This window comes from Dama dama, chromosome 30 (assembly GCF_033118175.1).
Source record: "Dama dama isolate Ldn47 chromosome 30, ASM3311817v1, whole genome shotgun sequence".
Lineage (NCBI taxonomy): Eukaryota > Metazoa > Chordata > Mammalia > Artiodactyla > Cervidae > Dama > Dama dama.
Window position 1 is genome coordinate 33,361,179 of NC_083710.1, and position 144,179 is coordinate 33,505,357.

The 144,179-nt window shown below is 45.1% G+C and overlaps 2 protein-coding genes across 2 annotated transcripts; both read right to left on the bottom strand.

The window, feature by feature from the left end:
- Window positions 1-46,060: 46,060 nt before the first annotated feature.
- Window positions 46,061-70,852, bottom strand: TEX26 (testis expressed 26). Its single transcript, XM_061133422.1, has 7 exons — window positions 70,477-70,852; window positions 68,477-68,702; window positions 58,862-59,027; window positions 56,224-56,374; window positions 48,536-48,712; window positions 48,205-48,366; window positions 46,061-46,449 (listed from the first exon to the last, which is right to left on the bottom strand). Exons 4-7 carry the CDS (start codon window positions 56,297-56,299, stop codon window positions 46,376-46,378), a joined length of 489 nt encoding a protein of 162 aa, XP_060989405.1. The 5' UTR covers window positions 56,300-56,374; window positions 58,862-59,027; window positions 68,477-68,702; window positions 70,477-70,852; the 3' UTR covers window positions 46,061-46,375.
- Window positions 70,853-75,053: 4,201 nt separating this feature from the next.
- On the bottom strand, window positions 75,054-91,876 carry MEDAG (mesenteric estrogen dependent adipogenesis). Its single transcript, XM_061133092.1, has 5 exons — window positions 91,506-91,876; window positions 81,188-81,297; window positions 79,449-79,561; window positions 78,710-78,995; window positions 75,054-76,261 (listed from the first exon to the last, which is right to left on the bottom strand). Exons 1-5 carry the CDS (start codon window positions 91,781-91,783, stop codon window positions 76,137-76,139), a joined length of 912 nt encoding a protein of 303 aa, XP_060989075.1. The 5' UTR covers window positions 91,784-91,876; the 3' UTR covers window positions 75,054-76,136.
- Window positions 91,877-144,179: the final 52,303 nt, after the last annotated feature.

Here is a 144,179-nt window from a genome sequence, read left to right on the forward strand (position 1 = left end):
CATTCTTCTCAAGCACACGTGGATCTTTCTCTGGGATAGATCATTTAGGTCACAAAACAAGTCTTAACAAATTTAAGAAGACTGAAATTACATTAAGCATCTTTTGGATAACAATGAAATGAAGCTACAAATCAAAGCAGAAAGCAAATTGGGCAATTCATGAATACGTGGGAGGAAAAAAAAACACATTTTGGAACAACCATTGGGTCAACAAGAAATAAAGAAGGAAATTAGAAAATACCTCATGACAAATGAAAATGAAAATACAACATATCAAAACTTATGAGATTCAGTTAAAGCAGTACTAAGAGGGATGTTCATGCCTACCTTAAAAAGAAGAAAGATCTCAAATCAACAACTCAGCTTTAAACCTCAAGGAACTAAAAAAAGAAGAAGAACAGGACTTCCCTGGTGACTCAATGGTAAAAAGTCCACCTGGCAATGTAGGAGACACAGGTTCAGTCCCCGGTCCAGGAAGATCCCACATGTCACAGAGTAACTAATCCTGTAAAGTCACAACTACTGAGCCCGTGCTCTAGAGCCACAACAAGAGAAGCCACTGAACATCACAAGGAGAGAGGAGCCCCAGCTCCCCGCAACCACAGAAAAGCCCACGCGGCAATGAAGACCCAGCACAGCCAAAAAGAAATAACTAAATAAATAACATAGTTTTTAAATTTTATATAAAAAAAGAACAAACTAAGCCAAAGTTTGCAGAAGGAAATAACAAAGATTAGAAAAGGAATAAACAAAACCAAAAAACAACAAAACAAAGAATTGGTTTTTTGAAAAGATTAAAATATTTATAAAACTTTAGCTAGATTAACTAAGAAAAAAGAGAAGACTCAAATAAATCACATTAGAAATGAAAGAAGAGACATCACAAATGATACAACAGAAATATAACTGTGAACAGTTATATGTCAACACACTGGGTAACCTAAAAGAATGGACAAATTCCTAGAAACATAAAATTTCACCAATACCAAATCATGAAGAAATAGAACGTCTGATGAGACATATAGCTAGTACAGAAATTTATTTGAAGGCCCAGGACCAGATGACTTTACTGGTGAATTCTATTGAACACGTTAAAAAATAATTAAAACCACTCTTTCTCAAAAACTTCCAAAAAACTGAAGAGGAAAGAACACTTTGAAACTCATTTTATAAGGCCAGGATTACCCTGATATCAGAGCCAGACAGACACACCACAGGAAAAGAAAACAACATGTCAATATCCCTGATGAATGTAGACGCAAAAATCCTCAACAAAACACTAGCAAAACAATCAACAGTGCACTGAAAGGAATGATGGCTCAAGACACAGAAATCAATTAATGTGATACATCACATTAACAAAACGAAGGATAAAAATCACTTGATTGTCTCAATAGGTGCAGAAGAAGTGTTTGACAAAATTCAACATTGTTTCATGATAAAAACTCTCAACACACTAGGAAGAGAAGGAAAGTACCTCAGTGTAATAAAGTTTTCTTCTGTGAAATCCTCTGGAGATAGTAATGTCTTATCTCTTAGCTAACTGGTTTTTTTTTCTTCCCTTCTTCTATTGTTAGTTTATTTTATATTTGAAGAGGACAATATCTTGCCCTAAGTTAGGAGATGAATTAGCAGTAGATCAAGCTGAGACTAAAAAAATACTTACTTTTATGTATTCATCTATTTAGTCAAAAACAGCTATTAAATGTCTTCTATGATCTAAGGGCTCTGTTAGGCAGATACATTTATCACTCATCAGAAATATTTCTCTTATTTTCCTATTTTGCTTTTATAGCTAAAATTTTTAAAGCTGAGACATACTTCTGAGTGTGTCTACAGTGGTGTGAAAGCAACAAAAAAGAAGTTGTATGTGAAATTGTATATTAAAGGTAATAACAGAGGGAGCTCCGCACATGGCAATTAGTTTACAATGTGCTCCCACAAATGCACTCAGACACCATGATTAATGCTCCCTGGAGCCTTCAGTCTCTATAACTAGCTATCATTGTACTTACCAGAACCCTACTTGCCCAGGAAATTATGATAAATACTGTGCTGGTTCTAATATCGCTCTAAGTGATCAGGTCTGCGTGTGAGAGGCAGTGGTGAGATGAAATGGAGATAAAATGCAAAGTTTATGTTCTGGCTGCTTAGCAAGAATTCAGTAAGGAACCAAGCCAACAATCCTTAAGGGAGGTTTTAGGGCAACACAGAGACACCCCACCCCACAACACACACCCAGGTCCAGTATATGCCAGTTACAAGTGCTGTTTCCAATTGGTTTTCCTTTGGGAGTGTCTAGAAGCTAAATGGGCTTCCCCAGTGGCTCAGTGATAAAGAATCTGCCTGTCCATGTAGGGGATGCAGGAGATGCATGTTCAATCCCCTGGTTGGGAAGATCCCCTGGAGAAGGAAATGGCAACCTGCTCCAGTATTCTTGCCCAGGAAATCCCATGGACAGAAGAGCCTGGAAGGTTGCTGTCCATGGGGTCACAAAGAGTCAGATATGACTGAATGACTGAGTACCCACACACAGAAGCTAAATCTTGGTGAAAGAAAAAAAAAAAAAGAAAACTAGTCTCCACGTCACAGGAGTGGGGCAACCTAAACCTCATTCCTAGTCCAACAAAGAAGCTCTCAGAGAATGACATCATCAACAAACAGTTCCATTGGTTGATTACATGCCAATGCCATTGCTCCATCCCATCCTCATTAAGGGAGAGGTGACTGAGCAGAATGTACAACCCAAGTCAATAAACATTCACTGTTGTGGATAAAATGTTTGTGTGTCCCCCCCAAATTCATATGTTAAAACTCTAACCACCAATGTGATAGTGTTTGGAGATGGGCCTTTGGGATATAATTAGGGTTAGATGAGTTTATGAGGGTGGGACTCTCATGATAGGGTTAAGAGACCCCATAGAGCAACATTCCCCCCGCTCCCATACAACACACCAAGGAAAGGCCACAAGTGAGGACACAGTGAGAAACTGACTATGTGGCTGTCTGCAAGCCAGGAAGAGAGCCCTGGCCAGAAACAGAAGGGATTATCACCTTGATCTTGGACTTGCCAGCCCCCAGACCTGTGAGAAAATTATTTTCTGTTGTTTAAAGCACCCAGTCTGTGACATTTTGTTATGGAAGTCCCAGCAGATTTACACATTCACATTCATCAGACTGTGCTCCCTTGAGGCTGGGTGCCCTGTGAGTTCAATTTCTGAATCCCTAGCCCATAGCAAAAGACTCATCCCCACCCTCAGCTCCAAGCCCCAAGAGAGGTGGGGCAGAACAAAGTCTTCACGATGTCCTGGGACCACAGTGTCCCCAGAGATGAGTGAAGTTGCTGAGATCTGAATCCACGACAAAGTCCTGCCTTCCCCAGAGTCTCTGACCTACCCAGGAGGAGCCCAGCACCCTCTGATATGGGGAGCTGGGGTCTGGCCCAAGAGCCGGGAGGCAAGAGGCATGCACAGCCAGGCTGAGCTATACTTGCTTCGCTGGGCCTGCACACGTTCTCTCAAGGGTGTTCTTTTTCTTCTCTCATCAAAGTGGCCTTTCTTGAAAGCAGTGCTAACGCAATCAATCATTTTCAGGCAACTCTCAGAGATGTCTTAAGTAAAAGCCAACTCAATATGGCGATGCCCTCACTGTAGGCTGGGCACCTGGATTCCCCGGCGCTCCAGTGCCTCCTACCCTACCCTAACCTCCGGGGGTGGGGTGGGGTGTACGCACTCCTCCCTCTGGAGAGGAAGGAGGCCTCAGGAGGGGCCACACCTGTGCAGGAGAGGCGATGGCGAAGGGGTCTGTCTTTGTTCTACAGGAACACAGTCTGCTGCAAGCTTGCTTTTCAGTTACTTGCTTCTAAATCCATCAACTTTTCTCTGTATTTCTCAATATACAAAATGATAGATGGAAGAAAATGGAATGAAAGATATATTTTACTGAAATCATCAAGCAGCAAGAAAAACAAAGGCGGGGACAGAAAAGGCAAAATAAAACTGGATCCTCCTTTTGAAATCAGTAAGAGATTTCTGACGTGATTATTCAACAAGTGCTTCATTGAGAGCCTATGATGGACCAGTCTGTGTGTAGGTGCCAGAGAGCACAGGGCAAAGACTGAAGTGTGGGCGCCACCCATGGGTTACTCAGGACTCTGTACCAGTGACATCTGTAAGGGCCCCCACAGCCACAGACCGGGGATGCGTCCAGGGGGACACTTGGTTTCTGGGTGAGAAGCAGATTCAGGGGACTTCCTGAAGATAACATTTGGGCTGTAAAGAATGGTAGGATTTCTGCAGAACCCACCGTCTCTGTGAGACAGTGAGAGCTTTCGGGAATCATGTCTCATTGATGTGTGTCCCCATATCCAGCAAGGCCAGGCGCATATTAGAAACATGATGGGAAGGATGGCTGGGGAGTGGAACAGCATCCAGAGCATCCAGACCTGCCTGGTTCGAGTTGAGGGGTCTGTGTTTAGGTTGGCCCTGAAGGCCCAGTGCAGAGGGAGGGTAGAATGGCAGTGGGGAGGGGAGGCTTGGGTGCCACTGAAAGGTGTGAATATTATTGGAGAAGGACTTGGCAACCACTCAAAAGCAGAATAACAAGGTCAGAGTTGGGTTTCAGGAAAATTAACACATCCACATTTAAAACATAGATTAATTCATAATCTCATCAACAGAAACCATTTCGCCTCTCTGGGCATTCCCTTCCTCCACAGACACAGGAAGGCCGCTCCTTTCTGGGCACCACTGTGACAAGTGGCACAGTCATGACGGGCTCCATGGGAGCCAGGACACCTACTGATAGGACACGAGTGTACACAACCGTCCACAGAGAGAGAAGGGAGGATCTGGTGCTCAGGGGAGAGGCACTCTGCCTGGCCCCGGAGACGCCTCTTTCTTACCAGTAGTTCAGTTTCAGCGGGAGAGTTTCCAGGCCACCAATCTGACAGTACGGCTCCAAGTTAGAGAGTTCATACAGCTGGATTTCACAGTTTCTGTTCAGAGATCAAGCATACTTGGAGCAAACTTAAATTTCCTACTTGATTTTTATATAGAGCATTGTTTATAATGCACGGATTCCACGAAACAGAAACAGCGGACCAGTGAAACACCTGCCTTCCTGAGCATGGCCCCTGGAGCTGGAGAGGAAGCCTCCAGCTCCACCCTTTGGGGACATCATTTCCATCTGGTTCTGAACTGGTCCTGGCACCCGTATTCCCCATCAGGAGGCTGGCACAGTTTCCAACAACATGGGCTCTGGATGCCAATAGTTCGGACCTCAGATCCCAGCTCATCACATAGTTCCCTAGTCTGTAAAATGGGGCTCATACCTGTCTTACAGGAGAGGTACTGGGAATAAATGAGAGGATATGTGAGAAAGTAGTTAGCTTGGTACCTGGGACTTCTTAAGTGCTCAAAAACGTGAACTCATTTTTGCTGCTAATAATAAAGATGATTAGAGTCACACAATGGAGGGTCAAGGACTCATTTCCCTCCTCAGTCCTCCTTAACTTGTGTCCTTGACCCCTTCCTCCTATGTTAGCTTGTCCACCCAGGAGCTGACTAAAAGAACAAGTTTGTGGGTATAAGAAAAACAGCCTGCTGCTTTAGCCTGTTCACATGGAACACATGTGCATGTGTGTGTGGGTGTGTGTGTGTGTGGGGGGTCACTCCCTAAATTCCAAAGCCTTGCCGTCAGTGATTAATGTAGTTCTCCACTTCCTTTCCACCTGCCATGCAGCTCAAGAGTGGTTCGCTGCCTCCAGAGTCATCTGTCTTGCCTTATTTTCCCATTTGCCAGCTCAGAGAGTCTCTAGGAAGTTACTGCTTTAATCTCTGAATTTCTATGTGCGTAAAAGACATGGTAATTAAAGCTATTGAGCACGCTTTTTAAAATCAAACAGGGCTGAATTTAGAAATCCAAATTTGTTGTTTTTTAATGGTTGATATTAATTATATGAGTAATATTAATATGCTAATGTTTTAATAATTAAACTTATTATTAAATTTAATTGTATTTGAGAGCCTGGATGATGTGGGTTTATATTAACGGTTAGCTAACGACACTGAAGCCTAGGGAACCAGGGGCTGCTGCTAAAGGAGGCAAGTTTGGGTTTGGGAGGAGTCGGAGGTGGAGGGAGGAGTATGAAGAGGGTCAGGCATGGAGGTGGGAACCACATTCAACAGCCTTCCCTTCATCTAGCCACGCCCCCGGCCCCATGCTAAACAGCCTAATTCCTCAGCCTGGACACACCCACCACTCCCATCACAGTTCACCCTCCCCCGGTTGCTTTTGCTTTAATCTGGAGTTTTCCAAAATTCCTTCCCACCAAGCTGCACACGCCCTTGCCTTGGCGCATTACTGAGGTTGCTCAAGTGGTGCCCAGGATGCTGCACATTCATTTTCATTATTTTGAAAGTGTTAGCCGCTTAGCCGTATCCGACTCTTTGCCACCCCATGGACTCCAACCCTCCAGGCTCCTCTGTCCATAGAATTCTCCAGGCAAGAATACTGGAATGGGTAGCAATTCCCTTCTCCAGGGGACCTTCTTGACCCAGGGATGGAACCGAGGTCACCTGCATTGCAGGTGGACTCTTCACTGGCTGAGCCACCAGGGAACCCTACTTTCATTATGTTCAGTTCAGTTTAGTTGCTCAGTCTTTTCCGACTCTTTGCAGCCCCATAGACTGACCGCAGCTTCCCTTCAGGCTTTCCTTCCCTGCCAGGTTCGCTGCAGCTTCCCTTCCCTGCCTGGCTTCCTGTCCATCACCAACTCCTGGAGCTTGCTCAAACTCATATCCATCAAGTTGGTGATGCCATCCAACCATCTCATCCTCTGTCGTCCCCTTCCCCTCCTGCCTTCAATCTTTATGTTGCCCTTGATCAAAATCTTCAGTATCTTCCTTCACAGCTTGAGGCCATTCTTCCAAGGCCCATTCTTTGGAGGCTCTCCACCAGTGAGTATAGTTTGTTTTCACTGTGGATTTTATTTTTTGAAACAGTCCAAAGTCTTTTGGACTGAATTTTGGTGGCTAATAAAATAGCAGTATTATTTTGAATCTAAAATAAAGGGTGCTAAAATGTAATGACTTTTTTTTCTCACTCTGGAAGTATTCCAAAAGAGGACTATCAATTTGAGACAATGACAATATCTCTGCTATTGGCCAGACAAACTGATAGCTTTCTTTGCATAGCAGCTTTGATGATGTATGAGTTCTAGTATATTTTTTAAAGGGCTTCATTCTTTATCCTATTATCATAAATGTGAATATGTCTGTGTAAAGCAACACATGGAAATGAATTCCACAGACCAGTGATGATTCTTGTTCCAGTTGAACAGCTGAAGACACTCATCCACTTGCTAGGATCAGTTTGTTGTACTGGGGCATGATGGTAACATCCGTCACCCACCTGGGCTTCCGAATAATGGGCTTGTCCTAAAGGGTAGAAGGATGGAAATGTAAAAAAATACACCTTTTTAATGATAAGACAGTTTCAGTTGTCTCAAGCCACTCTGGTCCATAATACACATACTTAACATTATAGAGTTTTCTTCAGTTTACTTTCACCCTCAAGTATAGGTGTGTCTTGGAGATATTGTGGACCACTGTGATGAAGTGAGTCATGTGAATTTTCTGGTTTCCCAGTGCATACAAAGTTATGTTCACATTATGCTAATAGTCTATTAAGTGTGCAATGCTTTTTTAAAAAAAATCAATGTACATATCTTCATTAAAAAATACTTTCTTGGGAGGGGACATGGGTAAATTTATGGCTGATTCATTTTGATGTTTGGCAGAAACCAATGCAGTACTGTAAAGTAATTATACTTCAATTACAAATAAATAAATAAATACTTTTTTGGTAAAAATGCTATCCACCATCTGAGCCTTCAGTGAGTAGTAATCTTTTTGCAATAGTCACATCAAAGATCCCTGATCATTGATCACCACAACAGATATAATAATAATGAAAAAATTTGAAATATTGCAGGAATTACCAAAATGTGGCACAGAGACACAAAGTGAGCAGATACTGCTGGGGAAATGGCCCTGATAGCCTTGCTCAATACAGGGTTGCCACAAACCTTCAATTTATAAAAAATACAGTATCTGTGGAATGTAGTAAAACAAGGTTTGCCTGTATAGAGAACTTGCTACACAGACTTGAGGGATTGACTTTATTCTCTCCTTCCCTTGTGGCTCAGACAGTAAAGTGTCTGCCTAGAATGTGGGAGACCCAGGTTCGATCCCTGGGTCGGGAAGATCCTCTGGAGAAGGAAATGGCAACCCACTCCAGTACTCTTGCCTGGAAAATCCCATGGACAGAGGAGCCTGGCAGGCTACACCCATGGGGTGGCAAAAAGTCAGACATGACTGAGCGACTTCACTTCTAGGGAGGGCTTATTTGGCAGCCTGAGGGGTATAGTTTAGCTGCGTAACTACTAGGGTGAATGATAAGTTTCCTGACGACAGAAATGGGCATCTATCCCTAGCACCCAGCATAGAACCTGAGAAGTGACAAGGGCTCAACTATTTGCTGAAAGATGTAATTAAAGAAAGACTTCAAAGTTAGACTCTATTCTGTAATGGGTCAGGTACTGTTATTCCTAAGTGTACTTCCCAAATGCTTCTTGCCTTCTGAATTTCTGATTCTTTGATTCAGTAAGTTCTCTCAGAACTACCTAAACTGAAAGAACCATTAACAGGGAGAAAAACGGAAAATTCTTTTCCATTTGTCATTCATTAAGACATGACAAATTACATGATGGAATCATGTGTAATTCATCACTCCATCTGATTTTAGCAGCGGAATGAAGAATTATCTTGTCCTACATATAGAGATCATATTTGCATCCCATAGACTGGCAAAATCCAACATGAATATATTATATTCAAGGACACAATTTCTGTAATCATGCCACTCAAGGAGCAGTTTAAAATAGCAAATAAAATCAAACTGGAGCACTCAGCATCCTTATCAAATGAGAATCACATACAAAAACCCGCTTTCTTCTTTTCAACTTCAGCTGCAGGGACCAGAAATAAATGGCTCCATCTTCTCTGATCATGATTAAGGTGTCATCATGCGCAGCAAGAATGCGCAGCACGGGACCCCTGTACGGCAGCCCCTGTAGCAGAGCAGGCAGCTGGAAGGAAGCCTCTTGCTGTCGAGCCCAAGCACCAGCCTGCTCCGAATATACTAGCTGCAAATACATGCAGAAGCCATCCTGGGGAAGAAGGGAAGGTTCATTAAATGTCTGCTGCCTTTTTGGCTTTCAAAAATTCTCCTTATCATCAGGGCATGGACATGAGGTAAATATTAGTATGAATTAGGTCATTGGTATGAACTTGGCTGCCAAAAACTTGGGGCTAATAGCTGGGGTGCACTAGCTGGGCTGGGGCTGGAAGTGTGCTACCGAGTGTCTGGGCTCACTTCCCTGCCCAGTCTCTCTAAAGATGATAATGATGGTGGTGGTGATTGAGAACATACCCCGTTTCACTCAATGTGGCCCTTCACCTCCATTCTTACCATAACCAGATAAGATAAGTACTATCACTCTCCTTATTTTACAAAATGGGAAACTCAAACCTAGAAAGACTAAATTATCTGCCTAAGATCAAACAGGGTCTTCCCTGGTGGCTCAGATGGTAAAAATTCTGCCTGGATGCAGGCAGGCCTGGATTCGATCCCCGGGTCAGGAAGATCCCCTGGAGAAGGAAATGGCAACCCACTCCAGTATTCTTGCCTGGAGAATTCCATGGACAGAGGAGCCTGGTGGACCACAGTCCATGGGGGTCTCAAAGAGTTGGACACAACTAAGTGACTAACACTCCAGGATTCTTGGGCTTCTCTGGTGGCTCAGCTGGTAAAGAGTCGGCCTGCAATGTGGGAGACCTGGGTTCAATCCCTGGCTTGGGAAGATCCCCAGGAGAAGGGAAAGGCTACTGGCTCCAGTATTCTGGCCAGGAGAATTCCATGGACTGTATAGTCCATGGGGTTGCAAAGGGTTGGACACCACTGACACCACTGACTTTCACTTTCTTAAGTGACTAACACACACATACAGATCAAGCAACTAGTAAGTGTCTTGCCTGAGACTTGAGCCCATGTTGGTCTGACTGCATAGTTCTGACCCACCAGGACATAGGCTTCATTTCAAATCTCAGCAGTGCATGTAGGGAAGAGCAGACCGGTGGTCACAGGGAAGGAGTGGGAGTGCCCAAAAAGCCTGGGAACATCTCCATTTTCTCTCCACTTCCCCCAAAGCCCTAATTCACTACTTTCCTTCTCTTCTCTGGAATCCTAACTATTCCCTTTCAAATCAGGCTACAGTGAAAACACTTGTATTTGCTTTAATTAGGGGATTGGTCCAAGGTCTGAATAGAGGTGAACGTGACTCAACTTGTCACTTTAGAACTTAATTCATCCTAGAGCAATAGGAGGCTACTGATGCACAATGGCAGAGAATGTCATTGGCAGATGTCTCAGCTCCTCATTATTATACAATCCAAATTGGGAAACATTAAGAATGATGATGATGATAGTATTTGTTGAAAAATTACTCTGTGGCTATCCTTGTTCTAAATACTTTCCGTGTGTGTCCGGGATCTGATTATCATTAGGTGTTGCTTGTTCATAGGATCTCTTGCTCCCTGGTGTTTCACTTTTGCTTTTGGGTAAGGTAGCAAATCCCCATGGACTGAGGAGCCAGGCAGGCTACAGTCTATAGGGTCACAAAGCATCAAACAGGACCAAAGTGACTTAGCATGCATGAAAGGTAGCAAATACCCAGGTGGCACTAGTGGTAAAGAACCTGCAGGAGACATATGCAGGAGACATAAGAGACACAGGTTTGATCCCTAGGTTGGGAACATATCCTAGAGGAAGACATGGCAACCCATTCCGGTTTTTTTTTGCCTAGAGAATGGCAGACTACAGTCCATGGGGTTGCAAAGAGTCAGACACTACTGAAGCGACTTAGCATGCATGCACGCAATGTAGCAACTATGCCCTTCATTCCCTGGTTTTAGGAAAGCTTTCTCAGGACTTGCCTGAGCTACTGAAATTCCTAGTTAACCTGATACACAAGAGCTTGAAAATTGTGAATGTGCATGTCCCCTTGGTTCACCTTCAAGTTGGCAAATGTACTAAGAGGCATAGTGTACTCCAGAAAGGCTCAGAAACAAACATTTTGTACACTTTCCTCAGTAACTTCAAGTCTGATTCACAAAACACAACCCAACTTACCCACTGAATTCTGCCCACGGCTTCATAGTCTATTTTCATGAAAAGTTATTCTATTTGTTTAATACTCTAGAGAGAGAAAAAAAATGTTTTTAAACTATTCACTAGATTGGTGAGTGGGGGGATACAGAAGAAAGAGAAAATCTTCACTTTTCCAATTTATGAAATTTCATGTTCAAAAATACCTAATACTCAAAGATCTCTGGAATGTTTGCTCTGAAACATTAATAGGACTCTTAATCTGAATTCAGTGTACTGACACCAAAACTCTTCTGCAGTGAAAGACTGGGCTTCTAGAACTTCTATCTTTGAAATCAAGCCTTAATTAGCAGGAGGAGCTGCGGGTCTCCCAGTGCTCACGCTCCCAGGAGGCCCCACTCCACCCTGGTCACGTCCAGCCAGAGAACTGAACTCTGTTTAGGGGCTCCACTTTGACATAAGCAGCAAAGCAAGTTCTGAGGACAATGGCTGGGATAATAAGGATACTCACTTGACTATAGCCAAGATGAAAAGATATGAAAATTACTTTCAACTATTAGAAGGATGATTCTGTGGGAGACAGAATAAATTTCTTCTGTGTGGCAGTCCAGGCAGATGGACCCCATGATCCCTGCCTTTTGGTATTCATGGCCGATAAATACCAACCTCCACTCTTTGAGTAACTGCTGGTAGCTAGTTGAATACGTCAACCCCAAGGGGATGTCACCTCTATGATTTCATGAGATCATAACTTCTGTCTTACTGGTAGGCTCTCTCTCCTTTGCTGGCTTTGAGGAAGCCAGTGGCCATGCTGTGAGCTGCCCTGTAGAGATTCCTACATGGAAATGGACAAACAGCCAGCAAGGAACTGAGGCCTTAGTCCAACAACCTTCAGGAAACTGAATCCTGGCAACACTCATGTGTCCTTGGAAGTGCACTCTTCCCTAGTCAAGCTTTCAGATGAGACCCTAGCATAACTACTACCTTGATGCAGCCCCATGAGACACCTTCAAACAGAGTCCAGCTAAGCCACAACTGGATGCCTAACTTACAAAAACTGTGAGATAATATGTAGCTTTAAGCTACTGAGTAGCTAGGAATGGATAACTCATAGAGCAGTTCAAAAGATTAGAAACTGGGCTAATGGGTAGAAAGTAAAGACAGACCAATTGCAGTTCATAAACGGAAAAAAATTAAGGTCAGAGCTCTCCAACCTTGAAATGGGAAATGGGCTACCTTTAGCTGAAGTTGCCTTTAACTTAAGGTATTCAAGCAGATGCTGGCTCCTGGCTCACAGAAAAGAGAATTTGTGCCACTGAAGAGGTTATATATAAGTGACCTTTCAAGTCCTCTCAAAACCCAGGATTCCATAATTGCAGCTTCACTAGAGATGGTCAGGTTTTATGTCTATTTTGGGGAGTGAGATGTTGGCTTTTCTCTTAGCAGTCTCAGGGGTGTTTGCCTTTGCACAGTTATGACACCAAAATGGAGAAAAAGAGATGATGCCTGATCTCCAAGACTCCAGGGCATCACCCGATGGTGACTCGATACCCAGTGCCAATGTAGGGGTCTGAGGAGAGACCCTGGCTGTGGACTAAGGTCAGCCCAGTTCCCTCTAAGTCATGCTCCCAAGGAGACATGCTATACACTCCTGGGTGTGGCTCCCAGTGCAGACATTACCATGGCAACAAGACAATACTGTGCACATCAGTTCAGTTCAGTCCAGTCACTCAGTCGTGTCCGACTTTCTCAGACCCCATGAATCACAGCACGCCAGGCCTCCCTGTCCATCACCAACTCCCAGAGTTTACTCAAACCCATGTCCATTGAGTCGGTGATGCCATCCAACCACCTCATCCTCTGTCGTCCCCTTCTCCTCCTGCCCCCAATCCCTCCTAGCATCAGGGTCTTTTCCAATGAGTCAACTCTTCCCATGAGGTGGCCAAAGTACTGGACTTTCAGCTTCAGCATCAGTCCTTCCAATGAACACCCAGGACTGATCGCCTTTAGGATGAACTGGTTGGATCTCCTTGCAGTCCAAGGGACTCTCAAGAGTCTTCTCCAACACCATAGTTCAAAAGCATCAATTTTTCAGCACTCAGCTTTCCTCACAGTCCAACTCTCACATCCATACATGACCACTGGAAAAACCATAGTCTTGACTAGATGGACCTTTGTTGGCAAAGTAATGTCTCTGCTTTTTATTTTATTTTATTTTTTTTAATTTTTTTTGTCTCTGCTTTTTAATATGCTATCTAGGTTGGTCATCATTTTCCTTCAAAGAAATAAGCGTCTTTTAATTTTATGGCTGCAGTCACTATCTGCAGTGATTTTGGAGCCCCCCAAAATAAAGTCTGACACTGTTTCCACTGTCTCCCCATCTATTTCCCATGAGGTGATGGGACCAGATGCCATGATCTTAGTTTTCTGAATGTTGAACTTTAAGCCAACTTTTTCACTCTCCTCTTTCATCAAGAGGCTTTTTAGGTCCTCTTCACTTTCTGCCATAAGGGTGGTGTCATCTGCATATCTGAGGTTATTGATATTTCTCCCGGCAATCTTGATTCCAGCTTGTGCTTCTTCCAGCTCAGCATTTCTCATGATGTACTCTGCATATAAGTTAAATAAGCAGGGTGACAATATGCAGCCTTGATGTACTCCTTTTCCTATTTGGAACCAGTCTGTTGTTCCATGTCCAGTTCTAACTGTTGCTTCCTGACCTGCATACAGGTTTCTCAAGAGGCAGGTCAGGTGGTCTGGTATTCCCATCTCTTTCAGAATTTTCCACAGTTTATTGTGATCCACACAGTCAAAGGGTTTGGCGTAGTCAATGAAGCAGAAATAGATGTTTTTCTGGAACTCTCTTGCTTTTTCGATGATCCAGTGGATGTTGGCAATTTGATCTCTGGTTCCTCTGCCTTTTCTAAAACCAGCTTGAACATCTGGAAGTTCACAGTTCACATCTTGCTGAAGCCTGGCTTGGAGAATTTTGAGCATTACTTCATTACCGTGTGAGATGAGTGCAATTGTGTGGTAGTTTGAACATTCTTTGGGATTGCCTGTCTTAGGGATTGGAGTGAAAACTGACCTTTTCCAGTCCTGTGGCCACTGCTGAGTTTTCCAAATTTGCTGGCATATTGAGTGCAGCACTTTCACAGCATCATCTTTCAGGATTTGAAATAGCTCAACTGGAATTCCGTCACCTCCACTAGCTTTGTTCGTAGTGATGCTTTCCAAGGCTCACTTGACTTCACATTCCAGGATATCTGGCTCTAGGTGAGTGATCACACCATCGTGGTTATCTGGGTCGTGAAGATCTTTTTTGTACAGTTCTTCTGTGTATTCTTGCCACCTCTTCTTAATATCTTCTGCTTCTGTTAGGTCCATACCATTTTGGTCCTTTATCGAACCCATCTTTGCCCGAAATGTTCCCTTGATATCTCCAATTTTCTTGAAGAGATCTCTAGTCTTTCCCATTCTGTTGTTTTCCTCTATTTCTTTGCATTGATCCCTGAGGAAGGCTTTCTTATCTCTCCTGGCTATTCTTTGGAACTCTGCATTCAAATGGGACTATCTTTCCTTTTCTTCTTTGCTTTTGGCTTCTCTTCTTTGTGTCACAGCTATTTGTAAGGCCTCCTCAAACAACCATTTTGCCTTTTTGCATTTCTTTTCCATGGGGATGGTCTTGATCCCTGTCTACTGTACAACGTCACAAACCTCCATCCATAGTTCATCAGGCACTCTATCAGATCTAGTCCCTTAAATCTATTTCTCACTTCCACTGTATAGTCATAAGGGATTTGATTTAGGTCATACCTGAATGGTCTAGTGGTTTTCCCTACTTTCTTCAGTTTAAATCTGAATTTGGCAATAAGGAGTTCATGATCTGAGCCACAGTCAGCTCCCGGTCTTGTTTTTGCTGACTGTATAGAGCGTCTCCATCTTTGGCTGCAAAGAATATAATCAGTTTGATTTCAGTGTTGACCATCTGGTGATGTCCATGTGTAGAGTCTTCTCTTGTGTTGTTGGAAGAGGGTGTTTGCTATGACCAGTGCTTTCTCTTGGCAAAACTCTATGAGCCTTTGCCCTGCTTCATTCCGTACTCCAAGGCCAAATGTGCCTGTTGCTCCAGGTGTTTCTTGACTTCCTACTTTGCACATAGTTTGTAACAAATACTTTTAGAATGAAAACAAACCAAAGAACCCAGAGGGGTGGCTTCCTGAGACTAGGACCAGAGAGGGAAGTGAAAACAAAAAAGCTCAGGAGGAGGGCAGTCACTGCCTGGGCTCAGGCTCCCCACCCGGGCCTCCCCTCTCGCTGCAAAACAGAGCCTGGGAGAGGCATGGGTTTGCCTGGCCACCACCGTCAGGCAAGGGCCACGGCAGGAGTGGGCCCTCAGGCAGTGCACCGGCAGTCACATGACCACCCTTTGGCCTTGCAGCACTGTGACTCTGCCCAGAGACCCCCAGCTTCTTCCATCAGCCAGAGCTGACTTGGGGAGCCTGTGTTTACATGAACAGCCCCTGCCTCTGCCCAGGGAACTGCCTTCTCAGCACAACTGTGTGAGGGACACTGGACCACTGCTGCCTCACATTGCTCACGTGTTGAGCACCAGTGGTGTGCCAAGCTTTGTGCTGGATGTTATGGCTTCAGAGCTGAAAGTTACCTTACTTGCCCTCATGGCATTTGCTGTCTATTGGGGTTATGGTGAGTCAGCAATGTACTGCAGAAGATAACTTCTGTGTTACAGGAAACTGCAGACCACTATCAGCTTAAAAGCAGCAGCAGCTACTTCTAGGAAAATTGCTGTTGTTCAGGCGCTCAGTTGGGTCCAACTCTTTGTGACCCCATGAGCTGCAGCACTCTAGGCTTCCTTGTCCTTCACTATCTCTCAGAGTTTGCTCAAAGTCATGTCCATTGAGTCAGTGATGCCATCCAACCATCTCATCCTCTGTTATCCCCTTCTCCTTCTGCTAGGACAGACTCAATTGAGTCCACGATGACTACATTGCCTTAAAGTCATTCACTCATTCAGCAGCATTTATTTGGGCACCTGTACATGCCAGGCATGGTCCTGAATTCTGGGAATATAAAGAAAAATCAGAAAACAGAGAGGATTATTACTCTGGCAAAAAATGGGAGGGAAGCATTCTAGATAAGGAAACAGCACATGGGAAGATATGGAAAATAGAGCACCACCTTCTCTGCTCCCCAAGGCAGCCACAGGGCTTGATGTGAGACCACCATTCCTCGATGCCACCTGTATCAGAAATACTCACCCTTCACATTGGGCCCCTGAAAACCCAGCCCAGGGTTCATCTCCTCCAGGATAACTTCCTGGCTTCCTGCTCTGCTTTAGATGTTCCCATAGCACCCAGATTGAATTCTAGGCCAGCTCTGACCTGCCTGAGGGCAGAGACCATGTCTTGGCTGACTCTGTGTGCCACAGGTAAATATTTATTGAAAGAATGAGTAACTGGGTGAGTGAATGAATCAGAGGAGAAGAGAATGAGATGACTGACTCAGCCAGGAGGCATGCTAAAAATGTAGGTAATCAGACTGCTTTGATTAAAAAGATCTGGGATATTGTTAAAACACCTGATAATTTATATATTTATTTTCAAATTTATATTATTGAAGTATAGTTCATTTACAGTGTGTTAGTATCTAAAACACCTGATAAAAATCTATTGAAAACACTCATCTCTCTGAAGTTTTTTGTTTAACATTATCCATATGGAGTAGATATTTTTTAAAAGGTAGGTGCTATTTAATGATCACTTCACAGAGGTTGAAACTCTAAGCACACTTAAGCTTCTACTATAGCCATCAAAACTGGACAGTTTGTAACTTAGAAGGGTTGTTGGGGACCTCATCCGCGTACAGTTTGACAATGGTAGGGTTTTGTTCAAACTCCAGGGACAAGACTGTAGAACTTTACCTTGAATTTTTTTTCTTTCTTTTTTTTTTTTTTTTTACAGTTTAAGATGCAATGAAACCTTAGAAAGTAGAGTGTAAGCAGCCTCTCTTGATAAAGCCTGTATTTTATCTTATGAATATAGCCTATTCATTGCTATGGCTTGAATGTTTGTGTCCCACTCCAGTTCATATGTTGAAACCCTAATGCCCAGTGAGATGGTATTAGGAGATGGGACCTTTGGGAGGTTAATGCTTGGGGCATGAACATGGAGCCCTCAAGAATAGGATTTGCGATCTTATGCAAGAGACCCGAGAGGGCTCCCTCCCCCTTGTTCCCTGGGAGGATCCAATAAGAAGTCTGCAACCTGAAAGAGGACCCTCACCAGAGACTTTGGGCACCTTGACCTTGTTCCAGCCTCCAGAACTGTGAGAAATAAAGGTTTGTCATTTATAAGCCACTTTTTAAATGGCATTTTTATAGCCTGAACAGACTAAAATATTCAATAAGATTTCACACTCTGGGCCAAAAACCAGGCAACTAAGATGGCAGAGAGAATATTTAAAATCCTAATTCCAGCAGTTTGGGGGTGGGAAAAATGCCCAAACTCTTTGGGAACAACCCATATCCCTGATGGCTCATTGGTAAAGAATCCGCCTACCAATGCAGGAGATGCAGGAGACTCAAGTTTGATCCCTGGGTTGGGAAGATCTCCTGGAGGAGGAAATAGCAACCCACTCCAGTATTCTTGCCTAGAAAATCCCATTGACAGAGCAGCGTGGCAGGCTACACTCCATAGGGTCGCAAGGAGTCAAACAACTGAAGCAACTGAGTACACATATACAAAGAACCAGTGATCTAATAAGAGCCTTTTTCTCCTTTTCCAGAAAAGTCTCGAAGTGTCTTGTTGGCCTAGTGTACTAAGTAAAGGGAAGCCCACTAAGTAATTTAGAAATATTTTCCCATATAAACTGTTCAGTAAGTCAGCTGGATCTTAGCAGAAATCACAGTTCAGAGCTGACAGCGATTGTGCAGATAGATCATCAAGCCTAATTGGTTCCTACAGTTGAAGTTTTAACTGTGGTTTCAATGATCCAACATTTATAAAACCCATTTACTTTCTTCCGTGACCTCATGCTCTGCTTCATTATGCATTTGAAAGTTTCCATATCCAGCAGCTGTCTTCCTCTCTTCTCATACTCCTAGGAGGGAAAAAGAATAATTAGCTAGGAACAAGTTGCATTTTGTTTAGTCTGGGAGCAAGAGTCCAAAGAATGGAATGTCTAATTGGACCTACCTTGAACTCTGTCAATTTCTAACACACTATCCTTTTTGTTCACTTCTCTGATGCATTCACAATTTGTTTCTATTTCCATTAAGAAGTGACAATTACAGAGAATTTATTCTTTGATGCTATTTTATAGGAATTAAAAGGATTGTAGTTTTCACTGACAAATCAACCATCAGAAAAAGAATCAGAAAGCTCACCTGCTCAGTTCCTACCTGAAAGAGTGCATTTAAGTGCTGTAGCTCTTCAAGAGTCACTTGATGTTCGATCTCATCAAAACAAAAAGAAAATAAATTAAAAACATATAATGCTAATAGGAAGCCCCATAAAATGCAATTTCTGGAAACCCGTGATTCCTCTCTCTATGGGAGGCCAATAACTGAGCCTGTGAGTAACACTTAGGCTATTCCAACCTTCATTGTTTCAGTCTCTACTCCCATTCAGCTGACTCCTCAGCCCCTAGCTCTGGGGCAGGCTTGGCTCAACTGGGCCGGAAGGAAGTGGTGGCAAGGTGGTGGAAGGAAAGAAGAGGACAGGCATTGACTTGGGAGAGAAAAGATCAGGAACTGGACTGATAGCAGAAAAGAAAGACTGAAAATATTTTGCCAGGTCACATTCCAAAGATGCTCTTTTCCCTCTCGGGAGTCCAACGCATTAGAACTGCTTTGTGTCACATCCTCTGCTCCCCAGTCCATCTCATCTAGGCTGAACCAGGAGGAGACCCTGGGGGAACTGGTCTCTGGCCCCTTTTTCTGGGGTAAATTCTCTGAAGCTATTGCCAGAGACTCTTGGTACTCCTGGTGTTAGGAAACTTCATTAACCTTCCTTAGACTATCCTTAGGTCAATAAACAGACTCCCAGAGAATGCCTCTACCTCACCCTCCAGTCTTATGACTATTATCTCAACAGTTTGGCTGGGGCTTTCCTGGTGGCTAAGACAGAAAAGAACCTGCCTGCAATGCAGGAGACCTGGGTTTGATCTCTGGGTTGGGAAGATCCCCTGGAGAAGGGAATGGAAACCCACTCCAATATTTTGCCTGGAGAATTGCATGGAGAGAGGAGCCTAGTGGGCTACAGTCCATAGGTTCACAAAGAGTTTGGCCTTTATAAATAAAAATCCTTAAACTTTTGGCTTATAAAGAATGAATAAATTGTCATAGTGGGTAGAGCCAAACTAAGCTCTGATGTTCTTGTACTGTCTCACGAGGCCAGAGGAAGATAGCAAAGCAGAAAATCAGCATTTCCTTGATAGGATCATCTTCTGAAATCTCTATGATCACCTCAAGCTTCCAGAGTGGTGGCCTTTACCATAAAACTCAGGCTGACACCAAAGCTACAGGAGATCCACCATCTTGTAAAATTGAGGCACCTGCCAAATTCTGTCTTAAATGACTCAATAATTACTCTTTAACTTGGTTTCACTGAGGAACAAAATTGGAAACCCAGCTCTAGAATGGGACTCCAGCTGTAGTTTCCACTTAAAATTTCCCTGTAAGGCTCTTCGGGAAAGACCGGAACCTGGGAGGTAATGTTTAAAAAAAATGACCAAGAGAAAGACCCTAACAGTATTCAAATACATGTAAAGGATGATTCCATCAAACTGAGGGGCTCTTTCTCCTCCCAAATAAAAGATATTACCCTGAATTAATTCATCACTTGCTTAGACTAAGCCTTCTCCAGCATCCACAAAAGCAGTGAGAGGGTACCAGGCTCACACACAAGGCCAAACAAGAAGATAGTGCCCTCGAAGAGCATGTGACTTCTAATCCTCCACCCCAGATGGGACTTCCAGGGGGTGAAACAATTTTTTAAAATGTGTTTTCCTTTAATTGGAGGATAATTGCTTTACAATATTGTGGTGGTTTCAGCCATATATCTACTTGAACCAGCCATAGGTATATATATATATCCCCTCTCTCTTGAACTTCCCTCCCACCTCCCACCCCATCTCACCTATCTAGGTTGTTACAGAGCACTAGATATGAGCTTCCTGCATCATACAGCAATTCCCACTGGCTGTGTAATTTTACATATGATAATGTATATGTTTCAGTGCTACTCTTTCAATTCATCCCACCCTCTCCTTTCCTGCCTGTGCCCACAAGTTTGTTTTCTATGTCTGCATCACCATTGCTGCCCAGCAGATAAGATTCATCAGTACCATCTTCCCAGATTCCATATATATGAATTAATATACAATATTAGTCTTTCTCTTTCTGACTTCCTTCACTCTGCATCATAGGCTCTAGGTTCATCTACCTCACTAGCACTAACTCAAATATGTTCCTTTTTATGGCTGAGTAATATTCTATTGTATATATATATACCACAGCTTATTTATACATTCATCTGTTGACAGACATCTAGGTTGCTTCTATGTCCTAGCTATTGAAAATAGTGCTGTGATGAACATTGGGGTACATGTGCCTTTTGTGTGAAACAATTTTTAAAGATTTGAAAATTATTCCCCATAAGGTGGGAATATTATGGGAAAAATATGAGATTATTTAAAATTTTCATATTGAATTCTCTAAGCCATTACAATTGTATTTAAGATACAATATACTTTATGAGTCTATATGTTACATAAGACATTTATTCTCAAATTTATAATCCTAAAAACATATTCCTAGAAAGTGGTAGTTCTAGATTTGTACACAGCAATCAAAACATATTGCAGATATGTTATCCTTACTGCATAACTTCTAGTGCTCCTGAATATTTTTCTCCTGAGCTTCAAAATTTCCTGAAATCTATACCATAATCATGATCTGTCCACTAACCACTTTATTATGTGAAATTGGCCTTTCATCTTTTTCTGCCTCCATTACTGAAAAAGAACAAATAACAAAAAATTGCCTCCTTCCCAGGAGGGGGCTCCCCAATCCAGAGAAAGACTAATTCATCTTCTCATCTTAAATTTACTAGAAATGCTTCTGAGAAAATAAAGTGAATGCCATCATTAGTAATAGTAATGAAGGGTATGAAATCAAAGCTGGTGATTATATAATTTATAAAAGGTTTTATAGTAATTTTCAATTAAGTATAAAATGTGACTGAAAAGCCTTGCTTTCCCCCTTCATAACTTCTCCCCAAAGCCATCCCTCCATCTCCCCAAAATGTCCTACTCACCCTGCCTCCTACTTACTCTCCTGACACACCTACAGCCTCTGGTACCTTCCAAAGTTTGCTCTTTGCTATCCTGGTCATTCCATTCCATCTTTGCTTCCTGGTCACAAATACACCTGCTTCCTGCCTCCCTTCTCCCACTCTCCACAAAAATAAGGAAGTGAATGAACACTCTAACCACAGAAGATTTTTCAGGGTGGCAGTACCAAAGGATGTTCACTGAATTTCCATTGCATTTAAGAAGTCAGTTCTTAAATCTCACAGACCTCATCAAATTTTCATACGTCGTGACCGAGAGCAAAGACCCAGTGATCATTAGCCAACTTCTTTTGAAAAGGCAGCAATAGAAATACAGCTACAAAACAGAGCCATTATTGTGTTTTTCCTTGAAAATATAAATCAGGCCTTCACTTAATTGCATGTTTTTAAGGCAGATTTGGAACACAAAGCAGAGAAAACATATGTCCCTTCTGGGTACTCCTGTGCTTGGCAGGGCTTGAAAATTTGTAACTGCCATTGACAGCCAGTCGCATTGTATCACTAAAAAGCTTGAATGACTTGTTTTCCTACAAATAAAAACAGAGAAAAGCCGGACTATTTTATTTCCAAACTATCATAGCTATAGTGACAACCATAAATAACTCAGTCCATAATTGTGTAGTCTAGTTTTAAACATATTATCTATTGCCCAGCAATGCATTTTGGTGTATACATATGCAATTTCGGAGAGAGCTACCTGGATAATTCTCTAAGATCCTGTATTGGGGAGGATTCATGGAGCTCTGATTCTGTTTGTCCTTACAATGCAGTCTCCCCAAAGCAAGCAGTTTTTATGATAAGAGTGGCTTTCCCATAAGGATTCATTTGCCTGCTGGTTGCTCATTTGCAATGCAAATCAGCACTCCTATTGTTCCACCCCAGCAGCTCTTTGCTTCTCACTGTAGAGTCTCCTCAGTCTGGATGGTTTAGGGGTAATTTCACTTCTATGACAAGGGAATTGACTAATTAATCGAATAAAGTATCCTTTCGAAAATCTGTTCCTTGAGTTGCTGTCTCTATAGCTTCAGAAAACAGACAGTTACAATCCTGTAGTCTTAAGATTCTAAAGGAGATGGTAATTGCAGAAGATTTGAGGAGTTTTCCAGGTTGAAATTTAGGGGCTCCCATGGTAGAAGGTCCTAAGGAAGAGGAAACAGCGGGGCTATAGGGCATTCTCCAGGGAGCCTACTTTGTGAACGCAGTCTTTTTCTTGTGTGACACAAGATCATAACCATGGGAAGAAGAGTTAAAAAAAAAAAAAGGCCTGTGTGATTCTTCCAGAAACTTTAAAATCCACAATAAACTGAGGCTTAAAAAAAAACCAAAACTGTCTTTTTAGCTATTTCAGGAGCAGGAATTCAACCCTGAACATTCATTGGAAGGACTGATGAAGCTGGAGCTCCAATATTTTGGCCACCTGATGTGATGAGCCAACTCACTGCAACAGACCCTGATGCTGGGAAAGATTGAGGGCAGGAGGAGAAGGAGGTGACAGAGGATGAGCTGGTTGGACAGCATCACTCCACTCAGTGGACAAGAGTTGGAGCAAACTCCAGGAGAGAGTAGGGGACAGGGAAGCCTGGCTTGCTGCAGTCCATGGGGTCTCAGAGTCGAACATGGCTGAACAACTGAACAACTACAAAAAGGAGCAGGAAGATTAGAAAGTGGCGTCCACTTTAATTAATGTAGCCTTAGGCAGCACTGCCACTAACATCTAACCTTCACTGAGCTTATTATGTGCCAGTTGCTGGGTACTTTACATGCATGTTTTGCATTCATCTTCGTAACAACTCTGTGAGGGAGATACTAGTATGGTCCCCACTTTATAGATCAGGAAACTAAGGCACAGGGAGGTCAATTAACTTTCCTGGCTCCCTACAACGAGCAAATGCTGGCACCAGGACTTGGTACCAGCTTTCTTTTCTGTTACCCCACCTCTGCCCATGGTCCCTGGCCAGCTCCCAAGAGAACACAGGCAGATGGGTAGGCGAGAGGGGCATGGACTTCCAGACCTCTAATGGCCACCATCACTCATGTCTCTTCTCCACAGAGTCTAAAAATCAGAGTGAATTGTTTCAACCCAAGTGACTGGTCCCGTAAAAGTGAACTTCAAATTCCTCTTTACTTGGAGTTACTTTTACTTTACTTGGAGGTATTATATGTTATAAGGCTAAAAGTATGGTGACATTTGAAGAGTCAAACCTCCTCCTTCCTTCAGTATTAAAGACTTCCTACCACAGGGATATTCTACAGCTTATACAAGCTTTTAAGAGATCCAAATTTGTTGCAAGGAGCAGCCCAAGCATTTCCCAGTTTGCTTCTGTAAATTAATCTAAAATGAATACTTTGCTGCTTTTCCAGCTGCTTGAGTAGATTCTATGGCCTCTTAGCGGTTAAAAAATAGAGAAGAGAAATGCTTCTGCCAGCAAATCAGAATGGCAAAGCTGACCTTGCACGTGCATCCAGAGCAGATCAGCTGCAGCAGTCGAGTACTCTGTTGAGAAGGATTCTGAGGCTCTCAGCAGGGAAAAGCCAGGATGGATTTGCTCTGTTTGCCACAAGCATTGGAGGGAGGAGTGAGAAAGTGAGAACACAAACAACAAGCAACAAAGCTGTACTAAGAACAAGGCGATGAAGAAAGAGACAGAGAATGACTGAGCCGGAAAGGGTCTTAGAACCCCAACAGTCACCCATCTTCCTTACAGTGGGGAAGCTGAGGATGGGAAAAGACAGTTCACCAAGGAAGTCCATGGTAGAGCTGAAAAACTCTTCATCTCCTGTATCCAAGGCCAGTACTCTATAAGCAACTCTGGTTCTTCTAGTTTTAACACAAATTAAAAATAGCTGCTGGGTGCCTGTTTTCCCACAACTCATTTAAATATGTGTCATTGAAGCCAGGCCTCTTACTTTGAAGTGGCAGTATCCAACACGCTCCTACACAGCCTGGACTCTGCACCAGCCCACACAGACTTTGCACCAGGAGCTCCAGAGCCTGTCACTATTCCCAGACAGCGACAGGGAGTCTCAGGCCTCAGAGGCAGCTGCCTGGCAACAAGTAGTATGGCCTGGGTCACTGCAGGCTCCAAGCTGGCTATTCCAGTCAGCAAAGGAGCATCACCCGGCTGGCTGCAGTCAGTGAAAAACTCACCCTTAACCAGGAAATGTCCCACAACCTCTGAAAACACCTGAGACTTCCTCACAGAAGCCTGGATGACTGGAAAAGGGTTTGATGGGCAAAATGAAGGTGCAAGTAGAACCTGCATGGATGAACAGACTTGAGAGGTGACCAGAAATAGACTGTTGGTGAAGGTCCTCACCAGCTGAAAGTCTTATCATGCGTGCATGCTTAGTCACTCAGTCATGACCGACTCTTTGTAATCCTTGGGACTATAACCCATCAGGCTCCTCTGTCCATGGGGTTTTTCAGGCAAGAATACTGGAGTGGTTGCCACTTCCTCCTCTGGGAGATCTTCCTGACCCAGGGATCGAACCCAAGTCTCCTGTGTCTCCTGCACTGCAGGTGACATCACATGGGGAAGTCTAATCACAGAGAGTCAACTCGTTTCAGACTTTTCTGATCCATTTGACATCATGACTCAGTACACACTTAGGTAACAAAAGTTTCACAATGCACGACTTGTGCTTATTCAGAAGATGCACTCTGATATTATTATCTGTCATTATTTTAGATGCCAGCCATATTCCAGCAAATCAGTCTCCTAACCCATCAACTACTCTTGCCCTCACTATGACAATCCACACTCTGAGGAAAGCTTCTTTTGATATATTATCTGCATAGGTCACAACATCAAAAAGAACGAAACTGAATTTTTCCCCCCACCACGCAGCTTAGGGGATCTTAGTTCCCCAATCAGGGATTGAACTCAGGTCCTTGGCAGTGAGAGTTCAAAGTCTTGACAACTGGATTGCCAGGGAAGTCCCTAATTTTTGACTCCTCCTCATCCATTTCCAACCTCACTGTCCAGCATTCATCTCATTCCTGCTCCTCAGACCCTGTTTACTTTAATCACTTGTGTGGCTTAGTGCGCAGTTTCCTCTATATGGGGTGGCCTCCACTTCATATAAGCTTAGAAAAACTCTGAGAGATCCTTGACGGCCCATCTCATATGACACTTCCTCCCGGAAGCCTTCCTTATCCCCAAAGCCAGAAGTAATTTCCCCCTCCCTTTGGATGGGGTACATGCCTTTGGATACACATCTTTCTCTATTATTGAGCTTCTGTTTCCTAACAATTAGTCATGAGTCTATCACCTGCACAGATTCTTGTCATTTCTTTTAATATTTTTCTTTAAATAGACTTATACATACTACCTTCTTTAGCCTCATCCTAAACAACAGTAATCATGAAATCATCGATTTGCTGTGCTTGTTAGATTTCCAGAGAACATTAACATAAATATCTATTATTAAAATTTTAAAAATCTCATTTTTCCTTTGAGAAAAAACCGTGCTGGTTGTGTAAAGTCTTGAGGGGCTGTATTTTGTTTAAATTGGAGTTTTTCTCTAGGGCTGGGTATGTGCTATTGCTCCATAAATATTTGCCGAATTAAACTCAAATGAAATGGATTAAATGGAATTTATTCATACTCTTAGCATATTAGCATGAATCTGGAGAGGCAATTGTGACCGTGGAAAGCAAAGAATGAGGCTGGAAAGGAATTGGACCTAAGAAGGAAAACACTGACAGACACTGAGAGGGCAGGGAAACAGACATGGAGAGGCTGACCCCAACCGGTTATAGTGATGCTCCCCGAGGTGTGTGCCTGCCCTGAGGGCCAGCTAAAGCCCAGTGAACAGGGGGCAGGTCCAGACGGGTCTTCCGTGGGAGGAAGCCACAGCATCCCCCATATGGACCCCAACTTTAAACAGTGTCACTGGCCGCGGGCACTAGGGGATTCCAGCCCTGTCCCCAGCTTTGCCCCAGAGCCCGCCTGGCCTACCAAGGCCATCCGCTCACTGCCCCCTCACCTTTTCCACCCGCAGGCTCCCCTCCAGATCCGCGTGGGGAGGCGGCATCCTCCGCTGGGCTGGGTCCTCCGTTCCCACCAAGTAACTGCGCGTCCTCTGCCCCGTGAGGCAGGCCCGTAGCAATCAGGATGGGGCATCTGCATTCTGCCGGCCCTGTTCCCCTGAAGGCCAAGGTCCCGCGGGGAAGGTCTGAGCCCGAAGCATGACTGGCTCCCCCAGGATGCGGCTTCAGTCAGGATACTGGCCCGATCCCATCCCCAGACACAGGCCTGTCAGTCCAAGTCTGGTCAGGAGACTGGGTCCCACTCCACCCGTGCTGCCCCGTCACTCTGGGTCTCCTTCTCTTTTGAGAAGCCACATTCTTAAAGGAGGACCCAGAGCAGGGAAAAGACTTTAGGGGATGGAGGTAGGGTCTCTGCCTTCATGTGTTACTGCAACACAAGTCTCTGTGCTCCGCGGCCCAGTGGGGCCAAAAGATACCGAAATGTCTGCTTTTGGCGCAGAGTAAGATTTAGTGTAGGGCCCCGGAAGAGACAGGTGGCTCAGCTCCCAAACCCCAGACTCCCCAAAAGCTCTCAGCAGAGCCCTTTTCTAGGAAAGAGGAGGAAGGGGCGTGATGAGGTGTCTAAACTCCTTGGTGTAGTGGAGCCTTTCCCAAGGTCATGTCCTGGTCAGGTAGTGATGTTCCTGTAAATCGGTACTAAACAAGTGTTATTCCTGGTTCTGAGGAGAAACGACCAGGCCCTCAGGCACGACAGGCATGACTTTCATCCTCTGAGGTCTCGTCCTGGCTTGGAGAGGAGGCAGAGCTCAGCTGGTGGCTCCCTCAGGGCCAGATCCCGAGACCCTGACCAAACGGCATCCATGAAGGAGTGAGATGCCCGGGACACAGCCCTCTCGCAGGCTCCTAAGGCTGCCCAGAGGCAGGGGCCAATCCCACAGACCACGTTCTATTCAGACGGTGGTTTCCATGAGGTGGCAGAGGCGGGGATGGGGGATGCCACCTCAGGGCCTGGGCCTGGCCAGTGGGCGGGCTTGGTGAGGGTTCTGGAGCCCTGCAGAACACCGCCTTTAGCCTGTTTCCTGGGCCACCCTGTTCACCCACCGGCCCTAGGCAGGGTGAGCCCTGGGAGAAGCCAAGATCCGTCTCTAACCTCACTCTTAGCCTGAGGACCACCACTTTGCCTACAGTTGACTGAACAGGCCACCAACAGTTGCTCACTGGCTGTTGCTTGTGGGAGGGGCCCACTGTGCTACTGACCAATGACTGAGCAGGACCACTAACGTTTGCTCACTGACAATTGGTCGCTTGTGGGAGGGGCCACTGTGGCACCAACCAATGGTTGAGCAGGGCCACTAAGGGTACCGGGCTGGAGGGTAATAGCCAACAGCAATGGCTGCATGCTAAGGGCTACATTCCACAGGACTCTGTTACAAATTGACCAAGACAGAAGGCAGCAAGCCTTTACCACACTACTTTAAGAGAGAGAGGGAGGGAGAGAGAGAACCCAGTAAGCCCTAGAACTACTAGTTTCTTAAATGTTTTCAGTTCTGAACAGGCAATATATATAACAAGTAAACAGTAAACTAAGACACAAACATGGACGTTAACGATTGTAATTAAACAAAGCTTACAACAAAATGAATCTGTCGTGATAATTTTTATTGTAGTGCATGGTAATTAGATATAAATGACAAGTTGTTTAAGCAATGATTCTAATTGCTATTAATTTGACAACACTGTTTTGGGGGCTGCTCAGGAAAGCCCCAAAGGTGCCTGGGATGACTGCTTTTTCCATGTTTCCATCTTAGGGAAATAAAAGCAATAACAGTTTTGAGATTAAAAAAAAAAAAAAAAACCTACTTTGCCCTTCTGTATTTGTACTCAGAGTAGCACTTTCTAGACTCTTGCTTAAATTTCCTTGATTTAAAGATCTTGCTTATTGGATTTTTTTTTTTTTTTAATATAGAGGTTAGGGAGAAACTCATCACTTTGGTTGCCAAATAAGGCAAAAGGAGTTTATAATCTCAAGCTAGAGTCAAGATTGCTGGGAGAAATATCAATAACCTCAGATATGCAGATGACACCACTCTTATGGTAGAAAGCAAAGAAGAGCTAAAGAGCCTCTTGATGAAAGTGAAAGAGGAGAGTGAAAGAGTTGGCTTAAAACTCAACTTTCAGAAAACTAAAATCATGGCATCCGGTCCAAACATTTCATGGCAAATAGATGGGGAAACAGTGGAAACAGTACAGACTTTATTTTGGGGGGCTCCAAAATCACTGCGGATGGTGACTGCAGCCATGAAATAAAAAGACGCTTGCTCCTTGGAAGAAAAGTTATGATCAACCTAGACAGCTTTTTTAAAAGCAGAGATATTACTTTGCCAACAAGTCCATCTTGTCAAAGCTATGGTTTTTCCAGTAGTCATTTATGGATGTGAGAGTTGGACTATAAAGAAAGCTGAGTGCTGAAGAATTGATGCTTTTGAAATATGGGGTTGGAGAAGACTCTTGAGAGTCTCTTAGACTGCAAGGAGATCCAACCAGTCCATCCTAAAGGAAATCAGTCCTGAATATTCATTGGAAGGACTGATGTTGAAGCTGAAACTCCAATACTTTGGCCACCTGATGCAAAGAACTGACTCATTTGAAAAGACCCTGATGCTGGGCAAGATTGAAGGTGGGAGGAGAAGGGGACAAGAGAGGATGAGATGGTTGGATGGCATCACCGACTCATTGGACATGAGTTTGAGTAAACTCTGGGGGTTGGTGATGGACAGGGAGGCCTGGCATTCTGCAGTCCATGGGGTCGCAAAGAGTTGGACACAACTGAGTGACTGAAGTGAACTGAACTGAGCTTCAATTCATTGGGCCTGTATTTGGGCTCTGGGAAAAGGAACAAAAACGTAGACTGGTTATCCCGTCAGAGGCCCAGCTGTAGGCTCTGGGGCAGATCATGGGTCCTCATTAGGGTTTAGGATTATTGGATGATTAAGAGGGCCCCCTTTTGGCAACCTGGAAGCTGCATGTAGGAATTGAGTCTTCAGAGACTGTGAAACTCTTTGAAGAATCGCTCACTCTTGGTGCCTTGAAATTTTATTTTATTGTAACCAGAAGAACATAAAATCTATTCTGGAGGAAAGACCCCTCTAATAATGGCAAGCCTTATCCAACAATGAGACTTTCTGGGGTCAGGTGAAGAGAAGGGCAGGGAGCTGGGGTTGAAGTGAGTGGGGCAGGATTTGGGTGAGTAGGAGAGGGGAGAAAGAGTAGGGATGGTTTTGTTTGGACCATGGAACATTTAAACAAAGTTATCTTTGGATAACTAAAATAAGAGCATGAATCTCTGCAGGGTGAGGGGCTGAAGAGGATAGAAGAGGTTAGGATATGGAAGCATTGCAGACACACAACCTTTCTCTGGGGTGGTAAAAGTATAGAGAAACAGCTCCACGGCTTATAATATTTAATTTCCCCAACTGAAAAAGTTGTGATTATAGTGCCCACCTCAAAGAGTAAAAAGTAAAGTAAATGTTATAATGTATGTCAAGTATTTAGAGCTGTGTAAGGCACACAGCAGGTGCTCCAGACAGGTTAGCTATTGTTATTGTTATTAAGGCTGATCCTGCCTCATTCTATCCTACAAAATACTGATCAAATACTCTTGACACTCTTGCACACAGCTGATTAGATGAAGAGTAAAAGATGTCCATCAACCTGAGGACTGTTGAAAAGATGGGCTGGGTCAGTGTGAGTCTCTCTCTCTCAGTGTTTAACTAGGACTTTTGAAAAGCGTTCAGGAAATGGTGGGGAAAATGTTCAGAAAATAGAGGCAGGACAGACAAAAGCACAGACAAGTGGAGTGAGCTGAGGTATGTGAGCAGGGAGGCTCCAGAATAGAGCTTTTGAGCTATTGCGCCTTGGCTCCCAAATACCCTCTGAATCCAAGCCACTCCAGACTCTGTCCCATGAAGGCCCAGTTTAGAGCTAGCTTCCCCTTCTAAGATTTCCATGAGATTCCCTGTCATTTCATGTGTGTCCCCACCACAAAGCCCCTTGGCTTGACTCACCTTGAGGGGATTTCTGTTTCTTCCAAAAAGTCAAATTGAAAGAACAAGTTGTCTTTGAATTGCAAAGAGTTGGACACAGCTTAATGACTGAACAACTGGACAACAAATGGTGGCATAGTGGTATGAAGCACTGCTTCATTTCTTCATCCATTCTCTCACTTTGATCTACTTTTGTTAAGTGCATGACCCGTACCAGACATTGAGCTAGATGTTGGAACCATTAACACAAAACAGAGGGCTGACGGGGAGCCAGTAATTTTAATACTCTGATAAGTGTCAAGTTTGTTGGAGCCCTGGCATTAAACAGAGAGGAAGCACTTAACAGCAGCTAGTCAGGGTAGGGAGGTGCTTCTCAAAGGAGAAGTCACCAAAGAGATAAGTATTACTTTTCCTGGCAGACTAGAGGGACAGTGCCTTCCAGGAAAAGATAGAGCAGATAAAACAACGGGTGTCAGCTCCTGACCCCCGTGTATGTAGTGTATGTCATGTTTAGGAGGCTGGAATTCGTCTTCAAGGAAATGAAAAGCCATCTCAACAAGCCTTTGAAGAAGAACCATTCTCTCTGCAGCATGAAGGAGAGAGATTGGGAGGGATGGGGACGGTTTGCAGGAATCTTGAAGAGAACTGCTGAGGCCTGAACCAAGACAGCAGTGGGAATGGAGATGTGGAGTGGGGGTTGGTAACAGACTTCCATGACTCTGGAGGCTGGGGAGAGATGGCACCAGGATTCTGGATGACAAGAATGGGAAGAGGCTATCAGGAAAACAGAAAGGAAAAATGACCCACGATTTGAGATAAATCATTCCACTGGGGGCATATTGAATTGAAGCTCTTGTTGAAATATCCAGGGAGAGAGGTCCAACCAGCAATTAGAAATGGAGGTCAGGGAGACAGAAGAGGTCTGGACATATCACCACAGGGGCCACTGTCAAATGAGGTCACCACAGGGGTCACTGTAGGGTGAGGGGCCCAGGGAAGACCTGGGTGGAGGACGCCTTGTTCTCATGCAGAAATGTGAGTGTCACTGAAGCCCACGTGCCCAGGGAGTGATATCAGTTCAAGGTTAGAAATGCAGAGGAGATTACGCACACAGCTTAACAAGGGCTCAGAGCTTGGGGCTGATAATAGGAAAATTAAGGCCAGAGGATTTAAGAATGAGGGAGATAAAAGCAAGGGGCAAACTCTGGAGCCAGACCTCCATGCTCACCTAGTGAGGTTTGGGAGGCAGAGGTGAGAGTCTCTCTGTTTCTAAAGACCCAGGGCAGCCCTCACTGGCTGCAGAATCTCTCCTCCTGTCTCCTGGTTCCAGCCTGCCGTACACGGCTCCTGCTTGGTTTCCTCGGAATGACCCCAACTTTGAACCAGCCTCAGAGCCCAAGTCCTTTATGATTCTTTCTACTCCACTTTCCTGGAAACAAGCACTGTTTGACGAACCGTTCAAACTCAGAAGCTGAGTCACTATTTTCCTCTTTCTCCCTCCCCATCCCCAGTCACCAAGTCAATCTGTGCTCCTGTTACTCTCTGTCATCATGACCCCAACCCGGCTGATGCCTGGGTCTCCCTGGCTTTCCCTGCTCTCATCCCGGACCCTTCTGGATTCCAGATCCGCTTTCCTGCAGCCTTCTGTTCTCACCGCGTCCCTTTGCTTGAAGCCCAGTGGCTCCCCACTGCCCCACACCTGCCACTCTCTGGTTTTCTGACCTTGGACAAATCATTTAACTTCTGTGACTTTAATTTTTGTGTTGGTAAAGTGAGGCAGTCGGTCTTTTTGTGATTTCTCTGCTGCGCTTTGAAGACTCTCCTCATCTCACATCTGTTAGGATTATCAAAAAGACAAGAGATAACAAGTGCTGGCAAGTATGTGGAGAAAAGGGAACCCTTGTGTTCTCTTCGTGGGAGTGTAAACTGCTGTAGCCACTATGGAAAAATAGTATAGTGGTTCCTCAAAAAATGAAAAATAGAGTGAACCAGCAATTCCACTTCTGGTCTATATATACCCAAAGGAAATAAATCATTGTCTCAAAGAGATCCTAGTTGGCAGCAGCACTGGTCACCATAGCTGAGATATGGAAACAACCTAAGTGTTGATGGATGAACAGATAGAGAAAACATTATATATATTACACATATACATGTATATATAATATATATTTATGTACATACATAGATATTATATCTTTTTAATAGAATATTATTTAGCCTTAAAAAAGAATGAAATCTTGTCATTTGCAACTACATGAATAATGAAACCGGAGGGCATCATGCTAAGTGAAATAAGCCTTACTGAGAACGATAAATACTGCATGGTGTCAATTCCATGTAGAATCTAAAAACAAAAGTCAAACTCATGAAAATGGAGAGCAGAGTGGTGGTGGTGACCAGGGGCTGGGGGTGAGGAAATAGGCAGAGGTTGGTCAAACGGTGTGAACTTTCCATTGTAAGGTGAATAAGATCTGAGGATCTAATGGAAAACCTGGTGACTGCAGTTGTTGACACTGTATTGTAATTAACATAACTGAAATTTGCTCAGAGAGAATAACTTAAATGCTCTCACCAAAAAAGGATAAGAAAAAGGTCTCTGCTAGTGGGTTCCCACCCCAACTCACACAAGCCCCGAGGCTTCCAGGTCTCTGCACAGTCCAGGAACACCTGGTGCTAGTCTCATCTAAGACCTTCAGCTCACACCGTTCCTAACTGAGGCACTTCCCCACAGTGGCAGAAGTGTAAACTGAGGTCTCTTCACAGTGTGAGGAGACGAGAAGTCAGCTGTCCATGAACCAGGAAGACAACCCTCAGCCAAGACCTACCATGCCTGAGCATCCAGTCTCCACAACTGTGAAAAATGAATGTTTGTTGTTGAAGTCGTCCAGTTGATGGTATTTTGCTATGGCAGCCCAGGCTGACTAAGGCTGCTTTGACAATGAATTTAGGTTTTATGTTGCCATATTTGGGCTTCCCTGGTGGCTCAGATGGTAAAGAATCCACCTGCAATGCAGAAGATCTGGGTTCAACCCCTGGGTTGGGAAGATCCCCTGGAGAAGGGAACAGCTACCCACTCCAGTATTCTGACCTGGAGAATCCCATGGACTGTATGTATAGTCCATGGGGTTGCAAAGAGTCGGACATGACTGAGTGACTCTCACTTTCTATTGCCATATTTAAATAAAATCATCATGGGTCCTTCCCGTGTGCCTGCCTCTCCCCCTAGCCCTTTTAACGGGACCTACCCACCCATCACCCCACTCCCAGTGCTTATATTTGCCCAAGCCACCTTCTCTTTCCTCTTCATGCCTTCCTGTTTCTTGCTTTTATTTTTCCAACCAACATACATCAACAACTGGTCAGGCTCTCTTTTGGGGAAGACTAACCCACCGGGTCCACTTTCCAGTTGACCAACCAGCTTGCTCCCAGACTCTGACCTGTGCACCCCCTTTGCTGTCAGTAGATACGGGTGGAGTTTCTTGTTCCTCTAGTTCTGTCATACTCTCCCTGCTCCATCCTCCAGCCTGCTTGAACACAGACAAAGAAGGATACTGAAGAGGTCCTGTGTAAATAGGAGTTTTTAAAAACTGCACAGTTCAGACGAGAATGAATCCAAACTGTCACAGGAGTGCATTTGTGGGGCGGCCAGATCAGAGCCAACACTAACATCCTCTGCTCCCCTGGAGTCTGTCTGCAGAATGTGCTTCCCGGGCTGGGAGACATGGGCCTGTTTCAGATCACGAGCTGGCATGCCCCAGTTGCCCATGGCAACCCAGCTGCACTGGCGCGTTCGCATTTATAAATGCGTGTGGGCTTAAAATTATATTATTGATTCTGTCTGGAAGACAGTCGTCTGATTTGTATATAGCTCTGAATAAATTACTCATTATCCTTTACAGCCATCAGAGTATGAGTCTCTTTCTCCCTCCCCCCGCCTTTTTTTAATTTTAGAGAGACAGCAAATTGTGTCAGCAGATGTGAAATGAAATGCTTCTCATAACAACCATCCTATGAAATCAACATCCAGGGCACCGTCCTGGGAAGTAGTCTGGCTGTTACTGAAGAGATTAAAAAATGGAATGGATTTGGAAGGGATGGAGCTAATAGTGGGTAGTCCCTTTCAGACGGGCCATAAGGTATAGTTTGAAGTACACTGAAAAGCAGGCAGGAGCAGGGGGAGATGCAACCCCACTCTGGACTTGATCAATTCACACTGAACCCAAGCTTTCTCTTCTGTTTTCTTTGAAGTGTATATACTCAGGCAGATTAAAGTATTGTTCCAATTCGCCTCTCCTCCCAGTATCCACGCTTTTTGCCCTGTAGCTCTGTAGATCATCCCACAAAAAGCATTGTGTGCTGCCCTTGACTCGGGGCTTGATCTTACAGCTTGTGTTGACTAATTAGTAAAGTGGCAGTGTGCCAGATCTGAACTTTTGCTTTAAGAAGCTTCAAGAGTTTTCACTTACCCTCCTGTGTTTTTTGTCATCAGTGTGAGGAGAATTCCCCTTAGGTAGCTGCTGCCCCTTCAGCTGGGACCCAGAAAGAATACATGTGGAACAGTCACCTCTCCACCATCAAACCCAGCCAGACTGATGACCTGAAGCCCTACCCCAGTCATACCCAGCCCAGAGGAGCCACTTCAGCCAAGCTGCAAATGTCTGGGGAATAAATCCTCACTTCGCCACCAAGATTTTATAAGTGCTGGTTACACAGCAGTAGCTGACTCTTACAATCTTCCATCCTTTCAACATCAGGGCCATCAGTGTCACTAATGTTGGAAAAGAAAAGAACATTCCTCACTCTCTGTTTCAGCAGTCACTGATCACAAGCCTTTAGGGAGAAAATGCACATCATGCATCACAGTTTTAATTCACTTTGGTATCTCATTGTGCACTATGCCATCAACAATGGCATTGTTATCAGGAGTCATGAGACCAGTGCACCGGGGAGAAGCTCCAAGTAAATTAGAAGGTTTCATCTCTACTCCTTTAGTGCGATGGAAGTCCTGCCAAAAGATTAGTGGGCTTATGTCTGAATTAGAGAGGAAGAGTGTCGTGATAAGTCTCAGAAAGCACTGTCAATGTTCCTTTCAATCTGTCCCTCAATGAACACTTTTATCTTTGATCTTACAGCTTGGGTTGTTATTACCCTCAAGCTCTTTATAAACCTCTATATTTCCACTCTTCAGTCTAAGGATGTACACACAGGCACACTCAATCATTTTCACGAAACATTTATGGAGCACCTACTGTGGGCTGGACACCTACTGTGGGCTGGACACCTACTGCAGTAGTGAAGTGCTAGATGCCCTGTTGAATGAAAGAAGCATGGTTGTGACAGGCAGTTAGGGAGGGTAAGAGTCAAGCCTCCCTCCTAGACATCCGTTCTGAGACACAGGGCAGGTAGAAGTGCTGTTTACTAAGATGGAACAACCTGCGGAAGGACTGGTTTGAGAGAAAATGAAAAGTTCATTTTTATACTCAAATGTTTGAGATGTTTCTGAGACATGTAGAGTCATCAGGTGGGCAGTTAGATGTCCAACATGGAGCTCAGAGGAGAGATGTCTGGGCAGAGGATATCCATTGGAAGGGTTGCCAGCATGTAGACTGGGGTTTCCCTGGTGGCTCAAGTGCTAAAGAATCAGCCTGCAATTCAGAAGATCTGGGTTCAATCCCTGAGTCACAAAGATCCCCTGGAGAAGGGTATGGCAACCCACTCCAGTGTTCTTTTTTTTAAAAAATTTATTTATTTATTTTAATTGGAGACTAATTACTTTACAATATTGTAGTGGTTTTTGCCATACATTGACATGAATCAGCCATGGTTGTACATGTGTTCCCCATCCTGAACCCCCTTCCCACCTCCCTCCCCACCCCATCCCTCAGGGTCACCCCAGTGCACCAGCCCTGAGCACCCCATCTCATGCATCGAACCTGGACTGGCGATCTATTTGACATATGATAATATACATGTTTCAGTGCTATTCTCTCAAATCATCCCACCCTCGCCTTCTCAAACAGAGTCCAGGGCCAAAGAACTAAACAGACATTTCTCCAAAGAAGACATACATATGGCTAACAAATACATGAAAAGATGCTAACATCACTCATTATCAGAGAAATGCAAATCAAAACCACAATGAGGTTCCATCTCACGCCGGTCAGAATGGCTGCTATCCAAAAGTCTACAAACAATAAATGCTAGACAGGGTGTGGAGAAAAGGGAACCTTCTTACACTGTTGGTGAGAATGCAAACTAGTACAGCCACTATGGAGAACAGTGTGGAGATTCCTTAAAAAACTGGAAATAGAACTGCCATACAACCCAGCAATCCCACTACTGGGCATACACACCAAGGAAACCAGAATTGAAAGAGACATATGTACCCCAATGTTCATCGCAGCACTGTTTACAATAACCAGAACATGGAAGCAACCTAGATGTCCATCCACAGATGAATGGAAAAGAAAGCTGTGGTACATATACACAATGGAATATTATTCAGCTATTAAAAAGAATGCATTTGAATCAGTTCTAATGAGGTGGATGGAACTGGAGCCTATTATACAGAGTGAAGTAAGTCAGAAAGAAAAACACCAATACAGTATATTAACTCATATATATGGAATTTAGAAAGATGGTAATGATGACCCTATATGCGAGACAGCAAAAGAAACACAGATATAAAAAGCCCACTCCAGTATTCTTGCCTGGAGAATTCCACGGACAGAGGAGTGTGGTGGGCTACAGTCCATGGAGTAGCAAAGAGTCAGACACAGCTGAGCAGCTAACACTTTCACTTTCTTTTTTCAGCATGTAGATGGCATTTAATACAAGACTGAGCAGAAAGCAAACATAGGGAAGAGAAGAGGGTCCAGTTGAGTGATGAGGATCCCAGTATTTCAAGGGCAGACAGAGAGAAGAGGAGTAAGGATGAGGACTGTAATGGTGCAGCTAGGGAGGTAGGAAGAAAACCAGAGATGAGGGTGGAAAATGTCGGTGTCTGCTTGTTATTCCCTCCAAGCAACCATCTCCCCCACCCCTCCGCTGCTGCTGAAACTCTGCTTTGTTTGGGTCTTCGGGGTCATGACCTTCATGAGAGGCAGGTCTTCTCCCCAGTCTTGTGGGGGATGGGGAGGGGGGGACGTGTAAATCGTGAGGTCTAAGGCATCCATGGTAATCACTCTCCTTGCTGGTTTGGGTTTAGTCATGAGCATGTGATACAACTTTGGCCAATCAGGTGTGAGTGAAAGTCCACTGGGTGGCTTTGGGTAAAGTTCCCATGCTTTTGAAAAGTGAAGGAAAGGAGAAAACTTGAGTTCCTCTCCTGCCTCAGATGTGGCCTCTGGATGGAGACTCTGCAGCCATCTTGCAACCAGGACAAATGTGAGTCCCAAAGCCCAAACAATAAAGATGCAAAGAATATTTGTGTTAAATGACATCTTTGAATTGTTGGATTGACCAAATTTGGAGTTCTCCTTAGCAAGATTTATTTTGCGAGATAATCATTTTTCTAAAGGTTTAGGCATTGTGTGTCTTCCATGACCTGTATGTAGCTCTAAGCATCCTAGATAGTACTCATGGTATCACACGACAGAGCAAGGTGGCTCGTGGCCTCTAGTAGTATGATTATGCCAAGGGCTTGAGGGTGATATTTAGCTCAGAACTTAATGGTTTCTTCTACCTTATTTGGGGAGAATGGCAATTTCCCAATCTTTTATGTGTATTCTTTGTCACTCAATGCTAATTTGATATTATGCTTACAGTTTCTTTCAACAGTCAAAAACCAAATTCTTCTGCCAAGCTAAAAGCATATTTTATCTCAGTCATCTCAGAAGAAATGGATCACTTTTAATTATGACATGTTATCCACACTTGGTCAGTAGGAAGGATGCTGAGAATAACTGAGCCGGAAACAGTCTAGAGTTTATTTTCCAGCTAACTTGGAAAAGATTCAGAATAGGGCAACACAGGAAGGAAGAAATAGATACCAAAGGGTCAGGACAACAAGAAATGAGATAGAGATTAAAATACAAATAAAGTGCCTGAAGTCAAAATGTTTGATGATACTTAGTACCTTAATTAACCAGATTTTAAGATAATGACTGTATATCTTCAAATGGTTTGGGCTGTCCTTTAAGCTCTTTGAATAGTGTTCTTTTTATTCAATTAAAAGCTTCTGAAAGAGTTTTAATTTTACATTAATCAAAAGCCCTCATGATATTCTCAGGATTTACTCAAATTCAAGGGTTTTTTTTTTTTTTTTTTAAGTGCAATTAAGTTATCAAGGCGGAGCCTCTGATTGCAGGGACAAAATTCCATAGCAACAGTCAGTTGAGTACAGTAACCTGGGGCACTGCTGCCTCCCATGTTTGTGCCAGGCCGCGGGGGGGCATGTGGTCAGACTCCACAAAGAACGGGACTCACTTCCCTTTACCTTCCTCCTTGAGGAGCAAAACCTGCTTCCTTGACAATGTAAATAGTTACCTTATAATACCCATTTTTACCGCAAACAGCTCTCTGCCTGTACCCCCAAGCAGAATTCTAGAAAATTCTACAAGATTTTAAAAAAGAGAAAAGCAAAGAATGAAGAGAATGTTTTCTTACCTGTCAGCATGAGATGTTTCTAACCTTCCCAAAGCAGTACCTGCTCTTTGTCTTCTCCAGCTCATGGTATCAGGTGGCCAAACCTGCCAGGGACTCCTGTACTGATTAGAATGATGTCTGCTTGGCCCCCAAGGGCAATTACTGATGATCAGAGGGATGCCAGGTGAAGAAAATCTTGCTACTTTCTTGCTGGGAGCAGCCAGTGCCGATGAGCGGTACCTGTGGTGCTGGCTTGCGCCTCACTGTGCCTGGATTTGTAACTGGAGTACCTGGGTATGTTCCTCCTCTCTCCCCTCCTCCCCAGGTGTGTTAATCCCATCACATGAGAAGGTAATTGATGCTAACATGAAGCTGGGAGGTGGGGTGGGGAGACAATACCAGAGAGTGAACAAAGAGGAAAATAACTCCAGTATTAAAAACGTTGTCTTATCATCTTGCATGCTAAGTCACTTCAGTGGTGTCTGACTCTTTAAGTCCCCATGGATTGTAGCCTGCCAGGCTCCTCTGTCCATGGGATTCTCTGGGCAAGGATACTGGAGTGGGTTCCCATGCCATCCTCCAGGGGATCTTCCCCACCCAGGGATCGAACCCACATCTTTTATATCTCCTGTATTGCAGGTGGATTTACCACCACTGAGCCACCTGGGAAGCCCCTTATCGTCTTGCCATTGATTACCCAGTCTCACACCTCCTCCAACTGTCCTATCTCAGATAACAGCTTCATATTTTCCAGTTGTTTAAGGGAAAAACCCTTGGAGTCATCTCCTCCCCTACCCCTCCCAAACTCACGTCCAGTCCACCAACAAATCCTGCTGATTCTACGTTTGAAGTGTCTCCAGATTCCAGCCACTCCTCACTTCCTCCACCAACACCTCCAAGTTCAAACCACCATGTTTCTCACCTGGACCTTGGCTATACATCCTGATTGGTCTCCCTGTTTTCATTTCTGTCCTGTTGCTCAGTCGCTAAGTTGTGTCTGACTCTGCAAACCCATGGACTGCAGCACACCAGGCTTCCCTGTCTTCACTATCTCCTGGAGTTAGCTCAAATGCATGTCCATTGAGTTTGTGATGCCACCCAATCATCTTATCCTCTGTCGTCCCCTTCTCCTCCTGCCGTCAGTCCTCCCCAGCATCAGAGTCTTTACCGATGAGTCAGCTCTTTGCATCAGGTGGCCATAATATTGGAGCTTCAGCTTCAACATCAGTCCTTCCAATGAATATTCAGGATTGATTTCCTTCAGGATTGACTAGTTTGATCTCTTTGCAGTCCAAGGGACTCCCAAGAGTCTTCTCCAGCATCAGAGTTCAAAAGCATCAATTCTTCATCACTCAGCCTACCCAGTACAAAATATTCTATGTAGAGAGTGATCTTTTAAAAACAGAAATTGGACAATGTTAACCCTCGGCTCAAATACCTGTCATGCTTTTCATATCATCCAAAGTAAAATTCATAACCTCAGGCTTCCCTGACCTGCCCTTCTACCTGTCTGACCTCATCTCCTACTGCTCTCCCGTCGCTTCCCCAGGGCCACCTTGACCTTCTCTTAGAACACGAAGGGGTTCTGCCCTTGTTCCCTCTAACTGGAAGTCCTTCCTCCATACAGCCACATGCTTCTCCCCTGCTCCCTCACTTCTGTCACGAGTGGGGTCGGTGCAGTGTTGAGAGGCCTTTCCAACCATCCTCATTAAAATAGCAACTCTCATGCCTCTCTATCCCTAGCCTGCTGTATTTTTCTTCATACTTCTGAATTCAACATCATATTATATATTTACATGGTGTATTGTATGTATGGGAGACCGGGGTGGCTCAGACAGTAAAGAATTTGTCTGCAATGCGGGAGACCCAGCTTTGATCCCTGGTCAGGAAGCTCCTGCAACCCACTCCAGTACTCTTGTCTGGAGAATCCCATGAACAGAGGAGCCTGGAGGGCTGCCGTCCATGTGGCCACAAAAAATCAGACATGACTGAGTGACTTTCACTTTTCATTATACATATATGAAACCCACTTTATTATTTTTAAAACATTTATTTATTTGGCTATGCCAGGTCTAGTTCCTGGACCAAGGATCAAACCCCTGTCCCCTGTACTGGGAACACAGAGTCTTAACCATTGGACAGCCAGGGAAGTCATGTCTTCAGTTTAAAGTAGTATTATTTTTCTACTCTTCTATTTGTGAAAGCATTTTTTAATGAAACAGAACAAGTTTAAACTTATTTATAGAGCAGCTTTTTCAAGAGGTTAAAAACAAAGAATGGATGTTTTGGGAAAGCACGGAAATCTGCTATATATACTTTTTTGGATTGGATGTGTATGTGTGTAGCTGGGGGCGGGTAGTGAGGTTTGCAGGAGGTTAGAAAGAGAATCAAAAGAGCCATCAGGGGATACCACAAGAGAAAAGATTCCAGAATCATTTTCTGTGTTGAAATACTGCTCTCTTTGAAATACAATAGTGAAGGTAATGGTGCTACATAATTAACTCACATCATGTACATTGACTGATCTGTCTTGACAATCTGCTCTGAAAAAAGGAACCATACTAAAGCACTCTTTCACATCCTTTGGCATATTAGAATAAGCAGTGGCTGCTGGCCGCATGAGAACTTTTGTAGTGTTCAAGGTTTAAAATGCCTTCACAGATTTTAAAATATGAGAGGACCACAACCATACTCTCCTGTCTTAAAAAAAAAAAAAAAAAAAAACGATCTCTATTTAAGCACATGTGTCAGTGGTGATCAGATTTAATATTTTGAAGAGGGAAAATGGATTCTACCAAGCTTTTCATTTTGAGGGTTTCAGAGAAGCCTCATCTGAATAAATACCATGCCCCATCAGTTACCTCTGTGTGTGTGCTCAAAGTCATGTCTGACTCTTCATGACCCCAAGAACTATAGCCTGACAGTCTCCTCTGTTCATGGAATTTTCCAGGCAAGAATACTGGAGTGGGTTGCCTTTTCCTTCTCCAGGGGATCTTCCCAACCCAGGGATGGAACTTGAGTCTCTCGCATCTCCTGCATCGGCAGGCAGAATCTTTACCACTAGCACCACCATTAGCCATTGCAATGCTAATCTCAATGGCATGCAACAGAAAGCATTTCTCTCTCACTCTGTGGGTCACAAAGGTAGATCAGCTAGGGTAGCTATATTAGTCCATTTGGGCTGCTATGACAAAACACCATAAACTGGGTAGTTCTTAAGCAATAAACATTTGTTTCTCATAGTTCTGGAGGCTGGAAGTGCCAAGATCACAGCATGAACAGGTCTAGTGTTTGGTGACGACTTTCTGGTTCAGATAGACATCTTTTCTCTGTGTGTCTTGTGTGGCAGAAGGGAGCTCTCTGGGGTCTCTTTTATAAGGGCACTTATCCCAATCATCAGGGCTCTGCCTTAAGATCTAGTCACCTTCAAAGGTCCCACTTCCTAATACCATCACTTTGGGGATTAGGATTCCAATAGAAGAATCTTTGTTGTTGTCATTTGGTTGCTCAATAATGTCTGACTCTGCGACCCCATGGACTGCAGCATGCCAGGCTTCCCTGTCCATCACCAACTCCCGGAGCTTGCTCAAACTTATGTCCATTGAGTCAGTTATGCCATCCAACCGTCTCATCCTCTGTCATCCCCTTCTCCTCCTGCCTTCACTCTTTCCCAGCATCAGGGTCTTTTCTAATGAGTCGGCTCTTAGCATCAGGTGGCCAAAGTATTAGAGTTTCAGCTTCAACATCAGTCCTTCTAATGAATCTTCAGGATTGATTCCCTTTAGGATTGACTGGTTTGCTCTCCTTGCAGTCCAAGGGACTCTCAAGAGTCTTGTCCAACACCACAGTTCAGAAGCATCAATTCTTTAGCACTCAGCCTTCTTTATGGTCCAGCTCTCACATCCATACATGACTACTGGAAAAACTAAAGCTTTGACTAGATGGACCTTTGTTGGCAAAGTAACATCTCTGCTTTTTAATATGCTGTCTAGGTTTGTCATAGCTCTTCTTCCAAGGAGCAAGTGTCTTAATTTTGTGGCTGCAATTGTTTTCAGAAGAATCTTGGGAAGATGCAAACAGACCATATCAGCAGCTCTCCTCCCCACACCTCTCATCCTCCTCCTGCGACCAGTGAGCAGCCAGAACTTAGGTCTGCCAACATCTCATTGGTTAAAGCGAGTCACATGGTTAAGTTCATAGTCAAAGTCTGGGGAAACACCTCCCATCTTTAGTAGGAGGGGTTGCAAAGTTACATAGCCAAGAGTGAGGAGACAGGGAGACATCAAGAAATGGGGGGTGATACTTCAGTTTACCACGGTGCCCAAAGAAAAAGTCTATCAAATAGTGCATCCCAATACTGTGCTTTTAAGTAGCATTTGTGGTTCTAGAGTGGCAGTCACTTACCTGTTCTGCAGTTCTGCAGGTAGGATGATTTCCTGTCTCCAGCCACATGGATGGCAACCCATCTGGTTGTCTGCCAGCAGGTTATCTGCTGGTGGCAATCGATGTGATATAGGCTTTTCTCGCCTGTGCTGCCCTTAGACTACCAAAACTATCTCCCAGTAAGTAAAGGGAGATTTGGAAGAAGGGTCAATTAGGTGCAGATAGGGGATATTCTAGGGTGGAGAAACTATTCTGTATGATACCGTAATAAGCACACGATACTATGCTTTTGTAAAAGCCCATATAACGTCACAGCACAATGAGTCAACTTTAATATCTATAAATTAAAAAAAAATTCATTTAAGAAGTCAAGGATCAGGAATTCACTAGCGCTCCAATGGTTAGGACTCTGTGCTTTCACTGCTGAGGGCCCAGGTTCAATCCCTGGTTGGGAAACTAAGATTCCATAAGCCAGGCAACTTGGCCAAAAAAATGTAAAAAAGAGGTCAGTGATCCCATCTGGGACTCCCAGGGGCTGGAACCCTCTTCAATATTGCCCAGCGTCAGGGTCTTTTCTAATGAGTCGGCTCTTAGCATCAGGTGGCCATAGTATTGGAGTTTCAGCTTCAGCATCAGTCCTTCTAATGAATCTTCAGGATTGATTCCCTTTAGGATTGACTGGTTTGATCTCCTTGCAGAACAAGGGACTCTCAAGAGTCTTGTCCAACACCACAGTTCAGAAGCATCAGTTCTTTGGCACTCAGTCTTCTTCTTCTTTTTTTAAATCCAACTCTCACATCCATACATGACTACTGGAAAAACTAAAGCTTTGACTAGATGGACCTTTGTGGAAAGGAGGTCAGTGGAAAGCTGAAGATCCAGCTATAACGTCTCTGAAGAGATGAAACCTTCAGCCTCAGGCGAAGCTTTGTTAGCACAGTCTGAGGAAGTGGGTTAACATAAAACCAAACCGTGTTCACAGGGATACACAGCTTGTACTAGCATAAGTTTATTGACTATTCTGGGACACAGAAGCTAGAACAAGAGGGCCCATGCTGTCAAGAGCCAACGACACTCTCTCCATCCATGATCTGACTCCCGCCTCCTTGACCTCTTTCGTCTGACGACCCTCTGCATGGTCCCCAGCTGACTATGCTTCAGCCACTCTGCTTTCTGACTCTTTCCAGAACACTTCAAGAAACACTTCAAGATATTTCCTACTTGGATGGCTTGCTGTTCCCCAAGCCTGGAGAGCTCTTGCTCATCTTTTGGCATGGCTGGCCCTTCCTCTTCTTAATGGGTCAGCTTAAACCAGGCCTCCTTATAGGAGCCTTGGACTATCACAACACTGCTTACACTGTGTGTGTGTGCGTGCATGCTTAGTCGCCCAGTCATGTGTGACTTTTCTGTGACCCCATGGACTGTAGCCTGCCAGGCTCCTCTGTCCATGGAATTCTCCAGGCAAGATTACTGGAGCAGGTTGCCATTTCCTTCCCCAGGGGATCTTCCTGACCCAGGACTCAAACCCAGGTCTCCTGCCTTGCTGACAGATTCTTTACCATCTGAGCGACCAGGGAAGCCCGATGCTGTGTGTAGCACTTACACTTCGTAATTCTCCTGTTCATTTTCACTTGTTTATGATCTGTCCCTCTCTCCGCGAGGCAAGCTCCATGTATGTCTTTTCACTACTAGTGTATCCCCAAGATCTACATCACTGCCTGGCACATAAGAGGTGTTCAATAAATATTCATTGAAAAAAGGGCTCTTCAATGTTTAATATTTGGTTTAAGATCCTGATGGAATATGGGACATGCTCTGGAGAGTGCTGGGAGGACAGGAAGTCCCACTGCACACACTAAACTGAGAGAGAATCCATATGAAATTACTCATGGGCCACAGCTACAGTCCCCGGTGCTCCAAGAAAGACATAAACAGCAAAAAAAAAAAAAAAAGAGAGAGAGAGAGAGAGAGAGAGAAATTTGGAATTAAGTAAATGCACAGAAAAAAAAACAAACCCAGCATGAATGGCAATATGAATATAAATTAAAACATAATTCAAGGTCAAAACCATTAACATGGTCAAAGAAGAATAACATGTAATAGGAAAATGAAGAAGCTCTGTGTAAGTCATAAGCACTAATAAAAAACATAGGAGCCAAAAATATGTAGCAAAAATCCCAGAAATACTAGGAGACATTGATGAAAACACTTCCATTGTGGAATGTTTTTAATATTTTTGCCTCAGAATATGACAGTTAAAATGTGCAATTAAGACAAAGAAGTGGCTTAAAAATATAATTAACTATACATTTTTTCTTCTGCTATTCATGTAATACACAAATCATTCTTATACTTGGCATAAAAAATGTTGGCTAATTTTCCCAAAGCAGAGATTTGTTTTTAACTTTCAAATTCAAAATCAACAATAAAGAATTTTTTAATCCCCTAGTTATTGAAAAATTAAGAAACCTCTTCCACATAATTCCTGGTTCAAAGAGGAAACCAGAATTGAAGACACAAAGTAAGTGTCCAAAAGAGAATGGTGAGAAAACATTATATCAAAACTCACTGGATACAGTTAAAATCGAGTGGGAATAGGTTGGGAGGCAAGTGATGATTTTCAGCCTTAAATGATTTTATTGTTTAAAAATAAAACAAAATTACACAAAGTCATGATGAAATTATAATTCAGAACAATTTGAATCTTATTTTTTCTTGATTATTGAGAAAAGAACTCAGTTACTTTCAGATGTTCTTCATTTGAACTATTTTTCTTTTTTATCCATTCTTTGGCCCATATCACAGTAAGAGCGAAAAAAGCGATCAAGAATCTGCCTTTCTGAAAATTATGAAGAAAAACAGGATGAAATTTTCCACTTAACTATTTCAGGGCTAAATAGAGAAATTTCTAAGTAGACAAATACCCGACAGTAGTACTCTAAATATGAATTCAATGAGATCAAAAGAATCACGATAGTCAAAGCTATTATGTCTAATAGCTAAAAAGACTCTTCAATATTCAACATCTCTTGAATGTAATTATTGACTAAAAAGAGCAAACAATATTCAAGGGATCAGCAAGACTTCCTGGAAAGAGCGTGGATTATGGAATGAAATAGACTTAGGCTTTTGTTCTGTGCAGCCACTCTAGTATTCTTGCCTGGAAAATTCCCTGGACAGAGGAGTCTGGCAGGTTACAGTCCTTGGGGTTGCAAAGAATCAAACACGACGGAGCACACATGGCATACGGCTGTCATCTCTATTTACTCGTTGCCTCATCTCTGAATCAAGGTACTGATACTTACCTAGCACAGTTGTTGGAATGGATGAAGAGTGCTATATGTGAAGCACCTAGACCATGCTTGTTCTGGGTGATGTGATGATAAACAAAACAATAGAGACTATTGTTCCAAAAGTTTCATGAAAGCCAGGGTTGCTTTTCTGCCCACCAGTATTGGTAGGCTTTGCAGTCTTTGAGTGATAACTGACCATGGGAGGCCCCTCTTTCCCCAGCCTCCATTTCCTCATCTGGAAATTGAAGGAGTCTTGTCTGGTTATGAACATCTATGGTCCCCTAATTCTAATTACGTATTTTTAAATTGTACATGGTAGAGCTGTAAAGCTTTGTCACTCCTAGAAATTACCATCTGTGCAGCCAGAACTAAGAGAAAGGAAGAATGTAAGTGATGTTACCTGTCCTTGTGTTGAGTGTGACAAATGCCACCCGAGGGCTAGAGATCAGGGTGTGTGTGTGTGTGTGTGTGTGTGTGTGTGTGTGCGCGCGCACCTGAGTTACTCTCCACCTAAGCTGGCATTTGTTTTTGTGATCTCACGTTTAACTTTGAATGTTTTATAATGTACATAACATGTTAGTTTGGTGATATAGGAATATGTGTCCTAGAAAGTGACCCAACCAGTCTTGAATGACATTTATCTCTTTGAGGATGAGATACATGAAGATTTGCATGTACCCTAAGAAGACTGTCACACACACACACACACACACAGAAAAACACCGAAGAGGAAATAAAGATTACACAAACTAAAGCAAAGCTATGAGAGAGTACAGACTTCCACTGGAGAAATCAATTAACCGTAAGAAAAAGAGAAGTCGCCCTGGAGCAGTTCAACCACAGCAAAGTGAGATCAGAAGTAAGTGAAAAGCTAGATGTTTTCTTTTTAATAAGTGGGGATATATTCACTGGGGCCTCTTGGAAGAAAAATTTATTTTCAGTAGGTTGAGGTTTACATAAAACTATATGTTGCATGCATGCTCAGTCATGTCTGGCACTTTGTGACCCCATTGACTGTAGCTCTCCAGGCTCCTCTGCCCATGGGATTCTCCAGACAAGAATACTGGAGTGGTTGCCAAGCCCTCCTCCAGGGGATCTTTCTGACCAAGGGATGGAATCTGCATCTCTTGCACCTCCTGCAATGGCAGGTGGATTCTTTACCACTGTGCCACCTTTTTGTATTCACATACATATATATTGAACACCAGGGGCTAGAAGTTGGGAAAATTTCTATTTGGTGGAAAGCCACATATTATTATGATCTGTAATTTATCGAATAGTAACTTGAGACCTCATCTTACCTTTGTAGGAAACACCCTGAAGGTACTCTGTGACTTGAGACGGGCTGAATGAGTTCAGAATCGTCAAGAAATCTAGGTAGGCTTTCCCGTAATCACTTTGGTAAATGGACTGCTTCTTCGTACGCTCTTGGCTCCTCATGTGGCTATACAGCACAGAAGGGACTAGAGAGACACATGGGAAGGGAAGACAAGGAGCTGTCACTGAGCAGAGAATCCCAGCCTTTATTTGTGGGACTCGCCAGGTCCCACAGATGTGTTGTGGAAAGTATTGAGGAGTCTCGGAATAAGAACAGTCTACAAAATTGTTTTAAAAAGCTACAGATGTACTCACCTAGACCTTGAGAAGCAATGGGTAGGCTTGAGTAGCATCCATATTTGAAACTAAAATCCTGTAACTCAGGAATTTTAGCTGGAATTTGGTAATTCCTTCGAAATTCTGTGTCTGCTGGTCGGGGAACTAACTTTTTCCATTCCATAAACATCTGAGAACGCTGTTTATCCTTTGGATCTGGGGAGGAGGTACAAATGGAAGGCAATAATTACTCCTCATAAAGTATTTCTAAATAGCATCATATTTTCATTCCATTTTGCTTCTGGCAGTAGCTTCCAATTTATCACACTCAGAACCCTCTCTTCTTGCATTTAGAGGTATGGTCAATGTACTTTTATGGACGTTTCAACCAAGAAATAATTTTCTGCTTTATCAGGCACAGGAAGCATAGGCTAAAATGATCAGAAGTAGTTTCTAATGAATATACTGTTCATCAGTTAGGAGTGTTCTTTTGTTTCTGCTTCATGGACTCAGAAAGCAAGCCTCACTCCAGCAGTCCTGCCCATGCCCTGGGGCAGGGGTTAGGAAGCAGAGTGAGATATTTTAGATAGGGCTATGGTTGCCATATAAAATATAGGAGTTCAGTTAAATTTGTTGTAGTTGCTGTTTTGTTGCTACACAAGGCCCTTGCAATGGAAATGTGGAGTTAAATTTGAATTTCAGATAATGAATAATTTTTTGTGTCTGTATACGTACTCATTTTTTTACCTGTTATTAGGACTTCCCTGGTAGCTCAGATGGTAAAGAATCTGCCTGCAAATGCAGTATTCTTGCCTGGGAAATCCTGTAGACAGAAGGGCCTGGCAGGCTTCAATCCATTGGATTGCAAAGAGTCAGACACAACTGAGCTGCTAATGCAATATCATTATTCAGTTTTAATTGAGCATCTTGTATTTTTATTTGCTCAATCCAGCAAACTTAGACAGGCAGTACACATCATCCCCATTACCTGGAAAAGAACCACTTGAAAAAGGGCCTTACTAATGGATGGTTAGGCCAGATCATTGCTATTAGTGGGTCATAGTAGTATTATTTTTGGAAATAACTCTGCTAAGAAATATTCACTAATATGATCATTAAAACCTCTGACGTACTAGCTAAAGCCAGGTTCCACAAGCATTACCAGATTAACAAAGGAGAGAATCATGTCATCTCACTTAGAATGAGCTCACCCCTAATTCTTGCCACAAAATGTTGGTTCAGAGGCACATCACACAACATCAGCTTTAATCAGAACAAAAATATTAAAAACAGGAATATCATGAGCAATGTCACAACAGTGCTAATTACTACTGACTCTAACCTTGATTCTTCTTCCAAAATAGTTTTTCAATAGGTCTTCTCAAAATAGACTCCAATGTACATTGTATATCAAGCAATATGTGATGTCATCTACTGGCACCCAAGAGAAGTTTAATATTGATTTTTTAAAAGAATGATCTCCGTCCAGAACAGCACAGAAGGAAAGGGTTTCACTATATGGTATCTCTTAATTTAGATGTCACAGGGAGAGAGGACATGGGTGCTCAATGGCCCTCATAATGACCTCATAAACCACCCGAGAAGACAAGGTTATAGAGAGGAGAAAACTCTAGGGCTGCAAAATCAGGACACTCCTTAAGATATTTTGGACAACTGTCTGGTATTGTTGCTAGTAAGCACCATCTATATAACTTGGTTTTTGTGAATTACTAATAGCTTTATTAATAAACAAATTCCCATTCCCTTTTCCTTAGCTACCACTCAAAAGCAAATGCTTTCAGTTCCTACATGTGTTCTGTGCCAAAGTTAAAGATAATGAAGTCATTTTTCTACCTTACTGCGACTGCTAAGTCACTTCAGTCGTGTCCGACTCTGTGCGACCCCATCCCTGGGATTCTCCAGGCAAGAACACTGGAGTGGGTTGCCATTTCCTTCTCCAATGCATAAAAGTAAAAAGTGAAAGTGAAATCGCTCAGACATGTCTGACTCTTCGCGACCCCATGGACTGCAGCCTAGCAGGCTCCTCCGTCCATGGGGTGTTCTACCTTAAGACAACCTCAAATGAGTGTGATGAGAAAGAGATATACAGGAGACACAGATACAGAATGTAATATCTTGCAACTGTAACAAATGGAGATAATACATCAGAATTACATAGGAAGGTTATGCCAAAATATACCTGCTGAACCTCATCCCAGACATTGAGAGTTCCTAGATGTGAGAGGGACCCAGGCACTTATACTGTGAACAAGCTTCCCATATGCTTAAGAATCACTGACTCCAAGCTTTGGATAAGGTTCTACAGAAGCCCAGAGGGAGGGACTTCTCTGGTGGCCCAGTGGTTAAGACATCACCTTCCAATGCAGGGAGTGCAGGTTCGATCCCTAGTCAGGAAACTAAGAGCCCACATTTCTCATGGCCAAAAAAACCCCAAAACATAAAAAACAGAAGCAATATTGTAACAAATTCAATAAAGACTTTAAAAACAGTCTGCATGAAAAATCTTTAAAAAAAAGAAAAGAAACCCAGAGGTGGAAGGAAGACAGGCAGATACAGTGGGAGGAAACATGGGTAAACCTATGGCTGATTCATGTTGATGTTTGGTAGAAACCAACACAATACTGTAAAGCAATTATCCTTCAATTAAAAATAAAAAAAAGAAAGGCAGACACAGCAAAAGGTGTGTTTTGACGAATGTTCAGCACTGAAGCTAAAATGCACGGTGCAATCATCTAAGGCAGTCTAGTTGGTGTAAAGGTGAAGAATGCAGGGCAGGGAGGAGCAGTAGCTGAGGGTGAAGCAGGAGGGGAAGGTTAGGATCCACACTGTGAAGGGTCTTGAGAGACTTGTCCACAAGTAGGGCAACTGGAGATGAAGACCCAGAAATGACAAAAATCAGGCTCTGGATTTACTCTGAGTTCCTTTGAAGAGAAAGGAACTTCTCTTCATTGACCTTAGTACATATCACCATAATAGACCTCATTAAATATTTACTAAATTGAGTGAACAAAAGAGAAAAAAGAAACGTAATAGCTATGTATTAGTAATTAATCTGAACCACACTCTAGTGACTGCCTACATGATATATGCTTACAGTAACTCTTAGTTCTTAACCCTTAACTAATGGTTTTATAGTCTTTATAAAATTTCCTATAAATGAGTTCCTTCGGCACTATTGGGAGAAATTCCGGATACAGAAGGATCTGAGGAACACCATATGAGTGCTGAAGTGCAGCCGTGATGTTGTTGAAGTCCCAACAGAGAAGATAACCTGACGCAATGCTAACCCCTCCCCGAGGGACTATCCCTGCGTCTCAGGAGACCAATTCCCACTGGTTTTCTTTTCCAGTTGGTAAAGGTGATAGGGCTTCCCTGGTGGCTCCGTTGATAAAGAATGCATGTGCAATGCAGGAGACCCAGCTTCGATCCATGGGTGAGGAAGTTCCTCTGGAGAAGGAAATGACTACCCACTTCAGTATCCTTGCCTGGAGAATTCTATGGACAGAGGAGTCTGGTGGGCTACAGTCCATGGGGTCACAAAGAGTCAGACACGACTGAGCAACTAACACTTTCACACTTTCACAAAGGTGATACCAGAGTAGTTATAGCCCAAAGGGAGAAACTGCCCCTTTGAGATAGTCCATGGAATTGCAAAGAGTCAGACATGACTGAGCAACTAAACGCAGCACATGACGTTCGATCCCTAGGTGGGGAAGATCCTCTGGAGAAGGAAATAACTACCCACTTGAGTATTCTTGTCTGGTGAATTCTATGGGCAGAGGAGTCTGGCAGGTTACAGTCCATGCAGTCGCACAGAGTTGGACACGGCTGAAGCAACTTAGCACACATAGCACACGATGGCTGCAGAAAGGCCCCTGCCAATCTACAGCAAGGACTGTTCAAAACTACTAAGACCATGGGCACTTACTCTATAGCCAGGTGAAAGCTAGTTCTGCTGTTCTAATTCATCAAAGCCAAGTTCTCAAGCCTGAATGTGTAAACACGCCCCTTTTACTGCTTCTCACTCATTGGCCTTAATTCAATAATGAGGATTCAAAGATAAGACACAGTCTCTGTGTTTCAGAAGCTTAAAGTATTAGAGAAACAGATACATAAAAGGGAATCACGATATTTTTTGATAAATGCTGTGGAAGAGGGAAGACAGGAGCTACAAAAACATGGGAGGGGCACCAATCCAAATCTGGGGGATCAGAGAAGACTTCTGGGAGAGAAATGAAGTTTACATTTAGACTTCAATTATGGACACAGATAGGGCTTCCCAGGTGACTCAGTAGTAAAGAAACTGTCTGCCAATGCAAGAGCTGCAGGAGACATGACTTCGATCCCTGGGTCAGGAAGATCCCCTAGAGGAGGAAACGGCAACCCACTCCAGTATTCTTCCTGCCTGAGAAATCCCATGGACAGAGGGGAATGGAGGGCTACAGTCCACAGGGTTGCAAAGAGTCAGACACGAATGAGCAACTGAGCACACATGGACAGAGATAGGCTAAAAATAAAAGGAGGGAGAGGTCTTCACACAGAAGAGCAGAGGGCAAAGGGCACAAGGTTATAGGAGGCATTGTAAAACTGGAGGGTAGGGGGCAGTCGTGGAGGCTGGAGGACGCTGGCGGGGGGTGGGGGTGGGCAAGGACCAGATTATACAGCACTCACCTTAAGGCACTTAGCTTTTATCCTGGGAATAAAGGGGAGGCAGATATCACTGACGGGTTTTAAGCTGGAAAGTGATGTCAATTGGCACATCTGGAAACTTACTATGACCCTAGTATGGACATGGACTTGAGGAGACAGAGTTGGAGAGGGGAGTGGATTAGAGGTCATCCAAGAGATAGATGATGATAGCCTGGATTAAGGCAGTGGCCGTGGGGAGGGAAAGAAGCAGATGGAGGTGAGAGATTTAGGAGGGAGTCTTGACAGGTCTGGGGTATTTATCCACACATGGGGAAATGGTAATTTGTGCTTTCAGAAAGCACAACTCTAATTGGAAACTCAAAGACATCTTTTAAGAATGCTGACATTTCAGATGTTTTTCCATTACCCTTTATCTGGAAGTATGGAGGTCTTTTGATTCTGTTCCCATCCAGCTTCAGAAAGTATACTTCCCAAACATTCTCTCCATCACTCAAGAAATATTTACAGGGAATGAGGCTACATACTGTACTAGGCTCTGAGTGAATAAGAGCTTTGGGGGGCATATTGAGTAGTGGAGGAAAAAGTAAATCACCTACAACAGGAAACAAGAATCAGTCAACAAATGACTGCAGAATGCAAAGGCGACAGACAAGCAAGATGACAGCATGCCTCTTCAGATAAATTTAGGAAAGGTTCACAGGCAAGGTGACATTTAAGCTGGAGTCAAGAGAGTGACAAAATGAAACTGCGCCTTTCAGGCAGAGGGGACAGGCTGAGTGCTGACCGATGGTGGGAAAGAGGTTGCGATCTTAACAGAACTGAAAAAAGTCTCATGTAGCTGGAGGCTAGTGAATGAGAGGGATGAAGTGAAGAGGAAAGCAAGGGCCAGGCCAGGCTTGCAGGGCCTTGTGAACCAAGAGAAGGAAGTGGAACATGGATTTTATTCAAAGAGCAAAGGAAGACAGTGAAAAGAAGAGTAGAAGTATTCGATCCAGTTTAGACTGTGAAAGAGCCTCTGGCTGCCATGTGGCGATGGAATTGCAGGGGTCTGTAGATGATACAGCAAGTTCAGTGCTAGGGGAAGAAGAAGGTGATGACTTGGAACCCTAATGAGGCCTCTACTTGATCCCCCAATACACAAAATCAGGGGCCCAAGGAAGGACTTGAGGAAGAGATACAAATGCAGAAATCCTCAGGATGATGGAGAGTTGCTTTTATAAAGGAACCAGGAACTCTAAGGAACTCTGTTAGAGGTCAAGTAGAAAAAATGACCGAAAAAAGAAGGAGACAAAGAAGTAGGGGAAACCAGGAGAGTGTGCTGTCACAGAAGTTCAAAGGAAGAGAGTTTCAAGAAGGAGCAAGTGGCCACCAACATATCATGCTGCCAGGTTATTCGGCACGTTGACAAGAGTAGCTTCAGTTATCAGATGGGGGCAGAGACCAGATTGGAAGGGTTTGGAAGTAAAAGAATTAGCAGTGCTTCCTATGAAACCCAGTGGATGGTATCCATGCAAATGACTCCTCCCTCCCTGCACTTGACCAGACTGAGAGGAGATTGGAGAGGTTAACACATTTTTAGAAGATGGAAACCAAATAGAGATGCAGCAATTGAGTTAGCAAAGTAGAGAAAGCTGAAATGAAGGGACTGCAGAAGGGGTTAACAAAAATTGAGCTAATCCACACAGCAAACCTCCAGCAGGCTCAAAGTCAGAGGGAATTGATTCAGTGGAAGGCTGGCATGGGGATTCAGGGCGGAAAACAGGTGATCTTGGTCAAAACTAGGATACAGAGTGGTTAGAATTCCCTGGATCACCTTCTTAACCTCATGGTAGTCACATGATTACCCTTCTTAGCCAGGTTCTTGGGGCAAAACTGAACAAAAGCAGCTCTGGACCCAAGGACCCCAGGCATAGCAGAAGGTGATGCACCGAGATGTTGGACCAGGTAAAAACGGATTCAGTGAGTGTGACAGGCACATAGGAAACTAAGCATCTGAAAAGAGATAGTTATTAACTATGGTAAAAAAGAGCAAAAGAGAACTAAAAGGAAACATATCCATAAAATATCATTTGGCTCAGCAGTGTTTGTTGTTGCTGCTATTTAGTCTCTAAGTCATGTCCAACTCTTTGTGACCCCATGGACTATAGTCTGCCAGGCTCCTCTGTCCACAGGATTTCCAGGCAAGGGTACTAGAGTGGGCTGCCATTTCCCTCTCGAGGGGATCTTCCTGACCCAGGGATCAAACTCGTGCCTCCTGCTTTGGCAGATGGATTCTTTACCACTGAGCCACCAGGGAAACCCAGGCAGTGTTAACATAATTATAATATATCATATGGTCATAATTATAATATAAACAACTAGCAATTGCATTAACTCCAAATTTGTAATATAATTATATTGAAAGGATGGATGGAGCGGACATGAGAAAGAATTGTAGGAGGACCACATCCTCAGTTACTATAACTGAAGTCAATCATAATGCCTAGGACTGATGAATCAGAAATAGTAGTGTGAGGATATGATTTTAAAATATGGAGGATCCCATAAGAATAAATAGTTGAAAGGATGGAAATTGATAGTCAGTGGGAGTAGGACCGAGAGTGGATGAGGGAGGGGTCAGGGAATTGCTGTTTCACTGTGAACCTTTAGGTAACTATTAGATTTCAATCTATGCACATATCAGTTTAATAAAAGGAATTTTAACATAAGTGTTTTTAAAATGGTAACCCAGCAGTAAATAATTGAAGACAGCAGGCTTAACTCGACCCCATCATCTTCTCCTGGCTCATCTTTGTCCTTTGGACCCAAGAAGCCTTTCCTGACCTCTTCCTCCAGTGTCGGGCTGAATGTCCTACTGTGCACCCGCAGCACCCTGCATTTCCCACAACGTGCACCTTTTTATAGGTGCTCACTAGGTCAACTTTTGTTTGCAAAATTGCCTTTCTCCACGTCTATACCGTGAGTATCTTGACGGAAGAGACCACATCTGTGTTGCTCACCATGGAGACTCTGGTGCCCAACATTTCACCAGGGAAAGGAGAAAAATGAATGTTTACCCTTCGATCGGTCCACAAAGTCTCTCTTTGTGATGGAAATAAACTGATTTCCTATTGCCTTCCGAACCTCTTCCATGGATGCAGCAATTTTCCAAGGAAAGTAGCTTTTTACTGAGGTTGTTGATTGAGGTAGTGTCCAGAGAAAGAAGTCCTATGGATACAAACACAATTTTCAGGAAAATCCACAGGGTTTCACCTCATGGAATGAAGAACACATGTGTTTTTGTATGTATGTGCTTAGTCGATTCAGTCGTGTCCAGCTCTTGTGATCCCATGGACTGTAGCCCGCCAGGCTCTTCCGTCCATAGGATCTCCAGGCAAGAATACTGGAGTGGGTTGCCATTTCCTCTTCCAGGGGATCTTCCCGACCCAGGGATCGAACCCAGGTCTCTTACATCTCCTACATTGGCAGGTGGGTTCTTTACCACTAGTGCCACCTGGGAAGTGTTTTTGTATATACATTCTTTTGAGTTCCTTGCACCCAGCTATCACATTGAAGTTGCAGTGTCTTGCAGAGCTATCATCTGACTCAGTTATAACATGGAGCTTTGTCATTTCTTTGACTTTTCGTGTGGAGGGCAAGAAAATATGACTGGGAGACGTGATCATATTTAAATATATTTTATAGGTAAATAAGGTTTCCCGATGCATAGAATGTGGGATGTGAAGCAAAACGATGGGCCAAAAACGGCAGAGAGGCCTCAGAAGAGTAAATAATGCGATAGACCCTCAACTTAGGTGACGGGAGAGTCTACAGGCTGGCAGAGGAACACTCATTGGCTTAGACAGCACAGGGCCCGCCCACTCTGGCTCTCATTGGTTGAGACAGCGCAGGCCACCCTGCCACCCCGGCTGTCATTTGTTGAGAGCCTTCAATAACACTTACAGGGAAAATCAATGCTGTCCAGTATGTATGTGTATGTCATGTGTATACATATACAGTGTAATATTGTAACTATTTTGCATTAATTATAAATCTTAAGGAAAATACTCAAGAGGTAAATAGATTATACATGGGTGCCATGAGGAACCAAATTAAATGGAGCATGTGTATGTGTTCTAATGACTCCAAAGTCTACATCTAAAGCTCACCTTTTCCATTCGAGTCACAGATTTGTGCATTCAACTGCCATTGGACATATTCTCACCCAACATGTCTTCAACTGAGCTCACATTTCCCCTAAATCCTTCCCCACCAAACCTGGTCCTCCTGAAAGTTCGAGTTCAGTAAAAAGCATCAGCACAGACCCAGCCATCCAAGTGAAAAACAGGAACAGCACCCTTCATTCACGGCCACCTTGTTTTACTTCGTTGCAGTCATCAAATCCTGACCTTAAATTCTACTGACCTGACCATCAAATTCTACTACCTTATTACCCACTGAACATGTCCAGGTGGTTCCATCCCAGGCGGCACCATGCCATGTGGCAACCTGATAAATGAAATCTTTTACTACAATTGAGCTTTGCCTTTTATGATGGGAGAAGAGTACATAGTACCTAGAATACAGAGAGAAGGTCAGCCACTTTCATTTAGTGGAGAAGGGAATTCTAGCTGGCTCTTTTTATAACTAAGCCTATGAGTTACCTTGGTGGATAAGAGAAGAGCATTCTGGATAAACAAAATAGTACAAGTTCTGATGGTTTGAGAATGCAGATACCAAATACAAATACTTGTATGTGCCTGTTCATAGCAACTTTGTTCATAATAGCCAAAAGGTCAAAGTCACTCAGTTGTGTCCAACCCTTTGTGACCCCATGGACTATGTAGTCCATGGAATTCTCCAGGCCAGAATACTGGAGTGGGTAGCCGTTCCCTTCTCCAGGGGATATTCCCAACCCAGTGATTGAACCCAGGTCTCCCACATTGCAGGCGGATTCTTTAGCAGCTGAGCCATCAGGGAAGCCCAAGAATACTGGAGTGGGTAGCCTATCCCTTCTTCAGCATATCTTCCTGACCCAGGAATCGAACAGAGGTCTCCTGCATTGCAGGCAGAGTCTGCAGCCAAAAGGTGGCAACAACCCAAATGTCCATCAATAGATAAATGGATAAACAAATTGTGGTATATAAATACAATAGGATATTATTCAACCATAAAAAGGAATAAAGTGCTGATAGATGCTACAATATGAGTGAGCTTTGAAAATGATGCTTTTAAACAATGCTAAGTGTGAAGCTAGACACAAAGGTCACATATGGTATGATTCCACATATAAAATATCTAGAATATCATCCACTGAGACAGAAAGCAGATTGATAGTTGCCAGACACTAGGGGAGTGAGAAACAGGAAGTAATTTCTTAATGGGTACAGGGTTTCCTCTTGGGATTATGAAAATATTTTGAAATGAGATAGAGATGGTGGTTGTAGAGCATTATGAACACTAATTACCAGTGATTTGTTTACATGAAAATGGTTAATTTCATGCTACATGAATTTCACTTTAATTAAAAAATATTTCTTATTTAGGGGGATAAGGGAGAAGTAGTTAGAAATAATTGTGAGAAAGTGAGCAAAAAATAGTCTAAGAAGGACCATAGCTGTAGATGATGAAGGATCTTTGGGATATATCCAAACTCTCATTCTTATGGATTATGGATACAAATTAAAGTCAAAAGATATGTAGATAATATCTTACCTGACTAGGGTAAAATCTGTGGTTCTTGATTCCTCTTGAAGTCCCAACATTGATTGAATCCTCTTTAGAATATGATTTCCAGACATACTCATCATTGTACTGTGTTTGATTAGGAATAGGATCACTAAGTGAATATGTATATCCTAGCCTTCTGGTACTTTTCTGACTATAACAAAAGAGTGGAAACCAAACTAAGATTACATACCAAATTTCACAACAGTACACATGTCAAATAATTTTTCAAAGATTGGCTGGCTTAAGACTTGATGCCATAAATATTTCAATATTTAGGTTTCCCTGAAACAAAACAATTCTGTATCTTAGGATAGCCCTTAACAAAAGTACGGGAGTCCTAATGTGAAATTTAAAAGAAAAATCTCAAATTAATTAATTTTCTAAATTAATTTTTAAAAAATAACTGAGTACTCGTCTGTATAAACAAGTAGTTCAGTGTAACCAGATACTTGGTAAAGAAAAGTTTCTATGAAAAGTATTCCAGTTAATAAAAGGAAGAAATATAAGAATTAGGATACCAATGGTTTTCAAGTCTCTACTGAAATAATGGAATGATCAGCAGTTGCCACTGTGAATATACACACAAAAAACCACCTATTAAATATTTTTGTCAAAATACCCAACCTGAATCAGATGAAGTCTTTGGAATATCAGATTACAGGAAATACATGAAAAGGAGGATGTTTTTAAATAACATGATGAGGGTGGAGTCAGAAAAATCCAGAAGAATAACTTGTTTCTTTGACAAAGAAATTCTCAAAAAAAAAAACAAGAAAGAAAGAAAAGTGGAGGAACCTATAGATTAAGTGAATAAAGATAATACAAGTGTAGACCTTGTTTGGATTAAATTTCTAGCCAAATTCTTTTTTTAAATTATGAGACAATTGGGGAAAATTTGATTGCTGATTGGCTATTTGATATTAAGGAATTGCTTTTTTAGGTGATATAATGGTATTGTTACATATTTTAAAAGTCTTTATCTTTCAAAGATACATAAAAACAAATTAGAATTGTGTGTGTGTTGGGTTACTCAGTTGTGTCCAACTCTCTGCAACCCAATGGACTGTAGCTCACCAGGCTCCTCTGTCTATGGGATTCTCTAGACAAGAATACTGGAGTGTGTTCCCATTCCCTTGTCCAGGGGATCTTCCTGATCCGGGGATCAAACCTGGGTCTCCTGTGTTGTAGGTAGACTCTTTACCATCTGAGCTACCAGGGAAGCCCAAATATTTTGGATTAACATGATATAATGCCTGGATTTTGCTTCAGTATTATCAAGTGGTAAGGCTAAGTGGAGGACATACATTAAAAATGTCCATGTGTTGTTGATTATTATAGCTGGATGATAATTGGAAATTTATTGTATATTCCTTTTTCTATGTCTAAAAGATTTCATGTTGACTTAAAAAAAAAAAAGAGGGATGGGTTAGATTCAGGTTATGTTTGTAAGAAACCAAACATCTGAAAAGTGGGATCCATCTGGATGCTGGACTGTTTCACTTGTCATTTAGATGAGCAGATGTAAGCATGACTGTGGTCCTAAATCAAACCAAAGTCATCAAAGGTGCATGAAGATTTTTGCAAAGGGAACACAGCACAGATTACTTTAAAGGAATCAATTTGCACATCTGCATTTCTCAGTATACTCTTTCCTAACGTGTCTTCCCAAGTACAAATCTGCATATCTATGTGGGTCTTTCTTTCCCACATCTCCCATCTCTTGCTCTCTGCATTCTTCTTCATCATTATACTTTGGGGTATAAGCTGCCAACCATGAGAAGGGTGCCTGGCAAAGGGAAACTTCATTACAGTGATTTCAGGGAACCCTCTTGTAACCCAAATTCCATACACTTACCCAGGACTTGCTGTTCTAGGTCAAAAGTGAAGGGTGGGACTGTAACCAGAGTATTCTGGCCTGTGTGGGGATGTCCTGAATGTAGGTATGCTGTAGATGGTGTGGCTGAGAGTAACAGCTAGTTTTTCCTTTCCTAACAACTATCAAATGTTCATCCCTCTCTAAGGAGAGCTTCTAAGAGAGCAGAGAATATAGATTGCTGAAAATGGCTCTTTCACTCACATCTTTAAATGTAAGCATTTTTCCAGCTTTTAAAAAAGTCCCTAGGATATGTCGATAGCAGGAAAGAAGAGCATCTCTATGAAGATGAAACAGTACAGGATGGCAATGCTGATTCTTTTCAGTGTAACTGGAATCTTTCTGAGACTATCACATTTTTAAAGATTTACTGTATAAAACTGGTGCATGAAAATCTTGTGATCTTTTTTCAGATTTTTAAAATTCATCATTCAATAAGATACTTAAATCTACTTTTTTAACCCATATATATTATGAAACATTTACTTCAATATAGCCAATCCTCATTTTATTTTATTATGTAAAATATTTAATACATGAAAATATATGCTAGCTTGTCATACTATTAATTTTACATGTATAACTATATGCTAACCTATTTAACTTTTTCTTTCATTAAATGCATAGTAAATATTTGTTTGGTATCTAAAGAAATCAATTCAGTTGTTTCTGATTTTTATGCATGGTATTATTTAATTATTTCCCAAAGTCAAGCACCAGAGTTCTGAACACATGAGAACATATTTAACTAAGAAACCTCATTTTTTTAAATCATACTCCTCACTTAACAGATAGCTTACATATTTAGCTACACATTTCACTGTATTATTTTTATTACTTGGATATAATTAATCATATTAGACTTAAATCACTTTACACTTCCCCTGTCTACTTTTAATAATCTTCACTAAAATATGCATTCCATAATTTATCAGTAGTTTTCATAATATTTCTCAAAACATATTTTAACATTTACTTGACCTAGAAGTGTAGCCAGATTTTATTTTGACAGGAAGTAAACCTAACTTCACTTGCTGGTTGGACAACGACTGATTTTACCAGCTAAGTAAGCCTGGTATAAATCGCATGAGTTAAATCTTCAGCTCAAAGATTTGGATAAAAATAGATTTAAAGTATGTAATGATAAAAAAAATATTATATTGGAAAACATTTACTGAAATTAATGTTCCTATTTTCCAAGTACTTTTTGAGTATATAATATGAAATAAGTTTCTTCCAAGTGAAGGAGTAACAGATGTAATTTAATAATCATTTGTTAAGACGTGCCTTTTCAGTACATGTCTCAGAAAATGAGATAGGGAATAACTCAATAACTGGATGACAAATCATCTAATTATTTTCTTTCAATAAAAGTGAAGGAGTACCCAACCAAGCTGTCAGCCAATCAATCATTAAAAATCACCTGTGATTTTGCCATAAAACCATGAAGAGTTCAGAGTATTGAATGGCAATGCTTCACTAAAACTCCTTTCATTCACATCTACTTAATTATGAGAACAAGTCTTCTCAATCTAAGCATTTATATAAAAAAAAAAAAGTAGGGAAAATTGATGCTGAGTGTGGTCTTATTCCAAAAATAATAACACTCAAATATGGAGACATCAAGTAATTGAAAACAAAACATCCCCATTTATCTCATTAAGATGCAATTCCAAAAAATTTACTTTTTGTGTTTAGTAATTATCAACAATTTGTAATGTGTTTATTGCTTTGAGCAATTCTGTACTAAAAATAATTGTGATAACTCAATACTCAGAGTCATATAACATGTTTAAAAATTAATTTCAATTAATAGACTGAAACAGTTGCAAAGAGGTATAATGGAGTGATCAATAAATTGCTTTCAAACACAAAATATATTAGAGCAGGGTAAAATTCTATGGAGGAAGTGGACTGGGAGTAAGAGTTCAAGAAGGAAAGAGAATGAAATAAATAATCTATTAAAGAAGAGCTTGTTTGTATATATTTTTAAAAGGGTCAGAGAGTATCAATTTGCTAAGGTGGTTAGATTACTCACTGGTTATGTGTAAAGAAACAATTTAATGGTCTTGTCTTAAAATGTCAATGTTTAGGATGGGTTGGAAGTTTTATGTTTTACAGCTATTTTAATTTATGATGAGAACTTTCCTGTGAACTTTAAAAAGATGTGAATTTGAAGACCACTGACCTAGACTCCATAAGTACCCATTTGGTTTTGGCTTTCATCCCAAATGTGTCCTCCTCAGACAACCGTTACTGTCAGATGGTAAATCTCCCCGTAGGGGACATAATGTGGCTCAGTGGGATAGCAAGTAACTCGGAAATAAAGAGTCTTGCAGCCCTGTGCCTTTTGGAAATCTGTCATAAATATTATGTTGAGGGAAAATGAACGGAAATATGGGGGGGGGGTGACTTCTTCATGTTAGCCAGGAGACTAATATGTTCAACTTGTCCTCAGAACAAACACGTTAGTTATGAGGCATCATTCCCACTTTGCCAACCTTAAAACCTTTAGCCGAAGTAAAACTGGGCTTGTTACTTGTCTAAGGTAGCAGAGAAAATAAGGGTTAATTAGAATAGGGAACTGAGGTTCAACTCAGAACCCATTTCTGCCTGACTGCACTGCCACAGTCTGGCCAATACTCCACTGGACTTCTCAACAACGTGCGCTTCTAAGGTGAAAAGATCCTCTCCATTGGAAGCAATCTACAGAGTAAATACGGGCAAGGGAGGGTCCTCCCTGCTGATTTCCCATCAACCACTGATGCAATGAAAGATGGTAGCCCTACCCTTGCTCACCCACCAACAAGCTTAGAGGGGCAGCTGATGGAGAGAAATTCCCACTACCCTTGGTTCAGGCGGAGCTGGGGAGAAGCTGAAAGGCGATATTGCTTTAGGAACCAATAGTTGGAGGGGTGAAGGTAAAGGTAAGCGGACCTTGACCTTGTTCGACCTTTTAAGACTACAGTTGCGTGAAAGTGCTAACAATTCCTCACTTGTCCATTCATTCAGTTGTTATTGCCTACCTCCTATAAACCAGGTAATGGACTCAATTCATGCTCCATGTTTAGGTAGCACAATTATATTAACTATATACTGACTCTGTTGTAAAGCAAGACACACAGTGGCTTTATGAAGGATCTATGTATTAAATTTCTAAATCTCCCTGTAGGGGCTTCGGATACTGTTTTAAGGTGAAAACCCTCTCTGATGCTTGGAGGAGACCTGTGTGTGCATTGGGTCTTATCTGAATGCATTTTCTATAAGCCTTCTCTGATTACTCTCTATCAGTTTTGGACTCTGAATAATAAAAGATAGGTGAACAAGGTCAAGTGTGTATATCAATCTGGCACGAATAGGGATGTACCGAAACAAAGCAGGTGCTGTTCCTGTCTTAGGTGTGAATGCAGTCCTCATCGTGGTGGCATAAGAATCCCAACTGGTATCACCTGCTAAGAGCACAACAAACTGGTTTTAAATGTGGCCAACAGCATATCTTGATCAAATGTTATTTCAATACTTAGAGCAATTTTGCAAGAGACAAACATTCTGAGTGGTAATATAGAGTCTAAAGGAATGAAGGCCAACTTGTGAGCTCCACCAGGGAAGAAGGGAAGCTCAATTTAATCATCTGAGTTTCCCCTCTAAATAAAAATGTGTTCAGCTGTGGCTGATCCTTTGAGACCCCATGGACTATAGCCTGCCAGACTTCTCTGTCCATAGGATTTCCTAGGCAAGAATACTGGAGTAGTTTGCCATTTCCTTCTCCAGGGGATCTTCCCGACCCAGGGATCCAACCCATGTCTCCCACGTTGGCAGGCAGATACTTTACCACTGAGCCACCTGGGAATCCCTTCTTTAAGTTACTCGAATAGGTCTACTGTTTTCCTTGAGAATTCACATAGGCTGTTTTCAAGAATTTGAGCAATACATAAAACTATAAAGGGAGTTCATTTGAAATTCTATCATCTTAATACACTCACTATCACTGTTTTAATGCCCGACTTTTCATGCATATTAGATACATCTGTAAATCCATGAACTGATTTTACACAAAAGGGGCCATAGTTTGCATGTCAGGTATTCTCCTGGACCCCTTCTCCTTACTCCTTCTTGCTCATGCTGTCCTCACCCTCCACCCATCCCTCCCCCCTTGTTAACAATTGTGCCTGTTTCTTTCCAGACTTTCAGACCAGCAGATAAAATCATACACAGATTGATATCTATGTATGTCAAACTGGTTTGTAAAATATTTTATTTTTTAAATTTCCCCTATTCTTTATTTATTTTTAATTTTTTAGCTGTATGACATGGCATGTGGGGTCTAGTTCCCTGGCCAGGAATCAAACCCATGCCTCCTGACTTGGAAGTGTGGAGTCTTAACCACTGGACTGCAAGGGAAATCCCAATGTATTGGGTTTTAGTCCTATTTTGTTTTACAAAAAGAGGCTTATCCTACACAAAGTAACCTTTGTGTATCTCTTCTATCTGTCACTTAATAGCATGATATGAAAATCCGTTCAATTCGTCTGGTGCAGCTCCAATTCATTCTTTGTAATAACTGCGCAAGATTGTATGGTATGGTGAAGTCACTCAGTTGTGTCCAACTCTTTGCAACCCCATGGACTATAGCCTATAGCCCACCAGGCTCCTCCATCCATGGGATTTTCCAGGCAAGAATACTGGAGTGGGTTACCACTTCCTTCTCCAGGGGATCTTCCTGACCCAGGGATCGAGCTAGGGTTTTCCACATTGCAGGCAGACTCTTTACCAGCTGAGCCACCAGGGAATCCCATTGTATGGTATAGATGTTCTTTAAAGCCGTGAGAGTGGGTGAGCTCAGCAAGGGACGGAGTGTCATTAGAAGAGCTGATGTCTGAAGGCTGAAGCCCAGGGCTGCCCAATGTCAAGAGGTTTGGGAGATGAGGAGCAGCTGGAGAAGGAGGCTGAGAAGAGTGTGAGATGAGCAGAGAACCAGGAGGCTGTGGATAGTAGAAGGAAAAAGGAAGTTCCAGGAGGAGGGAGGGACCACCTACAAGACAAATGCTGCTGGCAGACCCGGGAGAGTGTGAACAGAGGATTCACTGCTGTGCTTAGCCACTCAGTCGTATCTGCTTCTTTTCGACCCTATGTACTATAGCCTGCCAGGCTCCTCTGTCCATGGGATTCTCCAGGCAAGAATACTGGATTGGGCTGCCATGCCCTCCTCCAGCAGATCTTCCCAACCCAGATATCAAACTCAGGTCTCCCGCCTTGGCAGACCCTAGAACTGATCTGCCCAACCTCTCATTGTCAACGAAGTACCACCAAATTACTTGGGAATATAGTTATAAATTTCAATTCAGTGGTCATTCACTCCTTCATAGCTTGGCAGTTACCTGTGGCTTTTTACATTTCACCAGCACCTGGGTGAAATGATCCCTTCACATTTGGTGAGTTTCACCTCCACCTGAGGCTCCCCTAGTCTAATGAAGGCTTAGCCCTTACCTGTCATGCTCTGTCCCTCTGCTTGCAGACTCCTGTCTACTCTCTGATCCCGTCATACTAGAAATGACATTATCTTTTAGTGGGAATCACTTTACACTTTAAAGCATTTTATTCCAATTGCAGAATTAATGCTCTTTGTTGAGAGAATTTCAAGCATGGACAAGTAAGTGGGGAGAAACTGTGAGGTGGTGTTGCTCTCTAAAGAACCATCCCTGAGCCTGATTTGAAGCTCTGAGTTTAACTATTAGAGAAATCAGGAAGTTTTTCCTAAGCAAGCAACACCAACCTAGGCCCCATTACTCTTGGCAGATGCAAGTAAGGATGTGAGGCGAGGAACATCCTGGATTATCTGTTGGACCCTAAATGCAATTTCAACATCCTCATAAGAGAGAGGCAGAGGGGTTGAGGAGGCCATTGTGAGCATGCAGGCCAAGACTGGAGTGATGCGGCCACAGGTCAAGAGTGCCGACAGCCACCAGAAGCTGGAAGACACAAGGCAGGATTCTCCCCAGAAGCCACCAGAGGGGGTGCAGCCAAGTCAATAGCTTGATTTCAGGCTTCTGGTCTCCAAAATATAAGAAAACAAATTTTGGTTGTTTTCAGCCACCCGTCCATGTTAATTTATGATAGCCCTTGGAACAAATACAGCACTTAAGAGCCCAGTCAATAGTAATAGTTTGATAGCAATCAGCCCACGGTGGTCATTATCAACCTAATCCTATTTTGAGATCAGACCCACCTTTTGGAGGGTGATCCTTCCAGCAATGGAAGATGGAGCAGCACGGAGTGACTGTTAGAGATTTGAGACTGGGCGTGAAGGGTCAAACTCCCCCAGGGGGAAGAGGCACTTTGGAGGCAGAATCAATGAGACCTGGTGATGACCTTGAGGTGTCGGTGCCCTCCCCTCTACTTTGAGCATCTGGGACCCTCCTCGCTGCACTTCTGGGTCTAGGAGGACAAGGAGTGTAATTTTGTACATGTGTCTGAGGCCCTCCTGTGACATCCAAGGCATGTGGTAGACAGATGGATATTTTGGTCTGAGACTGGGGAGGAGTTTATGAGCTAAAGATTAGAGAGCCACAAATTGGCAGCTCTGTGTAGACTTGAAGCCCTGTGGCAGGATGTGGCCACTCAGATAGAGTATGTAAACCAAGAGGGATACACCTTGGAGGATCGCAACATTCCCAGGCAAGAGAGGGGAGAGCAGACAGTGAAAGAAACCAAGGCAGGGTGGCTAGATAGGGAGACGAGATTCAAGGGGAATGCAAAGCGGGAGATCCTGGGGAGGAGCACCCCTCCCCACCCCCCCACCATCCTCTGCCTCTCCTGTTTGCCTGGACACCACAGAGAAACTCGGCGTTGTAAATATTTTTGTATTAATTTTTTTTTCATCTGCTATTTGTAATTTACAAAGGGATGAATGGGATGAAAGTATGCATTTCATTCATTCCCCCGGGGACTGCAATCCTAGGGAATTTACAGTTGAACAATCCCCACTGCTCTGGAGCCACCAGAGAACCACAATTACCCAGCCAGAGGGCTGCAGTGGGTTATTATTGCCACGAGAAAGGCCGGGATGGAGCTGACTACACAGTAATCATGCCACTAGCATCTCAGCTAGAGTGGCTCTCCCTCCACCGACACAAAAAGCTGTTAGTAAACCCGCGGCATTTGCATGCAGAATTAGTATTAAAAGCACTGCCGCTGTTAGATACAAAATCCCCTTGAAAGAAAGGGAAGCGAAGATTAGAAGCGAGCACCAAGGGCCCTAGTTCCCAGCCTCTGCCGCCTCTGCGCCTGGGGGTCGCGTCTCTGCATTCTTCAGCCCTGCCCCCCTTTCTGGGCTGTTTCTCAGATCCTGCCTGGGATCAGGGCTCCCCCTGGGTCTGCTCTTTTCAGAGCGCCCCACCACCGTTCCGTCTTTGTCTTTAGCCTTGGTCTCCCAAAGGCGTCAGTCCTCCCTTTCCCTTGTACCCTCCTGGGCATTTCACCGGGCGTTTAAACAACTGAGCCCTTTAGGGAGGGGTTTGGCAGGAGTTAGGGCGAAGGTCTGGGGAGAGGCAAGGTCAGGAACGCCCTTTCATTCTCCCCGAATTCCCAGCCTCCATTTAAATTGAGTTCCATCCATAAAAGCGCGGCATCTTGAAGACCTAGGCAGCCGTCGCCCTAGGTACCCCAGCTCCAGGAGGGACCCCGCCCCCGAACCTCGCCTGGCCAGCTGGCAGGGTCCGCAGGCTTACTTGGCCGTCTCTTGTTGCCATATTGAGAAGGACACGCATCTTCCGGCCCAGGCTCTGCCATTCTTGCTCCAAGAGGCCGTCGTCGCGGGGCGCTTTCCACCAGCTCAACTGGGTGCTGCGGTGGAGGCTGTTTTGTGACGCGTCGCCATGGAGACGCAGGAGGCTCCTGACAGCTCATCCCCGGTGCACCGAGGTGCTCAGCACTTCCCCAGGCCGGCTGATGACCCTGTGCGATGATAAAAAGATGTGTTTCTGGTGCCATGGATACCTTACTTCTGTGTATTTGTGTAATTCATGCAATGAGCTTACCTGAGCACCGTCATACATTTGGGGAGAGAAGCAAAAGGGGATTAGACTGAAAAGAAAGTAACATTGTCCAACTTTAACTGCAGATGTTCATCTTTGCACAGTTTTCAGCTTAAGCGAATGAAGGCTCAGTTGTCAGGGATCTTGCAGGATCTGAGCAAGAGGAAGTAGGAATCCAAAATCGCAAGTCATGTGTGTCGGTGAAACTAGAGCCAGAGTCTCTGAGATAGCTCCATGCTATCAAACGGGTGACGCTGGCACAGGAATTAGGGGACAGTGGGAAGGTGGAAAGTGTGCTTGGAAAGAGGACTGAGCAGGGATGTGCGAGACCCCATTCTCCTAACCAGGCCACGTTCCTGGCACCAAAAACCGTGTTTTGTACTTGTTGATTTAACTATTCTTCTGTCCCCACAGATTGGACTGTGTCTCTCTCCCCCAGGTATGTTAGCATTTTCACAGCATGTAAGAGGGTCTTATATTATTGGCAGCTACCTGGTAATCTGGTACATACTAGCTGTTTAGTAATACTGAATGTCTCCAAGTTAGGATACAGCTATTACCCACTTCCTTGGTGGTAAAGAATCTGCCAGCAATGAGGAGCTCTGTGTTCTGTCCCTGGGTTGGGAAGATCCCCTGGAGAAGGGAAAGGCTACCCACTCCATATTCTGGCCTGGAGAATTCCATGGACTGTATAGTCCGTGGGGTGGAAAGGAGTCAGACATGACTGAGCGACTTTCCCTGTCATTACCCATTTAGGGCTTCCCTAGGTGGTACTAGTGGTAAAGAACCTGACTGCCACTACAGGAGATGCCAAAGCCTTGGGTTCAATCCCTGGGTCGGGAAGACCCCCTGGAGAAGGGAATGACTACCCGCTCCAATATTCTGCATGGAGAAGTCCATGGATGGAGGAGCCTGGAAGGCTACAATCCAGGGGTCGCAAAGAGTCGGATGTGAGTAAAGTTACTTAGCATGGGTTACCCACTTTGGTTCAAAGAGAAAACAGTAAATATGCATTGGAGACTGCCAGCTCCATGTTTAAAAAGCAATTTACGACAATCCCTTATCCTTTCAAGGAGTTATTCTAACACAGACCTTAGATAAACATGTTTACACGCAAATGCTAAAAAAGTTCATTTTTAGCCTAAAAATGAAGTGCTAAACAAGAATTTTCTGAGAGTAGAGTCTCATCCATGTAATGGAATGAATATAACACATTTAGACTCTGAAATTTGTTGCAATGAATGGCGGGACACACAGACTTCTGTCGATGTTATTAGAAGGAATGCATCTAAATTAAGATTTAGTAGTGGAGTCTAAATTAAGCGAGTAACACCCAATAACAGATTACTGTCTGGAAATAGAGCTCATTAGCATAGTATAATTTAAAAGAGGTACATTTTAAAAATAGAGCAGTGGGTATATAGAATTTTAAAAGTGTATTTTTATTAATATCTTATGTTTGTCTTCTCCTAGGCAAGCTGTGAAATGGGCAAGGGGTGGGGTGGGTTGGGCACACGCTGAATTGAGAGGCAGAAGATCTGTCAGCTTTCACCTGGGGGCCTTGGGCATAAAGCAGATACAGCTCCAAGTCTCAGCTTCCTTATCTGTAAAGTGAATATACAAGTATCCACCTCCCTGGGCTGTAAAAACGAATAATTCTAACGACACTTTATAAATCGTAAAGCCATACACACCTATGGTATTGCTCTTTTGTCTTATTGCTCTTCTGATCTTCATTCCTTTCTGTAGTCTTTCATTTCTGCTTCAAAATGGATGGCTCTCATAGGTCCATTTCATTGTGAGCAGTACAGTGCTCTTCTTGCCTTTGAATTTGGGTTCCTTGAGGCAACTAGAGACTTCCCTGGTGGCTCAGATGGTAAAGCGTCTGCCAACAATGCGGGAGACCCTGGTTCAAACTCTGGGTTGGGAAGATCTCCTGGAGAAGGAAATGGTAACTCACTCCAGTATTCTTGCCTGGAAAATCCCATGGACGGAGGAGCCTGGTAGGCTACATACAGTCCATGGGGTCACAGAGAGTTGGACATGACTGAGCGACTTCACTTTCACTTTCACTTGAGGCAACTCCTTTCAAGGATTAAGTAGAAATGTTCCCCTTCTTTCCCTTAGCAGAAACTGACTGAGCACTGGAAGTGAGCCGTATGATGTATGTTAGAGGCATTAAGGGTTATTACTGGAACTTTGGGGTGAGTGGGTGTGTGGGACGCAGTGAAAACAACCTAAAAGGAATTTCCTGAGCTGAGCTCACTTGGAGAGTAAGATCAAACCAGTCCATCCTAAAGGAAATCAGTCCTGAATATTCATTGGAAGAACTGATGCTGAGGCTGAAGCTCCAATACTTTGGCCACCTGATGGGAAGAGCCAACTCACCCGAAAAGACGCTGATGCTGGGAAAGATTGAAGGCAGGAGGAGAAGGGGCGACAGAGGATAAGATGGTTGGATGACATCACCGACTCAATGGACATGAGTCTGAGCAAACTCCAGGAGACAGTGAAAGACAGGGAAGCCTGGTGTGCTGCGGTCCATGGTGTTGCAAAGAGTCAGACACGATTGAATGACAACAAGCTTCCAAGGGTGCTCGGAAGGCAACCAGCTGAAGAGGGAGTGGCACCCAAAGGCTGACTGAGGTCCCAGAAGCAGGGAACGGCCTGTGTCCTTCAAAACCCCTGAGAACTAGGTGTTTGTTGCCTTTCTGTGAAAGATGAGGGGGAGAGCCTAGCAGAAGGCCCAGCAGCCACTCTGGGAAACTTGGGCTCCACCTGAATGCGCAGAGAGTGCACTGAAGTGGATTAGGCAACAGCGTGAAGGGTCAGGTCGGCAGTTTAAATAAATCCTCTTTTCTAGGAGTAAGAGAGGCAAGGTTCCATATCCCCTGCCAAGGTGAGTCAATCACACAGAAACTAAGACATCGAGTCTTCCAATACGCCTTTGAAAGAGTTTTGAATGGATCAAAACCAAATGGGGGCTTCCCAGGTGGTGCTAGTGGTAAAGAACCCACCTGCCAATGCAGGAGACTTAAGAGAGGCAGGTTCGTTCCCTGGGTCAGGAAGATCCCCAAGGAAATGGCAACCTACCCCAGTATTCTTCCCTAGAGAATCCCATGGACGCAGGATTCTCTCCGGCTGCAGTCCATGGGGTCACAAAGAGTCAGACACGACTGAAGCGACTTGGCACACACACGAAACCAGTTGAGAGTAGTTGCAGCGAATGGGTTAAAGGTTAATTGGTTATTCCCAATTTAAAGGATTACAATCAATTTCTGTCTGCCACACACATGTACAGAAGAAGCATGAGATGAAGAAGTAAGGACAGGCGTGGGTGGTGGGGGGAGGAGACATCAAGGAAAGAACACTTGAATTTTGTCTGTGTAAGAGAAGAGAGTCTAGTGGGGGAAGAGGGAACAGGTCAGGTAGAGGGTTATTACCTGAAAGGAGAGAAGAGTAACCAAGTTCACAGGCCAAGGCCAAGGAGCCGCGAGAGAGAACTTGACCCTCCAGGGAGGGTGGATGTGGCCCCAGCCTGGAGGAAGTATATGTGCCAGGAAGTGGTCCCCAAACTGAGCATGTCTGTCACCACCTGGGCATCTGGTGAGGACACGGGTTCTGAGTCAGCAAGTCAGGGCAGAGGGTGGGGAGAGGGTAAGCTTCTGCTTTTCTAATAAGACCCGCAGGTGATTCACAACATTTGAGATGGATAGATCTAGAGCCTTGTCCCGGGACCAGCAGCCTTGGCATCACCTGGCAGCTTGTTAGAAACACAGATGCTCAGGCTCCATCCAGACCTCCTGGATCCGGATCTGCAGCCTCACCCTCAGGAGATTCCAGGGCACATTCCAGCCTGAGAAGCTCTGCTTCGGTTAACATGAGATGTGAGTTTGGAGTGAGAGGGAGTGGGAAAGAGTTGGTGGAAGACTCGGCTGGTGGCTGCTTCCAAAAGCCCAGAAAAGGTCACAGATATTCTTCAGCGATGCCAAGTGCTTTGGGTACCAATGTGATGAGTGGGGTTTTTCTGACTTGCTTGTTATATTTGGGCAAAAGATTTCCTGTTACTATGTGGTATGCAATGCCTTTATTTTTATTCAAGTCTCTTCATGTAAAAAAAAAAATACTGCCATTTCTCTTTTAGCTGATTGATTACCTTGTAAAACATTTCCTCAATTTCTGTGATGGACTCTGTGTTATTAAGGGCTCTCTAGAGAAACAGAACCAACAGTGTGTGTGTGTAGAGAGAGAGACTTAGTTTAAGGAATTAGCTCCCACACCTATGGGGCCTGGCAATTCCTAAATCTGCAAGGAGGCCAGAGGCCAGGCACCCAGGATGGCCCGGGGTAGAACAAGGTCCAGGTCTTCCTGAGGTCACCTGGTTCCTGTCTGCCACCAAGAGGGTTGTGGTTAAGCAATCCAAGAATGACTGCTATCCTTCCACTGAGAAATCCAGAAAAGAAAATCCCATACTAGTCTCTATTAGGACAGTCCAGTTTAACAGGGTAAATTCTAAGCTCTGCTTCTAACTTGCCACTCACCAAACTCACATTTTATTCAAATAAAGCCATAACAGCAAGTTCAGACCTTTCATTCTATCAAAACCTTGTCAATCGTACATATATGTCACCTTCCTCCTGGGCCACCTCTGTTGTCTCTTAAGAGTAATTATTCATGCCTTACACTGTTGGTTCTCTCAAGTTTATTCAAGCCATGAGTATCAAGTGTGAGCATTCATTTAAAATCTGTTGGAACAGCATTTATCCTTCCAAATGAATGTTCTCTTCTTCAAAGTAATCATTTATTATAATGACACTGCTATTGCTTAAAGCATCTTTGAAATGTGTTAGAAGCTCTGTTCAGAAATTGATGCACATTCTTTTGAATTTCTTAAATACAGGTATAACTTTGCTCTTTGAAGATAGACTGAGTACTTGAAACAGAAGACATTTGAGCTGATAATTAAGGTAGGCAATCGAGTTAGGCAGTGTTATCCTTTGGCCAAAATTCAAACTCTAACCATGAGGTAATAAGAGGAAAAAACCCCCTCCTTCTGTAGATAATGTCTGGATTTACATTCTTTTGGAACAAATTAATAGCTTCCAAGGTGACTCTTTCACTGAGAGCTTCTGTAATCTGTCACTTGGATAAATCAATCATTACGTATTTATCTTAAAACTAAATTTTACACTTACATGTCATTAATTTTATCACCAAAACTGGATCATAAGCATTTTAGATGCTTTCATTTTTGAATCTGTGTCTGAGCACTGATACTATTGTTCATACTAGCTGAGCACCTGTCTGTTACAAGACTACATGCGTCTTGAAAGCAAGGGCCATGTTTCAGGCACCATTTCTCAACAGCCCTCGGCTTCGCTGGTGGCTCAGACGGCAAAGAATCCACCTATAGTGCGGGAGACCTGGGTTCAATTGCTAGGCTGGGAAGATCCCCTTGAGGAGGGCATGGCAACCCCCTCCAGTATTCTTGCCTGGAGAACTCCATGGACAGAGGAGCCTGGCAGGCTAAGTCCATGGGGTTTCAAAGAGTCAGACATGACTGAACAACTAACCACACACACATATTTCCTTAGAGGCAGTGGACAAAACTTTGCTAAGTGCATATCGAATGAGTGGATGCACTTGGTTCCAAGTCAACTGATAAAAAAATTTTAATGATAAAAGAAAACTTTTAGATCTTTAGTCCATTCCTGGAGTGATGACTGATGGCTTTTCAAAAAAAAAATGGACTTTGTCAATTTTTGTGAATAGAGTTTCTATTCCCTTTGGGAAGCATATACTATTGGATATCCACCTAAGATTTGTGTGCTCTGGTATAAAACTTATTTGATTGTTAATACTCTTCATTTTGCACTGCATTTGAATAATAAACATTTACCATTTTCTGTTATTAAGGAAGATTCTCCTTTTCTGAAACCTCAGCATCAGTTTTTTCGTCCAAATACTTCATAGACTTGTTATTCAAAAAAGGCTCGTTTTAAAAAAAAATTTTTGTTTATTTATTTTTGGGTGTGCCCTGCAGTATGTGTGATCCTTGTTCCCTGACCAGAGATCAAACCTGCGCCCCCTGCACTGGAAGCACATAATCTTAACCACTGGACCACTGGGGAAGTCCCCCAAAAGGCTCTTCCTGAGAAAGTAGCTATAAAACCACAATTCTTACTGTAAGTAAGTTACAAGGCCAACATACCACCTGCATAGCATGATGGAATGGTCACGCATATTGGTCACAAATTTAATCAGTTCTATGTTGAATGTTAAGGAAAAATTTAATTGCACAAATATGGCACATACCATTTCAAATACAAATGAAAGGACAATCGGTGGTGCTATCAAAACGTATCATACAGGAACATTCTTTAAAAGGATAAGAAAATTATACTCGGGACCCATAAATCTTTCTCATTAGAAGCCTATGTAGCAATTCATTCATGCAGATTTTTATATGTAGATAGGATGATTTTTTTTCTTTTTGAAGAACGCCACTGTAGCTATGAGATGAAAAATGTATTGATGTGACTACAATGTATTATGGTAATGCATAGCTTTCTTCTATTTTGCTTTTAGTGTTAGGATTGCTAAAAGCTTATAAAATACCCAACTGACATTATGTGCTTTTAATAGAGAGGACACGGCCGCATACATTATCCTTCTCCTGTCACGTTTGGTGTCGCATCACCTGGCCTCTTTCTACACAGGCCACTTTGTTAAGAGGGAGACCAAGGGAGTTCAGATTTCAGGCAGCGGGGGGCAGGGTTACAATCGTACCATCCTGGCCAGTCCTCCATCCAGCCTCACCTCCGATGTTTGTCCTAAGGTTTCATCCTACCAGCAGGATGAAAAACCGACTTGACTTCTGGAGAAAGAGGTCCTGGACTTTTTTGCTCAGCCCGGTTTGCAAGACAATGGCACTCCTAACTTCATACTTGCTGGGTTTAGGTTCAGACAGGGATGTCCCCAAGCAGAGGGCCAAACCTGGAAACAGGAAGCATCTTGGGGCAAAATTTGGGTAAGATGGCTCCGCCTGGGAAGCTCCCAGGATGCCAGGGTATGAGGTGCCAGGGTATGCCAGGGTATGATGCCTGCTGCTTCCCTCTGGCTCTTTGCAGAAGCATTCAAAGGAGAGGAGCCTCCCAGCCGTGGGGCCAAAGCCTCCCATCCTGAAGTCAGCTGCATCAGGCTGCCAAGGCATCGTCCTTGGAAATGCAAGGAAGGGGGCCCTGTCAGAGGAGAGGGTCTGGAGGTACCTGCCTCCCCCCCTCTCACGTCCCCTTAGCCCTCGATGCTGGCACAGGCCTGGGGTGTAGGAGGAACTGTGGAACATCCAACCTAATCAGATAAATGGGTTTGGTGTCTCCTCAGATTCCAGAACGCATGGAAATGGCAATTCCACCACAAGAGGCTCCATCAGAGATGATCTGGGTGACAGATTGCAGTTAAAAACTTCATCTATTGAACCTGAAAAAAAAGTTAAAAGGGCCTGCATTATTACCATTTCTGGAAAACCAAAACCAAAACCCAACAGTACTTAAAACCCACACAACATCCAACGTAACCATTTCAATGTGAACAGAGAATCCTGGCTTCCCCAGAAAATCTCAAAAGACAGAAACATGCTACTTGCTGTTCACCAAGATGACGCAATGGTCACTTGCCTCTCCATGGAATGGGCATGCAGGTACCATTTCTCACTTAATGACAGAAGGCCCACAGGTGGGGACCAGATGCCAAGGACAAAGGTCAGTTTCTGAGGAGACTCTAACTGATCACCAGGGCAGAGTCAGTGGAGATGCCTGCCTGGCCACTGATGTGTTGTGGCTAGACCACCTGAGGTGCATAATTATGGCTCAGATGAGCCTTGAGGAATCTTCCCTCCCCTGCTCTGGAGTGGAAGAGGGCCCCAGGGCTGGCTCAGAGTAAACTTGCAAGGAAACACTGCCCAACTTCACACACCCCTCGGTATCCCCGGGATAACCAGTGGACGCCCAGGCAGCCTGCAGGACAAAGAGTGAGCGATGGTGAAACAGAGAAAGCCTGCCCAGGCTGCCCTGGCCAGTGGGTGAGGCTGGAGGGTGTCCAAGGAAGGACCGGACATCTGGTTTGGGCACAGCCAGGCAAAGTAATCTTCCCCCAAAAGGATAAGCATATAAACCTCCCCCTCTTCCCACCACCACACATGGCTGCGATGGAACAGAACATAAAGGCATCTTTGTAAGGAACACCCAGACAGACAACATAAAGCAACATGGAGGGGGAGATGGGGAGGAGGAGGGAAGGCAGGAGGGAGGGAGAGACACACAGAGGGAAGCTGCTTCCAGGCTAAGAAATAACCAGGAGTAAGCTTTCCTGGTGGCTCAAATGGTACACAATCCACCTGCAAAGCAAGAGACCTGGGTTTGATCCCTGGGTCGGAAGATCCTGGAGAAGGGAATGGCAACCCACTCCAGTATTCTTGCCTGGAGAATTCCACAGACAAAGGAGCCTGGCAGGCTACAGTCTTTGGGGTTGCAAAGAGTCAGACATAACTAAACAATTAATACACACTTTAAGCATTTTTGCTAGAAACACTGGAAGAAAGCAACTGTTATTAAAAACAATTAGTGAAGCATCTGTATTTAAAAAAAAATTTTTTTAAAGTGCAGGTTCATAGAGACTGGTGGATTTTTTGGCTTGTTTGAGTGTTTTTCTTTGTTTGCAATTAGCTGCAAGAGTCCTGGTTCAAGGAAGTTGCCTTTCAGCACAGACTAGCCTGGGACAGAGGGCAGGCTCAGCAGAAGACAAATCCAGACAAGACTTGACTGGTGTCACTGTCTGAGCCACACTACCTGAAAAGTCTTACCAAATCCTGGGGAGGAGCTACTGCATAGAAACTCCAGAATGCACCAGATATGACCTGCAGTTTGTTAAGTGAAGAATTCTCAAGAGTTATTCTTTAGTGGCCTTAGAAACCCTGGAGAACCTTCCAAATATACTTTTTATAATTTTATTGATTTTATTTATTTTCTGACTGTGCTGAGTCTTTATTGCTGCGTGGGCCTTTCTCTAGTTGTGGCGAGTGCCGGCTACTCTCCAGTTATGATGGGAGGGCTTCTCATTGTAGTGGTTTCTCTTGTTGCAGAGCACAGGTTCAATAACTGTGGCGCAAGGGCTTAGTTGTTCTGAGGCATGTGGGATCTTCCCAGGCCAGGAATGGACCCTGTGCCTCCTGCATTGGCAGGCAGATTCTTTACCACTCAGCCACCAGGGAAGCCCTCAAACATTTTTAAAGACGGATATCTTGACCACATGTCTTCCTCCCCTAACCAACACATTTCCCTAACATTCTGCTGCCCTGAATATGCACATCAGGAAAGCATCATTCTTCTTTGTTAAATTATTGTTAAAAATACTTCAATGAGCATTAACATGTATCTATGTTAATAACATATTTTAAAATTATTTTCTGAGTGTGCCACACAGTAAAACCGCTGAGAGAAAACCTTAAGGAGCCTAAAAGGAAAAGTCACTATATTCTTTTTTAAAAATTTTACTGGAGTGCAGTTGATTTACAGTGTTGTGTTAGTTTACTATATTTCCTTTTGGTAGTAAATGTTTCTCATGTCTTACTTTCTGAAAAATGTGATATTATATTTCCCCTTTATCAAGAGGCCTTTCCTTTTCCATTAATTGATTCTTTTCTTCTGTGATATTATTCTACCCTGTAACTATTGTTCTGGGGGCACTTGAGAACTTTTTTAAAAGGTCATATTTATTTTTTCATTTTAAAAAATTTTCTGGCCCCTCCACACGGCATGTGGGATCTTAGTCCCCTGATCAGGGACTGAACCTCACTCCCTGCAGTGGAAGTGCAGAATCTTAACCACTGGACCACCAGGGAAGCCCCTACTTCGAGAGTTTTTAACATACCTCTAGAAGTTACACTGAATTTTCGATCAGAAAAACTGCTCCTTCGGATTAAAGGTTCACTCATTTTTTCCAGAAATAATTTAATGGTCTCCTTCTTTTCTGGGCTTGTACTTGACAAATTTAGAACTTTTCCATTCACTTTTACAGTGGAATTGCTGAGCCCAAACCAATAGAAGAAATCAAACAATGCATCGGCTTTGAATTCATACGCAAAGCTCAAATCGTCTCCGTTAACAACTTTGTTTCCTGGTGGGAAAAAATTCTTTACTGCCTCTTGAAAATCAAACTGAAAGAGAAAGAAGCATTTAATTAATTACATGGATATGATGATAACATTATATTATAGACATACATTACCACACAATTATAGAATTAACAGCTGTCCAAATGTCCAAAATATCACACCCTTTATTTCTCTGACATAATTTTAAATAGTTGCCTTCATTTAAAAACAAACAAACAAATCTTTGCCTTTGCATCAAGTTCCATCAAGTTCAAGGTAAAGACCTTGAACTGCTTGGTCAAACTGATATTTATTCTTACCCCATTTCTCAGAAGTTGCTAGAAACTAAGTTCACTTTATTGGTTCACAGTGATTGGTAGTGATAATGCAGCAATAGAAAATGTCAGCCTGGATTCAGTTAAGTGAGAGTTAAGCTCTAGGGACTCCATCCTGGCCTGAAATGCCCAGAGCCCCTTCCGTGTGTTGGCAGCCCTGGACTAACACAGGCCAGCTCACCTGCAGCCGGTAGCTTTCTCCAATCACTGAGGAAATGACCATGTCCATCCCCTGCTCTATTTGTCTTCTTATCTTGGGATGCCTCGTGTTCACAAGAAATGCGTATGTCCTTTCTAGAAATGAGGAAGCACAAGTCAAAAACAAGGGTGCACTCGTGACCTAGACCTACTTCTTAGAGAATTGCCGGCTTTCTGGTACCACCAAGCCAAACAACATCAAGGGCTCAGATGCACTAACAAGCATTCCTTGTTACACTGTGATCTGTTCCCGGCCCTCCTGCAGAGAAGGGCATCCTAACTTTGAATTATGAAGTGAGCTGGGGATCTGAATGACTCTGAACAAAATGAGCAGAGAATCGGCTCGATGAATCTGAATGAGGATGGGAGTGTTTGAGGACGTCTCTTTGGAATTTGTAGGCCCATTCTTACTCTCCTGGACTCATTTTTAAGAACATTTTAGAAGTAAGTTTAAGAAATTCTAACGCTATCATAGAACTTATGCTCGTGACTCTCTACATATCACTTTGAGCAGGAGGAAGATGGGCAAATGGAGATATTTTCATACTGGAATTTGAGTTAATTTAGTTGCTATCAGTTTGATTTCCTGGAAGAAACAATAAAGAAATATCTTTGAAATTTGAAGGCCACAGCATGAAACATGAAAGCATCTACAAGCATTTTTTTTCCTTTAAAATTAATTTTTATTGAAGAATAATTGCTTAATAGTGTTATGTTAATAGTGTACAGCAAAGTCAGTCAACTATGCGTATATATCTCTCCCCTCTTTTTTGGATTTCCTTCCCATTTAGGCCACCACAGAGCACTGAGTAGAATTCCCTGAGCTATACAGTAGGTTCTCATTAGTCATCTATTTTACACATAATATCAATAGTGTATATATGTCCATCCCAATCTCCCAATTCACGGCACCCTCCCTTTCCCCACTTGGTGTCCAGACCAAGCTTTGCAAATACCATTTATTTTCTTTATCCCAGTTGTCTCATCTGTGAGAGAGAGAGAGAGAGAAAACTAGGATTCTCATCTGTAAGAATCCACCTGCAATGTGGAAGACCTGGGCTCAGTCCCTGGGTTGGGAAGATCCCCTGGAGAAGGGAAAGGCTACCCACTCCAGCATTCTGTCCTGGAGAATTCCATAGACTGTATAGTCCATGGAGTCGCAGAGTTGGACACGACTGAGCAAATTTCACTATCACTATCTCATCTGTAAAATGGGGATGGTATAAGTACCACGTAGGCAGGATGACCAGGCATCCTAGGTATGCCTGAGTCAGTTCTAGTTTATACCTTTGTCCCAGCATAATTATTACAGTTCCTGTTTTCAGGCCAAAAACGTTCTCCTTTGGATGACATGCCCCACAGGGTTGTTGCCCAATTATTGACATTAGCTCATTCCTCACAGGAGTGTTTGATACGGGGTAGACAGTATGATATATCATCATCATCATCACTCTAGTCATTTTTGCAACCCCTGCAGGCTCAGAGATCACTTCCTGCCAAGACAGGAAGTATGAAAGAAAACTCAGAGGCAGATGACTTCTGCCGCAGGGTCATTTACAGGGTTGCTCTGCAGGCCTCTGCTGATGGCCTAACCCATCAAGCTTCCAGCCTAGCACAAGCTGACACCCTCTCTGCTTTCTCCACGTCCGATTTCTGCCTCATCAACAGGCCACAGTCCACAGCCCAGAAAGGCAGAACCAAACCCAAACTTTATACACCTACCTTTCGAGGAGTCCTTTTTCGTCTGTACATGAACAAAGAAGAGCATTGGTTTGCTCAATATAGTTTCCCTGTAGTCTTTATAATCGCAGTAGTTTGTCAGTTCCACATATCTGTGAAAAAAGCAGAGAGGATTACAAATGCTATGTAGCCTCCCGCTGAAGTCAGGACAGGCATGTACTGGACACACGCCTGCTATGTCCACAGACTCTCCAAGGGAAGTCCTCTAAAGTGTATTCTTCGGGAGGCAGCCAGATCTTGTATCAAATAAGTAATTCCCCCGCCCCTGGTTGACTGATAGATCAACAAGCCACCCAAAGGTGGCCTGGGTCTGGGGGTGCCCGGCACCAGCACTCAGCTCTCAGGGGCAGTCTTTACCAGATGATGACCACTACCATCTGTTTGGGCTGTAAGATAGCAGTGTGTGTGTGTGTGTGTGTGTGTGTGCACGCACACACTCAGTTGTGTCTGACTCTCTGTGACCCCATGGACTGTAGCCCACCAGGCTCCTCTGTCCATGGGATTTTCCAGGCAAAAATACTGGAGTGGGTTGCCATGCCCTTCTCCAGGGTATCTTCCCGATCCAAGGATCAAACCCTCATCTCTTGCATTGGCAGTTGGATTCTTTACCACTAGCTATCTGGGAAGCCCCCAAGATAGCGCTACCAGAGCACTGTGTATCCCTGGATTGAGAATGAATTATACTTAATAAGTAGACTTCTCAAGGTCTTCTCCAGTGTAGTCATCCTGACGGATGGATCTGAAATTTTCCTTTCCTTCTCTTCCTCTCTTCCCTTTTCTAATCCTGAGATAAACCCAGCCCCCTCCAGAGATGCAATGTTCACATGAACTACTTCACATCTCCCCCGATTGTGGGCTTGTACAGTTTTAAAAAACTAATGTACGATTTCTGCCCAGGGCCCTATTCAACTTAGCCTCCTTGGCCTTAGTTCATTATTCCAGCCCAGGAAGATCTTTTTGCTTTTTGACTGTGCCTTCCAGCATGTCAGTTTCCTCTCCCTACTCTACACATTTTCCAAGCCGCCTTTCTGTGTCTCTACCTACATTGTTGATTTAAAAGAAGACAGATGCAAATTGGCTTCTTTCAAGAAGATGGCTAATTTTCTAACCAAACCCAAGTTCAGAGGCAGCTTGGACACAGGTGGGCTGAGAGGTACCCAGCAGGCTGGGGGATGCGTCTGCCCCGGGCCCTCTTCAAGACAGAGCGGCCTCCCCACTGATGGGCATCACTGTGAGGTCTGCATGGGGTGAATGGGGGGCTTTTGTCATAGCGCTCTGTGTTGGCTTCTAGTCTCAGGCAGAGACCGCTCTTGCATTTCTGGCTTGTGGTCCTTCTAGAACCTGACCTGAAAAATCACAGCCTTGGGGACCGCCTGCAGCTGGGGGGCTCTAGCCACAAAATCCGCAGCCTCCTTCATCAACCTGCTTAGAGGGGCCGGAGCTGGAGACCTAGACGGAAGGCTGGGTCAAGAGCAGTGGGAGAATTTCTCTACCCCCGAGTCAGGAAAACACAGCTTCCGCTCATCTGCCTCCAGCTCCGTCTCTTAGAAATCTGTGTCATCATCTTTTTTTTCTGGGATTGTCAGATCTGATATTGAGAGCTTTTAAAACCTGACCCCCAGTGGAGCACCTGAAACGCTTCCTGCCTTCTATTTCACCAGGCTTTTAATGCGGCCTCCACCTCCCAACCCTGGGCACAGAGGGGGCTGGTGATTACGGGGCTGCTCCCGCGATGGGTGAGGGGGACACAGGCTGGTGCATCCAGGCAACGAGAGGGGGGGCCGGTGTCCCTGTTCAGGGGTGTGGGTGCGAGGGGGCAGGAGTTGGGGAGAGGAGGGTTGGGGTGGAGAAGGGGGGAGCCACGGAATGGACTGGGTGAGATAACACAGATGCAGACTGGGATCTGCATGGCTCTTCCTCCGCGCCTCCCCCACCCCGACCCTTCCTCGGCAGAACAGGGTGGAGTGAGCACGGGCTGAGCGGCCCCTGAAGGGCAGTGTCACCGTTCTTTGTCCCAGCTGACCAACTGCCAAAAGATCCTGGAGAAAGGAAGCAAAGGAGAAGGAAGGAGGAAGGGAATGGCCCTTTGCTGGGCTCCTTCACTCTCATTCACTCATCCACTAAGCCTGGGTGCTGACCTGTGCCTCATGCAGCTGAGGCGCTCAGGGCCCAGGAAGTGGGGGTGGGGTCTCAGGCAGCAGTGCAGGGGTCCCCCCGTGCTCCCCACCCCCTCTGCCATCCATCTATTCGGCTGCCAAGGACCGAACACAGGCAGGTGGGAGTGACCAGGGAAGCAGGTGAGGAGAGGCCAGCTGGTGAGGTCTGTGATTTCAGGGGGTGTGAGACAGGGCAGAAGGAGAAAGAGGAGGAAGAGCTTATAGCAGAAGAAGCAAAGACCCAAGTCTGACTGGTGTAAACGTCAGAGAGACACATGCATGATGCTGGGCCGGGAGTACCACCTGTGATCCATCCAAAGCAATTTTCACACTCTCCCCACCTTGATTACCGTGGAGTGAATTCATGGTCACTTAAACACTTAATATTTCCCTCAAGGTGATTCCTCTGCTCTCAATAGCCACGGTCTTACAGTCACTGTCTAGGGCGTGAGTGCATGTGTGTAATACATTCAGAAAGCCTGCAGTTTGGACTACCCAAATGACTTGCCTCTGCCTACAAAATCGATTGATGTCTCATTGGAGGTATCGTTGGCAGAGAAAAGATAAAAATCTCAACTTGGAAACAATCACTGGCTGGGAAAATAATTGGTTTCCCCCAGAATTCCGCAGAAGAGGCTTTTTCTGAATGCTACTAGCCCTGATCAAAGACGAGGGACTTGGAGGAGGGAGGGGAGGGTGGGGTCTTCTGGAGAGTCACATGTTGAGTTAAATGCATAACCTAAACATGAGTCACTTCTTCTGGAGCCTGAATTTAATAAGATATCCTGAATAATAGGATGACGCTCGACATCATTTAATCTTCCTTTGATGATTTAGAGGCACTTTTAGGATCTTACCCGGGCTGTCAACAGCATCACAGAGCAGTGCCAGTTATCACTGTACCACAGATGTGAGAAAATGCTGCTCATGCGAGAGCTCTGATAACAGAATTTACAGACAAGATTATGGCAAGATCCCTGCTTAACGCTCTATTGAAACCAGGTCGCAAAGAAGAAATATCCCCTTACATTCATCCATTCCCAACCTCCCAGATATGGTCCAATTGTTAAACACTTCAGAATCACAGTGGAATAAATAAATGGGAACATCCCTTTTGAATTCAGACAGATGCACAGACACTGCCCTTCAGGGGCCCGCTGGTACAAAATTTGGATATGCAAGTCACTAAGATACAAAAAAGACTGAGGACCTAATTGTTAAACCTCACAGGTCTTCAAGTACCTGACATTCAACTGCCAGTTTTAAGATGAGCCTGACTAGACTACCTTAGTCTGATGAGACTAGCTATCTCATCTTTCATTATGCATATTTCTGAACTGCTAATGCAGATATTGCTCCTGTGTCCTGGATATTTATTATATTTGCTGAAGTTATCCCTAGGGAAGAGAAGCAAACAGTTGAAGAGAGCTTTATTCATTTATTTTTTTTTGAGAGCTGCTTTAAACTCTGATTTCTTCAGTGCTTTTATTCTGGCCCTAGAATGCTCCTAGGTCGGAACTTTCTACACCTGGGTTTCATCAAGGGATTGAAAGGCAGAACACTGTGATGCAAAAGCATGGTGGTTTAGTCACTAAGTCGTGTCCGACTCTTGCGATCCTGTGGACTGTAGCCTGGCAGGTTCCTCTGTCCATGGGTTCTCTAGGCAAGAATACTCGAGTGGGTTGCCATTTCCTTCTCCAGGGGATCTTCCCAACCCAGGGGTTAAACGCAGGTTTCCTGCATTGCAGGCAAATTCTTTACCAACTGAGCTATGAGGGAAGCCCCAGTGGAAAACACAGTGATTCAAAATAAGAAGATTTAATTTGCATCCTGATTGACTGGCTGTGTGAACTCAGTCCCAGAGCCACAGTTCATCTTGACCTTGAGTGAGTTACTTAACCCCTCTGATCCGGTCCCCTCATCAATAAAAGGGATATAACAGAATCACCTTCCATTTGATGATGTAATGTGCCCATAACATAGACATACAGATGTGGGCTCATAGTAGATGCTCAACAAACATTATTAGTGTCTTCAATTCTGGCCAACTCTGCTGGCCCGTGGGTGAAATTCTGTAAGCTTCTGACACACAGCCAGGGCTGTGTTCATTCGTGTTACCAGGAAAAGAGGACTATATAAGTATCTGAAAAATAAATGAGTAAGAATTTCTCCTCCCTCAATCCCATTTCTTTCCTCATCTTTTAGTTTGGAATGTTAAAGGGAACAATTTAATGAAGGCAGTATCTGAAAGAACCAAAAAAGAACACTGAATTTTTGCTTCTAGCAAATTAGGAGTAGCTGAAAGATTCCCCACCCCAAAGATACCTATTCTTCTCCAGTTTCCTTCAGATTTTACATCATCTTGGAATGATTCAAAAGTCACTCCAAATTTTCCTGGCCCCTGACAATTTAAACTGGCTTCCCTCATGGCTCAGCAGTAAAGAATCTGCCTGTTAATGTAGGAGACTTGGGTTCAATCCCTGGGTTGGGAAGATCCACTGGAAAAGAAAACGGCAAACCACTCCAGTGTTCTTGCCTGGTGAATCCCATGGACAGAGGAGCCTGGTGGGCTACAGTCCATGGGGTCACAAGGATTTGGACACAACTTAGCAACTAAATAACAACTGACAATTTAATACTCAAAGACAAATAGAAATTGAAACACATGGCTCACATCTGTGAGTGTGTTCATTTCTAAAATATGTAGGGAGGAATAGAGAAAAAGAGGAATATATTGGATAGTCCTTGTGTAAAAGGCCCAGAAATTGCTAATAGCTTCCACAGTTCTTTGCTAAGAATTTACTAAGCAAAAGCTTACAAGGACATTCTTTCCAGTATCAACTTGTTAGTTTTATGCAAAACCTCCCCTACACACTCAAAACAGTTCCTTTGGTTCATCATCTCACCTTCTTCTTCTGCCCGACTCTTGTGAAATAAACACAAATTTCAGATTCATCATTCTAATGTCTGTGGCTCTAATCATTGATATGCATGTTCAGTCATTCATTTCTGCAATAAACATTGACTAAGCAAATATAAGGACAAACCTAGACAGTGTGTTAAAAAGCAAAGACATCACTTTGACAACAAAGGTCCCTATAGTTAAGGCTATGGTCTTCCCAGTAGTCATGTACAGATGTGAGAACTGGACAGTAAAGAAGGCAGAGTGCCAAAGAATTGATGCTTCCGAACTGTGGTGTTGGAGAAGACTCTTCAGAGTCCCTTGGATAGCAAGGAGATTAAACCAGTCAGTCTTTAAAGGAAATCAACCCTGAACACTCTTTGGAAGGACTGATCCTGAGGCTGAAGCTCCAATACTTTGGCCACCTGATGCAAAGAGCTAACTCACTGGAAAAGATCCTGATGCTGGGGAAGATTGACAGCAGAAGGAGAAGAGGGCAACAGAGGATGAGATGGTTGGATGGCATCACCAATTCAATGAACATGAGTTTGAGCAAACTCCAGGAGACGGTGAGGGACAGTGAAGCCTGGTGTACTGCAGTCCACGGGAGTCAGACACAACTTGGTTACTGAACAACAAAGCACCTACTATGTGCTTGGCACTGGGGACCTAACGAAGAAAATAGTCTTGCTTTCTAGAAGCATACAGAAGCCCTTAGAAGAGGGCTAAGAAAACATACCATTTCAATATGAAAGGATTCACAACTAAGACCTCATTGTTTATAGTCTGATTATTGGACTTACAACACTGACATCACAGGGGAGCTTGTAAAACTGCAAAATTCTGGGTCCCTCTTCAGTTGTATCTGATCTGAAATCTGTGTTTTAACAAGCTCCTCAGGAGACTTGTAAGCTTATTAAAAGTTTGAGGAGCGCTGGCCTAGGACACAATCTCTGTTACTCAGAGGCTTACAAACTAGTTAATCATTCAAACACACACAGACCAGAGGAATGCACAGTGCTCGGCTTCCTTGTGTCCACAGGGCTACGTCCTGGCAATGTAAATAGGAAGAAGCAAAGCCAAGAGGCCTGGAGTTAGAACCATTTACTGAGCTGAGTCAGGTGTAGCAGAAGGGTTGTTCTGTCAGGCCAAATAGACTGCCAATGGGTGGGCAGGAGGAGGAGACGGGGGCCCGGGTGGGGGCAGGGAATCATGGCTTAGCTAAGCCTTGGGGACTGTGGGTAGCTGCATCCAGGCCTGCAGGTGTGTGTTTGCAAGGACTGGAGTGTGGCTGGAAGGACAGAGCCAAGCTCCCGAGGAAGAAAGCATCAATGGCTCGTGGGTTTTTTTTTTTTTTTTAATTGCACCTGGTCTTAAAAAGTATTGCAGCATGCATACTCTTAGTTGAGGCACATGGGATCTAATTCCCTGACCAGGGATTGAACCCAGACCCCCTGCATTGGGAGCTCAGAGTCTTAGTTACTGGACCACCAGGGAAGTTCTGTGGCTCATGGCTTTTGAATCACCCCATCTGGGTTTGATTTCCGCCTCTGTGACTTCAGCAAGTATTTTAACCTTGTTGAGGTGCATATTCTCACCTATAAAATCTGGCTGACAAGAGGTGCCCCATGAGGAGGCTGAAAGGTTAAATAGCATGTGAAGCATTTGGTGTTGGGGCTGCTTGATGAGAACATAAGCTGACATTGGTCCTGTGATGAAGATGTGCCACTGACTATCTTCAGGACTTAACAGATTTTAACTCTGAACAACTTATAAAGTTGTTGGCATTATTATTCCCAGTTTACAGCTGAGGAGACTGAGTCACTGAGATGAAGTAGCTTTCCCCAGTCACTCAGCTAGTAAGCAGTGGGACTAGGGTACAAACCAAGGCGGCCTGGTCCCAGCGCTCATGCTTGTCCACACTTTGCTGTTGTTCAGCCGTTCAGTTGTGTCTGACTCTTTGTGACACCACGGGCTGCAGCATGCCAGGCTTCCCTGTCCTTCACTGTCTCCTAGAGTTTGTTCAAACTCACATCCACTGAGTCAGTGATGCCATCCAACCATCTCGTCCTCTATCAACCCCTTCTCCTCCTGCCTTCAATCTTTCCCAGCATCAGGGTCTTTTCCAGTGAGTGAGCTCTTTGTATCAGGTGTCCACACTTACACTGAACTGAATTCCATAAAAATCATAGTTCAGCACATGAGAGGTTATTACTTCATCAATACCACTATGCATTCTGTTTAAGGGGCTGCTATCCTGGGCAGGTCATTAAATCCAAGGCTCAGACCTAGGGCCAGAGCAGAGGATTGGTTGTGTCAGAAGTCCACTGAGCACAACAGTAAGGGTGGCCAGGCTCCATGTGGAGATGCTTCTGAGAAGTGGGACCGGGCCGCAGACAGGGCCCAGGCACCTCCCACCCACCGCGGACAGAGCTGACGCTCTCCCAGTGACAATCTAAGTATGATCCAACCCTGACGCATCCTCCCCTGAGTCTTTACCCCCATGCGTCTCCTCCCCGCCTCCCCTGCACTTCCTGCCCCAGGAGGCTCACCTCAAGGGGCTGAGACCATCACCCAGCTAAGAGATGCTCAGATCTGAGCAGAAGCAGGTCACAGTGCTACTTCCAGTGACTTCCTTCAAACCACTGGACTTACTTTCTCTCTTAGGCTGATTATATGTGTACTGGCTGATGTAATCCCAGTCATTTATTTGAGGTTCAGGAAATCTATGAGCGTGCCGCTGTGTCCTAGAGGAAGCCAGAATTATTCCAGGTTGGAAGCAGCTAGCTGACAGCCTGGGCTGTAGTTAGACAACTCTGCAGAGAGGCCCTGACCCTGCAGTTAACCGGCATCTCACCCGGGGGAAATTGCTTAATCTCTCTGAGTCCTAATTTTCTCATCTGTAAAAATGGGAAACAAACAATGGCACCAACTTTGCAAGCTTCTGTGAGACAATAGCTGTGAAATACTTTGCATCAATGCTGAGACTCAGGTAAACATTAAAGAAAAATGTATTTGCTTTTTTTCCAAGCAGCCTCTTACATGCTAGAGGACCGCTGAAAACAAGGGGTTAGAGCTCCTCTTTGTCAAATGTTGGCCATCACATCCCACTAACAGGCTGCATTACAAGAAAAAAGGGAAAGGTGTATGTGTGTGTGATAGTTAATGGTAATTTACACCTGGTACCCTGAGCAAATTTCATTTGTAACATGGGCGGGAATTCTGAGCTTGAATCTGGGATCTTTAGAAGTGTGCCAGAACTTACTGGGAAAGAGTAAATCATGCAAATTCCTCATCAGTTAAGTTGGCTAGAAATCACCAAAGGAAGGAAGGAAGAAAGGAAGAAGTGAAGGATAGCTCAAGAGCAACTATTTTGAGACAGGAAGCTGCATCTATCTTCAAACCAAAGACAACTGGGTAAATCTGTGCCAGTTTGAGAAGCAGCAACTTCAGATACCTGAATTTTGACTGTGCCTCTCACTCCTGATCCACATGAGGGGAAAACCTCTCACTGCCATCCACAACTGTCTTCCCCTTCTTTCTAGAAGGCTCCCTCTGTTCAGAGCAGGTTCCCTCCCAGTCCTGAAAGAGGACTGCACACCCACCTGCCACAGTCTGTCCCCCAAGAGGAAGGCAGGTTGTTCCACCTCTTGAATTATTCTCAAGTGCACCTTGCCATTCCCAGGTACAAAAGCCCTCACGCTATTGCTTAGCCCGTAAGAACCTTGTATTTGCTGATTCTTCTTTGCACCCTGGTCTCTGTCACCTTGTTATTGTTTATTCTGGACTCCAAACTGCCGGGGGAACCACTGCTGTTTAATTTTCCCTTATGGAGGAGGTGTTCAAAGCAAGAGTTTAACAACCAGACTTCAAAACCAGTTCAAGTTTTGCAGCGCTGTTGGCTGAGATCAGGGGAGCCAGCACTACCTAAGACCTAACCTGCAGCTTCAATTAACTCTGGACATTTTTATTTTTCATACTCTGTTCTCAAATACAATGCTTATCTTCTTTTTAAAATCTCTGCAAATCTGATTTCTAGCTCAGTTCCTACCACCATCCCCTGCTTATGGCTTGGAATTTTCAATTCACTCAGAAAGGGAGAGATTTTTGCTGGGGAATCCTGTATCAGGAACTCAGTGAAAGCCCTCACTATCTTTTGAGTGGAAAAGCAAGGTGTTCCCCAGCAGCTTTGAAGAAGGCATTTTAAATATCTCCTTTGGTTTGCTTGCCCCTCTTGACTTTATTCCACCCATAGGGTGCCCAGGGCTGCTGTCTCTCCCTGGAGCAAAGGCTTTCTAGCTTAATAGCTGTCTGCTCCCTCATCTCAGAATCAACCTGTCCCACTTCCTGATACCCAGCTCCACAGCACAAACGCAAGCTCCCCACCCCGCAGGTGACCTCTGGAGGCACCCGGTGACCTCTGGAAACAAGAGACCCCAGCAGAACCCAGGGTGAAGCTCCCTCCTCCTTTGCCCTCCCAAAGTCCGCCTCAGATGGGCTTCAATCCTGCTGCCTTCAAGTCCCCTAGGAAGGGCTTCAGGTATTTTTCCACCGCACTTAAACATTCTGTGACCCTCCATCAAGTTGTTTTGGCCCCAGCTCTGCTCCTGGAAGCCACACTCACTGCATTCATCCTCCCAGAACGGAACTGCCCACTCGACAGCCAACTGCCCACTCGACAGCCCACATGGCCCCAGGGTTGGACTTCACGGGCTTTGGTTCTTTCTCAGACACGATTTATTAATTTTTTTTTTTTTTGAAAAGGCAGTGAGGCTAAAGATGGGGAACTGTAAACTTCTGCTTGCTCTCACCGGGTCTCCTCTCTAGCTGATAGCACAGAAGAACCTCTCCCCGCCCCTCCTCCCCCCAGGCTAAAGCCAGGGTGTGAGTCTCCGCTTAGCAAGGGTGTGCCCCCAGTTTGAACTCATTTTACCCGGTTAAGGAGCCAGAAAATAAGAATAATCAGCCAGTTCCGCGCTCCCCTCCCTGCCCACCCCCCACCACCCTCACGGGCAGCTTGGACAGCTGTGAAATGTCGGTGCAAAGGGCAGAAAAAGCCAGGGCAGGGGGAGCTCCGCACCTCTGGGTGATGTTAGCAATGAGAAAAATCTAGAAGTGTGATGGGGGGTGGGGAGGGTCCAGGCTGGATCTCTGGAAGTGAGGCATGGGGATGGGGGTGGGCAGCGTGGAGGCCTCGGCGGGAACCAGGCGGCGGGCCGGGGTGCGCGGCGAGGCCACCCACCTCTTCATGTAGCCGCTCAGGCTGTAGAGCTGCCCGTCGAGGCGCACGAACCCGTCTCCGAAGACGTTGAAGCCCCCGCGCGCGGCGGCGGGCTCCGCGGGCGCGGGCACCACGAGCTGGTCGCCGCGCAGCTGGAACGCGCCGGGCTGCAGCCGCAGCAGCTGGCCCAGGGGCAGCAGGGCCAGCTCGCAGTCGCACGTCCACAGGCTGCGCAGCTCCCCCGACGAGATGGACGTCAGGCTCGGCCTGGCCGCGGGCGCGCTCTCCAGCCCCGCCATGGCCGGGCTTCGCTGTTGATGGCCCACGGGGAGGCGCCGGCGCCCCGACTCGGTCCGCCCGGGACCCCTGGACGCCGCTCAGGTCCCCACCGGCGAGGAGCGCAAAGCTGCGGCCACCGCGCGGAGAAAACGGCCCCGGCGCCGCGCGGCCCTTTTATCCCTCGCCGAGCCCCTCCCGGCCCTCGGGCACGACCCCAGACGCTCCGGGCGGGCGCGTTACAGCATCTCAGGACTTGGCACGCTCCCGCCCGGCCGCGCCCGCTCGCGGCCAAGGGTTTACTCATCTCCCTGGGGTCCGCCGCTCCACGCCTGGGGCTGGGCCCGCCCCTGCCTGGACACCGTGGGGGTTGGAACACACACTGCCAGGGGACACTGGCGCGGGGACAGTGCCAGGACGGAGGGAAGCGTCCATCGAGGGTGCTGGGTCAGGCCCGAGGTGGGAGCCAGGGCGCGCAGCTCGCCCAAGGCACCACACCTCCGCGCACGGGTTGAAGCGAGGCATGCATCCCTTTCCCCGGCTCCCCACCTGGGGCCCTGGGTTGTGGGGCAGCGCCGGATCTCTGATCCCTACTCCTATGCCCCGCCCCCAAGCAGGAGTCAGATGCCAATCACCGTCTCCTATCCTTGCTTTCTGTTTTTTCCCTTCTAGATTATTCCGTGAATCTCCCCTGCTCAGCCTTTCCTTCGCCTGGATTCCCTTCCATGTGGAAATCCCACTGGTCATCGTGTCATTTTCCCACAGTGGCTTCGTGAATCCCCTGTGGATTTCATCACTTCATTCTGCTTGCTTCTCTGGCAAGGCAGACCACGGGGGTGTGTCCAGAGCGGGGCTGAGGGTGGGGAGCCGAAGGAACCCAGGGGTCCTCTCCTCCCCTGCCTCCCCAGAGGCTGAGCCCCTCGAGTCCTGGAACACCTCCGTGTGTTCAATCTGGAGATATTTGAGAGTTAGGTGTGGCTCGTTTTGTGCAAGGCATGAAAGGAGGGCTTTCCCATTCAGTTTAATTGTACAACTATTTCCAAAATATCTACTAGGGGACAGGCAAAGAGCTAAATTCTGAGAAAAGTAGGATGAATAAACATAAGCCCTGCCCTTGGCTAGCCTGTGCCTGTCTTTCAGTCGAATCCGACTCTTTGAAACCCTGTGGACTGTAGCCCACCAGGCTCCTCTGTCCCTGGGATTCTCCAGGCAAAAATACTGGAGTGGGTTGCCATTTCCTTCTCCAGGGGATCTTCCGGACACAGGGATCGAACCCTCGTCTCTTATGTCTCCTGCATTGGCAGGCAGGTTCTTTACCACTAGCCTCAACTTACTGTCTAATAGAGAGGTGGACAAGCAAGCATTCCAGTGATTCTACCACACTGAATGAAAATCTCTGTTGAGGATAAACCTGAATTTATGGGAGGAGAGTCCAGTCTAGTGCTGAGATGCTGGGAAGACTTCCTCAAGTACTGTAATTTAGGACTGACTCAAGCATTTCCCGAAGTTTGAGTAGAACTTAGAGAAAATCTTTAACTTGTCTTTGTGTGCCCCCACCAGGACCCTGCATAGGTTTAATCATGTGAAATGAGGTCTTTCTGTCACATCTCATTGGATCTCAGAATATAAAGAAGCTCCATTCACTCCTTCCTCCAGACAAGAGTCCCTTTGCCCCAGCATCTGTCTTTATGGCTGTGTCTTCCTGAGCAAATCTAATTTGTCCAGCAGGCATTGATACCGAATCAGTCTTCTGCAGGAGGAAGAGGGCATCTGCCTGGGAAACAAGCCCCTGAGGGCGTTCTTTCACAGGGTGAAGCCTGGGGGTCACTGCACAGGAGGTGGGTGTGGAGGAGGCTGAGGCTGTAGGGGAGACCCAGAGCCTGGGGCTGTGTTCACAGACAGGGAGGTGGCACCAGGAGTAGACCCAGCACACCCTACTCAGGTGTTCATTCATTCTCACCCCAAACACTGCTGTGGTTACTGCTGCCCACCAGGCACCAAAAAAAAAAAAAAAAGGACTTGATGAAGGTGAGAGCTGGACAAGATGCATGGACCAAGGATGAGGGCAAGATCAAGAGCGGGGTTGATTCTACCTGGCAGGTCCCAGGAAGGGTTCTCAGAGGAGGTGACCAAAGGGCTGGACTCTGAATAAAGGATCAGAGCATCATCAATAAGAAGTTAGGAGATAGTGGGCCAACCCTATGCAAAGGAGAAATTAGGGGAAGAGTAGAAAATTGTGTGACCAAAGAAGGTGACACCTATTTAGGGTGCTGTTTTTGTTATTCAGTTGTTAAGTTGTGTCTGACTTTTTGTGACCCCATGGACTATAGCCCACCCAGCTCCTCTGTCCATGGGGATTTCCAGGCAAGAATACTGGAGTGGGTTGCCATTTTCTCCTCCAGGATTTAGGGTGAGAAGGTGAGTTTTGTAAGAGATGAGACCAGAAAGGGAAGGTGGAGCCAGATAGCGATAGGTTGTCTGAATTGTCTAAGAATTAGGATTCTTAGGGAACTGAGGAGCCTTTGAGTGCTTTGAAGGAGGGAAGTGGCATAATTATGGCTGAGTTTAAATAGATGCTTTCAGTTATGGCCACACAGAAGAGGTTTTGAAACAGGAAGATTGGAGGCAAAGAGACCAGGAGATTGATGCAGTAGTCTAGGTAAGATTTAATGAAGATCTGACACAGCAGCTGTGAGAATGGAAATGACAGGATGAATTGGGGACATTTTTAAACTAGAGTCAGCAGGATTTCATGAGCTAATCTACAGAAGATGAAAATGCAAGACAAAGGAGTAGAGATGCTTTTAGTTTCTCACTCAGGTACCTCAAGGGTGATGACAGTAATGAGGTCAGAGGTTGTGGGAGAAGGAGCAGATTTGGGAGGGAATCCAATGAGTACGTACGGTCGTGAGAGCTGGACAGTAAAGAGGGCGGAGCACCGAAGAATTGATGCCTTTGACCTGTGATGCTAGAGAAGACTCCTAAGAGTCCCTTGGACAGCAGGAAGATCAAACCAGTCAATTTTAAGGGAAATCAACCCTGAATACTCTTTGGAAAGACTGATGCTGCAGCTGAAACTCCAGTATTTTGGTCATCTAATGCAAACAGCTGTCTCATTGGAAAAGTCCCTGATGCTGGGAAAGAATGAGGGCAGAAGGAGAAAAGAGCATCAGAGAATGAGATGGCTGGATGGCATCACTGATGCAATGGACCTGAACTTGGGCAAACTTTGGGAGATGGTGAGAAACAGGGAGGCCTGGCGTGTTGCAGACCATGGGGTGGCAAAGAGTCAGACACAATTGGGTAGCTGAACAACAACAATAACTGATGAGTACAGGAGGAAACATCCTTATTTGGGGCTACTTATGGAACACCCACTTGGACAAGTCCAGTAAGCAGTTACTGAGGGGGATCTGGAGTTTTGGAGAGAAGACATTGTTAATTATTGGAATCTGAAAGCCATTAGCTCAAAGACAGGGCTCAAAGCCAGAGAAGTGGATGGGAACATCTACCAATAAGTGAGAAGGTAGGAATTTGAACCCAAGCCTTTAGCTCACTTCCACAAATGTTTGTTAAGCACCTGCTATGTTCCAGGGCCAGTGGTTTGTTGGAGATTCCAAGGTGAATAAGTAGAGGAGGCCGCTTTCCTCAGGTCATGGAGAAATGTAGGGATCAGCACAGCTAATTTTCTGGCACCGTGTCCAGACTTGTTGCTGAAGCCTAGTTATTTATTTTGCTTATAGCAGGTCTCTGATGCAGCAACAGCAGTAACAGCTCCAAAAGTGGCTTTCCTAATTATAAGGTCAATGAGAGCAGGTCTACAGGAGAGCTCCGTCCAGCCCCACATGGACCAAATTCAATGCTACTGATCACCCTTAAACTTTTACTCTCTATGCATGGTTTGGCTTTGTTGAGAGGCGAAGTGTTTTGTGTCTGAGTTATATGCACTCGGTTAAGATGAACATAGCAGCTCTCCCAGCTTCCCAGGTGGCTCAGTGGTAAAGAATTCACCTGCAATACAGGACACCTGGGTTCAATCCCTAGGTGAGGAACATCCCCTGGAGAAGGAAATAGCACCCACTCCAGTATTCTTGCCTGGGAAATCCCATGGACAGAGAAGCCTGGCAGGCTACAGCCCAGGGAGTCCATCAAAATATGTTTCTGTTGCAGTAAAATATCAACATTTATTACCCGAAAAGAAGAATTCAGTGAAATTTTTCTGTTTTTCCATAGTTCTCTCATTTTCCAATTTTTGTATTTTCCAAATGAGTATATATTGTTCTGTACAGAAAAATGATGTGGAACACAATAAAAATATTTTAAAGAGACTTTCCTGATGTGTTATCTAGAGGCTTCATTTCATGCATTTTCTGTAAAACACCTGCATTTCTTTTTTTTTTTTAATGGATGATTTATGCACTACCAGAATGTCAGAGAAAGACATGAAAAAGTGAACAGAAAAGAATAGCACTCATTGTAATGCCAGACATTGTTAACTAGTGGAGAGTTAGAGAGATCTTTTCATGTGTTGTTTCCTTTTCATTAAAAAGTATTAACCAGGCAAACGTAATCAAGTCTAGCAAAGATATCTTCAGTCATTTTCATATTGTTGGCTTGTTTACACAGTTGTGTTCATATGGTAGAATTTTCATTCTGCTTTTCTTTAAGACCATTTATATGTATATGTATATATATATCATGTTTCAAAAATTATTTTTGCAAGTATTATTTTAAGCCACTATTTTTTTATCAAGTGGATATATTATAGTTTGTCTTGTCATTTCTTTGCTCTTAATCTCTTATGTTACTTCCTGTTTTTTCTTATTATAGACAATGCTGCAATGAACATCCTTGCACATTAAGTTTTTAATCCAAACTCTCAGAAATGGAATTATTGAGATAAGTGATATGACAATACACAAGGCTCTTGAAACATGTACCATTGTTTTCCAAAAGAATTGTACCCAATTGTCTTCTCACCAGCCGAGAATTCTCATGGTTTCAAATCTTTGGTCCTAGGGGTATGATACTTCAGCTATCTCTATTTGTAGTTCTTAGATTACAAATAAAGATAATAGTTTCAATGTGATGTTATTCAAATTTAGAAGACAGTTAATAGCAGAACAATCACCCATGGGTGAGTCTGTGGCTATGTTTGCAGTTCAAGCAAGACAATCAAGATTTTGCCATCCCCCTATGCTCCCTTTGGGGTGACGTCGCCGGCTCACAGGCTCAGTTCCTCAGGTTTGAAGGTTCAAGTCAGCCAAACCCAGAGACCTTGATTCCAATTAACCAAACTCACAGCAGACTGAAAGCCAGTTCTCCACCAGCATAACCCCCATCCTTGGGCTTCCTGTCAGCATGCAAATACATGCAAGTTTTCCCCTCCTAACAAAAAAATAAGTTTTGAGCATTTTTACCTCTCTCTTTCTAGCTGCTTTCCCATCTCTCACTTTCTCTCTTTAGTCAAACTTCCTGAAAGGACCATCTAAACCCCTGCCTACCATTCACTCTTCAAGACTTTACCACCAGACCTCCACCCCATCATACCACTGTAACTGACCTTCCTGACTCCCCAGTGATCTCCATGCTGCCAAATCTAACAGATGCTTTCTGTTCTCATCTCATTAGACAACACTTTTGCCTGCAATTCTTCCCTCCCTTAGCTTGTGAAAAACTTGCACATGGATAGTGCAAAAGTTTTAGTTTAAAACTCAATGCTGACCCTTATTGGCCATGTTGTCTTCACCTCTCTGGTGCTTGACTTCCTCATTCATAAAACCCATGCAAGGCAGGAGGAGGCAGAACAGTCATGTGACTCCTAGCTCAGCTGTTGCCACCTGTTCCATGTCCAGCTTGCTCTGTGATCTTGAGCATCTGGCTCCTCTCTGCTCCAGTTTCCTCCTGTGTAAATGGTGGGACTTCGTGAGGATTCAATGAACTACCGACAAGTCTTCTCAACAGTGCCTGGCCTTCAGTAAGTGCCCTTTAAGAGTTTGCTTTATGCCTGTAAGAGGGGACTTCTGTAAGAGTCACATGAGATGCTGTCATAGCATCTATTAGCAGAACACGGATGGTCATGCCAACTCCCTGTCATCTGCTGGTCTTCCTCCCACTACTCAGGCCATTCCTTTTCTGGAGTCCCAGGATTCTGTCCCTGACCACCTTCTCTTTACCTGGGTGACCTGGTTCAAATCCTGGCTCCAAATCCTCAGCCCCAACTTCACTGATGATTCTTGAATCTCTAGTTCCAGACCAGACTTGTTTTCAGATTCTCTGACCAACATCCCCAACTCCTTGCTAAACTCTCCAGGTGGTTTTCCACTGGCACTTCTAACTCATCAGCTTCCTCCCCCACTCCAGACCTGCTCTTTCTCCCCTGTTCCTCATTCCAGGAAGCATCACCATCCTTTGGTTCAGGACTTCAGAGTCATCCCACCCTCTTGCTTCCTTCCTTCCCACACACCCTCCTGCACTGTCCCTCTGCTCAGTCCTCCCCGCCAACTGGCTGCCTCCGCCTGCAGGTTCTGCTGCAAATCCCAGGAATCTCCTGCTTTCTTCCCAGGCCCATTACAGTAGTTCACTTAACTTTGCATCACTCTCCCCTGGACTGGTTAAGTAGCTGCCACACTGGCCTCAGCCCCCACCCCCCCTCCACCTCATGGCATTCAGATGAATTTTGTTGCTTCCCCCACATTAGGGAGGGGCCCCCATCCAATGGGACTGGTGTCCCCCAGAAGGATGACTGTGTGAGGACAGAGCAAGAGGGTAACATTTGTAAGCCCAAGAGAGGCCTCAGGAGGTAACTAAACTGCTGACACCTTGACCTTGAACTAAAGGACTGTGGGAAAAACCAATGTCTGTTGTTTCAGCGCCCCCAGTCCGCGGGGTCTTGTAGGGCAGCCCGAGCAGGCTGAGACCCCACCTCAGCCTCAGGTCTGGGCCCCCTGCTCTAGGCTGGTGTGGTTGGGCTTGCTGCTCCCCAGAGCACAGGCTGGCTTTCCAACAATGCTGAGCTCAGGCTTAAACATCACCTCCTCAGGGCAGGTTACATGTGCTTCCTCCTCATCCCCAGGACAAATGATACCCGCTGTGCGTGCCCCTATGCCAGGCATTGTGCTACTGATTTCCTTGTCTATCTCTTCCACTAAACCCATGAGACAGAGAGAGAGAGAGAGAAAAAAAAGATGTATCCAATGCCTTTTTCATTCCTAGCACACTGTGGTTTCACGGAACACATCCAATTTATTTTTATTGAATGAATGAATAAGTGAATGAAAGGCAGTGTCGTGTCATTATACATTAAGTTCTCAGAATGGTACCTGACTCTGAATATGTACTATTGAGTGTTTGCTCAATAAATGGGCAAAAAGAAAAAAAAATGCTGAACATGCTTTGAATCACTTTTTCTTCAATTGTATCTGTTGAAGTCTTACGAGAGCTAAACTAAGAACATATGGGAAAATAAAAGCCCAGATTTGCAAAGAGATTTACTCATGCAAAGCGGTTCAAACTCGCAGTTATTGCACTGATTCCTGACAACTTTAGTCATGACTGAACCAGAACGGAAAATTTTACCTCCTTTGCTGTATGCTGACCTCACTGGGCTCTGACTGTGTTCATCTCTGAGTTCACTGTCTGCCCAAATAAACACTCCCTTTCCGCATCGGAGCTCACAGGCAAGCCTACCCAGGCCAGTTGGTTTATCCCGTTAACGTTCTTTGACGCTTTGGTTAAAACCTCTTTAATTGCTGGTGGGGCACGAGTGATGTGGGCAAATGTGGGTTAGGATGTTGTAGCAGCCGGAAGCATCTAGCACAGGAGAGAGGCTGGAGGGAGGGAGATGACTGGAGAAGAGCGCTGTGTTGATGAGAACCAAGTGTGGGAACAAAGGGCCAATTCAATTCTACAGACGCTGATTGAAGGGTTGCCTGGGCTAGATGCTTGGGAGGCAAAGACACCTAAGATCTGTTCTCTGCTTCCAGGGACCTCAAACCAAGCCAATTCTGAGTATTCAAAGCCTAAAATATTTATATCCGAAGTGGGACTATAATGCTATACATATGCAGCTTACGTAATGTTATAAACCAGCATTACCTCAATTAAAAAGAAATATTTATTTTTAGAAAATAATAAAATATTTACTGCCTTGCCCTGTACAGAGAACACATGCCAGGCCCTGCTTGGGGTCCAGACTGGGGTCTGGAGTGAGTTCCCCTCACCAGGGCACCACCCTCTCCTGGAGGCAACTCTCTGCCCCCCACCTCTCCCACAATCTCTCCAGAGCTACCCTCCACCCCTCAGCCATGGAAAAGACTCCAGACCACTAGAAAATAAAAGCTAGCCCCCAAACCCAGACCCTCAAATCCCCAAACCCCTCTCTCAAGTTAAAAAAAGTAACCTGACTTCATGGCCACTTTCGCCTTCTTTGGCAGTCTGGTCTACACATTCATTCACCTAGTCATTCATTCATCCCATAAACACTGCTTGAGCCCCTTGGCCCTGCTGCTTTCTAGGGTGGGTGAAAGAGTGAGATGGACCTTCAGCCTCCACAGAGTCAATAGTTACCTCCAGTCGTAGACCCTGATCTGAATGGTAAAGGCACAGACTTGGCACTTGGGTAGACCTGGGTTAAGACCCTGGTTCGTCCCCTTGCAAACTCTGCCTGCATGAAAGTGACTAAAGCAGGCAGTCCTGAGGAAGTGAAGGGGTGGAGTTGCTTTAACCCCTTCTCATTTCTGGGCATAGCCCTTTGCACCAGGCAGCAGGGGTGGGAGGTGGGAGATGGCATGGGGTGGGAGGTAGGGTGGGGTGGGGGAGGGGTGCACAAGCCCCACCCCAGAGAACTGTCATCTCCATCTTCAGAGACTGAAGAATCCAGCCAGCCGCACCTCCACGTTGATAAAATAGCCAACGCAGATTTAGAGAAAAAAATCCCGGGTGTGTTTTCCCTTCTTAGAAATTTTAATACCGGGAAACACTGCACTATTTCTAGGCCCCTTGGTATTTGTTACAATCTCAAGAGCCAAAATGATTTGAGTCAACAACAACAAAAAAAATGAGAATTTTCCTCTCACCACTCACCTCTGGGATTCTGAGAAAATGCAGCGCAGAAATAATAAGGATCTTGGCAATTCCGGGCTGACAGCAGTGGGAAGAGGGACCCAGCTGCCCGTCCTAACGTCAGGCCTCTGGAATGCTGGGTCCTAATGCAGCAATCCTTTTAGAAGGAAAGAAAAAAAAAAAAAAGGCCCAGTACAGAATGTTCAGAAAGAAGTGAAATTTAACAAAAAAACAAAAAACCACACACAAAAAAACAAGACATTCTGTGTCTTTGGGAGGCTTTACAATCAAGGGCTTGGCGGGAAGGGGGTTAGGAAAGCCGAGCCGCCCTTTCTTAATCCTGTTTTGACCTGTAAATTACCAAAACAGTCCAAGGAGGGGGAGAATGGCTACTTCCTTATCACTTAGGACAACTCCACAGCTCTGAAAAACTTGTAATTCATTACCAGTAAGCAACGTGCTCTAAATGCAGAAAAATCAGAAGATATTGATCTGATTTTTTAAACTAATACACGGAAATCTCCCCCTGGAATTTCCCCCATCCAGAGGTAAGCACTGAAAGCTGGTCCACGTGTGATGCCTTTCTTTCTCCTGTGTAAATCACATTTTTCACCCAGTGTAGCTGCACTGGTAGTTAAGACCAGGCTCCCTGAGGCCACACGACCTGGTCTGGAATCAGGCTCCGCCCTCACCAGCTGTGCGGCTTCAGGCATGTGCTTCCCTCTTTCTGCCTCAGTTTCCTCATTCTCTGCCTCAGTTTCCTCTTGACAGGGTTGTACTGAGGACTGCATGCGTGTGTGTGTGCTCAGTCACTTCAGTCGTGTCCAACACTTTGCGACACTATGGATTGTATCCCGCCAGGCTCCCTTGTCCACGGGATTCTCCAGGCAAGAATACTGGAGTGGGTTGCCATGCCCTCCTCCCAGGGATCTTCTCCACCTAGGGATTGAGCCCACATCTCCTGCATCTCCTGATTTGCAGGCAGATTCTTTACCCACTGAGCCACCTGGAAAATCCGTAGTGAGGATTAAATGAGTTATTATATGTAAAGAATTAAGACAGCAACTAGCACTGTTGTGTGTGCGTGTATTCATTAATATATACATGCATTTATCTTAAATAAAATTACACCAATCTATTCATGGTATTTGGTAGCCCTTCTTTTTATGGGTTAATTATAATGACAATATTATAATTATTGTAATGTATGTAATGTCACTCAGTCGAGTCCGACTCTTTGCGACCCCCGTGGACTGTAGCCTACCAGGCTCCTCCGTCCATGGGATTCTCCAGGCAAGAATACTGGAGTGGGTTGCCATTTCCTTCTCCAGGGGATCTTCCTGACTCAGGGATCGAACCCTGGTCTCCCGCATTGCAGGCAGATGCTTTAACCTCTGAGCCATCTTATCTCTCACTATTATATAAAAAAAAGGCACTGCCACGTTTTTGCACTTATCTCTGGCAACTTGTCTGATACTTGCCTAGAATCCATTGCTAGAAACTGAGTCAGATGCTATACCTTTTTAAAAGGATTTTGATACACAATGCTGAATTATTCTACAACAGGTTTTACCACTTTAAATTCCCAGTAGCATAGTATGAAGGTGACTTTTTTCCTAAATTCTTGAAAGTACTGGATATTTTCATCCTATTCCATTTTTTTCCCCCCATCAGGTTGGGGAGTTTTGTTGTTTTAATTTTTATTTATTTTGTTATCAGGAAGGTTAAACATTTTTGTTTATATTTATTGGCTACTCCATTTCTCTCCTGGAAATTTGCTATTTATGTCCATGTTAACATATGGATTCATCTTTTACTTATTGGTTTGTTAGCGCTCTTTATATATTCAAAGTGTTCCTTATATTTTTCAGTTTATCATCTATCTTTAAATTTTGTTAAATACCAAAGCATATCTGAGTATATTTTTTATCATTCAGAAGTTTTTTGTGTGCATGTGTATTTTAAGTACTCAAATCCAGCAATATTTTCCACTATGGTTTTTGTCCTAAAAGTCATTGTTATTAAGTCCTTCTCTACTATCATCTCTCAAGTTACAATAATCTATTTTCTCCCAAAATACATAAAATTTCATTTTTACATTTGAAAATTAAGTTTATATCAAGCAACTTGTAGCTAATATGTATGGTTTCTCCTGCAGATTCAGTGATTCTATAGACTGATCATCATCCAATGTGCTTGATTGTTTTGAACATCAGTGTTCTCTTCCAAAAACTGAACATTATGACATAACCTCTGCTTGTGATTGTGATTATCTGTATTTTGAAAAGTATTAAGTGACACAGTGGTGTACATAATTATAACTGAATTCCACTTGAAGATGTGAAAGGCGTGAGACACAGAAGAAAGGTTTGAGAATTTCTTTCAAGACTTTGAAAAAAAGTGAGACATCTTCAACTCTAAGATTCCCGGGTTCTGAATGACCAATAAGCTTACGAAAGCCCAGAGCAGGGAGGCATTTGGGATTTTATCACATAAATATATGGCTTAAATATGTAAATCTACTCTTTATGCCTTTGGATATCAGAGAACTGACTTTATATGCTGTCTAAAAGCAAACAAACAAAATTCAAGTTTTATAATTTAAAGAATTAGTACTGTTTATTATTACATGGGCTTCTGTGGTGGCTCAGATGGTAAAGAATCTGCCTGCAATGCAGGAGACCCAGGTTCCATCCCTGGGTGGGGAAGATCCTCTGAGAAGGAAATGGCAGCCCACTCTAGTATCTTGCCTGGGAAATCCCATGGACAGAGGAGTCTGGTAGACTACAGTCCATGGGGTCACAAAGAGTCAGACACGACTGAGTGACTAACAATTTTCACTTTCTTATTATTACATATTTCAACAACAACAACAACAACAAACCACTAAAAACCAAAAAGCTTCCATTTCCTAAATTGGTTTGATTCTCCATAAACCTCGGCAAATTTATTAGTGTTATGCAAGACTGTCACTTTTGTTGCTCAATATTTGCTAACTCTCACCTTGTTATTTTCTCTAAATCAGAATATGTATGCTCAGTCGCTCAGTCATGTCTGACTCTTTGCGACCCCATGGACTGCAGCCTGCCAGGCCCCTCTGTCCATGGAATTCTCCAGACAAGAATACTGGAGTGGGTTGCCATGTCCTTCTCCAAATCAGAATAATGCAGATAAGGGATAGGTCAGAAGTGGTTGGTGGGGCCATCCTTTTCAGCCTCTGTGTTCTGGGCTCTGTTCAGAGCTGCCTCCACCCACACCTGGTAGCTTTGTACCAGGATTCATCCCCAGAGAAGGGGGGTGGGGGGAGTGTGGGAGGAGGAGGGGGGAGGGAGAAGCCCACAACCACCACTCTTCTGCTTTATCCTTGGTCCTTAACAGGAATAAATCATGGCATTGACAGCTGACGTGGACTCAGCTTCAGAGACACATTACCCAAGCGGAAACAGCACAAGTTCATGAGTAAACAGTTACAAAACTGTTTTCAGCATTTCTGAAAGGCTGCCGAGAACCTGCTGAATAATCCTCAGTCATCCATCTCTTTTATTGTTCTTTTGCTCAGGTTCCTGCAGGACACTATCAGAAACATGAGGCACTTCGGGTGGTTTTTAAGAATGTGAACTAAGCCTCCCTCGTTTTCTCAGATGGAGGTAGTAAATTTAGCAATAAGAGGTACATGAGGGCTGTGTTGCACCCTCATTATGCAGCTGTGATTGCATTTGGGGTAAGAAATTTTGGTGCTCTGGAAAGTACCACACGTTCTTCATTTGCTCTTTCCTTTCTGTGCCATCGAACACTTTCGGAAATCTTCTTCTGATAAGAAAAGCAAGAAGTAAGTGTGACAATACTTTTTTAATGAGCCCGAGTTTGTCCTTCTTATATAAAAACTACAAAAAAACAGCTGTCATTTCCTGCATGCCTGGTATACACCGGTAAGGAGTCTGCCTGCAATGCAGGAGACCGGTGTTTGATCTCTGGGTTAGGAAGATACCCTGGAGAAGGAAATGGCAACCCACTCCAATATTCTAGCCTGGAAAATCCCATGGACAGAGGAGCCTGGCAGGCAACAGTTCATGGCGTTGCAAATAGTCGGACATGACTGAGCGACTTCACTTCACTTCACATATCTGACTGCCACACACCTATTAAGGTAAATATTATCACTGTTTTCTAGGTGAGGAAAGGAATTTCAGAAGGATTAAGTAACCAGCCTAATTGTCAGGGGATTTGAACCCAGTCTCCCTTTAAAGGGTTTTCTCTTCCCACTCACTGCTTAGGGCTGACTTTCCTAAACTTGACCTACAAAATGCATTTAACAGACAGCTTTCTCTTTTCTCCACTCTCATGCAGGACAGGAAAAGGGGAAAAAAACCTTGCTGAGTCTTTAAATCATGAAACGATTTTCATCATCTATTCTGTGATTTAATTCTCTGAGGTTTCTATTAGATATTAAGAAATTACATTTCTTGGTTCCACATTTCTGTTCCACATTCTGTCCTTGGGGAATTACAGTTCAGACTGTTTTCCTGACTACTTGGTGAATGCCTCATTTCCGCAGGGTAATCTTCCTTCTACTTTCCTGTTAACTCTAAAATCTGACAGAGTTTCAAATCCATGTATTGCCTTCTCCCATTAAGTATGGATTTCTGATCTACTGTGATATACACTAAAATAGGAAAAGTCCATCTTCATGGTTCCCAGAGAGTTGAACAGACATTCTAACAAACTGTCAGAAAGAGACTCAGACTTTGAGGAGACTGTAATTCAGTATTTGTGAAATATTCAGCTGCACAGAGCACTTACAACATACAACCACTGACGTTTCTTTCTACCTGAGAGGTATGTACTCCTGAGTTCAATGAGGCAGAAACCATGGATATAAGCTACAGAAAAGAGATTTTAAAACACAAAGATTCCTCTCTAGCAAATCATTGCAGGCTTTTAAATAATCTCTTAACAATTTGAAATTTTTGAAAGAGAATTTAAGAAAGACTTCAACAATTTTCTCTTTTTTTCACGCGGGAGGTGCTGGCACAAAGAGTATTTCATTTGAACATGTACCCTCATGACTGGTACATAGTAGGCATTTGATAAATATTTGTTGGGGAAAAGGAATGAATAATTAAAACAAAGATTATTACTCTTTTTTAAAATTTATTTTTAATTGAAGGATAATTGCTTTACAATATGGTGCTGGTTTCTGCTGTACAATCAACATCGTTCAGCCATAGGTATATACGTCCCCTCCCTCTTGAGCCTCCCTCCCACGTCCCCCCATATCACCCTTGAACAAAGATTATTGCTCTTTAATACTATCTCAGTTTTGTTCTTCAATTTATTTATTCAACATTTATTCTACCCAGTTGACAAGTGTGGTAAAAGATGCTGAGAATACAGCACACTGCCTGTCCTCACATAAGTTTTTAAACCATCTGTTTAACCTAGGGCAATGCCTTCGTGGTCCTTTTCTTCATATAAGATGAGAAGAATTACAGCTTCTCTGAATACATTGTGAAAATGAAGCAGGATAAGATGATTCATAAACTGTTTAGTTGTCTATTAATATATCATCAATAACCGCTATCAGAATGCAAGTAACAGAAGATTTCACTCAAAATGGCTTAAACCATCAAGGAAATTTGTTAGCTCAAGTAACTGAAAATATTAGAGGTAACATCGGCTTCACACAGGTTTGATCCAGTAGCTCAAAAATGTCACATCCAGTTTCTTTCCAGTTCTTCACTTTGCCCTTTTTCATGTCAAATTCTAAGGCTTACTCCCCTGATGGTCTCCTGTAGGTTCCAGCAGCTCTCAGGCATGGTACTTCCTCATTCAGGTTCAAAGAGAAGAGAAAGCATCCCAGCCCAGTCTTTCCAAAAAATAAAAATAAGATTCATTCATATTGGGCCTCCTTAGGTCACATGCCCACTCTGTAACCATCCTCTGTGTCCAGAGGGATGGAAGACACTGATTGGCTAAACTTAGACTACACACCCCAAACCTGAAGCTGGATATGAAATTGGCTTACTCTGAGCTTCATGGATCCCCCCAGTAGAAGTGGTGGACTCCTGGGTAGAGAATGAAAATGGAGAGAAATGGGTGATGAATATGCAGCCAACTAACAGCTCTGCTAGCTGAATGTGAAGCAAGAGTCAGTCAACAGTGCTGCCTGAAATCCATGTTGTAGTCCCAGGTGAACTAAAAAAAAAAAAAATCCCAATATTTGGGAAAACGAGAGGCATGAATAAAGTATATGATGTATATAAAGGTTATAGAAACATAAATAGGACTCTGATAAGCAAGACAATTAACAGATTCACTTACATAGTTCACTATTTTACTCCAAATAATAGTCATATAGTAATAAAATCTTACTGTTTTGTTACGTGGTACACTTTACACAGTGCTTCATACCATTATCCAATTTAACAAAACACTCCAGAGCGAAGCACTTTGCAAAGAATAAAATGCTTAACATACGTAAGGAATTCTTCTCTTTCTTTGAAAACTGCTCTGGGTGGTTCGCCTATTGTTTGGTTAAGAGAATTATACAATTTTGAGACAGGCTTCCTTATCTCCTGTAGACTGAAAGGCAATTAAACAATTATTCATGTCAAAATCTGAGGTAAGGAGAAGGCTGCTTCAAAGGGTCCACTTGACAAAGTGAAAAGCATTTGAGCAGAAACAGAGAGCTGTATATAATTTCCTTCTGGAATATCCACTCCATATGGCCCAAAGCAAGAATTTTAAACTCCTCCGTGGAGAAAGAGACAGAAATAAAAACATTAACTTTTTTGCTCCGACTTCTCTCAGCCATTTTCTGAAGAGCCTTTGGAAACCATCCATTCTTGTAAACAGAAATCAACTGAGAGACTCCAAGGAGACTTTTTTTCCCCCTCTCTCTGTGTAGGACTTGTTCAGTCATGAATCAATGTCTTGTTCTGAGAGGAAGGTGTCAGCCACAAAAATTGGTTGTAAAAAGGATATTAAACTTTAGTATGCTTTTCATGGTGCCTCCTATTTCCGCTGGCCAAGGACAGAAACCTCAGAAGACACGGGGAGGGGAAGCTCCCCACCCACAACCCACCAGTCAGAACACCAGGATTCCAGCTTCACGGCAGAAGACTGTAGTCAGTAGCCAACCCATCTGAGGAGGGCACGGCAACCCACTCCAGTGTTCTTGCCTACAGAATCCCATGGACAGATGGGATTCTGCCTGTTCATCAGACAGCCTGCAGTCCATAGGGCTACAGTCCATAGCGTTGCAAAGAGTCGGACATGACTGAAGCAGGCAGGGCTAAGTCAGGAGTGTTCGGTGGGCTGAGGGGTGGAGGCCGGGAATGCTGTCCCCACACCGTGATTCCACCCGCCTTGAGGACCCTTCATTCCTTGGCCTCCTCCAGGTCATCAACCTGGGAGTCATGACAGCTTCAGTGCCTCAGCTACCATTCAGACCGCTGTGTGTTGAGGGGGTGGGAGGGTGCGGGGTTGGGGGAGATGATAGCACAGAGTAGAGCTTGGTTTGAGAAATCTGGAGAACAAGAATGAAAGTCCTCATTACTGCCTCCTCATTAGAGCAGGACAGGGAAGCCTGGCGTGCTGCAGTCCACGGGGTTGCGAAGAGTTGAACGTGACTGAGCGATTGAACAACTGCCTCCCCACCTCCGACTGCAGCCGCTCCCGATGCTGCCCTTGAAATTTACTTCATCAGAACAGAAGTGATGCTGCGCAGAGCTCCCCCAAGAGCTGTAAGCCCATGCCTCTGCCACACCTGCATCAGAATCTCCACCCTCACTGGAATTTCCTCTGCATGGAACTGAGACCCACCAGCCTGCTCACCTCGGGAGTCTTTCTCATCACATCCTTGGGGAGGGGAAGGGGCCGGGATTGAAGAGGGGTCTGGGCCAAGTCGGGACCTTGTTCTTTAACTAAATTTAACCTTGATTCCAAGGACAGATATTTCCATTTGAAAGGATGTCTCAAAGGGAGCATTTGGTGTGCCTAGCAAACCATGGTGTAATTTGTGGCTTTTAACATTAGTCACCTCCCTACTAGGGAAGAGGTTAGAAGTCCAGAAATAAGGATATTGCAGAAATGGACAAAACCACAGGGGAAAGGGTGGAGGAGCAGCTGCTGCCTTGCTTAAAGGTCACAAAGCTTTATTTGTATTTTAATAACCAGAGTCCAAGTGAGATAGACTGAGAGGTTAAGATCCAAGTGAAAACTAGCTGAGGGCAACTGTGCCTTTTGGATTCTCTGAGTTGTGCTTGGCTGTAGGAGAATGCAAACCCTCTTAGCTATTTCTCTGTCCATGAGCATAGATGAGGAAGGAAAAGGCATTAATAAGAATAAACAGAAAGAAAAAGTGCTAATTATTGGCATGGAATGGCAAGAAAAAATGGTGGCTTTCCCTCCCATGGGGATTCTTAGAACAGGACAGATGTATGAGTTAGGTACAGATGCACATGAAAATGGTTTTCTTCCCCTGAGAATGTGTTGTGTGTAACCCCTAGTTCTCTGGGCCACCAGAGTCTGAGTCATTCTAGGGATGCAGGATGCAGGAACCATGCTAGAGGCAACCCACTGGCTCTTAGCCCCCAACCCAGATGCACTGTGGGAGCTCTGACCTCCTTCCTCCTAGCAGAGTCTCTGAGAGGTCACATCTTCTCCTTGTGATTAATACAGATTTCCTGTCTGTTTCCAGCCTGTGACTTAACGGCCTTAATCTGTCCCCTCTTGTGTTGCTAATGGTCACTCCTGTATCTGTCTCAGCCTGATGGTTCTGCAGCCATTGATGTTGTCGTTCCTTCAGGGGATGTTCACAGAGGCGGAGGAGCCGAGTGTTTCTAATAAAAAGAGGGGCCCTGCTTTCTCAGTTTCTGGTCAAATTTCCCCTGGTGGAGATACATAGGTTCCCCCACGGTTGAAGGATGTATATGAGGACACTTTCTCCTGACACATCTCCAAACAATAGTCACCTTGAGTTCCAGGACGGATGCTGAGAACAATAACCAATCTATACCAAGTGCCTTTATGCACTAGATGCCATGCCAACTGCTTTACATGCATCAATTCAGTTGACCTTTTCTTCAAGCCTGCGAGGTAGAAACTATCATGTTCCTATTCTACATGTTGGCAGAGACCCAGCACCTCAACTCTCCGACCTCAAGGTGCCAGGGTAGGAGGTGGCCCGGCCTGCTTTTGCTTTGTTGCTGTAACCAACCCTCACTTTCACTGTTGTGTCACATCAGGTGCCCTTGGATCATTAAGACCATGATTCTTCAGTGGACATCAGGCTTCATTATATTACATGTGTTGATAGCTTTGGTTTCCTTTTAGTTACAGTGCAATTAAGATAATATGAATAAAGTCTCAAGAAATAGAAGATGCAATCTGAGCAATAACAAAAGCTGAGATAGTTGTTAGGGAACCATTGCCTGAAACCACCTGCCTTGGCCAGGCATGATGATAACCACCGGCATGAGTTGTCTCACAACAGGAGGTCCCGATAAGGAACACAGTGCTGAAACTAACCGGGAGAATGCAGGAGAGGCTGGAAGGAGGGAGGAGGCACCAGCCCATAATGTGTCCTACTAACCTCCCAGAACCTTTTGCACCGGTGTCCATCATGACTGAACAGTGCATGTGCCACCAGGAAGGACCCTGAGTCAGATCAATACGGACCAAGCAAGATGACTGGTCAGAGACAACCTGGAAACTAACCCCATCACCATAAAACCTGAGACAGTGAGCCACGTGGCAGAGCAGTCCTCCTGGGTTCCCTCACCCTCCTGCTCTCCATTTGGGCACCAATATAGTCTTTTGCTTTGTCAGTGTGTGCATTTCCTTGGATAATTCATTTTGAAATGTTATACAAGAGCCCACTCTCAGGCCCTGGAAAGCGTCCCCCTTCCTGCAACATACTGAGTGTTTAATATCATCATTTTCTGTTCTGTGAGGACTCAGTCCTCATTACAGCCCTAGGAAGTAGAAACCATTATTAGTCCCATTTTATAGGCACAGAGAGGTTAAGTGACTGGCTCAAGATTGCACAGCTCTTCGTTGGAGAAGCCAGCATTCAAATCCAGCAATAATGGGAGCCTATTCCTCGCAAATGCCAAGTTCAACAAAGCTTTCAGTCTTCTTGTATGCTTGCTTCTTATCTCACTTTAGAAAAGAATACACCAAAAAGATCATAATTAAGATGAGAAGCAGCTAAGAGGAGGGACTCAAATGCAGGGAGGGCTGCAGAGGTCAGGTTTTGTGAGTGGTCCCTCCTTTGGGTTCAGCAGAGAATGTGATACTGTGCATAAATTGTAACAAAATTAGAAGAGACAGGTGTACTAAGGACACAAATCCAGCCCTGTGGGGGCTTAGGTAACACAATGCTCCCTGACTGCTCCTGCCTACAGGAGACACCACTGAGTCAGGTCTCAAACAATCACTAGGATCTAGGATCTCCATGGATGGAGATAGGAAAGAGGCCTGGGAACACTCTCTGGAGAAGGAGGGCTTCTGGTGCAAGTGTCCTGGGGTCCAGAAGTGGTTACTAAGACCCACGGACCAGGGAGGAAGTAATGGATGATTCCGGAAGAGAAGATGCCCAGATTTGTGAGAATGACCAGCAGGTGAAAGTTGGCAATGTTTCTAGCCCACACGGGGCCTTCAAAAGCCCTTGGTAGTGGCCCAGCGGGGGTCTACTTCAATCTGTGTGCAGGGACCCTGTGTACCTGCTTGCCAGGATGTCCTGGTTTACACCTGCTGTCTTGGCATCCCACCTTCCATCCACTTTCATGGACAAAGAATCATGTGGCTACTCTGTATCTGGCAAGTTCAAAGAGCCTACAGGTAGGGCCTAACACTTAAGTGCATTGAAAGTGCTCAAGAAACTGTGTTTTTTAAAAACCTATGTCACAAACACTAGCTAAGCGTTGTAAAGAAGATGGGTCTCAGATATCAAACTTGTAAGCGACTGCAACCAAAAATAGTTTTGAAAGCTAGAGTCAGTTGTTCTTCCTACACCTTATTTGGTCTGGGCCCAATTTAATACAAAATAATCTCATTCGGAATCAAAGATATACAGGAAAAGCCAGCCTTTGATAAATAAATAGCCTTCTGTCTCTGCAGCCAGTTAGAGCAAGGAAAAAGCTTACCAAAGGCTTATAACACATATTGGCACAATCTGATTGTGCTAACTTTTTTCTAGAAACCTTTGAGCTTAAAACAGCTGTATTCCAAGAAGTTAATTAAAACCACATAGAGTTGTCAGGGAGCTTAAAAATCAAACACACAGTAACTTTGAAACAATGAGACTTACTAATTGTGGGAGACAAGTAGGGCCAGTTTTTGCAGAGGAGCCAGACTATTTGTAGATGAGCTAAAACACTTTCAGGAAAGAAAGAAAATTGCAGAGTGTTCAGAGAGCAGAGGGCAGGACAAGGAGGGGCAATTCTAATCGTCCTTTCAACTTGAACATGAAATCTGTCTACAGGGATCCCTTGGGGGTACGTGTAGGCTTTTTTTAGAGAAGTCTTATTTAGTTGATTGATGCGGTGTTGTTGCTGGGGTTTATTACTATGTGAAGTTGAAAGGCTTGATGTTAATGCATCTTAAACTTCAAGCCTCACCACAAACACTCCTGTTTTAAACTTGACTGTGCTGGGCAGTGTGCTTTGATCGGGTGGCCGTCTGGTTTGTGTGTTTCTGCTGTTCCCCAAGCATGTGATGTGACAACTGAGGCAATGAACCCGCTTTCTCTCCAGCTCTCTTCTGATTCTTTGGTTTGTTCATTGGAAGGTGAATAAACGATAACAAAAATATTAATAAAGTCCCCTCTTAAAGTCTTATATTTAAAAGAATGTGTAACCAAAACCACAAATAAAGCAACTTGAACTCATTTACACTATGAGTAGGAAACAATGACTTTGGACCTGCCCTAATTTTGGATTCCAGATTCCAAACATTTCATGAAATATGACCAGCCTCGTGAAATCACAAGGTATGTACTGTGGGAATTATATTCATAGGGAAACATTGTGTTCAACAATTCCTGCTGGCAAAGCCAGACTTCTCACTGCCTCCTTTAACCTTGTCAAATAAAACCATTCCAGGTAGGGAGGGTGGCGAGATGTCATGGTATATTGGAAGCTTAAAATTTGACTCTCCAGGGTAGGGGGAAATCATATATTCATTTATGCTCTGTTATGGCATATATTATGTATTTTTAAGGAAAGAAAAGGCTGATCACTTCCTTTTTATGTGTATTATCTAAACGAAGTCAATATTAGGTGTCAATGAAATGCCAGATGACAAGTGAGATCGCCTACATGAAAACATACAGTTGCACTCTTCTAAATGAGTATCTCTTTTATCCTAATAAATATTATTAAATATATACAGAAAAGGTTCTCTCATAAATAAAATCCAACTTCTTTTCAGACGCTGAGGATCTGAGAAGACCCTCAAGGGAGGAAAAAAAAAGACTTGCAAACTTATTTTATTCCCAGATAATTCCTGCACATGTTAAATGTAGTAGGTAGAAACAATGGCATCAAAAACTCTATGAGAAATCACTCAGGAAAAGCAAGAAAGTATATGCTCTAATTCATTCAGTAGCTATTTTCATAGTCAAGGAAGGCTGAAGACGTTAAGCTTCATCCCAGCACAAACCATCTTTACTCAGGATCAGACAGATAGAACACCTGGGTGCCAAGTTCAATTCCAAACCATCAAACACAAATGCACAGACACCTGGGCTATGACCATGGGCCAGGTACCGTGAGATCCTGGGTATGTTAATGAACCATACCATAGGGGCTAGAGTGGTGGCCCCAAAGGGATGGATATGATCTTTTCTGGAAGAATGGTCTTTGCAAAGGTAATCAATAATTACATTGGGGATCTTTAGATGAGGTCATCTTGGATTAGCTTGTTGCTTACTTGTGTCTGACTTTTTGTGACCCCATGGACTGTAGCCCACTGGATTAGCTAGGTGTTCTCTAAATCCAGTGACAAATGACTTTATAAGCAACACACAGGGACTTCCCTGGTGGTCCGGTAGTTAAGAATCCACCTGTCAATGCAGGGGACTTGGGTTCGATTCCTGGTCGGGAAACTAAGATCCTGCATGCACTGGGGCAGCTAAGCCCGTGCCCTCTGGAGCCCATGTGCTACATCTAGACAGTCTGTGCTCTGTGATGAAGGATCCCACATGACCCAACCAAGATCCTGCATGCTGCAGCTAAGAATCAACACAACCAAATCAATAGATATTTTTAAAAACTAAAATGATAGACTTTAAAAAGAGAGAGAGAAACACAGAGGAGAGACAGGCAGCAAGAAGGAGAAGACATGGAAAGATGGAGGCAGAAACCGGAGTCCGGGAACATCAGGAGCCACCAGAAGTTGGAAGAAGGAAGAGATATTCTTTGAAGCCTCCCGCAGGAATGCGACCATGCCGGCTCTTCCATTTTGGTCGTCTGCCCTCCAGAACTGTGAGGGGAAAAATGTTTCAAGCCATCAAGTTTGTGGTCATTGTTGTAGCAGTCCTGGGAGACGGATACAAGTACCCTCCCAACATTTGGAGCTTGAGGACAAATTTCAGGGCAGGGAAAGGATAGGAAAAATTTACTCTAGATGTAGCTTTTTCACAGCAAAGAGAATAACAGGCAGAAAAATAGAAAAATTAATTGTATGTGTGATTTAAAAAAAAAAAAAATCCAAGCCAGTTCAGGACCCACACACGTATCTTTTGGATCCTCCAACCCCAAATGCTGGAGTCCTGGGCTGTCAGGCTTGGCATGCAGCCTGGCTTTTCTGCCTTTCCACACAGAGCCAGACTCATCTTTACAAGAGGCCCCCGAAGAGTAGGCTTGAGTAGGAAATACTTTCTTGTATATGCTTATTTATAGACAGCATATGTGGAATAAGGGACTTGGAAATTCATGTGCATGTGTGAAGATCCTCAGCAGAGGCCTGGGTGCACCCACGGTGGGGGTTCAGCTGTACTGGGGGTGTCTGGCACACTGGTGAGTTAGATTGGACCAGAGAACAAAGCAGTGCTATGAAAATTCTTGCTAGAAAATTCCTCCTTCGGCAGGGTTTTTACCCAGAGGCCCAGGCATTGACTTCCCACGTCTGTAAACTTCAGAGTTTGTCTATGAAATGCTGCATGAGTGCACGCACTGTTCTGAGAGCGAGCTCAGGGCTTATTATTGATACTACCCTTTTGAAAGTCTTTGTGACCATGCCTCCCCTCCCCGCCCACCCCCCCCCCCAAAAAAATGTAAAGAACCAGAGGAAGACTTAGTTAGCAAGACCCATGAGAACAGCCTCAACCGTCAGAGAAATTCTAGTTCCACAGACACAGGTTCTACTCAGCAGGGCTCCTGGACGCAAGGTTGGGTTCAAGGTGAGGGCAGAAGACTGCAAGCAGTGACTGGAAGGCTGGTGTGTGGAGGTCAGAGTGGCCTTGCTTCAGGACCTCGTCAGGGACTGATGCAGCCGGGAAGGCCATTGTCCATCCCCCCTGCCAAGCGTCCTGCCAAGGTTCGGCACACGGAGCCTTTGGTAACCGCCACGGAGACCGGCTGCACCGACAGAGCAGAGCACACAGGCCATGGCCCTGGAGACCCCAGAGATGGTGGGAGAGCTTCAGGGGGGCTGAGTGTCCTGCCACAGCCGAGGGGACGACGGAGGCAGCGGCATTCAGGTGGCCATATTCAGGCGGTCCACGTGCTGCACACTCATGGCTACCTGCAGATGTGGGGGTGTTTAGGTGACATATTACTATGATACAGGATTTGCACCCCACAAAGTTATATAAATATATTTAGGTTGATCAGTGCTCATTATACTGGGGTCAACTTTTAATGCTTAGTCATTTTTGAAAAAAAAGAAATCCCCTAGATTCCTGCTCAGATTCTTGTGACCAAGATAGTGATGTCCTTGCTCATTCCCTAATGGGCCTAGAGTACCGTTTGCCCTGAACATCACAAAAAGAGAATTAGGGGCACATCTCTGGAAACCATGAGTGGGTGGTATTTTCAGACTTCTGGTCGACCTCTGCTGTGTGGCCTATGGCCTAGGGAGGTGTTCTACCCACTGGGGCTGATGCTGCTAGCCCCTCTGTTCCAGGTTTACCCAGAGCCTTTTTTTATTGAGATAAACAGGAAAATCAGGCCCTTTCTCAAAACACTAAACAAAAAAAAAAAAAAAAAAAAGCAAAAAGCCCACAAATGCATAGTTTTTGTTTTGTTTTTTTATGGCCTCAACAAAGGCAGGTAAAGACAAGCATACATATTTATATAGAATGTTTTTTTTTGACAAAATAGAAAAGGAGCTTTGAGAGTTCCCATTTTATGATTTGCTTAAGAAACAAAAAAGCTAAAGCCTCAGCCACAGTTTCTATTGAAAAAGAACAGAAAAGAAGGGAAAAAAAAAATCAGAGAAGAGGAACTAGTTGGAAAGTGGAGTGAATGCTGGCTTCCCTGGGCCCACTCAAGCCTGTCACCATGGAGACTCCTGAAGGTTCCAGGAATGACTCACGCGATTCGCTGATGGAGACTTTGAAATGGAAGCCACACCGCAGCACAAAGGCAAACTTAGTCTGCAGCCTTTGAGGAAGGAGCCTTTGACTCCTGACTGATGCCCAGAACGCGGAATTTGGGCTGCAGCGCTGCTGACAAGATGCCCTTTGCCTCTTCTGGGTCCTCATTACGGGGGTGGGGGTGGAGTGGAGGCTGGGGGGAGGGGTGCTTGCCTCCAAGAGCAAAGGTCAAGAAAATACTTTCGCCTGGTTTCCTGGGATGGGACTTTGGCACCACTGTGGGGGGAGCAGGGATGTAAAACCCGAGTGTGTGAATGCCGGGACGGCGAGGCTGCCATGCGGGGGGCTGAGGCCAGGGATGGGTGCCCCGGGATGGTGGCAGGGCACTTTTCAGAAGCTCCAGGCTGGGGACAGGTAGTGCGGGCACCATGGAGCTGCTGAGGCTTGGTCCGGGGGCTGCCCCTGTGGCTGCGGGACACTCGATCACATTAGGTGCTTCAGAACTCAGGGATGCAGGTGCTGTGCCAAGCAGCCTTGGACTTCACCTCCACCTTAGCAAGGATGTAAAGACAGAGAGCCCTGGGAGGAAGCTCAAAGGAAGCTGGTCTCTGTGCAGAGTTTTGTCGGTTGAACACCCCTGAAATCACCTCGGGGCAACTGTGGCACTGGGAAAGCACCAGCTCGGGGTTCTGCGGAACCCACACAGAATGACCTGCATGTGCTCAGGGGGCTTCTCTCTCAAGGGCCTCCTTGCTTGTGGAGCAGATCCTCTTGCAAAAAAAGGCTACCCTGGGGTCACGTGAGGTGTGTGTGCTCAGTTGTGTCTGACTCTGCGACCCCAAGGACTGTAGCCTGCCAGGTTCTCCTATTCATGGGATTCTCCAGGCAAGTATACTGAAACGGGTTGCCATTTCCTCCTCCAGGGGATCTTCCCAACCCAGGGATTGAACCCACATCTCTGGCATTTCCTACATTGGTAGGTAGGTTCTTCACCACTTGAGAAACTGAGCCATTTGAGAAACCCACCCTGGGGGCCACATCAGTTCCCAAACTGGAGGTGGGGGCGGGACCAGTGTCCCCTTCAGGGGAACATCCAGGGGTCCCAGGACTTGCAGACACATTGGTCAGGTTGGCTGTCCCCTCCATCCCACCCTGCTCGCTGGTTACAGCAAAGTCCACCAGCCACAGAGGAAAACCTAAGGAGGGAGGAAACCTTCTGGGGTCAGGCCCAGGCCTTGTCTCAGACTGAACCAAAGCAGTAAGCCTGGGACTCTGAGGTTGCCCCAACCACGCTTTCATAAACCGTTCACCAGAATTCCAAGGTCTGAGATGCATGAAAATGGTGCCCCTTTCTTCCCTCGAAGGGGAAAACCACAGGGAAGATGTGTATTTGTCCTCCTCTGCCCTGAATCACCCTGGCCTGGGGGACCACACCTGCTGAACCAGGAGAAGGAGGAAGAAATACAGGTCTGAGCAGAGCCTCCTCTCAACGATTTATTCTGATTTCTCGACAAGTGAGTTAATTGGATGGGCCCCCGTGACAGACATTCCATACTCAGATTCATAGCTTTCTGCCAAAACAACATATTGTGTGCTGCTATATTTTCCGAGTCGGAACTGGGAGCTGACGTGGCTCCTGAGCAGTTTCATGTGGGAGAAGGGAGGCAGGAGGCGCAGAACAAAGACGGCTGCTTCAGACGTGACGGGTGGCCTGGCAAGAAGAGCCGGGGGCCTGTCCCCTGCCCTTTGCAGTGGCACCTGCTCCCTTTGCTGTTTCCTTGTGGCTCTGCCTTTGCGGGGTTCACGTTCAAAGGGACACCCAGAATAGAGGCCGGTTGGGGAGCCCCCTCATCTGGAGCCTTGCTGCAGCCTGGGAAGGACCCGGGTTGTCTGGCGGGGGCCTCCGTGGGCTGCCGACACTTGGGGAGGGCAGGTCCCTGCCATGTGGTTCGGGCCTGTGTCTCCATCCAGTGTGCCCACGCAAGGCCCCCGGATTTTCCCCAAAGCATGGTGTCCCCCAGCTGCCACCTCCCCAGGGAGGCAGGGAGGTCCCGGCTGCACAGAGCGAAGGGCCAGGGCAGGCTCAGGGCTGAGCGCACGCGCTCGCTGGCCCTCAATGCCTCCAGCACTGTCTGATGGGTTCCTCTCCCCATCAGCAAAGATGTAACGGCTGCCTCCTATGACGAGAGAGTATCTCCCCTCTGAAACATCTGTCTTCATTTTCTGGTGTTTTCCATCCCTCCCCGCGTTCCTCCAGCCGTATGCCAGGGTCCTCGGCTCCGGCCATTCCTGGCCCCTCCGCCAGCCCCCGCACCATCACGCAGCCCCAAACAGTGACGCCAAGGCCCCGCTCTCCTCCCAGCGCTCGGGCTCCCCCCGACCCTCCAGCCTCTGTGGCACCTGCTGTCAGCCCTAAACAGGCAGAGAGAGACTGCTGCCTTCCTGGGAGATGGGGGTCTATAGACTTTGTTCACCATTCGGGCCCCAGAGTGCTCAGCAGGGAGCAAGCAAATGCCACCCTGGAGCGCCCTTACTGTAGACAGAAGGCACATGCAGGACTCCCCACCAGAGAACCCCCCAGGGCCTCTCCCAGAGCCCCCCCAGTGTGGGCCCCTGAGCTGTGTGGACTCCCCAGACGTCTGCTGTCACTGTTCTCACCTCCATGACCTCAGACGGCGCTCAGCCCCCAGGAGCACCTACTGGCTGGTGTCCGGGCTCTAGCAACACTCCTCTCTGGGGGTCCTTCCCCCCCACCCCTCTGGACACACCATCTTGAAGTCCTTGGGTTGTTGCCAGTGCTTCTTTTGGCTTTTTCATCACACTGGAAACCTCTCGAGGATGGAACTACGTCCTCCGTTTCTCTGATGGCTTCCGGGAAACTCTTTCTGTGGGCTCCTCCCACCACCTCTCTGAGATGCACCCTCTCAGGTCTCTCCCCTGTCCCCCCTCCCACTGGACCTCTGGTTTGGGGTCTCAGTCCCCTCATGGTCGCTTCTCGCCTCTGAAGCAGCACTCTCTCCAGGCTACATCAGCTATGCACAATCGCCACTGCTGCCTCCAAGCCGAGACTGATAGTCCCAACTGAGAATCCAAACCCACATCTCAACTTCCAGCTGGACAGCTCTGCCTCAAAGCTCTGAGGTGACTCTGATTCAGTATGTCATGAGCTAAGCGGATTATGTGTCTCTCAACCTGCTCTTTCTCTGGTCTCACCTGTCTTGATTAATGGCTCCATGACTCACCCAGTCACCCAGAAACTTGGAACCCCCCTAGACTCCCTCACCCCAGCCATCACCACCACTACTGCACCCAGCTTAACCCCTCAGCTGCTCCTTCCAGACTCACCACAGGTCAGGACCAGAGATGGGCGCTAACTTAGACCATTTCCTTTCTTTCTCACCAGAAGTCTTTCTATCAAGCACTGTTTTCATCCCTGTCTTACAGATGAGGACACCAAGATTTAGAGAAGTGAAGAAATCTGCCCCAAGGCACACACAAATGGCAAGTAGAGGCTTTGAGACTCAGATGAGCAGAACCGGGAGGAGACATACACATTTTCCTACACTCAGCCAGAACCTGTTCTTCTCAGGAGAGGACCCGCAAGGCAGAGGGCAGTCTTTCTATAAAAGGCAAATGGGGCCTTCCCTGGAGGTCCGGTGGTTAAGACTCTGCCTTCCAGCGCGGGAAGAGCAGGTTTGATCCTTGGTCAGGGAACTAAAGTGCCACATGCTGCAGGGTGCGGCCAAAATTTTTTAAGGGGTGGGGGGTGGACAAATGGTGGTGACCAGACCCAGGCTCAGTAGAGCTTTCTCGCTCCCTCACTGCACATGCTACCTGCAAGGGAACGGCTCCAGAGCCATCAACAGTTATCACCTTCTGCTAACTGCCCATGGAGTTTAAAATTCTTATGTGAATTATGATTATTCTGGCAAGGATGGTCGGTTGTGCTGAATTTCCACTGAGAATAAAAAGAAGGGCCTGAAGTTGCAGCATGAAAGATCTAAATTTGAAAAAAAAAACACCACCTCTTCTAGATGCAGAGAGCTGGTGGACTGTGTATTCTCTTGTAAGGGGGTCTATGGGACCCCTCTCTCTCCTTTTAAATCCTTCTAAATGGCTCAGAGGGCTTCCCTGCTGGCTCAGTGGTAAAGAATCCAACTGCCAATGCAACAGACACAGGTTCCATCCCTGGGTTGGAAAGATCCCTTGGAGAAGGAAATGGGAACCCACTCCAGTATTCTTGCCTGGGAAATCCCATGCACAGAGGAGCCTGGCAGGCTACAGTCCATGGGGTCAGTCACAAAGAGTCAGACATGACTTAACAACTAAACAATAGCAACAAACAACTCAGAGGCTTGGTATAACTGGAATGAGTTTGGAGGAACCAAAACGCAGGTAGCCCCGTCACTACACATGATTCATTGTTTTTTTTAAAAAAATTCCTTTTATTGAACTATAGCTGATTTACAATGCTGTGTTAATTTCTGCTGTAGAGCCAAGTGATTAATATATATATATGTATATATATACACACACTCTTTTTCATATTCCTTTCTGTTATAGTTTATTACAGGAAACTGAATAACAGCTTCCTGTGCTATACAGTAGGACCTTGTTGTTTATCCATTCTATATGTAATAGCTTACATCTCCTAATCTCAAACTCCCAATCCATTCCTCTCCCACCACTTCTCCCCCTTGGCAACCTCAGGTCTGATCTCTACATCTGTTTCTGTCTCTGGCATATGTTCATTTGTGTCATATTTTAGATCCCACATGTAAGTGCCATCATACGGTATTTGTCTTTCTCTTTCTAACTTACTTCACTTAGTGTGATAATCTCTAGTTGCATCCATGTTGCTGCAAATGGCATTATTTCATTCATTTTTATAGCTGAGTAGTATTCCATTTTCTGTATCTACCACATCTTCTTTATCCATTCATCTGTTGATGGACATTTAGGTTGCTCCCACATCTTGGCTATTGTGAATAGTGTTGCTATGAACGTAGGGGTGCATGTATCTTTCGAATTATAGTTTGGCCCGGGTATATGCACAGGTATGGGATTGTTGGACCCATATGGCAACTCTACGTAGTTTTCTGAGTACCTTTCACACTGTTTTCCAGAGTGGCTGCAGCAATTTACATTCCTACTGACAGTATAGGAGGGTTTCCCTTTTCACCAGAGGTTGCTGTTGGACTGTAGGCATATTTGCCTTGGCACACATAGTGTTTCATGAAAATCCTGATTTCTGGCTTCTTATGAAAAATCAGTTGGTATGCCAACCCCAGGCTCTCTGCCTCCATTGGCAAAAGCCTGGCTGGAGCAGGGTCAGCCGGCCTCCCTGGGAGGGTCCTGCACATTCCAGGTGGCCTCGGCCCCCAGCCAGCTTAGCTACTGATGTCACCTTCCTGACCTCCCCAGGGCTGTGAGTAGGTGACCTCAGGTGGCAGTAGGAAGGCCAGCCTTTCAAAGGTGCACTTTCCACTTGGCCAAAATCTGAGCTATGCCAAACTTTGTTAGGCAGAGTATGGAACACAAACCAAATTCCTTTTGCCTTGAAGGGTCTGGTTTCCATACTCCTATTTTATCACTCCGGGCTTCCCAGGTGGCTCAGTGGTAAGGAATCTGCCTGCCAATGTATGAGATGAAGGAGACGCAAGTTCAATATCTGGTTCGGGAAGATTGCCTGGAGAAGGAAATGGCAATTCACTTCCAGTATTCTTGCCTGGAAAATTCCATGGACAGAGGAGCCCAGTGGGCTGCATTCCCTGGGGTTGCAAAGAGTCAGACACGACTGAGCGGCTGAACACACACACACACACACACACACACACACACACATTTTATTGCTCCAGAAAAACAGAGCTAGATCAAGTAATCTTACCTATCTTTTGGGGAAATCAAAAGGTCTCATCAGGTATTAAAGCACAAGCTTCTTTCTCAGAATCACCACCTTGGCTGCACAGGATCACACGATGATTTCTGCCTGATGAAAAACCCAGAGCGGGAGGCGGGGGTCGGACAGACAGAGCCCGTTTGCCTATTTCCTCGGTCGCTAATCACAGTCATGTTTACAGGAAAATGCCCTCATCGGCCTCCAGCAGCTCCAGCCACTCAGCCATGTGAGAGCTGTCTTCAAAGTCAATTGCCTGTCATTCTGCTGATTTATGTTGAGCAACTGCAAGGCCCCCTCGAGGTATTTGTAGCAGCTTGATGATTCCCAGCTTATAAAGTGGCAGTGGGCAGAATATTTCGGTTCAAATTCCCATCAAGACAGACTTTTAAATCCCCGGCTCTGCTGCTCATATTTGCAATGTGAGCACTTTAGATAAGCAGAAACCGCCGCACCCTAAATGCTGAGGGGAAAGTGCAACCTGGGTGTCTTCAAATAGAGCCTGAACCCAAATCTTCTTTCAGACTTTGGCTGGAAAGGGATTCCAACGGTCTTTTAAAATCGTGATCACATGTGCCTTTTCCCAAGAAATCCTGACAAGGGAGGCTGGTTGAGAGCTATCGGATAAGATTAGAGGACTCTGAATGCCTTTCCCTTCCCTCCCACCTGCATTCTTACACTGCAACCAGCAGAATCTGACTTCTTTGGAATAGCTTGCCTTCTGACAGAAGCAAAATAAAAATATTACCAAAAAGGGTGACCTAGGGCTTCCCAGGTGGCACTAGTGGTAAAGAATGTGCCTGCCACTTCAGGAGATGCAAGAGACATAAGTTTGATTCCTGGGTTGGGAAGATCCCCGGAGGAGGGCATGGGAACCCACTCCAGTATTCTTGCCTGGAGAATCCCATGGACAGAGGATCCCAGAGGGCTACAGTCCGTACGGTCACAAAGGGTTGGACATAACCAAAGCGACTGAACACACACACATTAAATGTCTAACTCATTCGTTTCTGGTTTAGCTTTCATTTTAATAGAGCGGAACTTCCGTTCTGATCCCATTCTCTCTCAACCTCTCTTCCACCCCATAGAAAGTGCTAGAAAGATCCAGATCCCGGGGAGCTGGCCTTCCTCTGCTAATGCTGGGACGTGAGACAACAGGTTCTTACTGAAACCCAGCATTCTGCAGGGAAACCTTCCAAGCTTTGTCCCAGCAGGGAGTCATCGAGAGGTGAAAATGGATGCATCTTTTATGTTCTCCCATTTTGCATTTGGAAGTCAGACACCCATGATTTATAGATTGCCTCCGGCTTATATTGCCAGTATTTCTGCATTGCTTGTTCTCTGGGATGATAAAGTTTCACAATGTTAGGGCTGCAGGGAGATTTAGAGATCTTTTTCTCTGGGTAAAGAAACAAGTCTGGTGATGTCCCCTAAATCAGTAGAGCCCAAGGATCCTTAAAAATCCAGACATGTGAGAGACTGAGTCATCCGAATTGAGGCCGACTCCAAAGGGTGCTCCATTGATTCATCTCCCCGTCATCCTTCTCCAGCTCCCACTTAGAGAAAGTGTGTATTTCTTCCATTTGGAAAAAGACAGCTCAGCCTTACCACGTCTTTACCGTCATTCTTCTCTTTATATCCCAGGTGTCTCTTTCCGTGTTTCCATCACCTGCCCGACGTAGCCAGTTCCAAACTAGCTCCTGCTTTTGTGCCTAGATGAATGCTTTTCTGAGGCTTGTTCTAGACCAGTTTTCACAGGCCCCTCTCGGTTGGGTCCTTCAGCTCCTGAAACCCAGTTCCCTGCTGCCTGGCTGTGAATTGTTATGCCTTGGAAGTGCCACTGGGTGGCAATATTTTAGAGTATTCCTGAGCCTGCGACGTGGCTCTGGGCTGGGCTGGCGGTTTGTCTTGTGCAGAACAAACCCAGCCAGTCTGGCCGTGTGAACAGGCAGAGCAAAGAGGCTTACCCTGATGCTCAAGAAATTGAGGATGGGATATTCTGGAGTTGAGGGCACAGGTCTGAGTGCTGTTTGTACTTTCAGAGCTTGCTCGAGCCACAAAACTGACACTTGCCCTCCTTCTAACAAAGGACCTTCAAATCCCAAGGCTATTTGGGAGGTGTCCTTGAAAAGAATGACCATAACCCTCTGCCTTCCCTGTTATGATTTTTCAACCAATCATCAGGCCCTGATTCGTCCATGAAAACAACAACTGAAGGGGAAAAGGCGGCCCTTGTGAGCGTTGTGTGTTTGCCGGACAGGAGGGTAATGGCTTAATCCTTCTAATGGCCTTGGTCGCTGCAGGATATTAGCTATTAGAAGAGTCTGCTACAAGGGGGGCCCTGGGGAAGGTAGGGCCGGCCATCTGCTGATTACAACACACCCGAGGAACAGAAAGAACGTTTAAAGAGACACTGTCCATCTCCTCGGACACACATAATTGCTTTGTCATTTAAAAGGTACATGTAGGGCTTGAGTTTTAGTATCCAAATTATTGGCATGGCTCAGACTCTAAATGCAAGGGCCCTGACTGGAGACACTCCCAGGAACTGTTTGTTTCCACCCCTCTCGCTTTCTGAACAGAACTTCTCTGGGGACGACAAGGAATGTGGGCTAAAACGCTTGAGCATTTACATCATGGGCTGGATTCTGTGGAAGTCAAACCAAATGTTTTTATTATAAACAAGTCAGCCTGAGACCAGACTGTGAGGGACCCGTTTGATTTCCAGGCCTCCCGCCCCAGCCCCAGCCTCCTCACAGGAAAGAGTCCCTGCACGCCTGGCGTCCTCTAGCTCCTCTCTCGTTTCTTTTAGTTACATTTCACTTCCCTCCCAGGCCTGAGAGGAAACAAAAGGAAAGGAGCTCACCTTGAGTGTCAGGAAGTGTCAGGAGAAGGCAGGTCTCCTCTGGGAAAGCTGGGAGCAGGCAGCCTCGCCACCCAGGTGGTCTAGGCCAGGATGGAGAGGTGAACAGGTAGGTGGATCTCTGGCTTCTCCCCCCAGCCAGACCCTGCTCAACACAGAGACACCTGTTGTCACATCCAGGAATTTTATACCTCAACTCAGTGAGAAGGAAGATGTGGAGGACGTGAGTGGTGATGGTGGTGTTTAGTCGTGAAGTCGTGTCCGACTCTTTTGCGACCCCGTGGACTGTAGCCCGCCAGGCTCCTCTGTCCATGGGATTCTCCAGGCAAGAATACTGGAGAGGGTTGCCATGCCCTCCTCCAGGGGATCTTCCCGACTGAAGGATCAAACCCACCTCTCCTGCTTGGAGGATGTAGTTGGTATCAAATGCATCCTGTCATAGCACAGAATCAAGCATTTGGTCTCTGCATCCAGAGAATGTAAAACCTTAGGGAGAGATAGCTCCAGAACATTGAGGGGCAAGTGCTGCCCGTGTGAGGGGCATGGGCTGTCCTATAAATGTCCCAGGCAGTTGGGGGTGCGGGTGTCCAAGGAAGGACATGGTTGCTATGATGATGAAGTCATGGAAACCTCAAAGGAGAGGTGAGACTGGAGTTGGACCTCGAAGGAAGAGTAGGTTTAGCCAGCAGAGGGGAGGAGGAGGGCATTCCTAACGGAGGCCTTGCACAAACACAGTGTGGAAAGCAGGAACATTCAGGAATAAGAAGGTACCCTGTGTGGTGGCAGCTGAAGGGTCTGAGAAGCACACTGGGAGAAAGGGCAGGAGAAGTAGGCACAGGTCAGATCTGGAATCTCTGCTGCTGGTATTTTTAGACTGCAAGGAACAGAGCCACTTAATTTACCTGAAGTGAAGGAGTTGAATCTAAGATGTGACGGGTAAGGACAGGAGGGCAGGACACAGTCCTGCCTCCAAGGAAAGCAGGACAGCCACGGTGCTGAGCTCCACAAGACAGGAGAAGGGTGTGAGAACAGAGTGTCTGAAGGTCCAGTTTATTCACAGAAAAATTGAGGGATAATATGTCCAGCGGGGGCTCCCAGGTGGTGCTGGTGGAAACAAACCTGCCTGTCAGTGCAAGCGATACAAGAAACATGGGTTCAATCCTTGGGTCGGGAAGATGCCCTGTAGGACAGCATGGCAACCCACTCCAGTATTCTTGCCTGGATAATCTCATGGACAGAGGAGCCTGGCAGGCTGCAGACCATAGGGTCACAATGATTTGGGCACGACTGAAATGACTTAGCACACACACAAGTCCAACAGATCAGAAGATGATTTCCACTGAAAGGATAGCTTATTACTTAAGTTCCTAAGAGGACGAGCACACCACACCACACAGGGCCTCAAGGGGAAGCACCAGGGCTGGAGGGGGTTGCAGCATGGAGCAGGGGCAGGAGCCTGTAATGTGGTGTATGCAGAAGGAGCAGGTCAGGAGGGGTGAGTGGGTTTGGGATTGGCTGGTTTGAGTCATTCCAGCAGCCCCTGAGCTGTAGAGTTGTCCCTAGGTGTAAGGTCCCTGGGTGTCCTGGGGTGGTTGGGGCAGGCGACTAGTGGTGGCCGGGGCAGAGTGTGAGCGCCATAAAGAATTGGTGGGGCATGGGCTCTGGGTTCGTTGGTTTGTATTTGGAAGGCATGTTCTTGGATGGGTTGTTTGGCAGCTCTAGGTCTTGGCTAAGCCTAGCAGAGGTGGTCCCTGCAGGGCCTGCAAAGCCCCAGACATCAAAGCATCAGGATATAGAAAATTAGACATGCATGGTTATGATACCAGGGGATCATTCAGGACCTCATGTGGCTTGAGCAGTTCGGTCATCCTGCCACCCCTGTGGCTGCCACTCAGAGCTCCAGATTGCCTGACTCAGGCTCAGCCCTTTATTGACTCTTCTCCACTGCCCTGTCTGGAGTCAGACTCCCAGGGAAGGACCAGATTGGCCCAGTGACCTCTGTCCAGCACAACTGTTCCCATTGGGCAGATCTTTCTGCCAGGCCACACACGCTGGCTGCTCACGAGTCTAGTACCCATTCACAGGCTAACCAATTTACTAGGGGGTCTCATGTCTTGGCAAGCTGTGCTTAGAACCCACTGACGGGGGAGGGGAGCTCAGGGTGGGCAGGGACACCCTAAGGGGTCCCAGAGGAGAAAATACACCCAACTAGCCCCTCACTCGGCTTTTACTGTTTAAAACTTCTGAAAGGCCAGGTGTGAATCTGAGCTACAACCGCAAAGGCACCCGAGGATTTTAAACATGGTGATGACAAGCGAGAGCAGTGTTTTTATAAAGAAGATGACGCTGGCAAAAAAAAAAAAAAAAACAAGTGGGAATGGATTGGAGAGAGAAGAACCTGAAAAGTGGAAGAATCAGGAGAATCTTCACCTGGGTCTGCAGGAGTTTAGGCACCTGGAGTGGGTGTTGAGTGCGGGAACAAAGAGGAAGGAGCAGTTCCCAGAGTCAAGGCTGAAGGAAGCAGTGATGGAACTGAGCAACCGATAAGCCAAGGAAGAGCAGGGAGAAGGACCACCCAAGGGCTACATCGGGACTTAGAACCTGGAGGACGGAGAGAAGATGCCTCCCTGACAAAAACAGCAAAGATGGGCAGGGAAGAGATACAGGGAGACTTGTTTAGGTCTATGAACTGGTGATGGACGCTGATAACCCCCAATGACTCATGAGTATGACACACTGCAAGGACTTCCCTGGTGGTCCAGCCCCTGAGACTCTGTGCTCCCAATTCAGGGGACCCAGGTTCCAGCCCTGATCAGGGAACTAGATCCCACATGCTGCAACTAAGAGTTCACATGCCACAATGAAAGATCCTGCATGCTGTAATGAAGATCAAAGATCCTGTGTGCTACATGTAAGTCAAATAAGCACATAATAAATATATGAAAAAAAGAAACAGTGGGGCCTTCACAATGAGACACCTCGCTGAGTAGACAACCTAGTTATGTTCTTATTTGCTCTAGAGTCCAGGAATTCCATAAACCCAAGGACCACATCCCTAGATCTCCCCAAGTTTTCTCAGAGTCCAGGTTTTTGGTCCCCAGTAGATAAGTACAAACCAGACTTCTCTGATATCCTCCACCCATCTCTGACCAAGTAGTTTTTAAAAATCATTCAAAGCATGATTCTCATACAAATATATACTGACCACTTGCCAAAGGGGCTTCACCCAGTGGCTCAGTGGTAAAGAATCCACCTGCCAATGCAGGAGACACGGATTTGATCCCTGACCCAGCACAGCCAGGAGAATAAATACATAAATAAAAGAATAAAAACAAATAAAAGAATAAATAATAAATAAAGATAAATAAGAATAAAGAAAGAATAAAGAAGCAACAAATAAAGAATAAATAAATAAAATTATTTTTAAAATTATAAGGAAGACTTATTCTGGACTACTGCAATAGATGTTGAGACTATTTTAATAGAAGAGAGACCAGACTCAGCTCCCCACCTGAAGACAAGTCGGGGGTTATAAGCACTGAGAAGAGTGAGGGGGTAAGTGGATGAAAGACTAATAGGAGATATCAAGGGCAGGGCTTTTTGCTAAACTGGCTTACAGGATTCTAGCTGAAGACAGGCCAGCATAGTCAGGTATCAAGGGTGGGAGATAAGGAGTTCAATCCTATATCTTGGATCAGTTATCAAGGGTAGAGGAGGTCTCACTATACTAACTTAGCAGGATTCTTGTCGAGACAGGGCAAGGCAAGCCCAGCAAGGACAGGACAGGGGCCAAGGCTGAGGTCTGGTTGAGAAGAAGGTTCTAAGTGGCCGACTAACACTAAAACGAGGAGAGTTTTTGTCGGTTACCACTCTAATGCTTATGAAACTGTGTGCCCAGAACTTAGAGGTCTGCAAAAATGCTAAGTTTGCAATCCAGAATGCTGCCTGGTGAGAGGGAGGCAGTGCGGGATGGGAATGGGAGAGAGAATGAGGGTGGAGGCCCCAGGGCTTTGCAACAAGTCAGCAAGGACTTTGGACATCCACACTGTCCAAGCAGAGCTTCGAGGCAATCCTAACTGAAAATCCAGGGAGGCCACTGATTACCACTACCCTAACAATGGAATCAAGGCCTTGAGGGTTCAAGAATTTGCCCAGATGATCAAACTCCGAAGTCAATGCTCTTTTTTTGCCCTGTAGCACGATTTTACATGTTATACCAGATCACTTGACCCTGAGAATTCCCCAGCCAGCTCTGGGTGACAGCCTGCCTGTCCTGTGACAAACACCCAGCTCTCCCCACTCCCATCTGGCCCAGCCCACTCCATCCTGAGGGCCTGTCTCTGACTGTCTTGCGAATGTTTACTGAGTCTAAGGGAATGCTCATTTTCTAAAGCTTTGCCCTTGTTACATATGCGTTGACAGGCCTTTCCAAATCCGTCTCTCGTTTATTGACTCTGACAGCGCACTCCACCGGGGGTGCAGCAGGTGTGGATTTCTTGGGTGATGACCGCCCAGGAGCAGGTTGACTTCTCTGGATTCTCTGTCTTCCTGGCCAGTGGAGGCCCCAGGCAAGGTCTTCACCTAGAATGGGCAGCGGCAGGCTGCTTGTTCATCACTGGCAGCTCGTCCCACTGCTGAAATCTGAGACCTGCCCCCATCACAACTTCAGGTCACGGGGCTATTGGCCCCTTTTCAGCAGTTTCCTGGAAATGGATGATGGAGACAAGTTCCAATCCCCCTGCAAAGTGGGAACATTCACAGCAGCTATTCACCACTTCCTTCAACGGTGCTTACAAGAGAGCAGTTTGTGTCAAGCACTGAGCCACGTGCCTGGGGTTCCCTGGTGAGTGAGATGTCTCCTTCCCTTGAGACAGAAATGTGGGGGGGTGGGCCAGTCAGAGTCACCCTGCAGTGGGGAACAGGTGTGCTGAGGCCAGGCCCAGGTATTTGCAGAAAGGCAGGTAGACCAGCTGGCCAGAAAACACACACACACACACACACACACACACACACACACACACACACACACACACACACACACAAAGGCAGGTAGACCAGCTGGCCAGAAAACACACACACACACACACACACACACACACACACACACACACACACACACACATACACACACAAAGGCAGGTAGACCAGCTGGCCAGAAAACACACACACACACACACACACACACACACACACACACACACACACACACACACACACACACACACAGTAAGGTGCAGCCAAAAGAGCTGAAGGCACCAAGCAGCAGCCAGAATTGGTTTGTTAGCAATGTCAAGGTCGTGACAGAACTGGCGCTCTGAGAATCAAGAGTTGTCTTCAACGCAGATTGCTGGGAAGCCTCCAGGAATAACTACAGAGCTGACATATACACTCCAGCACTCATTTCTCCAGGCTTCCCAGGTGGCTCAGCAGTAAAGAATCGCCTGCCAATGCAGGAGACGTGGGTTCAACACCTGGATCAGGAAGATCCCCTGGAGGAGGAAACAGCATCTTATTCCAGTATTCTTGCCTGGAAAATCCCGTGGCCAGAGGAGCCTGGCAGGCTACAGTCCACGGGGTTGCAAAGAGTCAAACACGACTGACTGACTAAACAAAAACAACAACTTGCTCTCTAGGACTCCCTGGCTGGACTTCTTTTATTCCAGCCACCCTGGTGAGACCTTGGAATATGGTGCTTAAACCACAGATTTTGGAAACAGACCCAGCTCTGCCTCTTAACCACCTGTGTGTGCATGCATGCTAAGTCACTTTAGTCATCTGAAGTCGGACAGCTTCAGACTGTCCAACTCTTTGGGACCCTATGGACACGTAGACTGCCAGGCTCCTCGGTCCATTGGATTTTCCAGGCAAGAATACTGGAGTGGGTTGTTATGTTCTTCTCCAGGGGACCTTCCTGACCCAGGGATTAAACCTGAGTCTCTTAAATGCCTGTGTTGGCAGGCGAGTTGCCACCTGGGAAGCGCTACTAACTTTGACTTGTAGTAAATATCCTAACTCAACCTGAGACTCAGATTCCTCAACTGTAAAATGGAGCTAACCATAGAGTTGTTAGAGGATGGATCAGGGTTCTCCAGAGAAGGAGACTATCTCTATCTTTATTTATAGATGCATCCTTCATATATATTGAGGTTTATTTTAAGGAATTGGCTCACTGGCAAGTCAGAAGCCATGAGTCAGGCTGGGAATTCAGGCAGGAGCTGATGATACTCTGAAGAATTTCTTCTTCTCTGGGAAATCTCAGTTTTTACTCATAAGGCCTTTCAACTTATTGGATGAGGCCCATCCAATGGGTAATTTCCTTTTCTTAAAATCAACTGACAGGAGATCTTAGCCACATCTACAAAATTCCTTCACAGCAAAACCTAGACTGTTTTGTTTGTTTAGTCAGAGAGGCCCACTGTCAGGACTTTGCTATTTATCTTGGCCTGGTGCCATTGGCATTCTCTGAACATTGGAGGATCCAGATATGACTTATGTTTTAACAGGGCCACCCTGGACTGGACAGTGTGAAGAGAATAAGCTGAAGGGGACAAAAGTGGAAAGCAGGAGATCAGTTATAAGTCTTCATCACCAGGCAAGAGGTCATAACAGCAAGATGCAGAGTCAGGGGTAAGAAGAGATCAGATTTGCCCCTACAACTCAGTAGTAAAAACAAAAAAAAAACACCCAAAACAAAACAGAAGAAATCTCCCCAGAACAAAAATAATCCTCATTGAAAAATGGGCAAAGGGTTTGAATAGACATTTCTCCAAGGCAGACATGCAAACAGCCAATAGGTACATGAAAAGATGCTCAACATCACTAACCATCAGGGAAAGGCAAATGCGAATCACAATGAGCTATCACTTCACACCTATGTGGATGACTATTATTTTTTAAAAAGGAAGATAGCAAATGTTGGTGAGGATGCAAGACTCTCAGTGTATAGATACATTGTACTGGGCATTCAGAATGGTGCAGTCACTGTGGCAACCAGTATGGAGTTTCCTCAAAAAATTGCAAATAGAGTTGCGATCTCACTTCTGGGTGTTTATCCAAAAGAGTTGAAATCAGGATCTCAAAGAGATAACTGCACACCGATGTTCACCATTGCTCACAAGGGCCAAGATATGGAAATAACATAAAGGTTTGTTGAGAGATGAATGCTAAGAGAAAATGTGGTACACATGTACAATGGAATATATTTAGCTTAACAAAAGGAGGACTTTGGTCCTTTCTATCTGGGCAAGGGGCTTCATCTCTGTGAGCCTCAACTCCTCTTCTGTAAAATGGGTCTATTTATAGCACTACTGCAGGTTTAGGTAAGATACTGAAGCTGAAGCAGTGTGCTAAGGCTGTTTTTCTATTTTCAAGTGACTTCAGGGCCGGGAACATTGTAATCACAAGGAATGCAGAAGGAGATGTATTCTGATTACATTTTGATTATTTCTTTCAGATTCGTGTCATCTATGCCCAACAGCCTTAGATCCTAATGAAACAGGTGCTGGTCTCCTTGGTAAAAAAGCCACAGTGTTTAGGAATCTTTCTGGAATCAGCCCAGGCCCCTTGTTCAGTGCTTTGTAGCTCTGAATGTGACAGAGCTTTTTTAGGTCAAGACCTGAGGAAGGTCTGAGATTTCACCTCACCTTCAAGTTAAGACATTTCACAGACACAAGATGCTGGGATCAGAGATGAAAAATTACTATCAGCAGCAGTCTCACTTCACCAAGTGTCCCTACAGTTGCCCTGGTTCCCCTGCCCCAAGTCCACAGAGCTTACGTGACCAGCCCAGACAGGAGCCGTCAGCCCACAGCTCAGGAGCCCAGGGTCCAGGCCTGAGCTCTCTGAGTGACCAGGAAACCTGGCAAGCACCCCCACCCCCCACTCCTGGGGAGTGAGCGGTTCCAGGGCAGTCACTGCGGGCACCTTGACCCACTCATGTGTCTGTGTGATGAGTCCTGCCGTGGGCATACGTGGTGGGGACACGCCAGGCCATCACACCCAGATTGCCGCCTCTTTTCCATCACTCCATTGCCCGAGAACATCCTAAGGAACATCCATGTTACTTTGCAGACAGCTGAAATCCCAGCCTGAGAACCGTATCTCCCAGGCAACCCATCTCTCTCACAAAAACACACCACTTCTCAGAAGAGCAAATTAAAATTAAATAGATAAGCAAGGTTTTTCCATCTTTCTCCCTGTGTTTGGGCTATGCTGACTTCATTTACAGAGTCACAGAGGCCAAGGAAGGTATTAGTATGGTTGGGAGTTGGGGGGTATATATATACAATATACATATTATATATATATTCTGTGGTTCCGTGCAGCTCTGAGCCTAGATGGCTAATAAATGTGTCAGTGGTATGTTAGAATAACAATGTAGCTCACAAATGCTCTTTAAAACGCCATTGAACAGTCCTCCTCTAAGCCTGGTTGAACCTGAGGTCCTCTTGAGGGCCACAGTGTGGGAATCAGTTCCACAGGGTGACCATCATCCAACTCCATCAATTTTACCCCCAAGTTATCTTTCAATTACACTGCTTCTCTCCACCCTAGTCTTAGCCATTATCATTTCTAGCCTGGACTATTTCAATGGCCTCTTCATTCATTTCTCCATACAATAACCGAAACCATCTTTTTAAAACAATAAATCATACCCTCTTTGCTTTAAAGCGTTCCGTTGTATGCAATAGAACAGGACGGGATAGGATAGAATGCATACCCTTCCTCTATGAGACTTGAGCCCTGACCACCTCTTTAATCAACTCTCACCACTTCACCTCTGCTCTCTACCCTCCATCCACCCATCCTACCCCACCCGCGTCTCTGAGCTCCTCCCCACTGGAACACCCTTCTCCCCCTCCTGGTAGACGTCACTATCACTCACCAAGATTTCTCGCTCTCTCTCCTGGGCTCGCATCCCCTTGAGATGAGGCCTGACTGTGATATCTGCTGTGGTCAGTGATATGTGTCACACCCGCCACCCCCACCCCAGCAGATGCCTTAAAGGAGGAGCGCATTCCTCCACGCGCCGATCCACGTGCAGTGCTCATGGGAGACAAGTTAAGAGGGCGATGCTGTCAGATCAAAGCCTCCTAAACCTTGAGCCACATGTGGAGGGCAGCTGCCAGAGAGCAGCCCAGAACCTCAGCTGACTTAATGTGAGAGAGAAGTCAGACTTTAATGGGCTGCGCCACAGAGATTTGGGGGTTGGCTGTTATCACCTCTTTTACCCAGCACAGCCTGACTGAGAGATTGTCAACTTTCCATGAAGAAGTCTTCCTGGACTTTGTTTACACAACCACACACATGCACACACACACACACGCACAGCACCCCTTTGGTATTCTCTCATAGCTTTCTTTACTCTTCCTTCATCATCCTTATCACAGTCTGTAGTTACGTATTTTTTTTTCCCATTTATTTTTATTAGTTGGAGGCTAATTGCTTTACAATATTGTAGTGGTTTTTGCCATACATTGACATGAATCAGCCATGGATTTACATGTGTTCCCCTTCCCGATCCCCCGTCCCGCCCGTAGTTATGTATTTTATTTTGTACATGTTTGCCCATCACCCTTGTGAGCCCCTCCTGGGCACTGCTTCATGTGGGCAGGAGTCTGGGTTGGGGAGAAATTGGAGGAGAGGTCACAGGGGTGGGGAGGTGACATGATCGCAGACCAGAGCAGGAGCTGGTAGCAATGGCCAAGAGGGTTTTTAAGGACAGAAAGCCTAGTATTCGTGTTTTAGCGATCTGATGCATTGGGTTGGCATGTGGACCTTTTTGCCTCTAAGCCTCTTTCCTGTAGAAAGTTTTTCTGTATCTTATAATGGAGAGAGGGTGCTGCACGGACATTGAGGAGGACGGGTCTGACTTGTGCTAGGGCTGAACCTGGGGCAGAGATCAAGGAGTCTCTGCAAGATGCCAAGAGGGAAATGAAAATTCAAAGGAAAACTGGGCCCCAGGGTCTGAGTGGGAGTGGATGAACACCCGGTGGGGACGTCCATCCTGGGCGCCTCTCCTCACGCCACGTTCTGCCCTCACCTTCTGAATGGGTCCTGTTCTGTGTCAACGACAGGTGAGCTCAGGAAGGAAAATAACAAAAGGGATAAATGCCTATCCTTCATTCTTTCCTTCCTTCCTCATTCATTCAGCAAGTATATGCTGCGTGCTGGGCACTGTGCCAAGGCTGGGGATTGCATGGGGGTTCTTCATGTCAGTTGCTCACTAGGGTTGTTCTGGGGGTGTCTGTGCTCCCATCCATCTCCCTGTTGCATATGCAGAGTTCCCTAAACCCCTCCCCTGGACTTCTGTGGGGAGAGGATGTCGGCCACACTGCAGGAGGAACCTCCCCATTGCCCTTTCGGGTCTTTTGGATAGTGTGTTTGAGTCCTTTGGGAATTCTTTTATGCTAATTCCACCAGGTCACACGACCTTGTCACTGCTTTCATCCTTTTATGATCACACGGGGTATGTGTGAGAGGAGAGAACTGGTGATTAGTGGATGATGCGGGCTCCATCTTCCCCCCCGACCCCATTCTATCCAGAGGCTGTGTGCACTTGCGCCTGCCTTGTGCCCACACATTGTATCAACATTGGCTATGGGACAACATTTGCTTGGACCTAAGTGCTAAGAACGTTGGTGTCCCCTCAATCCATTGGGGGACTATTTGGGGGCTAAATACAAGAGCTACACATCCAGGGCCTCCAAGAAGAGAAGAAACCCCATGAAGAAATACCTAGAGTACCCTCCTCCCAGTTCTGTTAATTATGGCTCTCTCTCCACTTATTCTGGGATACAGGTTGTTATGGAGACGAGGGAGAACTGAACTGGAACTAATCTGGGGGAGATGTTGCAACGTGGAGGGAGGCACTGGGGGCATAAACTTCTCTGAAGATTCATGGCTTCGACCTGGGTTTGAGGGATCTGCTGCTGGCTGTAGTCTTAGTCTAAAATTTCACAAGACTCTGAAAATCGGGTTAGTTTCCTTCTTCCCCTTAAGGTCCCAGGAGCTTGGGGAGGACACAGCCCGCTGGTGGGGCCTCAATGCTGGATGAAGTGTCTGTGATTGGAGGATGAACAATGCAGCGTGGAGAAGGCATATGCTTTTCTGCCCCAGAGCCCAGACTTGGCAGAAAAAGACAGGTCACCATTCAGCCGGGTCTTGGCTGTGACAGTTCTCTAAGTGGCAGAACTACACTTGCAGGGACCTTAACACCGCTGAAGTGGGGTAGTGTGCCCCCTCAAAGGCACCCCTGGTCAGGTGGAGACCAGCAGGACCCTCAGCCCAGCAGCCTCCCATGTGGTCCCTGTGGCTTTGTTCCCAAGGTCTTTAGTGGGACCTGTATCAGCAGAGGTGCCTCGGGAGTCACCTAGCTGCTGGAGGCCCTTGGGCACGAGACCCTCCGTGAGATGCTCGCTTTTCAGATGCATGTGCTTCCAGCCCTGGGACACAGCATTGCTGCCCGCCTTCCCAGGGCGTGTAGGGACCCCGGAGGTGCCTGGAGATCTGTGGAGGAATGGGTCAGTTTCCTGCACAGGGTCTGCTGGGAAAGATGAGCACAACCTGAAAAAGATGCCAGGCTTTCGTTCCAGCTGCTGGAACCACTCCCGTGGCAGGATGTAAAATATTAGATTCTCCTCACCTTTGGAAGGAAACAGGAAAACAGAAAAGTACAGAAATATCTAATACCTTGCACTATTGATTTTTTTTTTTTTTTTTTTTTTTTTGCTTTGAGGTCCTGTCAAAGCCTTTTGCTGACTCAAAACCAGCTGTTTCATTGAATGAATACCTGTGCTGTGTGTGTGTGTTGGGGTGGGTGTCACGGCTTGGAGCCTCGGGAGATACAAAGGTGCATCAGATCTGGGTGTGCCCTCAAGAAGCTGAAAGTCCAATAGGACGAAGTGAGGTCACGGTTATTATAACACCAGGCGGAGGTGATAAATAGAGCTCGATGCCGTGTAGTTTAGAGGAAAGAGAGCTTTAAACAGAGGGTTGCCAGATAAAACACTAAAAGCCCAATTAAATTTGCATGTCAAGGACTTCCCTGGTGGTCCACTGGTTAAGATTCTACCGTCCAACGCAGGGGGCATGGGTTCGATCCCAGGTCAGGATGCTAAGCTCCTACATGCCTTAGAGTGATGGTAAAAAAAAAAAGTTTTTTTAATTAAAAAAAAATAAAGAAGATATGAAAAAAATTTGCATGTCAGATAAACAATGTGTCATTTTGTTAGTGTAAGTATGTCACAAATATTGCTTGGGACATACCTATACTAGCAAAACGATGCATTGTTGAGTATCGCTTGTCTGGCATGCGTCCTGGGTTTTTATGTGCTAAACCTGTCTACACTATTTATGGAAGACTTCATGGAGTAAACAGTATTTCATCTAAGTTTTCAGAGAAGAGGGTGAGCGGGTGCGTGGAGGGCCACGGCTGCCACACTCTCACATGCCCTCTGACCCCTGCAGAGACGTCTCTCCATGTGCTCGGGAGGAGAAACTGAGGGCTCACAAGCGGGCAGGAACTGTGCTGTCTCCTGCCTGTCACCACGGCGGCCAGGATAGGGGCAGGTCAGTGCCGCGGTCCCCACGGGCTGGGTCACACTGGGATGTCACACGAACCCCATGCCAGCCGCTCACTCCAGGACCCAGTCTGGGAGGGGCAGCGGGAGGGAGAGACCAGGATCTAGGACATCGCCAGTTGCCATGGCAAAGGGAGAGGGTGCCGCACAGCCTAGGCTTTTAAAACTCACACTCAGAAGCAACGCAGCCCCTTGCACGCAAATGCCCGAGTTCAGCGAGATGAGAAAATGCCATTCTCCCATGTGCCCGGGGGAGGGGGGAGAGAAAAGCACAAAGCTCCTTGAACAGCCAGAAAGACCACCTCCGTCAACGCGCTCCAATTTTCAGTTGTATGAACAACAGGCTTCGAATCTTACTCAACCCCAGGCTTACCTCACCACCCCCAGGGGCCAAGGCTGGGTTCACCCTGGGGTCCACCTCCCCCCTACCACCACCAGTGCTAGATCTCAGGGTTTCTGGAGGACGAGCCTACATGGTTCAGGGCTGTCTCAAACCCAGGTGCTGAGCGGTTTGACTGTCACCCCCCACTTCCAAAGGCAAACGTGGCTCCTGTCTCCCCGCTGTGGGAGACTAGGGGTGGTAAGAAAGCCAGTCGTCCTTGGAGAAGGGCCAGTGATGGGGCACCTGCCCGGGGCACAAAGGAGCCGATGTCAAGCTGACTGTCCTAAGTGGCAGGGGACCCAGGGGTCTGCACTCTCGTTGGAGCCTTTGGAGGGGAGATGTGGGGGTGAGGGCTCACTGCTCAGCTCCAGCCAGGAGCCACGTGGCTACCTGCACCCTGGAGCCAGAGTAGCAGGGAAGCGACCCAAGATTGACCCAGGTGGATCCAGAGTGCCAGCAACAGCTAACACAAGGCCTGCCCCAGATGTCAGCTGCAGGCTGCTACTGGCATCGTGCTAGAGAACAGCCTGTCTGCAGGAACTTCACAAGCAGAATTGTTTTCAAGCCGGGGACTAACAGGTTGTTCCCAAGACAAGATACATTGGCCACACCCAGCAGATGCACTTCTAGCACAAGCTGGTTGGGCTGCAGCTCTCAGAATTTTCAGGAAGCCTGAAGACAGGAACAAACCCACAGTCTGGGGGCATAACCTTAAGGATCATAGGCCGATGCTGGACTCTGAGCTGTGGTGTAAGGACATTGTGCAGTATTGCCCAAAACCCAGGGAGACTGTGAACAAACCTGTGCTAGAAAAATGATGACAGATGATAGATGGATAGATGACAGATAGATGGATACATACATATATAGATACATAGATAGGTGGATGATTGATTGATTAGATAAAGATTAGCTAGATAAGGTAAGATATGCATATAGGTGATTGCTAGATTAGATAGATAAGATATAGATAGGTAATTGACAGATGATATATAGATAGATAAGATATAGCTATAGATAGGTGGTTGATTGATTATATAGATAGCTAGCCAACCAAGGTGGGCATATGTAGCTCAAGATTTCTGGGTCTCTCAGGGTGACCCAGTTTTTAAAGCAAAAATTTCTGCACAGACTGCCATCATTTTATTTTTCTGATTTGTTTTCTCGTTGTGTGGGTGTACTAAGTCACTCAGTCATGTCCTTTGTGAACCTACAGACTGTAGCTGGCCAGGCTCCTCTGTCCATGGGGATTCTCCAGGCACGAATCCTGGAGTGGGTTGCCCTTCCCTTCTCCAGGAGATCTTCCCAACCCAAGAATTGAACCTGTGTCTCTTATGTCTCCTGTATAGGCAAGCGGGTTCTTTGCCACTAGTGCCACCTGAGAAGCCTGTTTCATCATCAGGTTTTACAAAAGTTTCAAAAGGAAATCTTGCCTATTTTGTCATTTACTAATTGTTCTTAACTGGAATTATTTATAGGCATCAAAGCAAGAAGTCCAGAAATGAAAATAACATCAAATCAGAAATCCACTCTGGACTCCCAGGAACAGGTCTGACTCCCGCCTTGGCGGAATACAACAGCACCTCTACTCAAGGAAACCAGAAAACTGATATATTTAAATGTACTTTGAGCAAGGCAGGAGAACACAAGCTATTTTCCCGCCTCTCTGAGCCTGTCTTCCACCCTACATCATGAGATAGACCATTCATTGAAACCGAATCCATCTTACTGGTGCCACAAAGTAACGACCAAATTTTCACTAACCTACCTTTGCTGGCAAGAATGACCTGGACTCCAGGAGAAAGGAATGAGATCAAGCACCAGGTGCCCCGTTATAGGAAGTCACCTGCTGGGGGCTCAGGGGCAGCCTGGGGGCGAACAGCTCCCAACCTGGGGAAGCTGACTGGAGACACACCGGTGCTGTTATTTGCACAACAACTTGCCTTCCCACGGGACAATCATCCTTTATACAGAGACAGCTGCAGGGTCAAAACAGCTCATTGATCCTTTAAGTGAATACCCTGGCTGTCTCCTCTGATAAATGGAAAACTGCCCTAGCCTAACCTGTCTCTTTTTCTCTCCACCTCTCCTCCTCATCCCTGTCTGCATGAATTTCTCTCCCTCTGTTTTCTCATTCACGTTTCCACCCCTTCCTCTCTTTCTCTGATGTTCATTCCTACTTGAAAAGACATGGGACTTCAGATCAAGTGCCCACCACGATGTTTGTAAAATACTATTCCCCAAAGTGACACCAATGGTCTGTGGAACTTGTCCTAATTGCTTGGTGGTAGAAATCTCTGTGGGCTGCTCCTGCCGCTGTCAGTTCTTTCAGTAATTACCTCGAGCCCGAGAGAGGAGGTGGGGCGGAGGGTCAGGCTGAGATGCTGGGGCTCCTGACGCTGGCGTGTGCGCAAAAGATGACACTTACTGGGAACCGTAAAGAAGGCTGAGCGCTGAAGAATGGATGCTTTTGAACTGTCGTGTTGGGGAAGGCTCTTGAGAGTCCCTTGGATGGCAAGGAGATCAAACCAGTCAATCCTAAAGGAAATCAACCCTGAATATTCATTGGAAGGACTGATGCTGAAGCTCCAATACTTTGGCCAGATAGAAGGCAGGAGGAGAAAGGGGCAAGAGAGGATGAGATGGTTGGATGGCATCACCAACTCAATGGACGTGAGTTTGAGCAAGCTCTGGGAGATAGCAAAGGACAAGGAAGCCTGGCGTTCTGCAGTTCATGGGGTGGCAAAGAGCCGGACATGACTTAACAACTGAACAACAGGGGAAACACAGAACAGGAAGGACAGACAGATTCACCATGTTTTAAAAAACCAAGTCACCTTGAATAGAAAAAGAGACCGTGTTTCTGCAAGACAAACACCTTTTCCCCTTGAGACCCAAATTACCAAGTCTAGGATGGCTTCAGATCAACTTTTACAGAGTGAAGTCTTGATATCCTGGCTCTAGAATTCTGTCACACAAAGAGACGGCATTAGAGGACACCAATGACCAATGGGCAAGACAAGACCCTGTTCTGTTCATGCTGCTAACAAACGGAATTTTCAACGTGAAATACCAAACCTAAAATGAGCAATGATGCCTATGTTGTAGAGGCCCTGATCACTCTGAAAAAGTGATCAGGAGGGCTTTGAAAGGGAACAGATTCAGTGGTCATTGGGCTACTTTGAACAATAATATTGCAAAATCCAATTACAGGCTCTGGATTGTCATCCTATGTTTCTTGGAGATATGATTCTTTTTTCTTTTACTTCTTTTTTAAATTTTTATTTTTTTTAATTGAAAGATAATTGCTTACCAATTTTGTTGGTTTCTGCCATACATTAATATGAATCAGCCATAGTTTCTCTCTCTCTGGGCCCTCCCTCCCACCCTCCACCCCATCCCACTGCTCTAGGTTGTCACAGAGACCTGGTTTGAGATCCCCGAGTCACACAGCAAATTCCAGCTGGCTATCAACTTACATATGGTAGTGATATGTCTCCATGCTATTCTCTTTATTCATCCCTCCCTCTCCTTCCCGCCGCCCGCGCCCCCCCCCCCCCCCCCCCCCGGCCAGGAGATATGATTTTTAATGAACTGGTCTGTGTCCTGTTTTTCATAGTTTCCAGGACTGTAATAGCAATTTCAAGAGCTTTAAGTTTACCATCCTTTGAAACTTAGCACTTGGTGCACCACGAGGGATGTTCACTGCTGTATCCTCAGCACCTAGGACAGAACAGTGCCCGGCACACAGGAGGCAGTGGGCACATGTCTGCTAAATGCTTATTGAATGGGACAGAATGGAGCATATTACAGGTAATTTGCTTTCAGGCGGTGGTTTTCTTACTGAATGTTCCAAAAAGCATTCCACCAGCAAATTCCTTAATTCAACAAATATTCTTGGAATGCTAACTCTGGGCTGGTCTGGAGCTCCGAGGCCACCATGGTGAGCCAGCCTTGTTAAAGACACTTTGAGGAAGCATGGTCTCCAGCCCTGAGCTGCTTATAATAGGGTGAGGGAACAGAACAGATCAGACGCAATTAAAAAACAACCATGTATTAAATTTTATGCCTCCAACTAGCCCAGGGGATACTCAGAGGGAGAAGAAGCTAATGTAGTCATTGCTGCTTTCACAGAAGAGGTAGGTCTCTGGCTGGGCTTTGGAAAACTCTGGATTGGGGAAGGCGGTGCAAGAGGACAGAAGATAATGTTCCTTCCAGGAGGCAGATACCCGGAGCTGCTCAAGGAACACTGGGACCGTGGGTGCCTGGCACACACTGGGCCGAAACTGCTCCCAAGTAAAGGGCCTGGAAATGCTCTCAGGCCTTAGGAGGGTCCGAGCTGGACTTAGAGACATAACTGAGCTGCAGTTAGAAATATAACTCAGCTGCGGCCACAAAGGCTACTGTCCTTCCTGTAAAACTCGACCCTGTGATTGTTTTCTTCCTTCTCTTGGGGTAGAATCTGGAGCCTCTCCTGATTGTTGGCCCGGGCTGATTGCAGTCAAATCTCCCGAGGAACCTCTGCTCCTGGCCCTACCACCCGTCTCTGATTCAGTGGATCTGGGATGGGATCCAGGAATCTGTGTTCTTAAAGTTCCCCCAGGGGATCCTTTAATCAGCTTAGTTTGAGAACTACCCTCTTGGATTTATTTCAAAGACATTCCCTTTGTGCGATTAGGATGAAAGGGTAGGCATATAATAACCAGGGAAGTAGGTGTGATTTATGGCTAAAAATCCCTCTAAGAGGTGACCTGAGGAATTCACAGGAGAAAGGAATCAACCCAGTATTTTCTACTTCCTTGACTTCCTAAATGAGTCAAAATGGTCAAAATCTGGCCAAAATGAATTAAAATTTGCCTTTATGGTGTCAGCACAGCCTGGTGAATGAACGTGAGAGATTTTCTTTTTATTTAAATGAGTGGGGAGCTGAAGCTTTCAGTGAATTGAAGCTAAACTAGATGAATGTACTCACTTTCCTTGTTTCACCATGTCAGTTGGTATGTCCAATTCCTAAAAAATGTCCATTTGTTTATAAGATGTTCTGAGCATGAAACCCAGGAATGGTGTATTTCCTTGGTCACACACACTGCTCGGAGAGGAATGCCACATCCGTCAGCATTAAGAGGATTGAGAGGATGGTTTTGGACCGGTTTTTAATAGGTGAGGCTTATTAATGTTTCAAGATGTTTTCCTACTCTTAGACTCACCTAGCGAATCCCTGGTTCCATTTTCTTTCACGTGACTAATTTACACCCTGCCCTCGGGACTGGTTTACATTTTGCTCTCTTGGTCTGGATGTTCAATTCCTATTACTGTCAATGGGAGTTATGTGCTCAAACAGAAGGCTTAAAATATACCTGAAAATTCTTCCCTGGCCAGCCTACATACACACATAAGACATGTGCTCTACCTCAACCCGCTGTCTTCTTGACCCTTGCTTAACTCAGGATACCAGTGTTCAATTTATTTGTGACATTTCTAAAATCTGCCTGAGGTTCCCTGAGGTCATCACAGTATGTGGAAATGAACTAGTTCCTCCCATTCAGAAGCTGTACGGTTTTCCGAGGTCTTAATGGCTCAGAGGAGGTACTTATTCTCTGTAGACCTAAGTCTATGACCTAGTTGGGTATTCGTTCAGGATTAGTTCTGAATCACTGGGAGCAAATCTCAGCGTTTTCATCATCCTCTGCTTAGAGCTGGTTATCACGCAACGGCACCGAATTCTCCCCTGAAGTGCGTGTTTATGTTGTTTTAACAAATAAACAGCCCAACAATTATCTTGGAGACAGTAACACCGAGCAGAAGAGACATCACAACCACACACACCAAAGAGCTCTGTCATAAATATCCCACATTATTATCACCGAGATGTCTTTGCAATTTCAGCATCCACTTCGATGACAGCTTAGGAGCCAAGATTTACTTCCAAGAAAACGGATAAGTGCAAAAGGTAAGGCCCAAACGCCAGGGTTAATCACACCTACAGTCATGTTACATTAGTCACAGTCCTACAGGAAAGCAAACATCAGACTCATTGTTAAACAAGCTGTTCACTCTAGACCCTGTCTCCCGAGTATATTCGGCTTGGAA

Coding starts and splice junctions, on each gene's coding strand:
- TEX26 (XM_061133422.1), bottom strand. CDS start 56,299: ATGGAAGAGGTTCGGAAGGCAATAGGAAATCAGTTTATTTCCATCACA. Junction 48,713..56,223: donor CTTTGTGGACCGATCGAAGG/GTAAACATTCAT, acceptor CCTCCTCCCCAG/ATCCAAAGGATAAACAGCGT. Junction 48,367..48,535: donor CATTGCTTCTCAAGGTCTAG/GTGAGTACATCT, acceptor GTGTCTCTCTAG/TCCCTTCTGTGCTGTATAGC.
- MEDAG (XM_061133092.1), bottom strand. CDS start 91,783: ATGGCGGGGCTGGAGAGCGCGCCCGCGGCCAGGCCGAGCCTGACGTCC. Junction 81,298..91,505: donor CTGAGCGGCTACATGAAGAG/GTGGGTGGCCTC, acceptor CTTTTTTCACAG/ATATGTGGAACTGACAAACT. Junction 76,262..78,709: donor ATTCAGTGTAACTTCTAGAG/GTATGTTAAAAA, acceptor CTTTTTTTTCAG/GTTCAATAGATGAAGTTTTT.